Here is a 144179-nt window from a genome sequence, read left to right as displayed (position 1 = left end):
CACTGTCTTGGCTGACAGCTTTGCAAACAAATAAGGGAAACCTGATCCAGGTGAGGTTATAAAGGGGGAGCACAACAGAGAGAAGAAAACCTGTGCTCAGCAAGCTGTTGTCAGGCTTTCCCTGTCAGACTGAGAGAGGATCTGAAGGAGCACCCAGTTCCTATGTATGCAAAATTTGCATTATCAACCCAGCTGATAGACTGAAGAGTGTGATACAAAGTGTATAGATAATTCTGAGCTAAAATGACTATGAGGTTTTTGGGAGGCAAATAATCAGAAACAATCTTAATAAATTCATGGCATTTATTCTAAGTGATCTAGACACAAATCAGGAAGAACAGAGAAGTAAAGAGCTGTGTTTTGAAACACAATTGAGAAATGGGTTTTGGAGAGGTTTATAACCTGCAAAAAACAGCTCAAGGGGTTGTGATGGGAACCAGCTTGAGGTGCTGCTCAGGAGGGAAAGGGCAGGCACAGGAGCCACCCTTGGGTACAGCCATGGCAGGTGACACCTTTGTTTGTGTGCAGTGTTTTGACTCACTGCGATGCACCACAGCTTAGGGATAACACAGATGAGCTGGAGCCAGTCCAGGAAAGAGCAACCAGACGAGGTCTGGAAACAAGGGCCGACGCAGAAAGGATTAAACAATTGGGGGCTGCAGACTTTTTCACCATCTGTTATTTTTTAAAACAACAAGCTCAGGTTTTACCCAGACACAGTGATAACGGAATACATTCATCTATGTATTTCGCAATAAGCAGCTTCACATCAGTGGCTGGATCCCCAAAGCAGGTCTCTGCCCTGTGAAGGGCTCCTGGGATGAGGTTTCCCTGAGCAGCACCTTCTCTTCACAACAATGCAACACAACACATGAAGCTTGGTCACAGCCTTCCTCCGTCATGCTGGTCACCGCTGGCTGCTTCTTAACTCCTTACACTTGCAGACATGCCAGTGCTGAGATTCTTTTATTTCTATTAATTTTGTGGAAGTTATGCTATGGATACCTGTGTGTATTTTGCTGTACCCATCTTGGAACAACTATAGACATTATTCTGCATACAGTTGCTGCTTTCTACCATGTACATTTTTTCTGCAAAGTTATCTTACAAATCACTTCTTTGGAGTAGCACTTTTCCATTGGGTGGGTTCTCCGAATTTGCTCCATTCCCTGTAGAGGTCTGGGCATCAGTGCTAAGGAAGCAGGATATCAGTCCTCATCGCACAGAGTGGGCAGAGCAGGCATGGTACCTATTGTTCTCAGCATCCGCTGCAGCTACAAGAGGAGGAAATCAGCTTTATCTGAAGCAAAGAAAGACACCAATTAGGAAAATTATTAGGAAAAGCTTCCTGGCAATAGAGTAGCAATGCATGGGAACAGACACCACAGGCAGCTGCGGAAGCAGCTGTAATTTTAAGAAATGGCCTTATGGGAGACACTCTCCCATACACCAGCTCCTGCAGTGTTGTCACCTCATCCTCTGTGCTCCATGCCTGATCCTCTCCCACACTGATTTACAAGGTTATCCTCTCTTCCCATCCCATAACATCACCTGTTTGGGGGTCTCTGCATCCCTCCTCCTCTGACAGCACCACGCTCCAAGGTCTCACCCTGACCCTAGGGACTCACTACACTTAGCATTCCTCTACAGCTTAAGAAGATTGTGCATCTTTCCAAAATGCTGGGAGAAAGGCAAAGCCTTTGCAAGGCAGCAGGGTGGATGCGGGTGAGGGTAGGTGTTCCACCTTCCCCATGGCTGGGGAAGCCATATAGTGATATCTGCTCAACCCCTCCATCTTTGGCACTGCCTCTTTACTGGCAGCAGTAGAGGAACATGCTTGCAAGGTTTGCTCTGGAGCCCACTCAAGCCTCATCCGCATGCAGGGAGTCCATGCTAACGGGAAAGCCACCTGTTAAGCCCTTACAAGGGCAAAATCAATTCCATTTCTCTTCTGCTAGCCCTAGCAAAGCAAGCAATAACCAACACAAAGAGCTGTAAGCTCCCTTTAACTTAATTATCCCTTATGAACAATATTCAAGGGAAGAAAACAGGGTGCTGTGATGACCTCCCAGCGGGCCTGCTGCTGCAGACCCAGCCCAAGCAGCGGAAGGCGACTCCCAACAAGGGGATTGTAAAAGGGCCATGGTTTGGCACATAGCAGTGGTAAAACCAAGAGTAAAATAATCTTCTGGCACACAGCTGGCTCACAGATCCAATGCTCAGTAGACTTTACTTATTTATGTATTTATCTTGGGGTGTGTCAATTAAACATGTTGTTCTGTTGGCACACTTCAGGCATGTCTCTGCCCCATGTTGCCTTCAACCTGGGACGAAACTGGGATGCTGAGCTGTAGGGCACATCTGAGCAAGGAAATTGGGATGGATCTCTCGGGAGATTCTGCCACTCACCATCCTGCCTGCACACCTTCCCTAAAAGGCCAGATAACAGCAAAGAAAGAATCCCTTCTTCTCCACCTGTGTCCTTGCTAATCATCTCGGCAGATATCTCAGCCCATCAAGCGTGATGGAGGGAACCCCTCCTTATCCCAGTAGGTCACTGAGTCCTGTGGTTTGCAGCAAAGCCTGAAAGCCATTTGGACACTCGCAGTGTGGCACGAAGCCGCACGGATCCGAGCCAGAGACCAGACTGTCAGACCTGCAGGCAGGATGGTGCCACCAGGACTCTGCCAACAAGCTGCTCCTGGCATCCACCACTCTCCAGCATCCCTGGCCTCCTGCAGCCTTTCTGCTTCACACATCTATTCAGTAGCAAACTCCTAGCTATACTGATGTAGCTGTTATCACAAATGCAATGTTTAGGATCAGATCTCTGTTGATCCCAGATATTCCATGCTTTGCCTCTGCATCTCTCCATTTCCAGCTAATAAAAGGACACTGCTCATTTCTAACTGATAAGGATATTTCAGACCCAAGGCTGAGGCTCCCTGGGATCCTGCAGGGTTGAGGCGGCTCATGTCAGGGGAAAAGCCTCAGCCTGCAAGGAAAGGAAGCTCCAGAAAAGAGAGGTATTTTTGTTACTCTGGCTGTGTTTGAAGTTTCTATAGCTATCAGAAGGGAGCTGTCGGGAAGGACTGCTGCACCCTTCCCTGCACACTGCTTTTGATTGGAAAGGCAGGAAACAGGGCCCATCAGAAAGGGTTTTTAACCTCCCATATTTAAGTATCTCCTCTTCCCTCACCTCCAAGTCCCCTTTCTGGGCGGGATAAGCACATTTGGCTGCATGCTAGCAATGGTTCACCAAGCTGGGTGATCAGATTGCAAGGCCAGATGCAGCACAGTTTTCCTGCAGAGCTGTGAGCGATGGTGGCCAAGGGCCCCGCAATCAGCTGGGAAGCAGTGTACCAGGCTGAGCAGGAGCTGTGGGCAGAGGGGTTGGTCCCCAGCCCTTGGGTGTCCAGGTCCTGGGCACCAGTGTCACTCTCTGCCCCGCAAAGATCCAGCACAAATGTAAACCCCACTCCATTGTACCTCCCTTTTCCTGTTTCCATCAATCTTTTGACATTTACACACACACTTACAAATGCACACAGCATGCAACAGATAGATATACCCTTTAAATAATTAGTAATTCTGCTTTCTGATTTTTGAGGAACTTAAGACCTGGAAAAATGGGCCATAGGAGAGTCACAACCTCTCAAAAGCCAGAAGCACCCCTCTGAGCCCACGCAGGACCCAGAGGCCACCTCTTCATTCTGGCACTTGCATCTATGGCTCACTGCTACAATAACAAAATCCCCCTTCCCTCTCAAACAAGGAGCCAGTCTTCTATGTGCTTACAGGAATAACATGCACATTGCTAAGCACGGTGCCTAAATTGCTCTGGGGGGACTAAGGGGTACTCAGACACAAGATGATAAATAGGGAGTAAGGACCATTTTCTCAAAGGGGTTAAACTATTTGTGTCCTAGTGGCAACAGACCTCATTTTGTTCAGGGACAGATGTGTTTCTGGAGGCATTGTCTAGATGCCAAGTGTTGGGACACAACAACCCAGAGTAATGCACTCATATCCCTGCTAGTTCATGTTCTTGTAACAATCCTGTCTTCTTTCCACAATACACATATACATATATAGATGGGCTGGTCCCTCAGTACTTATGAATTAGTAAAATGCGACGCTTGAGGGGTCAGAGGTTGGGTTCATACAAACATCCCGAAGTTCAAATGTTTTCCCAAAGCTTGTCTGAACTTTAGGTGACCTTCTTCAGTCTGGAAATGTGAGGCAGCCAGTGTTCCCCACGAGATTACCAACACGTCATGAATCTAGCAAAATCTGTAGCATCAGCAGCAGGAAATGCTTTTCCTGGGGTATTCGGTCCTTGGTTTCAGCTGCTGACCAGGGCCAGGAGGGTTGGGCTTTGGGTCATGGTCAAATGCCAGACAATGCTCTGGACAGCTTTCAGGTGGTCTCCAATGATGTGAATGTGGCCTTCAGGTAACCCTTGAGACCCAAGACCCAGAAACTGGTCAAAGAGGTTTCCTCATCAAGCAAAAGCTGCCTACTCTGAGGTCTGATTTGCCAGCCTTAAGTTAGGGATGCCCATCACCCAGACGTTGGAGGAAGGCTTGAAAATGACAGATGCACACCACTACCTGTAACACTGTTATCCTGCAATTCCTACAATGTCCTGCCCTGATTTAAGGCCCAACCTGTGAAATGCTGTGCAAAGGACAGCGGCCAGTCCTCATCCTCATTATAAAACCTGCCTCCTTCCCACAGCAGGAAGATGACTCAGATGCTGAGTCTGAACACAGTATTTTTCATGTATTTGCAGAGCAACAAACTACCCAGAACTGATAATGAACACTGGGATCAGGGTGGGCATTTTGCTGCCTGCTCATTGACATTACAAGACCACTCACAACATTAAAAGCACAATTATTTAGCATAACTCATAAACAAAACGAAGCCACCTCATGTCAGTGTTTCAGTTACAAGTTGCTTAACAGCAAGCAATATTTATGCTGTTGTTTCTAACAAGTAATTTACTAGTTTTTGCTGTTGTCTGAAATGCCAGATTAACAATCTCTCTCCTGGGTCGGCAAAATCTCCTTTTACCACTGAAACTAATTATGCTGTTAACCACTAATGCTGCTGAAGGAGAGCTAATGAGTTGCTAGACACTGGGCATTTTATCTTCCATGCACAAAAGCTACAGCCATACAATATGCAGCACCAACAGAAAACTGCAGTGGCTGCAGTCTGTCTGGCAGAAGAGAAAACCATGGAGGAAGCAAAGCCACTGCTCCAAAACACCTCTCCCTGTCTTCATCACATGCAATGCTCAGAAAAACAGCCATAGAGATGTAAATGAAACGATGCCCCATTGTTTTTACACCCCCAGGACATAGTCAGCCTTAATGAATTAATGTTGTTAAAGCCTTCTGTGTTCATCAGCTGGGAAACAGTGTAGGAAAGGTGCTTTTGAAGACAGAGCTCCCAAGTCAGCATTTGTACATTCCTGTTTTCTCCTGTCATCTGCTGCCTTTCTACATACTCCCAGGAGATGTGTCCTGCATCTTGCGCTGCTGTCATAGCTGCTGGTTTTATTGCTATTGTCATCATCATTTCATAATATTAATATTGTAGAAGCAGCTTGGAGTGCTAATCGTGGTCCCTCACCCCTTTGTGTTTTAATAGGGCTTGTATCTGTAAGACAGGGGGTAATGGTTTTAAACTCCAAGACGTTAGATTCAGACTAAACATGAGGAAGAATTTGTTTACAATGAAGGTGGTGAAACACTAGCACAGGTTGCCCAGAGAGATGATAGAAGTCTCATCCCTGCACACATCCAGGTTGTGTGGGGCTTTGAGCAACCTGATCTAGTTGAAGATGTTCCTGCTTATTGCAAGGGGGCCTAGACTAGAGGACCTTAAAAGTCCCTTCCAATCCAAGCCATTCTGTGATTCTATGATCCATGTTGTACAAACACTGTGGGAGATAACCCACACTTGCCCCAGTCACCCTCCAGTACAAACTGGAGTCATCTCCTCCATAAGGCTGAGATGGTGAATATTGAGGAAAAACACTCATGATTTGGTTCAACGTCAACTCAACTACCTCTAGTAGAAGAGAGTACTTCTCCCCATCACAGTGTCTCTTTGTGCATTATACACATCTGGTGGGGTGGGAAGACTCCTGTGGGCTGGAGAAGAGCCAAGCAGCACCCCACAACTTGGGTTTCTTGAACTGCAACATCTGATCCTCAATGGTACCAAGTAGGATGCAAGTCAAAACTTCCAGCTTGCTTTTCTTCCTCCAACACTAACCCATTCCTCAATAGCCTTGTTCATCAGTTTGTCCATCGAGTTGCTGATGCTTTACATTGTCCCTAGGATATCACAGGAATTAAGTTAATGCTTTACAGTAGAGCTCAGAGGTGAAAAATGACCACATGTATTGGCAATACTGCAAATTTTACATTGGGTCTTCCTCCCTAAGTGGCCAGTTCAAATTCTTCCTTTTCCTCATATCAGCACTGGTGAGGAATCACTCCTGGGAGCAGACCCACAGCTGGGGTACACCTCCAAGGTGCCAAGCCCAAATACTTGCAATGGTGGACACCCTTTTATGTCCACTGCAGACATTAATACCTATTGCTGGTCATGACATGGCTCATGTTTACTGAATCTAATAGAAACAAATTCTCCTTGGCCTCAATAAACCCAGGGCTTGGCCCAGGGAGCAGAAAGAGGCAACACTGGTTGCTGACCCCAAGCTAGGAGCAGGACATACCCTGAAGTGAGCCATAGCAGACTGAGATGCCCAGACATGCCTGTGGGCTTTCCAGCTCTTTCCATCCTTAAGCATGCTAAATCTGCATTCACTTTATCAAGCATCTTCCCTTCCCACACAGGAGGTGATTTTCCTACATGTCACCAGTTTTCAACCTACATATTATGGTCAGCAAAAGCAGCGGCATCACCATCATTAAACAGACTCCACATTTATCTGCCTTCCCGTCCAATTCACGAAACTATTCCAAGCCCTCTATGACCAATTTTCTATGCCGTGCAGCCTTTCCCAGCCACTGCAGTTTTAAGCGTAGGAACATTTTTATATTACAGTCTTTGATGGATCATTCAAAGACTTCAATAGCCATGTCTTGAGTTTTGTAACCTTCCCTGAGCACTGCCTACTGCTGTTGTTTACTGCTGGGAGTTTCAATTGCACAACAGTTCCTCCATAAAAATGTTAGTTCCTCACACTCAGGTTGAATTCGTGGCTCAAAATCGCTTCTTCCCATGTGTTTGTATACATACTCCGTGTCTGCTACGGCCACACAGCAGGTCTCTGCTTCCCAAGGAAAAATTGCTGCTTCAAAAGCATCCCCTGCGTAGTTACCATGAGTTCTGAAGGAAGAAAATAAAGGATGTGGTACCACCAAGGTAGAAAAAAAGGAGGTTAAAGCACTTCAGAGATTCTTGCAAGCCTGGAAATCTTCTGGAAGTGGAGCTGTGAACAGGGAGGACTTGCAAGGGAGGCCGTGCTGAGGGGAAAGTTGTTTTCCCCTATATTTGCTTTCTCCATTGCTTTCCTGTGTCTTATGTGGAACAACAAAGTGCTTCTGCCCAGGAAAAGGACTGTCCCATCACATTCTAACAAGACAAACAAGGGACTGGAGGTGAGGGCATGCAGAGCCCCAGAGGGCTGGAGATCAAAGGTGAACTCAAGTTACGCATTTAGGAGATAATTTCATGTACAGACACAAGGCAAATGCAGCATTTTAGGGAGCTCAGCAGTACATAGCCTTACCAGCGTGGACCAACCAACACAGATGCACCCTTGGGATTTCACACCAGTGAGCTGAGAATTTTGTGTCATCTACCCACTACAAAGTCTCTTGGGACTCCTCAGCTTCCAAGGTGCTCTACCTAATCCAGGGCAAAGAAAACAGCTGTCTTGAGGGAGGCAGGAGACATCTTTATGGGTCTTTGTGCACCCTGGTCTGGAACCTCCAGGCTCCCTTCTTCTCCACAGAGCAGGGGAGCCCAAAGGGCTTTCCCTTGCTCAGGGTTCAACATCTGCACCTTCTGGGTGAGGTTTTAACCTGGGTCTGGTCCTCTTGCCTTGGACTACTCGCTGGGCCACTCACCTCAACACAAGAGTGGCCAAGACGCCTCTGGGTGCTGAATGAAGGGAGGAAAAGATGGGGGAGGTCAGGAGTTAAATGTTCAGACACACTTCATCTCTGACATCAAATCCCTTCCAGGACAAGAAGCCAAAAACTCATTTCAGACAAGCAGCTGTAAAAGTCACGAGGGAAGCTGCAGTGTTGAAATAGTATCTTCAGTGGAGCAGAGGGCACCCTTAAAGGAGCAAGTCAGCCTCCAGCCAACCTAACACCACAGCCCTCACCATGCTGGGGCCGAGCCACCAGCAGTGACACCCTTGCACCTTGTACAGCTCCACGTTGTCACCAGGAGCAAACAGAACACAATCAAGCATAGGTGTTGCACAGCCAGAGATGGTGGGAGTGGGAGCTGCTGCCCCCGCCAAGCATCCCTGCAGGTGGTAGACTGTGATGGCTCCATGTAAACTTCTTTCTGCTCGAGGAATACAGCTGGAAAATGAGCTGTTTCTGGGAAAGGGGACAGTGGTATCTGAAGTGCCTCTTTGCTGTCCATATACTCTCCAGTTTTTAGGGTAACAGCAAATACACCGGGCCAGAGATGCCTGAAGTTTTAAGAGTATATGACAGTGAGCAAACCCTGCCTGCACATTAACATAAGCAAACCCTGTCTGAACAAGGCAGAGAGAAAACCAAAACAAAACTCCGGGTTTTTTTTTTTTCTTAGAAATGTTTGCTTTGCTTTGTGTCTGCTTTGAAAAAAAAAAACAAATCCACAAAAATAGAAAAAGGCAACAACCCACCAGTGTATTTCTAGGAAAAAAAACCCCAAAAGCAAACAAAACCAAACAAAACACACACACAAATCCACAAAAACACCTGTGTTTTCCTCTTTCTGGCTAGACTCAAAGCAGTTAAGCTGGAGGACTGCTACTGGGCCACCTTGGGCCTGGAACTGAAGCATCTTTTGTTCCTCTTTTCTCTCCAGATCAACTTTTTAAGTCAAAATTCATCTCCTACATCACAATGTTGTACACCAATAGAGAGTGGTGCATAAGGGACCAACAGGCACATGCTGATACCCTGACATCTCATCCCCACAGCCCACCTCCAAACCCTTTTCTTAACCCAAAACACAGCCTCCCCTCTCCCCATGCATTTTTCTCTATTTATTTCCTGAGTCCTGGAGCTCAGTTTTAGCCCTTAGGCTAGGTTCCTCTCTATTTACTTTCCCGTTGTGTTTTGCCTTTAGCACGTTCCTCCCAGCTCCAGCAGCTCCCTTGCAAGCCACTGCATTTTTCAGATTGCTGCCATAAATCCACTGATCGGTTGTTACAGTGAATATTGGATCGATTGTGCCTTTTTATGGTGGTTTTCTTTCCCCAGCTTTATGTTTAGCCAAGCAAAACCCACCCTGGGTTCAGCAGGGACCCAAGTGCCACCCTGGGAAAGCCCCTTTGCAGCATGAATGCAGCCTCTGTTGCAGACCACACTGGCAACTCTATGCAAGATGCCCCAGGCTCCTCATTGTACGGGCACTCCTGGCCGTGCCCCCTGAACTGCCTCCCAATGCATGCAGCCCCAGAGCAGATGTACACCGTTGTGTGCAAGGCAATGGGGCTGAAGCTGCTGCAGAGTCAGGAGGGTAGTAATGCCTGGGGATGGAGCATTGAGACAGCAAGTCACAGACACTGAAACTCATATAAAAATAACTCAGATCATCAGTCACTGGTCCTGCCTGTTCTCCTAAGTTAACACTCTGGTGCCACAGTGGGTTGTAGCCAGATGTGGCAAAGCTGGGCCTGTCTTTTAAGAAGACAGTCCTTTCCACCCTGCACCCTGAATCAGCAAAAGACGCCATTTTTCCAGCACCCACCAGTCTTTTAGTCTGGTTTTCATGGGCATAGCACAGGGCACTTGCAGTGCTCATGGCAGCTGCAGAGCACAGCCTGCAAGCACGGTGAAGTCCCAAAGTGGTGGGCTTTCAATGAGCAATCAGGTGCCAGGCTTTTTTCCACTACTATCACGAGGTCTATGTCCCCTCTGGGAATCCAGCCTGGAGCCAGAGAGAAAGACAATACGGATGCCCTGCAAGGGGGAGAAACTCCCTCTGTCCCTGGGCTATCAGGCATGGCCAATGTGACCTGATGCACAACGCAAAGCAAACCCAGCCACTTAAATGGCTTTTTCTACTGACATTTTTAAACCAATTGCTTTGTCAGTGTGGCAGAGAAACAAAACAGGGGAAAGGCAATTATGGAGGAGGCCTCATCGTGTTAGTGATCACTGTTGCTGCTGCTATTAGTGTTATTGCCCTCTCCCATCTGAGCCTTATTAGATGCTTACATGAGAGCTGGACTCTCCTGAAATGTCACTGAGCACCAAGCACTTGAAAATCCAGCCCTGCAGTGCCCTGAAAATCTTGTTGATTACTTTAGAGATTGTATGAACACAGGCAACTACAGGAAGCCTGCCCTAGGCCGCATACACAACGAGGAAGAGGCAGCAGAGGCAGGCAGGGCAGAGAGAAGCCACACTGTTCAGACCTATTCCTCCGAACCCTGTCTCTCTCTTTACCGCTGTGTGAGCTCCTATTTTCCCATATCTTCAAAGCAAGATCCATGTTATTCATTTCAGGGGGGAGAAAAGACCTCCATGCACCCCTATCCGAATCCAGTGCTCTCCATCAGCCTTATTAGGGATGAAGAAAGTAATACCCTCATTCCGAAAGAAAGCCAGATTTTCCCTGCTTTTCCACAAAAGCCGAGCAGTTGCAACTACAAGAAGAGCCCCTGAAACTCTGGAGCTGAGCAGGAGCTTTCTTAGCATTGGGTCACATTGCAATAGGCAGAAACGCCTGGATCTATTTTTTGTGTTATAAATGTGTGGGGTTACATTCATAGAGGCAGTGCCAGCCCAGGAGAGCTTTTGGTCCAATCAGCTGAAGAGCCAGATGGGGAGCAGACATGCTGGAAGGGAATTAACTGGGCTTGTTCCCAGTCACCCCACAGCTCTGGTTGGCCAGGGCTAGAAAAGCAGTGTCAGATCTAGCTTCTAGTCCGGAGAGAGACCTGTTCATGGTTAATGCTTCTTTTGAACTTTCCTTTCTTGTAGGCTGCATGGCCATGGACTTCTCCCCTCCACAGGGCATCGGTGGTTTGAGATTTACAGACCTTCACGACACAGGTCCTTGCCTGAGGCACACACAGTGGGCTTGCTGTCTCCTGGGGAGTTATATTTGTTCTTCCTTTCCTTGCTGTTTTCCTTAGCCTAAAATAAGATGTCCCAGACTGAAAAAAAAAATAATAATAATATGTGAGCATGTTTTGCTCCCAGTGTCTGGATAAACATATTGCTTCCCAAGCCTTTAATGGGATGAGCTGCGGGGAGCTTGCGGAGATGTGACAGCTTTAGAGGCTAACAAGAAATGCAGAGGTAATGGGCCCCATTTGCTTCCTCTGTCTGCCCTGCTAGACCCACATAAGAGCTCAAAGCAGAGCTTTGAGCCTTCTCAAGCCTTGAAGCTACCCCAGCCCCTTGCTCTTGCTCTCCCGCACTGTTCTCCTTGCGAATACATGGCTGTAACTAGCACAGCCCAAGCCTGCCCAGAGCTCCTCCTCAGGGACAGCTTTATCTGGAGCTATCCATTTTTTTCCCACCACAAGGCAGCACTTGTGTGTGAACATGTCATTTGCTGGGAGCTGAGCCCTGCTGCAGCAAGAGGGTTCCATGCTCCTCCTGCCTACAAGCAAGAAGGAGGTCCAGGAAACTTGGGTTTGCCTTAGAGGAAAGCAATGGTCTGTTTTGGTCTTTTGATGGTGGAGGAGTTGGTATTCTTCTGTTTGGATGGAGTTTTTTCTACCTCAGACCGCTTCTCCCTGGATTAAATGGAACACTTAAAATGCTATCTAGGGCAGATAGTGAATAGAAATTACATCCTCCATCAGTTGAAGACAGGGCTGGCTGACTAGCCTTTCATGTTCTGCATCAATTTAACAACCAAAGACAGTGAGAGCAGGCTTGATATCTCACAGAGAACCTTTCAGAAACGTCCAGAGGATGAGCTCATTGGAGATGAACCTCAATCAGATTTCAAAGGTGGACCAGGAGGAGAAGCAGCCCTCCCATTTTTCCTGTCTCAGTGTCTCAGAGAAGATCAAGATAAGTCACCAGCATCACCCTCTGCTGGAAACTCCTGAGGCCCAGGCAAGACCTGCAATCTGGATCCTCCTGTGCATCACCAGCACTGAGTTTCCACTGGTTTCAGGGAACACTAGCAAAAGCATATTTCACTCAGTCAGGAGAGTGTGGCACACAAAGAGTCTGCACAAGTCTTTTGGCACAAGTCCTTCCTCAGCAGTAGGCATCTCCAGGTACCTGAGCAGCAAGGAGACGTTTGTTCATGATGCTCGTTCTCAGCTGGGGAGGGCAGAGAAGATGCTCTCGCTGGGTCACAGCCATGGCTTAAAGTGGGGCAGCGGGTTTCTGTGAAATCCTGTGTCCAGTTTTGATGTTCCTTCCTCCCCCCATCTCCAAAACATGACAAGTAGAATGGGTTCTTCTCCCCTGTGAAGGTATGGATGTAGGGACTTGGCTAAAACTATTCGCCCACATCACCAAAAATGCATATCTTCTACTATATATGAGCTCAAAGTTACCTTGCTCAGCAGCAACAGCAGCCCACTACTCTCTTTCTTCTACAGTTTTGCTTCTGCCACCAAAGATACCTGTGTAGGAATCCACTCAATCACCAGAAGTGATCTAGGGGCAGAGCACAAGGAAACCCTCCCTGTGCATCAACATCTGGCATCATTCAGCCATCAAACCAGCCCTGCAACATCCCTGCTCTTTCTAAGTGACTTAATTTTGGTTGTCTTTTCATATCTTTTGGACTACTCGCCTTCAAAGCTGGCCTTGCAAAAATAGCCTTGCCTGTGGAGAAAGAGCCCATCTTCTTCTGCCCTCATGAGCCCCACTTGCACCCTGCTTGGAAGTACGTGCCAGCTGGAGGGGATCTCAGGCTGCCAACTGACCACTCCAGGCTTCTTGCTGACCCCAAGCCAATTTCCTGGAGACGTCGCAGAGAAAAGCATGTTCAGCCCTTAGAAACTCCCTGCTCAATCTCTCTCGGAGACCAGATGTCACCAGAGCCAGCGACTGCAAGCCCGAAACATCTCAGTTGACAACTAAAGGATGTTTATACTGCTGATGGAAATGACCAACCAAACAAAGGAAGGTGCTCAGTAAGAGAGGAAGATTAGGCAAAACCAATGAAGGCAGTAACCAAAACAAGAAGCAACAGAAATGATGACAGGAGGGGAGAGCTGATGGCTAGGGAAACATGAACAGCTGCTGAAGGTGAAGCACTGCCAGACCAGAGAGGGGCTGCAGGGTTGCAGGAACTCCTCACGAAGCTGCTGCACTGCACCAATGAGGCAGCCATAAGCCATTCTCTATCCAGCTGATGAGGAGAGGAATTTCTCTCCAACTCAATGGTGAAAAAAACTGGTGTGGATTGAACGGAGCATGGGTTAAGCATCCTACCACACTGCTTCTGATTTACCATTGGTTTACCACTGCAATTTAAGTAACCTGCTCACGACTGAGCATGAAGTATGCCTGAATCAGACTGACAGATTAGCAGGTGAAAGCCTGGAAAGAGCAAGCATCATTTCCTTCAGCTCCAGGGCAAAGGTATTTAAGGACAAGGACTTACTCAAGGACAGCCCCTCAGTGATCTCCAAACTGTCCTTACAGCCAGCTGGCTGGAAAAGAAACTATCCCATGAGTTACCAAGGAGTGGGAGCCTTCGGTCTCTGATCTACTCTATTTTTCAAGGCAGAAGCCCCAGGGCTGTCCACTCCATTTCCTCCCCCCCGCCCCGCGCCGCATACATATTTCTGCTGGTGAAGCTGTGTGAAATCCAAAGCCTTCACCACATCTATTGCAAGAACATCTGCAGCACAACATCTGCACTATGTGCTAAACCAGGTATCTAAGCTGTTTATTTCAGGTTTTTGTACCATAGAGGTATCTAGAGGCCCACAAATTGGTGTCCAGCCATGCTGAGCAAGACTGACCCCTGCACTGAAGACTTTGTTGCATGAAAAGAGGGAAGAAGGACTCTAACTTCCAATCCCCAGAGGGAAACCAGAGTGGCCACAAAAATATCTGACATCAGTCACTTTATAGCAGAGCCCTCTTCCACATGGCTCAATGAGCTCTTGCTGCATTCAGTAAAGCTTCATGATGTTGTCTTATAATAAAACAATCTTTTATTGCACATTTTCTTTTGCAGCAGCAGGCTGAAACTCTTGTCGTTTCATAGTTTAAAAGCCAGGCTGTAAAAGCAGAGTGACACGTCCCTGATTCTTCATGCATTTCTGAAAGGTGTTCTCACTTCTTTGCTTTGCTTTTCACAGCCCAGATGAGAAAAAGGCTTATGTGAGCAAATCTAAAATTAATCACCTGATATCTTACAGATTTCCAGGCAGCAAGGGCAACTGTGACTTATTGTCTTTGCAAGACGTACAGACCTCAAAGATGGTACATCTCTCTCCTCCTACCCTTTCCCTGTGTTTGTTTTTCCAAGACTAGATCAAATCTTGCATCCTTACATGCAGGCATTAGAGGCAGAAAACGGGCGGCCTCACGCAGATGGGCAGAAACTTGCAAACATTAATACGATTCTACCAGTGTAACAGGTTGTGGATGGCAAATCCCTTCCCACCGCTCTGCCCCATCCCCATTCCCCTTTGTCTGCTGTGCTATCAGGAAACAATGATCCTTCCCAAGCAGCCAGGATGCTCCCAAAACAGACCCAGAGCTGATGTGGTAAATAGGAGCTAACAACTTAGATTACCACCAGCGCTAATAACATCATTTCTGCAACCAAGTAAGATATTTAGACATGCTAGACCTCGTTTTTAAGGTTGCACTAAGCTGGAACCTAACACAAAGTACAGATACACAGTCACAAGTGCCACCCACATTCAGCTGAGTGAAAGAGCTAAGCTAAGTGGCAAGGAAAGCGAGATTTAAAAATCAAGCATGCATTAAATCTTGAGCAGGATGGCAACAGGCTCAAAGTCAACAATTTCACCTATGGAAAAGAAACATCCTTGGTGAGATGTTTCCCTGCCAAAAAGCATCCCTGGTGAGAGGCAGTAAGATGCTGGTTAGATCCTGCTCATAGAGAATTACTATCTACCTAAACTTCACCACTGATTCTTTTGGGAATGAGTGAGGGATAAAAGAGTAGTTATTGTGAGTATGATCACTGGGGAGGGCTTGATCCAAATCTGCTGGAGTCCAGAGGCACTTTTCATTGACTCAGACTAGATCCCAAGCCAGTTACATTCCAGGAATCCTTACTGGGCTGGAAAGTCCTTAGAACTACGGAGCAAACTTTGAGTTGATAGGAAAGTCTTTTCAAGCAGGGATTAATTTGTAAGAAGTAAGAGCTGTAGTTGTTAAGACAGGACCCTGACCCAGCATGGCAGGTTTCTTTTGTCACTACCACTCAATAATTATTTGAGCAATGGCTAGGTTTGGCGCAGCCTTGAAAAACAGTAGAAAACTCGATCTACAGCTTGGCAAAGGGTGCATCTGCTGCTTACCTGCAGCAAAGACAGCATTTGCCTGCCAAGAGCATAGCCTGCATTCTCCATGATTCAGGTATTTGCAATATCCTGCTTGCCAAGCTGCTGAGCACATACCCAGATTTGTGTGTACTCTGATAAAAGAGGGAGCAGATCCCTTTGCACATCCAGTGTCTCTTGTTGTTCTGAGAACACCCTTAATGGAGGCTTTCTTCCAATTTTGTCCTGTCCCTTTATCTTCCTGCTGTTTTCCATTCTTTCAGTTTTTCCAGAGATGTAGATCTATGAAGAGTGTTAAAAGACCTTGCAGATCCATGTGCCCACTTTCTCCCATGTAACAGGAAGTTCATCTTTTGCAGCCCATTCAAATAAACATTTGCAGGATAAGGACAACCACCTGGCCACACCTGGAGCTTTATCCACCCATCCTGGAGGCACTATAGAGTGTTCAACCCACTTTGCAAACTTTTCCTTGACTTTCTTGTTTTGCTGCCACAAAACAGGCAAATAAGTATTGCACCAGCTTCTCATAGCAACTCAAGTCCAGATTGAGAAAAACATCAAATTTGAGCCCAAAAATTAAGGAGCTGATGGAGTTATAAGCAGAAGGAGAATATTTCTCCAAGATCAGTGGTGTGCATTAGCCTGCACTCTGCATAATCTGCACGGTGCACAGGGGAATGGTTTCCTGCTGACAGTCCATCCACCTGGGGATGGCAATGCGCATTAAACGGCCCACCCAGCCTGGCCAGGTCCCAGTCTGAACATCACCTGCACCCACTCTCAACTTCTCCCTTTTTCCTGTCATAAAACCCCTTTCTATGCAAAGGCTAGGAGCTTACTAGCCCAGCTTGGGTTGACTTTCTGAGGCCAACAAGGAAGCAGGATGGGGACAGCTTAGTCCATGGCAGCCTACAGCCTTCCTGACCCTGGGACCCCTCAGTCCCTCTGCAAGGTTATCTCTGTTCTCCATCCACTAGCTGCTGGGAGTAGTGAAACAGGGTTGCAAACCAAAATCCAGGGTTCCTTTGCACACAAGGAGCTGCAGACAGCATGGGCTTAGGTGCAGCATGAGCAGTGATTTCTTGCATTTGGTGTTACCCTTTTTGTAGATTTGAACAGAGGTCAACATTCAATCGGTGCCTCAGGTGTCTTCAGCAGAGGCTATTTGAATGCCCCGGGCTGGTGCTGCGCAACCTCAACAGCTCCATGGGACATATTTGTCAGGAAGAGAACTGCAGGCTCAGTTTGTTTTGTCTGAACTGGTAAGCCCGGGAGATCAGTATAAAGCATTCCAGTTTGGAGGCCCATTTCTCACAAACTCCTAAAGCCCTATTTCTTCCAGCCTAACCCAATCCAGCACATTTATTACTAGGCTGAGATCCAGCAAAGAGTTTTAGTTTGAATGCCAACAGCAAATTTTTATGACCACAAAATAAACCTTGAAATATGATATGTTTAGATAAGCGATGGGAATGCTAAGAGACTCTCTGTGAATTGAACCAAGAGGTGTGAACAGTTCTGCTTAAAGGACATTCAAAAATAATGGCACCAGGCCTCTGCTGTGACTTCCAGGAGGAAACATGCTGGAGGCAACAGTCAGCAGATCATAATAGTGCTGGTTTGAATTATGGCTCTGTAAAGACAAGCAGGAGCAAGAGGAGGTGCATTATAATGAGCCCTGAAGCTCAAGAGAGCTTCTTTCCAAGCTACTAAGTAGCAAAACTGGTTGCACCATAGCCATCTCTGTGAAGCAGGGAGAGAAATCTTCCTCTGCACATCATGTCAAAGTGGCCTTATGTGTCCCGGTGCACTTTTCTCCAAGCACTGCGCTGAACAGATTCCCATGCTTCCAGATGCATTTGCTCAACCTAATCCAGTGCTTGACCCGCTCACTACCAGAGCTCACATCCCTACCACCAAGATAGCCAGTGTTGGACAAGATCAGGTTCTGCCTGACGAACATCTGTCTGAAGGTGAAACTAAGGAGCAGAGATCATTTTGGTTCCTGAATATCTACTAAATATGTGTGCAATGTAGCCAGCCTGGAAGGGACATGACATACCTCATACGACATGTGTGGATGGTGCATATATGCTGTATCCACAGCTGTCCTACCCAGGGCTCCTCAAAAGTCTGGATTGGCCACAGCATCAGTCTTCTCCAGGTGCTACATAGCCCAAGCATACCCAGACATGCCCAGGATTTATGGACATACAGCCACTCTCAGCACAACTGCAGTGCTATTGTGCATTCTCACTACTAATGCAAAACTCCGCAAATACTAAAAATTATAGCTGGCTATTTAGAAATGCTCAAAATCTGCCCAGCAGATATTTCCTGGTGGAAATGGAAGACATTCGCACTATATAGGCCTAGATGGAGCAATTCCTGGCGGGGAAGAGCCTGCAGCCATTTGCACAGTCAGGATATCACCAGCTCCTAATTTCCCATTGATGATGAGCTCAGCCACCATGGCGGCACACTGTGATGGTTCCCATCATCCTGATGAGCAACCACCCTGCCCAGGCAGGCAGATAATGACCTGCCCTCAGGCAAATATCTTGCCAGCTCAGGACTGAATTGCAGCTGCGGCACAGAGCCAAGACTGAACTATCAACAATCTGGAAACCCCAGATACTGGGGATGTTACAGCTCATGTCCTCAGTCCTGTCCTGTCCTCCCCTCTCAGTGTTTTCTTCCCCTGGGGATTCAGCATAACCACCTTAATCTTTGAAACACTCCGCGGTCAGGCTCCAGACCAGCTGCACAAACCAGTAACAAGCTAAATTGGTTGCCACTGCAAGAAGGGCAGTGGTCAGCTGTGCATTATTAGCAGGGCTTTCTCAGGGGAGTCTTTGGCAATGGGGATCCAGAAACCATCAAAGGCCTCCCCATGGCGTGCAAAGGGCATTTTGCTTACCTCGGCAAGGCAAACAACACATTCTCAAATTAACAGACACAAAACAACACGAGCAGCTGCTCATTTTGCTCCCAGAGGAGACAACAAACACCCAGCAGATGCTGGCCACCTGGCTCCAGACACAATGTGGAGATGCTACGATGTGATGCACCAGCCTGCAAAACAAGACTCTGACAGTCCAGTGATTCCCCTTAACACTGAGATTACCAAAGGTGTGGGGGAACAGGACTTAGTGTTCCCTATCCTCAAATGAATGTGCAACTCTCATCATGGTTAATATTTTAGTTAAAGCCCTAGGTTCCACAGTCAGAGTGATGATGGAGATGGCTCCACTTGATATTTCAACCAAGTTTATCCCCTGATGCTGCATGGAAGCTGGAGACACAGTTCCTTCTATATTTTAACAAATTCATATTCTGAAGTCAAGCTCATGCTCACACTGGAAGCCACCCTAATGAGCTGTATTCAATCATAATGCAAAAAACTGTCGTGGTTTAAACCCAGCCAGTAACTCAGAACCACGCAGCCACTCGCTCATTCCCCACCCCGACCTTCCTCCTCTCCCTGATCCTGGAGGGATGGGGAGGAGAATCAAAAGAATGTAACTCCCACGGGTTGAGATAAGAGCAGTCCAGTAACTAAGGTGTAACACAAACCACTCCTGCTACCACCAATAATAATAATGATGATGATAATAATAATAATAATGGAAATAAAAGAAGAGAATACAACCGCTTACCACCCGCCGACTGATACCCAGCCCGACCCGAGCAGTGATCATCGCAGGGCGACTAAGATGATTAAGGGAGTGGAGCATCTCCCTTATGAGGAAAGGCTGAGGGAGCTGGGTCTCTATAGTTTGGAGAAGAGGAGACTGAGGGGTGACCTTATTAGTGTATATAAATATATAAAGGGGGAGTGTCATGAGGATGGAGCCAGGCTCTTCTCAGTGGCAAACAATGATAGGACAAGGGGTAATGGGTATAAACTGGAACACAAGAGGTTCCACTTAAACTTGAGAAGAAACTTCTTCTCAGTGAGGGTGACAGAACACTGGAACAGGCTGCCCAGGGAGGTTGTGGAGTCTCCTTCTCTGGAGACATTCAAAACCTGCCTGGACACATTCCTGTGTAACCTCATCTAGGTATTCCTGCTCCGGCAGGGGGATTGGACTAGATGATCTTTTGAGGTCCCTTCCAATCTCTAACATACTGTGATACTGTGATACTGTGATACTGTGATACTGTGGTTGGAGTGGCTGCAGTGTCTGTTGTCGGGGTTGGTGCAGCCGCTGTGCTTGAGGGTTGAGTAGCACCAGCAGCTGTACTGTCTGTTGCTGTCAGGGTTTGGGTAGCTGCTGCACTTGTCACTGGAGTTGGTGTAGCTGCTGTGCTTGGAGTTAGAGTATCTGCACTGTCTGTTGTAGTCAGAATTTGAGTAGCTACTGCACTTGTCACTGGGGTTGGTGTAGTTGCTGTATTTGGAGTTGGAGTAGCTGCATAGTCTGTTGCTTTGCCATCAGATCCAGAGATATTATTTTCCCTTTGAAGGTGCTGGATAGTGTTGAACAGGGCTCTGTAAGCATAGGCCAAGCTCCAGCAAGTTGCCATGATTTGTCCGTCTCTGTTATGACCAGAATGACAACACACCTCATTTAAGTGTTTTACTATTTTTTCTGGATTTTGCACTTGTTCGGTGGTAAAATTCCAAAGCACTGGAGGGGCCCACTGACCTAAATACTTGCCCATACTATCCCATACACCCTGCCACTCATGACTGTCCAGCCTCGGAGAAAATCTCTTGGGCCTCCTATATCATCATCTAACCCTAGACAACACCCAAACCCAACTCTGATTAACTTTCAAGACCAGACGAAATGGTCGTGGGTAAAACACAGTCTGTATGCGTGCCAACATGGTGATCCCCATCACAATCAGTGAACAGGTCTCAGGGGTATCCAAAAGCCGTTCAAAACCTTCAGAACTCTCAAATGATGCTGTAAATAGTCTGCTGGGGGAGCTGGGAACATAAGGGAATGTTTCCTTCATAGGTTGACCACCCGAGAAGGAAAAAAAGATGTGTAATTGCTAAACACTTTCATTACATACCTCCCAAAGTATAGAGGTGATGACCATACTGGGAATGCAAGCCAGATCAGTTTCATGATCAATGAGTCTATTGTATTACAAGTCATTACCATAAAGTACAGCAAAACAAGAACCTTAGCCCAAACCCTCCAGCCGATAAACACTAAAACAGCAAATACTGGCTGTACGTAAGGTACAACATGCTGAAACTCTGAGATCAAGAGCAACAACTTTGACAGCCAATAAATCAGCATCGTGATGAGTGACTATTAATCCGAAACAATGAATGCTTATCACAAATATGATTGGACACACTCTGGTCAGATCTCTCGTTATCTCAACCCTTTGTGCCCCATGTTGAGCCCCATGGATGACTCCAAGACATATTAGGTATCCTGCTCTGGCAATGAGACCCTGCCTGGGTGTCCTGAGCCTTGTGTTAGCTTTCACTGTGAATTTTTCAGAAGGATGAACCCAAGCCTGGGACTCCTCTCTATTTTTATCATGTCTCATCATTCCCAGCAAGAACCAGACAAACAATCCCAAGAAAAGCCTTGCAAAGTCTGGTGGACAAAAATAAATGCCCAAACTGTGGTTTAGAGGAGCTGAGCTTGGCTGAGCCAGCTTGGGCTGGAAAACAAGCAAGCTGGTTTATTCTGAAATAACACTGGTGCCCAGAGAGAGATGTGGTTGGCATGGATCTGCAAGGTGGGGAAGAAGGACAGGTCTGGATAGCCCTGGCCTCAACATGCCCAGAGAGTGAAACTCTCACAATCCTGGTGTTATATTAAGCAGTTTCTTTCTCTCCATTTTTACCTCCTGCCTCCTCCTGTCCCTCCACATCTCAGCCAAGCCTATATTGGGATGTACCAAAAATAGTCTCGGAAATCCTGTTTTCACCGAACTTCAGGACAGGGCTGGGGAGCAGATGTGGGCATGGTGGCCTTGGACTAACATAACCCAGAGAAGACCTGGTTTTAGTGCACTGCTTTGCCATAGATTTCCTGTGTAACCCTTGGCTGGTAAGCATGACACATGACCTCTGGAGGATCTCTTTCTTCACATGGACATGGCAGCACCATCTCATTGTTCACCTTATTGCCTCAGTTACTGAAATTCTGCAGGTTGAAATAAATAAAATCAGTATGAAAAAAAAAAGCCAATAAAGTAAAACTTGTGATTTCTCCAGGTGCCTTGTCCCATCAATGTACTACAAGCCAGTACATTCAATTACCAAGTATACAGCCGGAGCTGGGCTCAGGAAAAGAGAGACAAACAGACCTGTGCAGAGTATAGGAAGATTTCCAGAAAAATGTCATGATCCTTTCAGGGTGAGAAACCCAGGCCTGTGGGCAGGATATAACCCAGGAAGAGGTTTTCTAGAAACTGAGATCAAGAAACAGAGGAGAGAGGAGGCACCAACATCTCTTTAGCAAGGAATAAAAGAACTCTGTAGGTATTAAGGTCCTTGCTAGATCCTCTGCTGAGCACAGGTGTGACCTAGAGCTGTTCTTTGAAGCATGGAAGGTGCTTTGAACAGGGATGGGGATGGTCCTACCAAGTTTCTACCTACCCTTAAACTATCTTGTCTAGGACTCTGGATCATTTGAAGATCTCAGTAAAGGATACAGGATGGGGTCTAGGCTCCACCTATGGGTGTAGGCTACACCTTCAGCTGACCTTGCTGGCAAAGCAAAACCCTCCTGGTCTTTATCTGCCATAAAGATGCAGCCTACCCAAAGTCTTCTGTATTCTTGGTGGCTCCGAAGAAGTTCATGCAACCCTCAGTAGTCAAAATAATTAGATTGCCTCCTAACATTCAATTTCCTTTGCAGGATGAAGTCCACCTAAGGGCTGCTGGTGTAATTCTCTCATACTAAGCTGATTAACTGCTGAGGAATTAGAGCCTTTTATAACTTTATTACATTAGATTCCAGAGATGAAATGAATAGAAATGGCCAGACACTGAAGGAGTCAGAAATCTGTGTCCACAGATTTTAGAGACTATAAATTACATTCGGCCAATATAGCTAGGTGTCTGCAAGAACAAATCTAATAATAGAGTATCCATCTGTGCAACAATATGGATAAACCTGGGCTATCAGTATTGTACAATATTAAAAGGAGAATTACAAGTAGGACCATGGAGAACAAGTAAAGGTCATTGTATCCCAAGGATTCATGCCCTCCCTTTGAGGAAGATCAGCAGCCATTATTACTGCTTAGCAACTGACTGCAGGGTATCATTACCACTGCTAATTATGTGTAGTGAGAAATTAAGATTTTCTGGGCTGGACAGAGGATGCAACATGATAAACGCATCATCCCTGCCCAAAAAGTCTAAGCTGGATTATATCTGTAGATGGAAGCTAGCAAAATCCTAGATTTGGCTGATTTTGAAGAGAAATAAGGATTTTCCTGAAGAAGCCTGTATAACTAGCAAAAGGCTTCAAGGTGCACATCTAGATGTGGTGCTGACTTTGGGTGAAATTGACTCATTTCAGCCACACTGGCACAAAACCCTTCGTTTCACTAGTCTCTGGCTTCGACAAGTCAGCTGGGGACAGAGATTAGAAATGAGGCATCTGCTTGTTGAGCTTCTTCCCATTTTCCTCCACAAAGAAAGCTGGATTTATAAATGGCTTCCAACCACGTCTTTGTACACTCTTGGGTCATATTGGCTATATTGGCTACATGACCTGGTTTTCAGTTGCCCAACTGGGTGACTTATGCAATTCATCACAGAGCAGCCAGTGTGAGTTGGACGACCTAATGCACAATGTGAAATTCAAGGGATATTCATGCACCAATGCTTCACGTTTTTCTCCTGGCACCACCGTCAGCAAAATGCTCCAGTATTGAGATGAGAGTCCTATAAAAGGTCAAACTGAAATTTGCTTGCGTATCTGAACAAATGTTTGTGAACAATTTCCCCCATTATTCTCCAAGCTTTACATATGGCCCGTGGGGCTGAGAACGTGGTCCTTTTTAAAATATTGCTAGGGATTGCAGTGACTTAAAAACTGCCTGAAAGCAGTCAAGACGCTGAGTATCCAAATGTATTTTCTGCAAACAAAAGTTTATTTGCTATGTATAGATAAATGCTGTCAGTGGGCTAATTTGGAAGCATTGTTGATTACCCATTGTAATGAGGCCTATTACATAATTAATAGAGTTTTCTCCTGACTGCATTTTCCTGCTAATTAACATTTTATGCCATCTACAATGGACACTTTGGGCTGCATCGAAGACATCATTATGCAATTTTATCCTAAGAGCAGTCTATGAATTATTAATTATTATCAAATCTGTTAATTAAAGGGCAATTTGTAAGTAAGCCAGTCATAGCTAGGAACATGCTTCGCCCATAAGTATTCCCCTGAAACATGGTCCAAAATAATATGGACTAAACAAAAGGTAGAAGATTGGGAGTGTGAAACATGGCAGACTGGGATAATTTATGAGAACCTCTGATGTTTTTCCAGAAATTCCAGTTGTTAGTGTTTTAATTAAATAGCGTCTTCTAAAACACTCTGTCAAGTCCTAGCAGGATTCAGGAAGTGAAGGTAGAATCCTTGTTCTTTGTACAAGTCAGACAACAGAAACCTACTGTACAAATTCACTGCAACCTGGAAGTTCAAATCAAGAAATACCCTGGCTGGGGGTGGAAGCAGTAGACATCGGCAGAGATTGGAGAACACCTACAGAAATGCTGTCTAAACACAGGTTCAATCAGTCAAAACAAGCTGTCAAATGGTTACTAGGCAAAGTCTTGGCTTACTGGGGTTGAGAACAGACTCCCTTCAACATGAGCCAGTTTGTCATCCGAATTGCCCACCATGGGCAATAATCAATGCACATCAGGTCCCGTAATATCACATCCATCCGAGCTGCACCCCCTGCGCCTCATCTGTGATGAATGCGGATCTCTGGAGGGCAGTGTTACTTGCTGTGCTTGCCAAGTCATCAGCTAGGAGCCACAGTCACCCTGAAAAGTCAAACCTTGGGGTTTCACTGAAGACCAAGCATCCTGCAGGACCAGAGCCAAGGCTGGGGAGAACCCGCCCTGTGCTGCTCAGCCACTGTGAAGTCAGGGCTTATTAATCACACACGCTGGGACACGACATCGTCCTGAGTTTCAGAGATGAAAGTGCAGCTTGATGATGATAATTCAGAGATGAAGGTGCCCTCCCCCAGCCCCAGCATTTGCTCACTGCTGTGACAGACCATGTCTGCTCTATGCTCAGGCTTAAATCAGCTGCAGCTCATCCTGAGGTCAGAAATGGCGGCATAACAACAACAACAACAACAACAACAACAACAATAATAAATATTGTCTTCATTATTATTTAATATGTATAGTTTGTGCTGTTGTTGGTTTTATTGTTACAATTGCTAATAACAATAATAATCAGCAGCAGCAGCCACCTGGTGATGTGCGTGCTGTAGCATAGCTGAAGATACCTCAAATGCACTCCACATGCTGCACAGATTGCGGCTGGGCAGGGAGAGGCAACCAGAGTGCTTTTCTTCTGCAAATGCTGGTTGGGAGAAACTACTTGTAGCAGTCTTGCTTACCAACATGAGCAGAGTGCAGGAGTGCTGTGTGTTACCATGATGGGCACACTGCAGTCAGGCTTCATGCTTTAATTCTAACAGGGGAAAGGGAGAGAGAAATACTGGGGATGGCGGTGGTGTTTGCAGTGTGGTAGAGCCCCAGCTCCGTGCAGTAGCTCAGGATGTGTCTCACACCCAATGTGATCAGAATGGCATGTGACTTAGGTGAGAAAAATAGCAAAATAGGTCATAAATAGAAAAACAGGTCAAGAGAACAGCCATGCTTCAGGTCATGTACATCCACAGATATCTTAGGTGGAAAGGGCATTTCTGAAGGCTAAAGGGGATCCATGGCATCTCTACCTCAAAATAAACTCCAGCATATTCCCACCCCAAAAAAGGTGAAAGTCCCCCAGATTCCTGGTTCAAGCCCATCCCCAACCCCAGAGGCGAAGGTCCTCTCCCTTCTCATTGTAACAGGCACTTGTATGGACTCACCCTCTGCAAGCCTGTGCCCGCACACAGCTTGGCCGGAGGCGTGTTATTAACTCCTGTGGTAACCAGGAGCAGTAACGAAGCCCAGGACCAATTAGTCATTGTCCTCCTCCCAAGAAAAACATACAAAGAGAATAATTGTTGGAATTCATAAGCCCCTGGATACAGTGATGATTAATGAGAGCAGCTAACTACAGAGACCTGTAGGAAGATACAGCTATGTTTACATCAGCCATTTTCATTATGTTTTTCTCATTTTGACTTCTCTCATTATTTCTGAAGGCATAATAAAGAGCTTCTTCAGTCATGCAAAAATTAAGCCAGACAGTTCCTGAGGTTTATGGCTTGTAGAGAGGATCTGGAAGGCTTTTCTTTACGAGTCTGGGTAGTTTTGAAGGCAGACTAAAGGAAAGGGCTGATCACATCATTTCTTCATAATGTGTGTAGACATCTCACGTTTAGCAAAAAGTTTTGTACTTTAGGTTAGTTGACAGGTCCTATCTCAAGTGAAAACCTCCGTGCAGATATCAGTGCAGATACCAGGTCTGGGTGCTTTTCTTTGGTCTCCAGGCACCTAGAGCCCTGTTGTATCACAAAAACAAGGACGTACTTCCCAAAACTGAAGGGACATTCATCTGTACCCCCCAGTGCCACACCAGCATTCATAGTTTCTTTGTGGGCACCATGCCATTTGGGGCTATGTGAAGAAGACATCTTATTTTCTAACACGTTCTGGCCATCAGGACTGCAGAGGGAAGCATGAAAACATGAATTGGATGCAAACAAAGGCTGAAACAGTGGGAAAAACTGCCCCTTCACTGCTATTATTCTCAGATTTTAAAATCAGTGTCTCACCTGGCTAATTTCTGCTATTTAATGACAAGAAGGTGGAGAGTGTTGGGGTCCCCCATTGACCACACAGTGTAACTTCAGATTCAGTGAGGGTTCTCGCTGTGAAACCAACCGATTCATTATGAAAGCCATGAAAACAGACAACAGCCACCTCTCCCATCCTGGTAAGCTCTCTGGGTGGCTAGAAACATGTGGTATTTCCTGCTTCTACCAGGCTAGGCTGTGCATTTCTTGACCCTGGCCATCAGCAGAAAGCCAGGCTGTCCAACAGAATGTGATGTTTGGGGGTTTTAAATAAATGTTTCACATATGAGAGCCTATAAATATCCAAGCAATTCAGTATAGATTTACCACTCTCCTTTCTTCTGATCTCAGCACTGGTGCTCAAAGTTCAGCCCCAATACAAATTAACACACAGTGGTAGCTATGCATGTCAATTAGAGGGAGAAGGTTATTTTCTGGCCCGACCTCTGAGATCAAGTGCTAATGCACTACAGAAAAAAGCAGTGATCTATCATCCAAACTCAGGCCAGAACCACTTTTTTCTATGAAAAGGGCTCGCAATAAGTTACTCAACACCATCAGTCATTTCTTGGCTGTCCCCCCGGAGCCATTTCTAGTGTTACGTCCGAGTGCTGCAGGACCAGGAGCATTCAGTCTCAGACACTGATTGAACACAACACCTTATTATTCATTTTACAGTAGTAGTTTGGTACCCGGGTCATGGAGCAAGACCCAGCTGTGGGGAATAGCAGACCTTATGTCCAGAGACTTTGCGGTTTGAGGATATGCTGTGTTTTGATGGTGGTGCAATAAACATTCCTCGCTGCAGAGGGGTTGCTGGACAGGGCAGCAGTAAAGGAAGGAAAAGTGAATAGGTAATGAATTATGTCTGGAAGCAGTCAAAAACCAGTGGATTTAAGCCATTACACTGCCTTGTGTCATGTGTATTGGAAATCACAGTCTGTTTTCCTGCAAAGACCAAGTGGGGAGGCAGCATCAAATGATCCCTGGGCCCAAAGAGATGAAACTATGGCCCCAAAGAATGAGCTACCCATGGAAATACAAGAAGAAGGGAGGGAGCATCTATCACTGCCATTTCCCCCTCATCCTCCTGCTCTCCTTTCCTTCCTCTCTATGCCCCAAACCCTGTGCGGGCCTCATGGCTTAGCAAAGAACTGAGACTCCTGGGTTATTGCAGCCCCTTGACTTGCTGGTGAGCCCAACAAGAGGTGAATCCATGCAGAGCCAGGACAGCAGCAGCTATCGCACAGAACAAGAGATGTTGCCATCAACATCCCCTGAGACCTAAAGCACTCTCTGCCAAGCTGCCTGCAATCCTGGGCTGCAATAGCAGCAGGCATGTGGGATCTGTCCCTGCCTCCACGGGTCAGGAGCTGGCTTGCTGGCAAGCTGGGGCTAGGTTCAGTAGAGGCCAAGACAAGCACCAGTGGGCTAATGTCCCATAGCTGCAAGGAATAGCTTCCAAAAGACCTGCTGGAGCCTGGCAGAGCTTGCTCAGGATATTCTTTGCAAGGGAATATTTGAGGGGGAAAAAGAAAAACAAAACCAAACTTGATTTTCCCCATAATGACCTTTGCTTTCCTGCTCTTTTCCTCCTTAGAGGAAAACTTTTAGGCTGGCAAAAGGTGAAGAGTTAAAAAGCCTTCTCCCCAGCACAGTACCCCACACTGAGAACTGATAGCAGCCTGCCCCTGTAGGTAACGTGAGCTGGGAAGCATGCCAAAAGCCTGGGAAATATTTCCAAATACCTGCCACACAGAGCAGTTTGCGCATCCCCAAATCTGCTCATCAGAGATGCTCCCAAGAAAGCAGCAGTGGGAGATGGTTTGCAGGGGAGGAAAGACCTCTCTGAACAGAACAGTTGTTAACACCATTGCAGCTAAGGAAAGATGGCACGTGCCTTTCTGCTTTCAGGAGCAAAGCCCCATCCCAGGTGCCCTTCAGGGTGGCTCAGAGCTTCGTTTGCCTTTTTTCCCCAACTGCATGTTCATCTGCTTAGTTTGTAAATCCCTGGGGCCTCATTTGTCCAATTAGTGCTTGCTGAGTCTCTTGCTACTAGCAAATAATAGGCTCTTCCATGCACTATTGCATTACCCAAGAAAATCACTTGGCAGCTAAGAACCAAGACATCTTAGTGCCATGAGGGAAATTGAAGGGAAAAGATTCAGCTCCTGCACCATAACTGGCCCTGACATAAGCCCTGCATGAACAGGAGGGCTCAGCCTCAGCCCTTGCAGCAACATGAGGTCATTTCAGCGCTGTTTTGGTATTCTGGAAGCTGGGATTTGAGGAAAAACTTGCCCGATCCATCCATACCCAACAGCTTTGTGAACAAACCGCTTTAACTTCACACTGCTTAGCCTTCACATCATAGGTGCTGTAGCATCCCACAGCTCCTTAACAACACTTCTTGCTTTGCTCCCCCTTACAGCTTACTGTTGGAGAAAGTTAATCTGGGAACCTCCCCTCCAGTCAGACCTTTTGCAGAAAAATATATCATTTGAGTGGGTTAAGAAAGATTCCCAAGCATTTGAAGAATGAGAACATATTCTTAGCAATAACAACAAAACAAGCACTCTTCTCTCCCCCCCTCTACTGGTGCAGTTAATCACTCAGTGAGAGGGCTGTTAACACCACCAACACCCGGTCCCCTCCAGCCCACCAAACAGGTGGCTGTTCCCTGACTGCTGAGTGTAATGTTACCATGAGACCAGCGAAAATCAAATTAAGCCCTCACCTTGAGCAGATTATCCTACTTTACTTACCTAAATCTCTCCAAATCTGGTCCATGTATTTCTGCCCTTGAGGTAGAACTGAATGCACTGACATCAATGACGGAAACATGGGTGGAAATTAAGCAGCAGACATTGATACTTCAGCTGGGGCACTTAACATGACAGCAGGACATCTTGCTGGAGACCCATTGCTAGATTTGTTAGGGGAGAAAAAGAAGGGATAAAAATTGAGCATCCAGACGCAAGCACAAAGAAGGATATAACTAAGAAAACCATCCATGCTGGGATGTAGCAGAACCACAGAGCTCAGGTTTTCTTTACTCTAGCCCGACATATAGGCTAGACATATATATTCCTTGACAGAGGTTTGTGAGCAATTTGACCTGTGCTGATTCTTCACCCCAAGCTGGAAGAGAGCCACACACCAGAAATCAATCTGCCTTGCCTCGATTTCTTGTCCAGCTGCATGCAGTTCCTTAGGAAGAGGCAAATGTGTCCTTCTCTGATTTATCATACAACCTTAATAAGTACGTTTTATAGTTTAGGTCATATCCTTTCATGACTCTCATTATTTTAGACTGATTTTATAGCAACAAAAATGTGCCATGAAAGTGTCTTTCTCCAGTGGAATCAACTAGCCCTTCATCTTAAGCCCCTCTCATGACCTGGAAAGAAGGAATTTCATTTGTCAGTGAAGAATAAGACACCAAGATGATAATACCAGTGTCTAAAAAGGTGTGTAAAGTAATAGCAGTTGTGGTTGGAGTCTGCTGAGTGTGGCTGTAACATCACTCACTCCCCCAGGAGGTGTTTGTGTGTGCTATTTACAGCTTGCCAAATCCTATCTCTGGAAAAGGCTGTATGCCTGCAGATCTGTTCTTCGCTTGGCTCAATTTTTACTTTACAGAGGGGTAAAAGAGAGCAGAATTGGGCTTGGATCTGCTGGAAGATTGTCCTTCCACAGGCCAGCTTGGTATGAAGCAAATTCATCAGACTTAGCGAGCAGCAGGTCAGACCCTTAGTTCTTCCCCAACTAAAACCAACATTAGAACAGGAAATCAGTCAAAACCAAAAATATTTGCCCAAATTTCAGAATAAGCTGATTCTGAACCCAGTCCCTAAAACCTGGAGTTCAAACTAAAGCAGGGATTGATCTGAATATAAACTCCAGATCAAACCCACCTGGATTTTAGGAACACCATGGCACATAAGCTAACCCCACTACATGTCTTCCTTGCTAGACAAAAACAAGACTGAAAGTCAAACAGTCTCTAAGTGACTTCTAGAAAGGGCCAATGACTTCCTTTTCCCCACATTGCTCCCTTAGCCATCCCTCTGTAAATGGACCAAATACCTCAAACTGAAACCAAAACCAAGCTGAAATTCACTTCTCCGTAGACCTAGGGAAGAAATCAGCATGTCCTTGGCCGTGAGGTTTGACAAAGTCCAGATATTCATATTCAGCCTTCCACTTTTAGGTATTTCTGCTGAACTCCATGTATCCTGTCTTTTTCTACCTAAAGCATGCTTTCTGCTCTCCAGGTGAGGTTAGTAGGCTCTACCGCCCAACCTTAAACTAAGTAAGTTTAAATCTGGGGTTCCACATCTGGGCGTTCTCATTAGAAGAGGATTGTGATTTGGGACACAATTTGGGACAACAAAGTTTGGATAAAACAGAGGTGTTCCCCATTGCTTTTTGTTGTCCATCAAGGCAGGGAATCAGCTCTGACCACTGTTTACCACTGGTGGAAGAAGCACATCATTGCACATGAAATGTCTGACCCTACCTCTCTTAAAACGGGTGGGACGCTAATGTAGGGATGGAGGAGAAAAGCACGTATCACCTTGAATGGAGCTGGATCAGGAATTTGCAGAGGACTGGAGGACACAGTAAGCCAGAGCCTCCAGAAAAGCAAATTGGTCCATGGGTACAGCCCGCTGGCTCCCACTTCAGCACCAAGCCCCATTCTCCTCCACCCAGGACAGCTCACCAGCATCTCACAGACATTTCAGGAGACCTTTCTGCCGCAATGCAGGATTGTACCCTGGGATAGCCAACAGGAGATGTGAGAATTTCAAGGAGGAGACCATGGCACAAGATGGGAACAACCCCATTCTCTGGCTTTTGGAACTGTTTTCTTCTGGACAGGCAGAGAGGAAACATTTCTACATTTAAAAAGACATCTCAAATTAGCAAACATGAACCGAGCCAGGCTTAAGGATTAAATAAAATAAGACAAAGGCTTACAGTATCTGTTAACCTGCTCAGGGCAGAGTAAATATTTGTATGCTAGGTCTGTTTTGCTTTCCTAGCATACATTCCCCCTGTCAGCACATAAGCCACAAGATTCTGCCACTCAGACAGGTTCAGAGGTCTGCCTTTACCATAAAGACTTCACGTGGAACCTGTCTCCCTCTTTCCTTTGCCTTACTCCTGGGAGCAATAGAGACCAGCTTGCAAAGGACGTCATTGCCTCATATTTTGCAACCCACCAGACAAAGGTGGGTGCAGGGATCAGCACGTATAGGACAAGCTATGTGCCATCTATGTCACTATGGCTAATGGGTCCAGCAAGTCACAGGCTGAACCCTCCCCGTTCACCCACAGACCTCTTCCACCCAGGAAGTATTCAGCCTCCTCCTTCCTACTCCTTAAGTACCTCTTGCAAGCAGAAGATGAAACCCACAGGAAGATGTATTTGCTCCATCACATTTGAAGTTTCACATCTCCACTCTTTCTTGCAAGCACAAAAGTGAGAAATCTGTGTTTCTAATCACCTGCCACCCAAAACTCTCCAGAAGGTAGCTGAGAACATGGGCTCCCCTTTCATTAAAAAGCAGCAGAGCTTGTAACAGGCATAACTTTTACTTAGCTGTACATGACTTTCCTCACTGGGACTACAGCCATCTGTCCTAAGCTGCACTTACCTAGGTGAGGCTGCAGATGTTGTCCTGGATGAGCTTCCTCCATCTTCTGCAAGGTGAACTGTGGAGCAGAGGTTGGAGAGGAGTTAAGCATGGATTTGTGGGCTGAATTGAGGCAGCTAGAGGAGTTTCTGTCATTGACACCTTTCAAAAGAACTAGATGTTTTTATTCAGGATCTTGCTATATCTGCTGGGAGCATCACCAGAAGTGGCAGGGCTTGACCAAGCTGACATTGACCCCTTGAGGGGTGTCTTATTTGGCCATGCAGTGGACATTCTTGCATGACACAGTGAATGCATCAAACAGGAGAGATCTCTGGCCCCAGGGAATGAAACCGTGCAGCTGGGTCATGGCTACAGTGCCTGGATCTGGTCCTGGACTGGGTTTTCCAGATGCTGGGTGAAACATCATCCTTGATTTGACACAGATAAAGCTATCAGAAATGTCTGTATTTAAAAGACACTGCCTGTGAGAACTGGTGTCTGGGGATCCTTGCTCCACAAGGTGGACTAAGACAACTTTTCCCATGCAGTACAAAATACCCCACCATTGCTTTTGCAGATAGAAAAGAAATATTCTATTTTATTTCTATAGTCACATAGGGAAAACAGGCAGTAAAAACTTCCCATATGAACTAATAGGATATACAATACATGCACTCCCAAATACTTTCCCTTCAGCAAAACAACAAAACATCTGCCTTCGAACCACACACTCAGCATCACATGGCAATTATTCCTTGCGAGCCTAAAGAGGAACCGAGTGAGTCACGGCTCCATTGTGCAGTCAGTTTTGCTCTATTTTGCAAATATTTGCTCTTGAGCAATACCACTACTCTTGTTATGCCCGCAGACCAGCTCCTTTGTGGAAGATATCTCCTAGCATGCAAAGAGATAGCTGCTAAACTGAGGGATGCAAAAGACCTCAACAAGCAAGGACACACCTACAGAGAGCAGTCCAGGCCATGCTGTGCTGGCTGCTCCCTGCTTGCAAATCATGCACTGCATCCTGGCACAAAGCACTGATGAGCAAAACTCCCAAGAGCTGCCACTCTCCCTCTGGAGGTCTTCCAGCTCAAGCTTTTAATTAGGTGGGTTAAACACTGTTGTCTCTGCAGCCATTGCTGCCATCAGCCTCTGTTTTGGCAGCAGTAAAAGAGGAGAGGCTGAGTCCACTCAACTTGGATCCAGTTGTTGATTGATGTCATGAGCCTGTAATTTATTCTAGACACAGATCCCAAGATGTCAAGACGCTGGTTTAGGCATCAAAACGCTTGGGGAAGTAACTGCTCCATGAAATCACGGGCTTCCAGTCTGTGCATAATGGGTGTTTTAGCATCGTATTCTTGACTCTGAGCTTTTGGAGGATAAGCTGAAGCTATGATTCATAGCTGGATCGGCTCTTTGCTCCATGGGAAAGGCTGTTCTTAGCACAAGTGGCTGTACCCCCCCATGCCCAAAAACCAGCAGCTCCCCAGCTATGTCTAGACCTGCAAAGTGCCTAAATCCAAAGTATGAACCACACAGAGCTGAAGAAAGACCCACACAGGACCCCACTGCTGCCATCATGGGCCCTTTGTCAGAGTTGGCGCATGTCTACTGTGTGCCAGCACATCCCCTGTCCGTGGCAAATTGCTTTAAGGAATAAAAGAGAAAATCACACAGTTTGTGCTAAGAACAGAGAAAGCCTGTTCCTAACACCGCATTAAAACACTTAGTTTAGTGTTGTAACAGATTTTTCAAACATTTCTGGCTCCTGTAAAATATTTTAGTAACACTGATAGCATTTATCATGTGATTAGGGATGTTTGGGCTAGAACAAGCCTTAACTCCAGCTGACAGAAACACCAGTAGCCAAAGAACTTGATTGAGAGATGACATCCCTCACTAACATGCTCCCCAGGCCATCCCTAGTGATAGGAAAAAAGCACTGAGCCCTTCAGAAAAAGTTCTAATAATGGTCTAAATGATTTAGGCACATAATGCCATGTAAAGCCAAGGGGGCTTAAAGCCAGATGTTTCAAAGCAATTCCCGCGTGTAAACGTTCTCATGAGGGTTTGAAACAAGTCCCAGGGAATTATGTAGCAGGAAAAGCTGCAACAGCTCCTGAGGCATCACCCAGAGTGGGCAGTAAGTGGGATGGAGAGGAGGTGCTGGGTTCACAGAAGCCATTGTTGTCACTGGGTGCCACCATCCCACTCACTGAGAGCGGGTGCTCCTGTTCTAGGGGCTGCAGCAATTTCCTAGAGCTCTTATCCTGCCAGCAACTTGCCAAAAAGCCTTACATTATCAATTCTTTATCAAGACAACTATTTCAGCTCCTTAGGAGATGTCACTCAGATGGTAGCAATGCCTGTTGGAACGTGCAGCTTGCTGGTGGGAAGCAGGGGATTAGGTAAACAGGATATACCCTGCTGGAAGCACTTGCATCTACATCCCCCAGCAAGCAGGAAAGAGGCAGATTCCTGGAGCAAAGTGTTTTCCATTCACTGAGAGAAATAGATGAAGAGAGCCCCAGGCTATTCTTTTCCTGTTACGTGAGCAAAGTTTTAGATGGGTTGTTTTGGTTTTCTTCTTTTCCATTTCTCTTGGACATTCCATATTTATTTTGTTGATTTAACCATACATCTGAGTGTTCCACACCTATTTATTGGAGTTTTCACCCTAGCTTGGGGATGAGTGATATGGGTAAGTCTGCTTATCCACGTGCACAAGGCCAGGATTATTTATACAGCGCTTGAAAAGTGGTCACTGGTTAGAAAGAGCTCCCAGCAAAGACATCAGCATCGCTCCATATGGTGAAGGAAATAACAGCAAATAGAAGACTATCAGCTGAAATCCCAGGTCATGTAAACAACTATGCCTACATCCCCCTTTCTTTATATACCATTAGTTAGAGATTCACTTGCAGGGCATAAGCAGCATCAGGCAGCTGTGTGCAAGTCTGTTCACTTGCCTTCTTCAACTGTATTTAGAATTTGTAATTTCTAGCTGCTGCCAAGGCCCTGAGCCTAAAGCAGAAAGCTTGATACAAGCACAGAGCATCACCCTCATGGCTAGAGGCTCTAGGCCACCTGCCCCATCACCAGCTCTCTGGGGCAACCAAGGCTCAGGGTGCTCCTACTGATCCTCATGGGGTTGCAGGCAATAAGGCAGGGGGAGAGGTCAGGTCTATGATCACTCCTGCAAGGTGCTGCAGTGTCTTAACTGTATCATGTTACGCAGGAGATCATGCATGGTACAATTAAGCCACGAGGCAATCAGGAGAAAGTGCTTATTAGGAGATGATCGCACTCCCAGGATGTCAGTGCTTGTGGGCCTGCCCAGGGGGATCCAAGTCCCTCGGAAAGGAGGTTAGCAGCTGATAAACAATCCAGCAGCAATTTACCTTTTTGCATGGTAACTGACCCAGGAGGGGATGCAGACAAGAATTACAGGGCTGAGGGCAGAAGAATGCAACATTTTCTATCCCATTTCGCCATCTGTGCGACGCACCTGAAACATCTCCTGGAACAGCACACAGGTTGAGCCACTGACTTCGTTTTTGCTACAAAAGCAGCAGCATTCCACAATGGATTATAGGACTTTAATAAGCACACACCTTGTGCTTATGGTGCAAGGAGTGGGCTGGAGTCCCATGGGCTGGGCAATGAAAAGCCCAGCACAGCCAGGATTTGCAGGCAATTGGTGTCTACAGCTGAGGAATAGGTTAAGAAAAGTTTAGGGTTCCATGGACCCACTCCCACCCTCTGGGCTGAGCTTTTGGGAAGGCTGAGCTCCCCAGCCAGTGCCCAGGCCTGCAATATTGAAAGGCATCTAAAGCACCATTGAATTCCACTGGAATTTGAGCCCTGACCCCCTCAGGTCTCTTTCCAAAACCCCAGCAAGCAGAAGCAAACAGCCCAGGGAGAGCAGCATCACTTTGTCAGCAGCAACACCTTGCATAGATCGATGCTGGCCCGCCAACTCCACGTACCTTGAGATACTGTGCTCCCAGGGCAGCCTGCTCCAGCAGGACACCTTCCCACCATGAGTCTGTGTACCAATGGACCTGCTGCTGCTGCTAATTACCTTGATTAGTGCTGTCAAGAGCTTGTAAGCCTGTAATTAGAAGCAAAAAAAAGGAGATGGATAGGTGGCAGGGGGAAGACTGGAAAGCATGAGACACTGCAGGTCAGCAAGCAGGCTGGAGAACATGTGCAACAAGAGACCTCCATGGGCGTCATTAATCTGGATCCTTTAATTGTGAGTTTGGAAGAAGCCCTTTCCATCTGTCATCAAAGAAGGAGGGCCAGAGCTGTCTTCAGAACGGAGCAGGAGCACTACCGGCCCCTGCAAGGCTGGCGTCAGCTCTTGGGCACTGATTTCCATCTTCCCTCGCTGCAAGCTTCCATAGTCCCTCCTGGACGAGGGACACATGTCACAACCTGCTGCTGGACCTTCCCCTCTCTTGAGCTTGTTCAGCCCAGCAGCCCCAGGGGCAGATGGATTTCCATTACCGCTTTCAAGTCTTGCTGCTGGTTATTGCTTACCACTATATCAGTCATCAAAGTTCCCATGAAAACAGTGAATAGGACACAAATTGCAAATTAGGCTTTAATTAGAAGCTGGCACCTGCTTTCTGACCAAGAAATACAATGAAGATGTCTATGTGTTGCTATGGCAGTCCAGAAACATAGATTTCTGTTTCAGGATGCTTTGAAGACAAATTTACTCAGCACTATAAACTTGTATGCCAAAGTGATTAACACTTTAATGCTAATATCAAGCTGGACCAGTTACACACATTTTATTCATTAGACAGCATCATTTTTCAACTGTGTCTTATCAGTATGTAAATGAGATTTTGACTCAGTCATTGTCTGCTCCCAAAAGCGCAGCCAAAGTGAATTCAATTAATGCAATTTACATCCCAATGTGACACGGGAGGCTGTGTGGGGCTTGATAAGGCAGCCAGATGGGAGCTGGGCTCTCCGCTCAGCAGTGCCATTGCCCTCTGCCTCCTCCCAGCTCTCCATCTTTGCTAGCCACACCAAGAACAAAGACCCCAACCCAAACCTGATTCTCCCCACCCTGAGGCTCCTATCAGCATGGAGCATCCCATCTCCTGCCGCTGCCCCACTGCCAGAATGATTGAAATATTACTGAAACCACTGGTGTCAGCCCATCATCATGTCAGGGTAATTGGAAACAAACTCCTGCCTTTATTCTCATCTCAGCAAATCCTGCGGATGTGCAAAACAGCTGGTTAAGAAGCTTCCACTGCAAGGACAGACCCGCAGGAGATCCTGGCTTTCCGCATAAAATTTCCTCTAGCTTTTACCTGATTTGGGCCAAAATCCTGATCCTGCTTATGCCAAGGTCAGACGAGAGGGGAAGCCTACTGCTTTCAATGCTGGCACTAAACCAGGCACAAGCCACAGATTTCAATGTAATCATCGATGTAGGATTGATATACAAAGGTTTGGACACTGCTCGGCTGGGCTAAGGGGAAGAAGGACGCTTATTCTACCCCCTCTCCTACTGTACAGCATCTCTGCACATGGTCATTTTCGCCAAAAATCTGAGTTTCATCTCAAAGCTCAGGATTTGTCTGTGAGACTCATGGCTCTTGACATCTATTTGGCCAGAGCTGGCTCAGAAGCAGGGAAAGCACAGGCAATCCTTTCCTGGGAATGGCTTCATGGACATCTTGCCAGTGCCGGATCAAAACCAGATGCGATTAGGTCTAAGATCATCCTAAAATTCCTGAAAACAAGGTTGGTGCCTGCTTTTAATGCAAAACACAATAATTTGCCCAGAAGTGCTACTGACATATGGTATATGCAAAAACACATACCCAAGAGCCTGGGAGCAAATTACAAGAGCCTTTTCCTTAAGTGACTGAGCTTCCACTAAATAGGTGCTTCTGCCCCTGCTTGTGCCAGGACACTCTGCAGACGTGGCATGGAGGCACCTCCTCGACTGGAGGTTCGGAGGGCAGGGTGCAAGGCTGAAAGCCATCATCATGTTACTCACCAGCCCAAGTTGTGTGCAGTGTAATAAATTTTCTTCTGAAGGAAGGAACCCTTGCTAACATCTTCGAAGCAGGCACTATTTTATTGCTTTGTTTACACAACACTGCTTGTATCCAGGTAAATCACAGATGTCTCCCAACCCCAAAGTTTGCCCCGACCCTGATCTTCACTTTGCCCACTCGGTGTGGGTGCTCGTGTTTGAGCACAGGGGAGGTCTGCAACGTAAATGCAACGCTTGGCTCCTAGCGGGCATCCATCCCAAGCCCACAGCTCCAGTGTGGCAGCAAATCAGAGTGGTGCAGCAAAGCCCACATGTCTGTGACATCTAATTAATCCAGGGAATGCGCAGCCCTGCTGTCGGGGGAAATGAAACGCCTACCTGCACGGGAAGAGCCAGGAGAGTGAAGTGGCACCTAGCTGATGCTGTAATCAAGAGCTGTCCACACTGGTTTGCAGCTCTGCAGGGAGCTGAATTGTCCCCAGAGTCCCTGAACTCACTCTGCCCCCTGCACCCTCCATTCCCTCGGGAATTCCCTCCCTGCCTCTCCCTCTCACTTTCAGAAAAGGCTCATTTGCTGTAGTTAAATAGGTAATTATCATGATTCCATAGAGCAAGGAGGGAAAGCTTTTCCAGGCACGTCCCTGTTCTACCTGCTCCCCTTCAGCTCACACCAAAGCTCAGATGCTCATCCTCTGCTTCCTAATACTCTCTGGCCTATTTCCACCTCCCACATCTCTGCAGCTCTGTCCCCATCATCACCCCAATCCCACCGGCTTCCCTGCAGCAGCTCCCACACAGGCAGGGATCCATTCCAGCTCAGTTTACTTTCCAGGCATGGATTTTGTTGGGCAGACCCATCTCACTGAGCTCCCAGGCAGGGTACTACCATTAATTCATTGCATGCCATGCTGCAGCCAGCCAGCAGATTTTTATCTCACCAGTCAGCAAGGTCAACTTTTTTTCCCCACAAATAAACTTTCCACAAGAATTATTCCCCTTAACAGAGTGATTGTGGAGGGAAGCAAAGAGGAAAAGACATTTCTAGAGAGGTGAATTCTGCCTGGGAGCTGGAGTGGTCCCTGTGACCCCAAACACAAAGTTAATTGTTGCTTGAAATCTTCCTTTGTAGGGTTCAAAGGACAGCAATAAGCAAGTTCTAATTACCTCGGGGGCCTTAATGAAATTGCATTCATCCTGAGCAGAATTGCCCACTTATTCATGCAAATTTAGCTGTAACCAGCTTAGCACATTATCCAGCACTGAGACCTGTGGGAGATCCTGATTGCCTGGGAAAGATTAGGAGAAGAAATTTAGGACCTTGCATATCAGCACAAGCAGCTAAGGTGCTTCCAAATATCCCTGTTAATTCCCAGATTGGCCACGTATTAAGACAGTATAATAGGCCCTCATAGTCTGAGTGCATATGACTGTTAATGATGGGCAAAGCCTCTGGGTGTTTGGACAGCCTCCAGCTGTGCAGCCCTATGTGTCCAACCAGGGAAAACCAACATCACACTGATCAGCTGGTTCCTGGGACTTAATCAATACTTGCTTTGACTACATGGAAATGCTCATTTATCTGTCACGTGCAGATAATAATGAGATTGTCGAGGTGGCCAGCTGAAATCAGTGCCGGAGGATGCGAACAGCCCCAGCAGCACCAGCATCAGTGGGAATTTTCATCTGTCATTCCCATATGGTTGCAAATTTTAGATACAAAACCTTGGTGGCTTGTGCTGTCTGGAGAAGACATTGACAAGCCACCACTTGCCAGAGCACACAGGGGCAGGACAGGGTTTTGCACAAACCAAGGCAGGGTCCCAGGGTTTGCTTTACAGAAATGTGGGTACCTGGCATCAACGACCCTTACCCGAGCACCCTCCTGAGCAGCAATGCAGCTCTGCCTTCAAGAGAAAGCCTGCATGCATCTCAGCAATCTCATATCAGCAAGTCCAGGGCCCTCCCTGCAGTCATCCAGGCAGGACCAACCTCATCCAAGGCTGACTTCTGCTCCAGTGCTGGCCACCAGGCCATGCCTGCCCTGGAGAAAACCGGTGCTGGGAGGACATAGCTCACTTTGTCCTAATGTAGAGGTGGAAGCAGGTCAGTGAGCCCCTTCAGGGTTCATCTTTCTTTAATGGGATGAGCCAAACATGGAGATTCACATGTAAGTACCCAGGGGAACTCCTCCTCTGGTTGGTGGCTGTAAGTCCAGAGACTCCTTCAATGGCAAAGGGATTTACTCCAGCTGCAAAGGACACACAAGTCAGCTTCCAGTTACCATAGGGTAAATCCAGAGCTATTCAAGCACACACTGCCACTCACGTGAATCTGCAGTCTTGTAAGTGATGGCAAAGTTTGGCCTACCTGATGAAGCCCTGTAGGAAGAAGCAGTTGGAGAAGCTGCCCAGGACTCAGGGGATGGAAGGAAGAGTGAATAACACTGGGCTGGAAAACCCACAGATTTCATATGAATCTCTTTAAACTTCACATCTGGTACAAAAAACAAAGAAACAAAAAGCCAACAAAAAAAAGGAGATCCGAGTGCTTTTAGTTCATTTAGATCAAGGCTGAGATTTGAAGAACAGGAAGAGACAGGGCAAAGGAAATCGTGGGGCACAGCACAAAGGGCAACAGCCAGCACAGACCGTTTGCTCCCCAATTAGACTCATCCCACCACCAATTTCTTAGAGCAGATAGAGCCAATCTGCAAGTGGTGCCGTGGTGTTCCCAGGGCATGTGGTGAGCCTGCTCACCAGGAAAAACGTTCCTACAGAACAGATGAGCAGTGCTTACTCCTGTGTGGCAGGAGAAGAGGCAGCCCAAGCAATTATTTTGTAGCTTCAGGAAAGAGGGGTACCTTTGGAAAGTGTCATTTTCCGTTTGTTATTCTCCTGTTTAAGGAGGCTGTTGCAGGGACACAACTATCGACTTCCTTTTCCTTATCAGCAAGTGGAAAAGAAAACAACAGGCTGCTGACCCCAGTTAACTCCTTCCTGCAGCCACCAGCAGCAGGGTGCTTCATGCGCGTTAGCCACATCCCCTGGAGGTCAGTGGGTTACAGCTCTTCCCAAGGATATCTGTTTCAAACCCAACATTGCCCCTTCCCTCCCAGCTTCCACAAACAAGAGCCAAAGGGGAAAAGGGGGCTTGTTTTTTAACCGAGGCTGTTAAAACCATTGGGTGCCATGACAGTGAGTAAGAGCTGTATATTTCCATGAGTAGCTACGTCGCCCTAATAACTTAAGACTGTCTCAGATTGAAGATGCTAATGTCTTCTGTGAGTAGTCTCATAATCAGCACAGAAAGCGGGAAGGGCAAGGAAAAGTCTTGCCTTGTAAGAGAAAGCTAGAGAAACTTTATTAATCCCACTGAGTCTTGCCACCAGTTTCCTCCTGTTTCCCTGCATGTAGTACTGGCACAGCCCACCCAAAATCCACTCCATTCCACTAGATGTATTCAAACACCTTGAAAACTCCAGGGATGGCATGTTGGCCATACATGAAGGACTAAGGATGAAGGAGATATTCAGTGAAGGCTGGGCAGAAGATGGATAGGATTGCTAGGGCTCAAACCAAGACCTTTCTTCACTAGTGGCTTATAGGTTTTAAGACCCTAAAATACTCTGTTCCCGTTGCATTCACCTTCCCTTCATGGAAATGCTTCAGTCACACAGTATCTCCTCCACCAGCACAGAACCACCAGCCAAGCGAAACGCTGCCATAAGCCAAGCAAGTCCCACAAGGAATTTCTTGCAGTCGGGGCCAAACTCCATCTAATCCAACAGAAAGACCTGTCTACAAAACATACACGTGTGGGTATAACCCCACAAAGCCAGAGTTAATGAGGCGTCTCCCTAGCAAAAGCTTCTTATTGCACAGCAGCAGCCTGGCCTGAGCCTGGAGTAGCTGTGTATAGGTGCAGGGGGTTTCTGTGCTCACACAAGCAACCCTGTCCTCTGTGCCTGAGAGTACAAAGCAGCGGAGGCAGTTGCTGCACAGAGGTAGACACAGAGCCTCTCCCCAGCCAAACCCTCATCTCCAGCCCCTGGTTCAGGTGAAACCCTGGAAGGATTTGCAACCCTGACTTCTCCCACTGGTCTTGAGCAACCTCCCTTGAGCCCCAGACATTGCTCCAAGGAGGGGTAAGAGACGTTGTTTGCTCCTTCTAACCCCAGAATACTGCTTTGGGGAGCACTCCTACATGGTTGGCATCAAACCCATTGCCCTTCCCTCCTCGAGTATTTAGGACTCAATCCACAGAAAGGTTTAAGTCCACCTGGGGTAGAAGACCCAATCCCTGCTGGTGTCCAAAACCTCATCCCCAAAGCAAGAGCGTGACAGCAGTATTCCTGACAGCACTGTAAATCATTGCCCTACATTTCGCTGTGCCTAAACTCCCTATCTGCCCTCACCCCAGAGCCAGGAGCTGCTCTCACTCCACTCCCCAGCCAGGACACCCCATCTGCAGGTTTGCACAAGCAAGATGCACTGAATCCTCACACTCCTATGCTACAAGGAAACACACAGACCCCATCCCTTTGCCCTTTCATTTTCAAGTGCCAGAGAGAAAATTAAGCCACGTTAACCCCTAGCCACATCTGGCTGCCGTGACCTCTCTGCTTCATTCCCACCATCCCTTCCTAATTGCCTCCTGGTGCCTGGACTTGTTCAGCTCAACCCTCACAGTGGCCTGTGGCTAAGATTATCTGCAGCTCTTTAAATCCCTGCGCTACTGCAAGGCTGGTCCCTACCCAGGGAGAGGAGAGAGGAGCAGTTCCCAGAGCTGCACTTGGCAAACATAACCTTTGGGGTGGTGCAATGAGGGTTATTAAGAAATGAGATGCTGGGGCCCATTAGCTGGGAACAGGGAAAGGGAGATGCTGCAGTGATGGAGTGGAGGGAGAAGCAAAATGCTGCTGGGTCAGTTGAAAATCCAAGGCTCTTAGAACCACTGGTCACTGGCTACGGGCTTCTGGTATCAGCTGAACCTGTGTCAGAAGTCCTGCCCCTTGGCTGCCAAGTTCAATGCTGCATTTACAGTGCTGTCCCTGAGACCCCACTCCTCCTGAAACATGAAAGATGAAGCAAATCTAGCTTTGAAGAGCCCACACAGAGAAAGAGGAGAAATTGAACACCCATTTGGGTGTTCTCCTCCCCATAAGGAGGGATGGGAGTGATGGAGACATGGGGATGCATCTCCAGGAGACTGGGAGCACCAGCTACACCCAGGATTCCCCTATGGATACCAGTAGAGTCATCCCAGGACCCCCCTTCCCAGCAGGTGATGTGCACAGAGATCCCAACCTGCTCAGCCAAACAGAGCCACCAGCCCCCTGTCGCTGCAACTCCTTTTGCCACGTGGTTTCAGGCCCCTTCTCACAATCGTATGATACAGGATGAAATCCACACAGTGCCTCCTCCGAGCTCTGGGAAGATTTCCAATTGGCACGACAGCATCACATTGGGAGCCAGCTCCAACGCCTCTCACCCAAGACACCACTCACCGCCCAGCTCATCCGGTAAGATGGTAACAGCTTCCATCCCCGAAACAAATCTAATGCCCATTGCACTCACCTGCCCTTAACAACCAGTGCTGCAGCCAATGGGGACAGTGCTGCACCCCTGGGGCTGTCATCACCTCCCTACAGCACCCTGGTGGCATCACACATGGGCCAAAAAGGGGCAGTGTAAGTTTGGCATCAGTCTGTAGTATCGAAGCCTTTCCAGTACCACCATCGATTAGTGCACAGGCAAAACAGGGAGATGGTGGGAACAAAGGACTTTCTGCTCTGGTTTCTGCAAATAAGCAGAAATAACAATATTTATGGGCGACATCAAACTGAAAAGGAATATGTTTTTGCCTATGGGCTGACCATGCCCGCTAAGAAACCCACCACTGCACAGCAATCTCCCTTTTCCAGCTTTTGAGGATTTTTATTGCAAGATACAAAGGCAAATCCAATGGGAAATTCAGCTGGACAGCCAGAGGCTGGGACACTGTCCTGCCTCCTTCACTCAATCTGAGGACCAATGCTACTCAGGTCCCTTTGCAGAGGTTAGTTTTGAGCATCCCTAAGGCAGACAGCACTGTCATCCCTCATCTTCCTCAGTCCCACTGATCCTCTCCCTTCCTGTCCCCCTCCCCAGACACCCACCTCCAGCCCCAGCCCACCATATATTCAAATCTCCATCCCCTGCAAACCTCATGAGGATTTTGCATCCCGAAGGGACAAAATTCCTCTATTTTAGGAAAAAAATATTAAAAACTCAGTGCTTACGTGACAGGCAAGAACATGCCAGACGCAGAGCGCGAGCACTTCATCCAGCATCACTCCCTTCCAGTGTCAGTGGCTGGTCCTGAGGCTTTGCTGAGGCTCCATCACAGCTTAAAGCTAGCTCAGTGCCCCTCTGCACATGAAAACCAAAAACCACAAGCCAATGCAGAGTCCAGCACGGTGAGAAAAGCAAAGCTGAGCCCTGCAAACACCAAGTATGTGGCTGGTTGCTACTGCGAGACCCAGCTCGCATCAGCCCCTCTGCCCTGGGTAGCAGCCCCGCAGCACCATCCCAATCCAGCAGAAATCTGCTGCTCTACACAAATAAACCAGCTTAGGTCCAGCAGGCAGCATCCTCGGGGATGGTGAGCCCGTCACAGTCTCACCAACCGACTGCTCAGACTGGAGGACTCACAAGGTCTGTTCCCATCTAAAATTCCTGTTGCAAGAAGCTTGTTTTGGCTTTTTTTGATTTGGGGTTTTTTTGCCCTTATTTCCTTCTATGCTTTCCAGTCAACAATAAAAGCAACAGCAAATCTATTTAGGAGCAAAGAACAAAAGAGCTGCAAAATTAGGTGACTGCATCTGAAAAGCCGCTGTCTGTGTTGTCTGGCATTCCTCAGCACCCCTGCTTCCCTTTTGAAGTGCTCTTGTAAAACCCCATTATTCCTCATTCAAACATACAAAACAACTGCAGTTGGGTCCTGCTTGAGGGAATAATATCTTTGCTTCCATGCCAGCACTTTGCCACTAATGTTTTATTGCTTTTAAAGCACTTCACAGCCTCCCTTTTCCCTGTGCCACTCCTTCTGTTCACGTACCAAGACGTTTTGCAGCTTCCGGAGGTGGGTACGTGGGCTTTGGCAAACCTGCTGTCCAGCACTTGGATCCCCTCTGGCTGGTGGGCTGAGCTTGTGCAGGGGCTTGGCATGAAGTAAGACTTGATGTAAGGCATGATGAAGCTCAGCCCATCGCAGGAGCAGGGCTTTAATAGATTAAAGGCCAAAAGGCAACTCCTGGGGAAATCATTCCTCTGATTTCCGTCACCTCCCAGGTTGAACCACATCTTGGGCTGCATCAAAATTAGCACAACCAGCAGGTCGAGGGAGGCGATTCTCCCCCTCTACTGTTACTTTGTAGCAGTTGCAGGCAGGGACCTACAGCGGGACAGAGCAGGACCGACCTGCAGTGACATCTGTCCCAGATCTGCCTCCGCACATCACCCATCCACCTGAAAAGTCACCAGGGTTTTCCTTCTGAAGACAAAGCAAAACACAAATATTTCTTAATCAAGCAATAGCATTGGCCAAAAAGACGAGTGGGATAGGATAACGCTATCCCTGACTCCCCATACATGCAGGATGGCGCAAGATACTTCTTTCCAAAGGAAGAAGAAATGAATCCTTGAAACATATATTACTGTGACATAATATGCATTATACCCTGCAACCAGTGTAGACATAAGCACATCGCCTGACAGATTGCAGCATGCAAGTGTGACAGTCGCATTACTGACCCACTGAGTTCAGGCTGCTCCCAAGCATCGTTGCCTTGGCCAACAAGAGCATCTTACCCACACAAGCACATTTTGAAGGTGCACGAAGCTCTTTCAAGCCTGTTTCTTTTCACACCAGCAGGCCGGCTGGCCAGGCCCCATCTATTTTAACACCCTGTTGAAACAACACCGTTTCTGAAAGGACATGTGGCAGGCTCTGAAATTGCAAATGAGGTGGTCACCACCTGCTCCCACACAATGCGAATCATATTAATGCAGGACAAGGGGGCACCGCCACTGCAGCCGGCTGCTGTCTGCCTGCTGGCCCCACTGCTGGGAGCCCATCTGCTGAACCAGGGCAGCACCACTGATCCCACCAGCCCACGGTGGCTGGGGGACAAGTGTTGTGCTGAGGCATGTCAGGTCCTGCTGGGATCATGCCACAGACGGTGCTTCCATGGGATGCAAAATGACTGTTCCTCTCGCAATAAGAACTGAGCAGCCAGTGTGGCCATCACAGGGCTGGCTCTTTCAGGTAGCTCAGTCAGCACCCAACTGTCCTCCACACCAAGCCCTACAATCAGGTAAAGCATTAGGATATGTTTTAAACCCCTTGTTTACGACTGCTGGGAAACACAGCAGGGGGTTGGCTCTTTCCAGGGAAGGGAAGTCCCGCACATGACACCACCTTGGGGCAGGGCTCAGCCTCCCCTCCTGAAAACCATCCATCCTTTAGAAGCTGCTGCCCAAGTATTCCAGGCTGGCCAAAGTCCATCACCCGCTTCTCCCATGCACCTTCTCACAGAGGGGAAAGAACCAAAGGTGACCTGGGTCCCCTGGACTGCACCGGTCACGCGCGGGGCAGAAAAATGCAAAGCACAGTAATTATCTGTTGCAGAGCCCTGTTAATGATTAAGTTTGGGAGATGCTAACAATCAAGCCTATTGAAAAGACTGCAAGGGTTTCAAAGTGTTTCCTCCAAACCATGTGACAGTAAATTGTTCGGAGTAGACGGCTCTTAATTCAAATGCTCGTTGTCATGGGGACAGGATAACACCCCTCCTATTCAAGGATGCCACACAAGAAGCCTACTATTTGCTACAATAGGCTTTTTAGTTCAAGCTACACTTTATAAATAGCCAAAGAAAATATCTAGAGATTAATATCAGCGCTCACCTCTCCTGGCACAGCGGAGCCAAAAGGACAGCAGGTACCGGGGCCAGAGAACAAGTTGTGAGCACATGGATGGACGAACAGAAGCGGGTCGCTGTGGCCCATGCTCTTGTAGTGTTGATGGGGCTCTACCATGCTTGCAAGGGCAGGGAGTTTCTTCTTAATCCCCAAATATTACTGGCAAGGTCACCTCCTCCTGAGCTGGAAATCAGCCTGGATGCTTCCAGTCACTGAGACACCAGCTCCTGCAGACCTTGAGGAGGGAAGAGACCCAGACCTGGCAATGGCCAGGAAACCCAGTTGTCACCAAGGACCCTGAATTCAGAGCAACCTCCCATAAGGGTGTTCATACCAGCACAGTCTGCTCCACACATTGAAGTGGCATAGGTCCTGATGGTGAAACCTCTGCTCTCACCAGTGTTATGGACAGGAGCAGAGGCCTGAAGACAGACGAAGACAGCTTCATGGTGCAAGAAAAGAAGGAGGAGGAGGTGAAGAAGCATGAGAAGAAGGAAGAGAAAGAGAAGGATGAAGATTGGATGTCTGATGTCTCCAGCATTACTAACCTTTGGTGCACCAAAGCAGACACCCACCCCAGACTTCACTACAGCCTCTCTGTGAGCACATCACTTGCCTTGACCCTCTGTGCACTCCCCATGGCAGCAGCACCAAAGCCCCCTATTCCCACCCTCTGCCGATTCCCCTTAAACCCATCGCACCCCATCCCTTGGCCCCACAAAACAGCAGGAGTCTTACTGGCTCCTGCTACCAACCACCAGTGGCAGAGCTTCAGGAGGTCCCAGCAGCATTCACCGCAGCACATACTGCTGCCCAGACCAAGGGCTGTGAGACACCATTGCTGCAGGTAGAAATATTGTTTTCACATAGAACTGGGGTCACACCGAAGAAGTCACTGAGAAAATCAAGCAGCCACCAGGGGCATCTCCTGCAGCCACCTAAGCAAGAAGGCACCCCTTATTTCCCTTCTCTGAGTCCAAAACCGACTATTGCACCACCTGAAATTGCCACCAGCCTTCCTCTTTTATGCTTCCCCAACCTCTGAAACACATCTTTCCTCAAAACCCTTACATGACATGACATGCCCTAAAAACATGAAAGAACAAGAAGCGACAGGCTCAGCTTCTCCCAGAGGCAAGCACCTTTGGACCAGCTGTGGCATCTCCTATCCCATTGCATCTCTTCCCACACATGTACCTTTGGAGGGCTCTCCAATAGCTGACAAAAAGCCACCAGGCTTTGCTGCTTCACCCAACACCTATAGTCACTGGAACAACTGATTGAAGCAGAACACAGAGCCCTGAGAAGATGTTCAATGTGATTTTTTGGTGTCTGCTAATGACCGCCTGCTTCAGAGCCCTGGGGCCCAGACCTGTGTCTGAACCCAGCTCTTACCAAGGAAAAGAGCAGCATCCACTTGCCCAAATCAAACCTTGCCACAGGGCAGGGGGATGAAGATTGCAAAGCTGAAGCCTTTGGGCAGGCTGTGCTCTTTTGCTCAGAGCTGCCAAATCTGGGGCTAAAATCAGCTGTGGCATCAGCAGCTGTTGTATTGCTGTTAGCTCACCCTCTGCTCACAGGGGCCAGGGAAGCATTCATGCTAAACATGAAATCAGTTACCAGGAGCTGCTAAAACACACTAGGAATTTCTGGAACAAATCTTTGTAGGCTTTTAGAGCTTTGTTCGCAATTGGAGTTACAAATGCAGGAGCAAGGCTCATACAGGATTTAATGACGGATCTGTACAAGTCACAGTATCACAGTATGTTAGAGATTGGAAGGGACCTCAAAAGATCATCTAGTCCAATCCCCCTGCCGGAGCAGGAATACCTAGGTAAGGTTACATAGGAATGTGTCCAGGCGGGTTTTGAATGTCTCCAGAGAAGGAGACTCCACAACCCCCCTGGGCAGCCTGTTCCAGTGTTCTGTCACCCTCACTGAGAAGAAGTTTCTTCTCAAGTTTAAGTGGAACCTCTTGTGTTCCAGTTTGTACCCATTACCCCTTGTCCTATCATTGTTTGCCACTAAGAAGAGCCTGGCTCCATCCTCGTGACACTCCCCCTTTATATATTTATATACACTAATAAGGTCACCCCTCAGTCTCCTCTTCTCCAAACTATAGAGACCCAGCTCCCTCAGCCTTTCCTCATAAGGGAGATGCTCCACTCCCTTAATCATCTTAGTTGCCCTGCGCTGGACTCTCTCCAGCAGGTCCCTGTCCTTCTTGAACTGAGGGGCCCAGAACTGGACACAATATTCCAGATGCGGTCTCACCAGGGCAGAGTAGAGGGGAAGGAGGACCTCTCTCGACCTACTGACCACCCCCCTTCTAATACACCCCAGGATGCCATCGGCCTTCTTGGCCACAAGGGCACAGTGCTGGCTCATGGTCATCCTGCCGTCCACTAGGACCCCCAGGTCCCTCTCCCCTACACTACTCTCTAACAGGTCGTTCCCCAACCTATATTGGAACCTGGGGTTGTTCCTGCCCAGATGCAGGACTCTACACTTACCCTTGTTATATTTCATCAAGTTTCTCCCTGCCCAACTCTCCAGCCTGTCCAGGTCTCGCTGGATGGCAGCACAGCCTTCTGGCGTGTCAGCCACTCCTCCCAGCTTAGTGTCATCAGCAAACTTGCTGATAGTACACTCAATTCCCTCATCTAAATCGTTGATGAATATATGAAATAATACTGGTCCCAGTACTGACCCTTGAGGCACTCCACTAGATACAGGCCTCCAACTAGACTCCGCCCCATAGACTACAACTCTCTGGCTTCTGTCCTTCAGCCAGTTCGCAGTCCACCTCACTACCTGATCATCCAGACCACACTTCCTCAATTTAGCTATGAGGATGCTGTGGGAGACTGTGTCAAATGCTTTGCTGAAGACCACATCCACCGCTCTGCCATCATCCATCCACCGTGTTATTTCCTCCTAAAAGGCTATGAGGTTGGTCAAGCATGACTTCCCCTTGGTAAAGCCATGTTGACTGCCCCTCATAACCCTCTTATCCTTGACATGCCTTGAGATGGCACCAAGGATAAGATGTTCCATCACTTTCCCAGGGATGGAGGTGAGGCTGACCGGTCTATAGTTACCTGGGTCCTCCTCCTTGCCCTTTTTGAAGACTGGAGTGACATTTGCTTTCCTCCAGTCCTCAGGCACCTCTCCTGTTTCCCAAGACTTGGTAAAGATGATGGAGAGTGGTCTAGCAATGACTTCCGCCAGTTCCCTCAGCACCCGCGGGTGCATCCCATCTGGACCCATGGATTTATGGATGTCCAGATTGTCCATCCATTTAACCAGCGGATCTCCTTGCCTCAGGACACCAGGGTTAGGTGGGCTTAAGGAGGGACTAAATAAGCTCATGGATGGTTAATGAAATACATGGAAACCACATGTGCCTCAGGACATCCCATGCTGCCAATCACCAGCAGGTGGGAGAGCATCACTACAACCCTGCCCAGCCCCTGGGCTCTGTGCTGTGCTGGCAGCTATTGGAGAGCTTTGGTTCTCACCCTGCTTGAATAGCACTGCTTTGGGAGGTGGGTTTCCCCTTAGGTGAAGCACAAAGCCACAAACCCCCTGAGGCTGGGAAGTGTGCAATGGCACTGGAGAGCCACGGTGCTCCCAACAAGGGTCGCAACCCGCTCTTGTTGAAGGCATCACTGAAAGCAACTGGGGCTTCACACTGCAGGAAACAATGGGCAACGACAGCTTTATTGTTTCTGCTGATGAGGAAGGAGGAGAACCACCACCTTCTGTGTGGGAGCAGTGCTGAAGGGGAAGAAGCGACCTGCTAGACAGATGACTCATTTCCATTGCCACCTCCTCCTCCAGTGCCAAGTGTCCTCAAAAAAGAACGGGAGACAATCCTTCTCCATCAGGCTCCCTCTTTGCCTGCAGAGAAAGAACAGGGAAAAAAACCAACCAAACAAAATATAGCCCCATAGCTAAAAAAACAAGGATGCAGCCAGAACCCCATCCCTGCAGCCACAAAGAATGTGTGATGCTCCCCAGATTCAGCAGTGACAAAACAAAAGCTCTCTGAGCATCACCTGCACCCATCAGCATCACTCTTGGGTTCAGATTCAAACCACATCAGCAGCCACCCATGAATGCAATTTCCCAGCCCAGGGGTTCTCCACAGCAGCATCTAAAACCAAGAGGACAGGGGGACAACCCTGCTCATGCTCCAGCCCCCCAAAACAAGCTCTGTGGAGACAAGTACTGTCGCAGCCCCCAATATCTGCTCCATGCCATGATGCCTCCAGCTGCTGTGGGTCTGCTGCTCATGAGGAAAATCAATGTCCTCATTACCAAAACTTCTGGAAGAGGCAAGAGGAAACAGCACACGTCTCTCAGGGGCTCGACCACTCACTCCCACTTTGGCAGAGGAGTGAGGGACAGCTCACGCCTGCCCACATTCCCTTCCAGGTATGCTGCAGCTTAGCCAGGTTCATGCTTGGTCTCATCTTGTAGCTCCAAGCCACTGAGCACAGACCTGACCACACAGGCAGAAAGCTCCTGGAAAGCCAAGGCTGCCCTCACCGCTTTCACCTGCATCTGATAACCAAGAAACCTAAAGCCAGGTAGGAAAAGGCACGAATCATCCCAACCCACTTAAAACTGGCAGGACACACACACCATCAGCCCTACCATCGCTCTGTGCAATGTGTAACTATTTCAGACAATTAAATAAGATGCTCTTCATTAGGTGTCTATGCTGCAGGTCTGGGAGACAGGGGTAGGAAGTTGTGCAATCGTGGTGCTGTGTTTTTATTGTCCAGCGCACAGGATCCATTGACAGCCACCGTGGAAAAGAAAACCCATACGTACAGAGTGGGGAATGTTTTCTTCTGTCAAGTATCAACCTGTTTTAAAAGTCTTCCTACCTACAGGATACCTCAATCTCCCCAGTCAGCAGCAACAAGAAAGGGGGGTTTTGTGGGGAAAAAAAAAAAATGATGGAAGTAGAAGAAAAACAAACAAACGAATGGAAAATATTGAATAAAATCAGGATGCAACGTTCAAAGCCTGTGTGGTTGTTGGTCTATGTAAGCTTAGCTGCTTTAATCTAAGCCCTCATCTCCATTTCATAAGATGCCCATTGCTCTGCTCGCAATGTACACAGTACATTTATTATGCAGCCGGTGAGCAAATGGTAACGGAGTATTTTAATCAGATTTTAGCAAAATTCAGGTCCATGCACCCTGAGTGGGGGAGTAAGGTAAACACTAGGAAGGAAAGTTTAATGTGCCTTTCCATCCCACTAACTTCAGGTTTGCTATGTGAATAAGCAGCACTCGCCCTGCTCCAGCTTAGACAGCACCAGTATGGCCCCACATCCCTACCACTGCATCCATCCCAGCAGAGTGGTGTCAATCATTAGAAGGGTTCCTGCCAAAGAGAAGCCTTCTCCTGCAGCTCCCTACTATCATCCCACTCTCAAAGCCAACTCTCTCCCACCACTGCAAGCTTGTCCCCAAAACTTTATCCTCCTTTCTCTCACTATTATTCCATCCTAATGAAGGTGTTTGGCAATGGTGAATAAGGGGAAGCGGAGGAGGAGCTTCCCCTTTCCACAGGGACTGATTAATGAAAGGCTTTTCTATTATCAGGTTATCGCTCCCCGTTTTTCTTAATTGAGGCGGTGCACCTCCATCCGCTAAACTTCAAGGATGACAATAATTAGCACAGCTAGTCATTATTACTGTCATCATCTCTCCCCTTCAGGAAGTACAAGATCTAACATACCAGCAATGAATATGAAAACCGACTTTGCAGGGCACACACTTACAGACTTCTCGAGCTGCCCTGCACTCTTGTAGTGAGCGGATTAGCACAGAATACATATGTGGCCCTTTAAAAGAGAACATTTATTAAAAATACATCAATATATCACTGCTGGGGCACACGCAGCTTATTAACAAGAGACCCCCCTCCTGAGCTGGCTTTTGTCAGCTGCAAACAGAGCTGTGGAGATAAACAGCAGCTCCCATAATTAAGAGTAGCCCTTGTGTTAGTGCCGGTTGCTGTCACAGCAGCCTATTGCTGGCCACGGGGCCAGGAGAGCCAAGATAGCAGCAAAGGCTGATCCTGAAATGTGGGTTTAGGTACTAAAAGATGAGCCCCTATCTAACACAGACCTTAAGCAAAAGGGTAAGGAAAAAAATTCGTGCTTGAATTTAGCCATACTTGTACAATGTTGACTTTAAATTAGGAACTAGCACTCCTAGTCTTAAGGGTTAGATACATGTATATATTTTACATAGGTGTATATATGGTCTATATGTGCATATATATATCCGATTAGAGCCCCAGCTGGCACTAGAGGTGCTAAACACACAGTCACAGGGGAAGCCTCTCCTGGTCTCAGACTCATAGGATTCATCCCTTTACCCAGCCACAATGAATGAAATTGCTTTGGCTTCCAAAAGGAGCCAAGACACCGGTTACACAACCCTGCAAACAGAGACTTGCCAAAAAAAGTCAAATACAACGAGATTTATGACAAACTTGCCCCGACTGGCAACAACAGGAATCCCAGAGCAAAGAAAACTTTGGGAACAGTTTGTCTTTCTGCCTGTACAGCCCCGAGCACCTGGCAGCAACATCGATGCGTGTGCTGAAAATACACCTGTGCGCTGCACAGCTCTTCAAAAGACACCTCTCTTGTCAAGCGGGCAGAGAGCCAGACCCGGAGCACTGTGCTGCACATGGTACAGGGACACGGCTCAAAGCCATGCACCCCCCAGCATCAGCACAGAGCCCAACCACCCTCTCCAGCAAAGTAAGAGGAAAGAGGAGGTTGAGTGTGTGCATGTGTAGATGTGTATATATGTACATAATATATAAAATACAAAATAAATCAAATATACACATATATAGAAGTTTCTGCTCCCTGAGAGTCCCATTTTCAGGCCTCTTCCCTACAAACATTTATGAAAGAGAGGAACTGGGTTATCCACATACACCAACAGCAGGCTGCGCTTGCCGTTGTTCCCTGTTGGGTTTAAACACACTTTGAAAGAAGAGAGGTATCAGTTTCTCCTTATTCCAGCTGGGGAAACCGAAGCTCAGAGTCACGAAATGCCTTGCTGGGCTGGGAATGAGGACTGAGCCACTGCTGTCGGTGCAGCCAGCAGGTTGCACAGTTTCTTTAATCCAAGACTATCACTCCACCACAGGAGCCCAGGAGCTAACGATTTAAGACAAACTGGAGTCAAAGTCCTGCTGTACACGGCTTTATAAAACCTGGGATCAAGGAAATAGACCCAGGCATTTGCAAAACTATTTCACTTCAATGTCTAGCAACTGATAGAAGGCTGGTGGTGCCATTCAGTGGGGAAGCAGCACTTGTTTCAGCTGTTGTGCTTCCTCAGCCTGTTTACAACCGCATCCATTGAATTAATAATGACCAGCCAGGACTGGCATTGCTGATCTGAACCCGCTCCCTCTGCTCCTGAAATATTTATTGATTTTAAAGAATTGTAACCCAGCGCCCAATGCAGCGGTTGTTTTCAAGAGGGTTGGATTAGGACAAGCCTCTTTGCTTAAGTAAGGGATCAAGGCTTCAAGGATGGCCTCGGGCAGCATTAACTTACCACAGAAACACAGCTGGCTCTGGATACAAGCTTTGAAATGGTCTTGGGCTATTTCTTTCCTCTGCTTTAAGCTTGGTTGAGATGGTGATGTGTATTTTGTCCAAATAGGTCCTGCTAGAACGGAGGGCGTGCAGAGCTGCACAAAAGCAACTGCTACTGCCCAAGCACGCAGGTTGTGAGCCCTGCTATTCCCACAGAGGAAGGGTGAAGATCTGGCCCGTGCTCCTGCAGTGCAAGAACATGGATCAGTGCAAAAACAAAGAAGAAAAATATGCGTATAAATCTTCAGGAGCATGGAACAGGCGCTGCTTGAGGGCCTGCCTTTTCCCCCAGTTTAATTAGCTCCTCAACAACGAAGAGCCAGCTTCCCAGGAGCCTGAAGATGTATTTTTAGGTACAAACACTCCAAAAATAGAAGCATCCCCACAGGAAGCCGGAAACAGCATTGAGGAGCCACGCGCAGGTTGCACTGTGAATGCACGAGCTGAAAGCACAACCTGCACTCAAGCCAAGCAGAGGGGAGATCAGAACAGGCTCCCTTTGAGCAGGGACCTCAGCACCTTCCCAAGCGTACACCTGCAGAAATGAAACCATGGAAATAAAAACACTAAAACATAAAACTAAACCCAGTCCTTTGCACAGATTCGTGCCACTGCACACCCGGTCCATCCCAACAGGAGCACAGTATCCCCCAGACATGTTCTGAAGCAGCCAGCTGACACACAGTGGCAGGGGCTGCCTGGCAAAGGCTGGGGCAGCAGGACTTCCCTTGTCCCCGTGAATGATGGAGATGAGCTTAAAGAGGAAAATGCTCATGGCTGTCAGGAAGATGGAGTTTCAGGGATGGGGGGAAGCCCCAAACATCCATGAGGCTGGCATGACTTCTTTCCCAGCTGTGAGAGCAGGAACGCCTGCGGCACCAGCCCCTCACAAGGGTTTTGTCACTGGTTTGGCCACATGCACTTGGTTTAAGGGAATGGCTGGGAATAAGAAGTGGGTTTTGGAAGGGGAAGCACCACAGGCGACCTCCCTCAGCAATCACCCGAGCAAGTCTTGGGGTTCCCATGGGTTGTCCCTCTACTCCTGGTCTCTCATATACACATAGGAAACTCCCTAAGGTTTTCATGACCCAGATGAAGCTGACTGGCTGAGGCCACCTCTTGGTCTCTAGTCCTTCCCGCGGGCAGGCAGAGCTCTCGATCTGTTCCTTAGGGAAGTCAGTCCAGGCTTATTTTAAGCAAGTCTGGGAGAGAACACACCGTGAAAACACTTGGATAATGCTCCCTCCAAGAAGTGCCCCTCGCCCACCATTCCTCATCCCTGGCCATTGTGGCAGGGGAGCCCAGCCATGCCTGACATGGGAGCCACAGGCATTTATCAGACCAAGCTAAATCTCCATAAACAGATGAAAGCAAACTACTAGTTTTCCAGCATTCAAGCCATCTCTATAGCATCTTAAAGCTATTGGAACCTTAGCATCCCATAGCATTACCAGAGACTCTTTCCCCCCCAAGACCTTTCCTATCCAAGACAGGTCACAGGCATGCTCTGGACCCATGGGCATAATGTTTGCTGGAAGATGTTTAACCAGACAAATCTGAGTATGTCAAAGGGTCCAAGCAATGAAGGTGAGTTTCTGTACAGTGCTGGCCACAGTTACCTTGGAATTGGATTGCCTCTCAACTTTGCATCTTGGATTAGATTGGCCAAGATATTGAAGCCAACAAAGCAAACAAGAAAGGGCGTTTCTCCCCTTCCAGATGCTCCTTAGGAACTCCCACCTGGCCAGTAGCAGCTCTGCCCCCTCACAGATTCCACCAAGATCTGAAGAAGAGCCCCACTATAACTTCACTGTCCAGTGTGAAAGGCAGAGCCCTGCCAAAACCAGCCTGGCAAGAGACTTGGTGAGCAGCAAATCATAGATTGGTTGGTGTTGGAAGGGACCTTAAAGCTCACCCAGTTCCAAGCCCCCTGCCATGGGCAGAGACACCTTCCACTAGACCAGGTTACTCCAAGCCCCATCCAACCTGGCCTTGAACACTGCCAGGGATGGGGCAGCCACAGCTTCTTTGGGCACCCTGTGCCAGGGCCTCAGCACCCTCACAGGGAAGAACTTCTTCCTCATATCTAATCTCAATCTCCCCTCAGTCAGTTTAAAGCCATTCCCCCTTGTCCTGTCCCTATAGGCCCTTGTCAAAAGTACCTCTCCAGATTTCTTGTCAGCCCCTTTAGGCACTGGAAGCTGCTCTAAGGTCTCTCCAGAGCCTTCTCTTCTCCAGGCTGAGCTTCTCAACCCCAGCTCTCTCAGCCTGTCTCCATAGCAGAGGTGCTCCAGCCCTTGGATCATCTTTGTGGCCTCCTCTGGACTCTTTCCAACAGATAAATGATTCAAGGAAATTCACAGCTGGCTGCAAACAGCACTGCAAAGACCGCAGAAGGCAGCCAAGGTCACACACTGAGAAAGGGTGACACGGTGACCACCAGCACACCCCATGGTACCAGCAGCCCTGGGGAGAAAGGCACAGCTGTATCATCCTAAGGGGGTTTATGGCAAAATCATTTGAGTTACCTGGGGTTGAATTCAAGCTGCATGAGATTTCTTTTTTACCACAATAATAAATGTCTGAGTGAGTCATTGCCTGAGAAAACCCAGCAGCAGCTACTACATAAACAACTCACAGCTCACGTCTGCTGGATACAGCAGGGAAAGGGTGGGAGGTTTGTGCTTAGGGACGAAGAGGAGGCAGCACAACTTCAGTGAGAGTAAACAGCTCAGGGCCTTCCCCTGCGTTTCTCATTTCCATTTTGAAGGGGCTGATAAAGCACAGAAAGCAGAAGCCAGTTTTGTACATGAATTGAGCTCAGCAACACTCAATAGGCAGCACCAAACTGTAAAGCACTCAGCATGGCATCGTGCTGCTTACGGTGCAGAGCTTCTAGCACAGATCACCCAGCCTTGCAGTTAAAAGAAATAAATCCATTGCCAGCATCAGAACATTCCCATTTGGGCTTTTTCCAAGGAAAGTGTCTCTGTATCCATTAGCTATTGTCTCCCTCTAGCGCGGGTGGAGACCAACCTGATTCCTGCCGCAGCTCTGCGCCTGGCTGGGAACCAAGGGCTGGAGCTTCACAGAGAGACAGAAACTTGCGGTGGGCTGGGAAAACACACCAAGTACCGGTTACCTTTGTACTGATGCATCAGCTTCACACTGATGCACACTTTGGGTTTTGGTCTTCACATTTTATGGCAGCGGATGCTCAAAGAAGAGGGGTTTCTCAGTGACAAAATCAGCAAGCTAAAGCCTTCCAAATCTGAGAGATGGCTGCCACCACCTGAATTTTACAAAGGGCTGGAGAGGACAGAGATGAAACAGCATCCAATCCTCTTCCCGCTTCTCCTGAGGAACCACCCTAACCTCTCTTCACCCTTCAGAGAAGGGATTAGGGTTTGCTTAGCTGGGCTTTTCGAGGGATCTTTTTACAGCTCACTTGAATACCTCAGGGCACCTCCTAAAGCAGAATAAAAACCTGCACTTAAACTTCAAAACGAAAGGTTTTGTGTCCGCTCCTGGGAGGATTTCTGCCAAGAGAGAAAGGGAATGACACTGCAGATTTCTCCCCTTTAAACTAAGCACTGCAGCAGCACCTTCACCCCCTGCTCTGCAGCTTAACACAACAAAAAAACCAAGAGCCTGGAGACAGGGCCAGGTTTCCCTTTCGCCACTCACGCTACCTCTGCTCCTCCAAAGGGTGCATCCAGAGGCACTCCAGGCACCGCTGTCCCTTCCAGGAGCATTTCTTCCTTCAACAAGGCACCATCAGCATTTGCCAAACCCATCTTTTATGAGGAAAAAGAGACATCACTTTACCTGGAGACCCTGGCTCTCACTGGGTCAGAGAGGCAGGTGGGATGAACATAGCAGCTCCTGCTCTGCCTTCACAGCACCACATTAGGGATAGACACAGATGAATCAAACCTGCACCACTTGGTACACGTGCAACTTGTGTCTTGTTTACCACCAGCTTTCCCAGGACCTTCCAAAGCCATGTGAATGCAGGGAGGGAGGCTACTGATGCAGGGAATTCATTAGTGCCTATCTCTGCATGCTCTCCAACCAGCAACACATGTGGCAAGACACGCAGAAAGACTGAGCATCCCTGGATTAGTTATGTGCATACCCTAGGAGAATTGTTACCTGGTGAGCCCAAGGAGGATGGGAAACAGCTCCTTGTGGAGATTCTCTGCTGTCCATTGCCCTTATCCATAATGGGAAAGAAGCAAAAAGCAGCAAGACAGCACAGAGGACCCAAAGGAGAATATCTGAACCAGGGGAAGGTTGATCTTCAACCCAACAGCACACTAGAAAGCAGACGCGACAGAAGAAACTCAGGTCTGCTCTCCCACACGATCACCACACCATCTCCATGACCACATATTTACTAAGTGACAACAGCTTCAAAAAGGAGGAGCTTTTGAATTTGGGTGGCCATGGGGGCTCTCCAGATGGGCAGGAGAGCAATCAGAACAACATGAAAACCCAGCCTGAAGTACCATTACTGGAGCTCGTGGGTTATGTCCATAACTTCAAACCAGTTAAACCTGCATGGAACCATTCAGCTATTTACCCTGCAAAATAGGTGTCTAGACACCTGCCAAATGATCAGCCTCTGACCATAACCTGGTCAAGCGCAGAGACCCTCCAGGGTTTAGGTTTTCCTTAGATCTAGTTGCAGGGGGTGTCACTGGCACTTGAAATGCTTTCTACTTCAAACCGCCTACGAAAGAGACTAATGGCATCTGAGATTTTACTCAATGAAACAACATCTCCAAGGAACATGAACTGTTTAAAGGCCACAGTTGAAACCCAAGGGTAGCTGTTGTGAAGAAAAGCATGTTTTTCAGTTCTCTCTCTCTTCTGAAGCTGTTTCAAAGCTCTCAACTGGACTTGCATTATCTACGAAACCACTGGGTCTGTGTAAGGAAGAAACTTCTTCACTTCACCCCCCGTACAGTGAAGGGTAGTAGGTAACAAAGGATCAAAATATGACCAAGTAATTCCACGAAGGTGAGAGCGTGAAAAGCTCAGGGTGAGCAGTTTGAACCATTTTACCTCTACAATTAATTCACACTGTCTCCTGTTTTGTTGCCTTCTCTCAGATAATCATCTCCTCAAGTGTCATCAAGAGTTAAGCAACAACCTTGCATACTGAAGAATCTACAGAACTGGAGGGCTCCTCCAAAACACACTTAAACCCAAAGCAGAGGAGGGGCACCTGCTCTCCCCACACCCCCGGAAGAATCCCTGTCCCATGTCCTCCCCGTATTTGTTCCCAACAAAGCACCCAGTAACAGACCACATAACACACACACACACACCCACCAAGTCCTTCCACCACAGATTCCCACCCAGGAGGCAGGTCTGCAGCAAACAGAAATGCTCTGCACACCACAGGCAGCTGGGCAGGCTCACACAATACTCCTACAAAAGCTGGCTTTGCCATATAATCCAATGTTTCTAACTGTTCCTTCCCCTTGTAGTCTCAGATTTTTCCCAAAGACAACACATGACACTGAACTACAGTTCATGTGATGGTTTCATAGAATCATAGAATAGTTAGGGTTGGAAAGGACCTTAAGATCATCTAGTTCCAACCTCCCTTCCATGGGCAGGGACACCTCACACTAAACCATGCCACCCAAAGCTTCATCCAACCTGGCCTTGAACACCATGCGATTTCTTCTACTTTTAAAACCTTAGTATCTTTTCTTTAAAAGGAAGACTCACTCTGAAGTTTGCAAGGGCACCAGTCTGCCTCTTCTCAAGATTGTGCCTCCTCCTTTGCCCAGAAATAAGAAGACAGAGTGCAGCTTGATGCTTGTTTCAGGGAGGGGAGAGGTGGAAATCTCACCTGAGTCATCCATGTCCAGTTAAATGAAGAGCGCAGGAACACCTTGAATAATAGCATCCCTTTATTTGCTGACACCATTACAAAAACTGATTACATTAGCAACAAAAAAAAAGAAGGAAAAAAAAAAAAAAAAGAGTGTTTACTTGAGGTTGAAGTCAGAGGCAGCTAATCCCAAAAACGTAATTAAGTAAAACAGTGTACAGCATCGGTATTAAAATGTGATATCACATTGGTGACTTTACCACGTTGGAGTTTTCTGAACAAGTTTTATTGAGCAAAATAAGATACAAGATGTGTTTACCATCTCTCCAGGAATGTAAAGGTCTAATTATCCAAACAGGTTTGTTTTTATTATAAAACTAAACTCTGGAGGTGTCTACAGAGCTGGGTTTTTCTCTTTAAATCAGTAGTCTAACAAGGATTAGAAAAGACAAAACTCTGTTCAGTGTTTCTGACGAAGTAGAAAGGGTGAAAACATAAATAAGGCTTTAATTTGGCAAAATATAATACAATGCCTTCTGCTATCCTCAAATTAACGATTCCCCCAGTGACTTCATTCTGCAAAAGAAACACAGAACTCCATGTCAGCCGAGCAGTTTCCAAAGGGCAGCGCTCTAGCAAATCCACCAGCGCTTCAGCAGCTCACTCCAGCCGCTTCATTAGCTTCAGCCCGCAAAAAAGCCCAGAGAAACAAGCCAGGATGGTGGAAGTGTTCCAGAGCAGAAGCCAAGGCATAGTTTAGCACCCTCCTCCCACGTGCACCAAGCCCATCCTATGAGACTGGGCTCACTCCACCATGGACACCCTGTTACCAGCTCTGCTGCCCATGCTGTATTACAGAGCCAGCAGCAGAAAATACCTAAATTATGAAAAAGCCAAGTCCCCATCCTCAGCAGATGAGAGGCAGTTCTGACGCTTCCAAGAGCAGCATGTTCCGTGACAAGGCTTTGCTGCCTCCCAAACTGAACAGTTCACAACCCGCCTTCAGACCTGGCTCTCAGCTCATCTGGTAGAGGCTGCATCACTTCCTGAGAAAGTTTCATGTCTCAAGTTTATCTGACCATTAGCTAGCTCTGGGTCACTTAAGAAGTTTACCAGCATGATGCAGTCAACCACAAAAGCTCAGGTTTCCAAGCTGGCTATATATTAAAATAAAAGCCTTGTTTGTTTGCCTATAATTGGATAAAGAGTTCATGCCAGACTGATGCTTCAGATACTCATATCCCCATGACCACAGCAAGCCATTGCTGTTAGCTCAGCAAAAGCCCCGCAGGTTACTTTATATCCCCCATTCCAAAGCAATCAAAGCATGGAAGCGTAGACATTTTGCTTGTCTAGCTGGGATGAAGGAAACAAGGCACAGTCACTGGGCCTTGTTTGGGAAACCTGCTGCATGAAGTAGCAGGCACTGGAAGAGAGAGATAGAGAGCTACATGCCTGGAAAGGGACATGGGGGTGTAAGATTAGTCCCAGCTAACTGAAGCAGGAATCCAGAGAGGAACAAATCCAGTGCCTACTAGAAGCTTTCGATGATGCACACATAGGAAGTCTTAGATTTGGACATCTGACTTCTTAAATCTGAACAGGGTCCCACCATCATGGACCAGTGTCCTTCCTGGCAGCCATCCACCAGTTCAACTAGATGGCCACCAGGCACACCTACCTACTAGCTGGTAGTGTTCTTGTCCCTTTGACAGCATTTGGCTTACTGAAACAAGCAACTTCTTGAGATGACCTACATCCTGGTTAAGATTCATTGCCACATTTAGCCTTTTATCAGTCAATTCCTGGAAGAAAGAAAGAAAGAAGAAAATCATTAAAAACTCATTTACAATCTAATTACCAAGAAAGCCTAGAATTAGATCCTCAGTATAAAATTACAATTCCTTGCACAGATGGGAACAATTCCTGTAAGTCAGAGGGTTACAGCCACATTTGAAGAGAACATGGTTCAAAGTCAGGAAGCCATTTCCTGTTCCAGGGAATTACCTGGGCACAATAAGCACCAGTGAAAACACCATGACCTCTGGCTCCCACCCTCCCTGCTCAGGACTACACTTACTCCTTCCAGCTGCTGTGCTGGTAACCACAGCTGATCCAGCCTCAGCAGTTAACCGCCCCACATCCTCACAAGCCTGTATGAAAACCCCATCCAGACAGGAGCACATGGCTTGTAGCAGTGACAATGCACCTAGTGGGAAGGATGACTTCTGACCCCACAGCTGTAACAACAGGGCTGCTGGACCACCAAGGACCTGGTCTGTATGAGGATCTGCAGGATGGTGTCCTCAGCAGTATGTCATATACAAGCACAAAGCAACTCCAGCTGTGAAACTATTTGAAACAGCTTGCTGGAGATACACACCTTTCTCCATCACAATGCTCCTGTTCAGGCTCAGGACATGGGCTGCTGCTTACTACCTATCCCACAGGTTCATCCTCTGCTCTCAGCCCCTGGGAAATTCCTGCTTGCCAATGAAACCTGGACTTGGATGAGGACTTCACAAAGCAGTCTAAGCACCAATCAATATGGAGAAAAGGAAGAAAAAAGTGCTACCAAGAGCTAGAAAACTGGTTTCCTGCCCTGAAATGAAAATGCTGAGCTTGTGGGTTTGTTTGGTTTTTTTTTTCCTCTGAAAAACAAAGTGTCTTTAATGAGTTCATTAACAGTTCAATAACAGTTTATTAATAGAGAAGTGTCCCAACCCAAAAAGGACTCTTTTCCTCTTGCCCCCCAACGCAAGTCTTGCTGAACTAACAGTGATATAATCCCTTGTTTATTACCTTTATTGATTAGCTCCTTCAGAGCTAACTCCCCATCTAAAACACATTGCTACTCCTTATTTGGCTCACGATACGAATGTGCAGATAACCTATAGGAGAGCTTTCCCTTGCAATCTAACAGCTCAAAATAAGTACCTCTGCCTCAGTGTCAGCGATACAGAAGTACCCAGTTCTCAACACATGCCCAGGGGTGTTCACAAGTGCACAGCATCAGCCAACCCTGCTCCAACAGCAAGCTGTTTTAGTAACAAAATGAGACTGATTGCATAATGCCATTGCAAACCTCTCCCTAGAGTTTCAGGGAAATTAGAGCGAGTTCAGAGAGGGCCACTTTCCCAGCTCCCAGTTGGCTGGAAACGCCTCTAGACTTGCTGTAATGCAGAGCGAGCAGTAAATCAAACTCAGCCACCTGCACCATTACAGAAACTACTCTGGGCTCAGGCAAGAGAACAAAGCAGTATATCGCGAAGCTTTTACTTGAGTGCAACTGGTAAACATTTTTCTTCTGTGGAAAAAGAAAACCAAACAACAAAAACCAAAACAAAACAAAAAAACCCACACAACCAACCAAAAAACAAAACCACCAAAACCAAAAGAATCATTGGGAATCTGTATTAGGGTAGCCTTAATCTATTTTACCCTTATTAAAGTAGAAAATCAGGTCTGTCAAGACTGAGACTTCATTTAGCAATCTTACACAGATTGATAAAAGTGGAAAGGCAAATGCAATTAGCATCCCAGCACATGAATGAATCACAGGGCAGACCCATAGTGCTAGGGATGAAAGTGCATGTGCATTAGCACAGAAGCAGCAACGAAGGAGCCTTTCAATTCCCTGTCAGCCCTCATCTCTGGGAACAGCTCTTCTCTCTTATTTACCCCCTTCTGTTTTGTGACTTCACTCCTATCAGGCAGTGTTTACTCATGAATTACAGATGCATCCCCAACCCTCCTGGGGCCAATCCTGAACAGATCCAGATGAATCTGAGCTCAACACAGTCAGACAGCAGCTTCTGCTAACCCAGGAGTGCAAGGCTGCGTTACAGTCCTTACGCAGTCCCAACACCAATCCCTGAGGAACACCACTCGTTACCAGTCTCCAGCCGGACATCAAGCCATTGACCACAACTCTTTGTGTGGGGCCATCCAGCCAGTTCTTTACCCACCGAGTGGTCCACCCATCAAATTGATGTCTCTCCAATTTAGAGACAAGGATGTCGTGTGGGACGGTGTCAAAGGCTTTGCACAAGTCCAGGTAGATGACATAAACTGCTCTGCCCCTGTCCATCAGTTTCGTAGCCCCATCAGAGAAGGCCACCAAATTGGTCAGGCAGGATTTCCCCTTAGTGAAGCCATGCTGGCTGTCACCAACCACCTCCTTGTTTTTCATGTGCCTTAGCATGCCTTCCAGGAGAATCTGCTCCAAGAGTTTGCCAGGCACAGAGGTGAGACTGACTGGTCTGTAATTCCCCGGGTCATCCATTTTTCCCTTCTTGAAAATGGGGGTTATATTTCCCTTTTTCCAGTCATCAGGAACTTCACCTGACTGCCATGATTTTTCAAATATGATGGCCAGTGGCTTAGCAACTTCATTCGCCAGCTCCTTCAGGACCTGCGGATGGATTTCATCAGGTCCCACGGACTTGTGTTCGTTTAGGTTTTTAAGATGGTCTTGAACCAGATCCTCTCCTACAGTGGGCCTGGGGTCTCCATTCTCACAGTCTCTGTGTCTGCCTTCCAAGACTTGGGTGGTGCGGTCAGAGACTTTGCCAGTGAAGACCAAGGCAAAGAAGTCATTAAGAACCTCAGCCTTCTCCAAATCCTGGGTAGCCAGTTCTCTCGATAGCTTCTGGAGGGGGCCTACGTTGTCCCTAGTCTGTCTTTTATTTGCTATGTACCTACAGAATCCCTTCCTGTTATCCTTCACATCCCTAGCCAAGTTTAATTCTAAATGGGCCTTAGCTTTCCTCACCTGGTCCCTAGCTTCCCAGACAACATCCACGTATTCTTCCCAGGCCGCCTGTCCTTGCTTCCACTTTTTATAAGCCTCTTTTTAACTTTGGATTTTCCTAAGCAGCTCCTTATCCATCCAAGGAGGTCTCTTGGCCCTCCTGCTGCACTTCCTTCTAGTTGGGATGCAACACTCCTGAGCCTGTAGCAGGTGATCCTTGAATATCAACCAACAGTCTTGGGCCTCCCTGCCCTCTAGGGCTATATCCCATGGAACCTTACTAAGCAGGCTCCTGAAGAGGCCGAAGTCTGCTCTCTTGAAGTCCAGGGCAGTGAGCTTGCTGCACGCTCTTCTCACTGTCCTGAGGATCTCGAATTCAACCATCTCATGGTCACTGCAATCAAGGCTGCACTGGAGCATCACATTTCCAACCAGCCCTTCCCTGTTGGTGAGCACGAGGTCAATCATGGCACCTCTCCTTGTCGGCTCCTCTATTACTTGCAGAAGGAAGTTGTCTTCCACACAATTGAGGAACCTCCTGGATTTCTTGTGCCGGGCCATACTGTCACTCCAACAGGTATCAGGGTGGTTGAAGTCTCCCATGAGAACAAGGGCCTGCGAGCGTGAGGCTGTTCCTATCTGTCTGTAGAGTGCTTCATCCACAGATTCCTCTTGATCAGGCGGTCTGTAACAGATCCCCACAGTAATGTCTCCCATCACTGTTCTCCCTTTAACCCTGACCCACAAGCTCTCTGTTGACTGATCACCTGTCCCCAGACAGAGTTCCATACTCTCCAGCCTATCCCTAACATAAATAGTAACTCCGTCTCCCCGCCTGCTGGGCCTACCCTTTCTAAAGAGCCTGTAACCTTCCATTCCAACACTCCAATGATAAGAGCTATCCCACCATGTTTCTGTGATGCCTATTATATCATACCCCCGTAGATGTGCACGCATCTCTAATTCCTCTTGTTTCTTCCCCATGCTATGGGTGTTTGTATAGAGGCATCTGAGCTGAGCTCCAAATGAAGCCGGCTCATTGTCTGGAGCGGCTGGAATATCTCTACATTGCTCTGAGCATTTATTATAGGTGTTGGCAACTGACTGGGTGTGTTGGGATGGAATGATGCCCCCCTCCCCCAACACATCTAGTTTAAAGCATCCTTGACCAGTCTGGCAAGCCTCCTACCAAAACCGCTCTTCCCCTTCTTTATCAGAGCAGCTCCACCAGCCCCCAGTAGGCCTGGCCTAGAAGCTTGGGTCCCGTGTTCAAGACACCCAAACCCCTGACTATGGCACCATCCTTTTAACCATTTATTAACCTGGCCAATCCTCCTAGCCTTTTTAGGGTCCTCCCCTGTATCCTGGAGAATTGATGGAAAGACAATCTGAGCTCCAGAGCCCCTAACCACCACTCCCAGGGCTCTGTAGTCCTTTATGTTCTCCAGCCTACTGCTATCAACATCACTAGCACCTACATGGATCACTAGAAGTGGGTAATAGTCAGTGGGACTTACTAGAGCAGGCAGCCTCTCTGCAACATCCTTGATCCGTGCCCCTGGTAGGCAACACACCTCCCTTGAGACTGAGTCAGGCCGACAGATGGGTGCCTCGTGCCTTTCAAAGTAGAGTCCCCTATCACTATGACCTGTCTCTTTTTCCTGGCAGCACCAGTAGTGATCTTCTTTACCAGTGCACCAGCCGGTTGTTTCTGGTGCGAGTACGTTTCCTCATCAGCCCCCTGCAGGGCAGCAAAGCGGTTCTGGGTGGGGACAGCAGATTTAGGACTAAGCCCTTGCTTTTACTTGTCCTCTTCCTCCTTTTTTTGTTGGTTTTCTTAGTTACTGTTTCCCAGCTTCCTGGGCTAACGGCCTCCTTCTTCCCTCCATGAGCTTCAGGGGACGCTTGAAGCCCCTGCACATTTTGAGCCTGGAGCAAGCAGCCCTGCTTCCTCTCAGCTTCCCTGACGTCTTGCAGTCTATTGACAGCATCCCAGAGCTCAGCCACCTGCTGCAGGAGGACCTCCACCAGGGAGCACCGAGTGCAGCCCTGCCCGTTGTGCACCGTTCCCTCAGGAGACCAGTGCAGGCACTCTCTACACTCCGAGCTCTGCACTGCAGCCTCCCCTCTCATCGGCTCTGTCTGGGTGCCTACGCTGGCCCCCGCCGGGGCAGCCAGAGCTGCGCTCCCTGGGCAGGTTTTTACCCAGTCAGGGCTGGCGCCGCTCCTCCTGGCTCCGCCCCCTGTGAGTCGCTGCTCGCGTCAGCTGAGCTGCCGGCTCCTGGGCAAGGCCTGCCGAGGACCTGAGGCTCCCTCGGCGGCTCTGGGCGCTCTGAGTTGAGGCTCCTGGACGCTGAGCTTCCCCCCGCTCCGGTGTTGAAGGCGTCCTCTCTCCAGCTACTCACCTCAGCAATTCCTTGCTGTCCCCAAGCCCCATGCTCCCAGAGGCTCAGGACAGGGCATGTCCTTGGGATACAGGGATGAAGAGAAGGGGATGGTAGCAAGGAAGCCCCTATGATCACAGACCCAGTAGCTGAGACACGTACTGAACTGACACATTCCCCTCCACTGTGCTTTACAAGTACAGCATTTTCAGCTTTCAATGATGGAGTGTTTTACACTAAGATCGGGGGGGGGGAACACATTAGATTTCATATAAGCCTCAAAATAAGTTTACAGCCTAAGCCAGCTGCTGAATACAAATGACTTCCTCAAAGCATACTAAAAGGCACCCTTTAGTCATCATCTAGTCCCATAACTGACAAGGAAGCTGATTAGAAAAACCAAATGCTCTATTTTTAAATAGAAAGAAAAGGAACCTAAAGAAAGCACACAGAATGTGTTTGAGAGTTTACGCAAGCATCATTTCTCAATTTTGCAGGTTGGTTCCAGTACTCAGAAGGAACAAATGCACTCATTTTCGAGCATGTGTTTTCAGGTCTCTAAAAAAAAGAAAAGACAGACACTGTTGCTAGGTGGAAGTGGCTGGAAGACTTTTCTTTTTTAATCTGAGAGCTATTTTAAGCTGGGTTTTTAGGCCTCTAGGCAGACAGCTTCTGGTTTTGCCCCTCCCTAAAAAGAAAAAGGCAGCAATAAGGGCTTGAAGAAGATGCTAAAGAAGATGTTATAATTCCAGCCTCTGCCAATGGCTACCTGTCAGGAGCGCTGCATAGACAATTAAAGTATTTTTACTAATGAAGTCTTAATTACAGGTTTATTAGGACTGTTTTTCCACACTCCTCTTCAGAATAAAGCAATGGATATTCTGGAGGAAACCTGGTTAGGGTTCCACCATGTGCCCACACAGTTACAGGAGAGCAATGCATGAGCCAGAGGGGTTACGAAATTAAGGCTAAGGCAGTTAAACTAGCACACTCGGGCCACTGCAGGACATAACTAATGACACCTGGCTCAGGACTGTCACCAGTCACAAAGCCAAACAGCTGATGGCACTCCTGTTTTGACATACCACACAGATAAGCCATAAAGGCATAGCAGAGAGCAAGCAGTTTGTCATTGGTTTGAGGAGGGTTTTCTTCTCCAGCTTGCTGCACATGGGGATGCAGAGCACCTGACTGCCACCATCACAAGCTGGCCTCCTGCCGACAACACAGGAGAGGGCCCAATACTCTCCCCTTCCCTCCCAGGAAACCAGCTCACAAGGTTGGGACATCCATGGTCTCATAGGCCCAGCTGCATCTCTAGCTCAGTGATGCCAGTGGCTCAGTGTGGATATGGTGAGCCCACAAAAGAAGGGCTGATCAGCACCCATGACTGATTACTCTGGGAAAGCCATTTCATTTCTGCTAATGACTACAAAGGCAAAGGCTTTTCTACAGTACACCTCAGAGGACTCCTAGCTTCATCTTGCAGCTGACGAAGCTTCTTACATCCAGCAGCTAAAAGAAGAGGATTTAAATTGTTCTATCAGCAAGTGCTCCTCTCCCACTCAAAGAGCAGTGTTTCATTCCACTTTGGACATCAGAAGAAAGTGGGTAATGAGTTCTATTGACACCACATAGCTGCATCTGCTTTAGCCTTCCCCTGGATATAAACACCAGTAGTTGCAGTGCTCAAGTCTGTTGCTTACTGAAGCTAGCAAGATTTTGCTGCTGGACCACATCAAGGTCAGCACAAATCCCCAGAAGCCAGGATCAGCTGAAGCTGAAGTCTGGCACCTACTAGTGGCTAAGGACAGCCTCTTGCCCACAGCTGCAGAAAAAAAGAAGGGTCAATGCTCTGGCAAGAGCCACTCTCTGCCCTGGTGTTACAGAGCATGCAAGACTGCCTTCCTTCTTTGCCATTAAAAATGTCAGCAAACCCAAGAGTTAGTATTTGAAGTTCATTTAGTTATCAGCAGATTTATTTTTAGCTTCCCTTCTTGAAAGGGACAAGTCTGGGGTATTCCCCATTTTGCTCAAACCACAAAACCCACTGGAAGCCCAGATCTCATGTCTGTAATCTCTCCCCTTCTTCCTTGCAAATTCAAGCATTGAGAAAGAGGTCACAATCCAGGTGACTGCAGAACTCCCAATGCATCCTTGGGATACAGCTCCAAGACACCACCCTGACAAGCTGTAGGGCATGAAGCTTCATCAAGCCTTAATTTACCATCAGTAGCACACATTCTGTTTCTCTGGCAAACCTCCCTTCACAAAGTTTGTAACTTTGTATGAGACTTGCATTGCCCCTGAGAATGGGCTCTAAAGAAATACTCACCGACTCTGTGCAAACATCGCTGTTTTCAATAACATTGGCATCCCCAACAACTTTTCCGATTTCCCTCTCAAGAGATGCCAAAGACTCCTGGGCCTAGAGGGGAAGGAAGGAAAGAAAGGAAATAAATAATAAAACCCCACACAAAGCAGAAGAGGCACAACAAGTAGTGAAGGCTGAGAAGCAAATCCCCATCTCTCCAAGAGCCCTAGAAACACAGAAAATCACTGTTTAGGAAGAAATCTGTTTCATACCCAACTTGCTCAGGGGACCAACACATTTGCCAAGATTGACATGTCTCCTTATAATCAGCATGCTGCATGTCAGCCTGCTTGCATTTGAGAGCAATTCTATGGGGAGGCTTTAATAGTCTCATGTCAAGTTAATAGGTAAAAATTGTGCAGGCAAATTTTCTGTGCAAGAGTAACAGGTCTCCAAAAGCCTAATATCAGATTTGCATTTATACAGAATATACCATGAACCATGCTCACTTCATATGTCAACTTCCAACATAATTGTCCTGAGCAAAATGTTTTAAACGTGTTATTACAGCAAGTCTCCTTTACCTTCTCACCTCCTGGCACTGCTTTTGCAATCATCTGTCCCTGTCCCAGGACAAGACTTGCCCCTCCAACAGCTCTCACCACTCTAGTGCTGTAAGAATACAGCCCAGTTTCCTTACTTTGCAGAAGGAAAAAGGTGTTTTACAGTCTGGAGTCAGAGCTCAGCCCCTTTGCAGGCTATTCTTGTCTCCATTTATCAATTCTCCCATGAGAGGTTTGTTTCTGGATTGAGAGACAGCACTGAGAACTCTCATGCTTAAAGATTTCCCATTCCAATCTATCTTGCAAGAGTGGCCATTGAGGAAGAGCAGAGGTAACCCACCTGCTCATCTCATCAAGCTTGCATAGAGCTAACTTTAAAGATTTGCAGTCTACTGGACTATAGGTGATTTATAACCACATGTAAATGGGCAGACAGTTGTAAACCAACCTGTAACCCACTGCCATTTGAGACTGGATTTAAAAGTTTCAGGCCATGGGGTGGGGTGGGCTTTTTGTTAGGCTGGATTTCTTTAAATAACAAATTATGTGTCAGCCCCAAATCACCACTTGTTCCCACTAGCATAGAATTATCCTGCACAAGAGACTCTTTCACAAAGGATAATTAAACTGAACTGTTAGTTGCACTTTTATCATTTCAACAGACATGCAAGTATGTTGCATGACACCCACATTTCCAGTCACCTGGGGAACCAGCAAGTAGAATAAGACACCCTTCCTTAAGGCAGGCAATCTCCTCAAGCTGCTCAAATAACCACATTTTCCAGCACTGCAAAACTACAGAACTTTGGGGGTTTGATTACATTTACAGCTGCAACTGTTATGGGTCACTGCTTACCTTGGGCAAGTCACCAGCTACCTTTTGTCTCTCATTTTGATCAACTTTGAGTTTTGATAGTGTTTCATTTAGCTGTGTTTTCAGCTGCAAAACAGTAACAAAGAAAATCAGTTTCCACACACACACACTGAGACTTCATCTGTCTACATTCCATGGACGATCCCAGTGCACACTGACTGCAAAGGGAGTAAGGTAACTTAACAATTATTGCACACACTGGATTAGTCAACATGTATGATGAGGTTTACAAGGACAGTCAAAGAAGAGAGACTCCATCTGTAAAGATAAATGTAAAGAATGGAAACTACAGAAGACAACATAGTTGGCATCAGCTTCATTATGTGGTTTTAACTTTTAAACTGTATTGCCAGTAGGAATATTGGCAATATTGACAGTACATAAGCTTCTCCAGCACTCTTACCACAAAAGTCAGCCCAGACTCCAACTTAATTCATAGCAAATATGCAAAAATGTAGAATGCCATCTTCCTAATTCAGGCTAAACAGTAACTTTACTGCCAAATAAACTAAAAAGCTGTACTTGTCATCTTAATAAAGCACCACTTATTATAACTATGTTGACTTATCCAGTCTGTTGATGTCACATAAAGGCATGAATCACTGACAGGGGTATATTAAGCTGTTGACTGTGTTTAGATTCAACCAAAAAAAGTGAAACTATTTCAGTCAAGAGGCATGAACACTTTGTACTGGCTACCCTTAATCTACAGCCTTCTAAAGGATATAAACATTTTTTAAAGGAATATTTCAATTGCTCTTCAACACAGCATAAAGAACCAGCCACAGCACTTAAGGCTTGAGCCTCAAACAGGAGTGCTGACAAGAAGCTCAAGTGCCCGTTTTGTTGGATTTGTGCTTCTGAAGTGCACTGTGCTAATGTTCAGTATTCCTCCTGCCAATCTTCTTGGGAGCCAGCAGGGGATTAAAGAAGTGAACAATACCCTACTCAAGAGCCCTGAGTTCTCACCGATTTCAAACCTACATGTTCTTTTTGTCTCACCCTTGGAATATTTTCCTCTTCGGAGCACCTGGACTGGTGGATGCTGGCTTTCTACATTTTGGGAAAGCACTGCATTTTCAGCTTCTCTCGTTGTTCGCTTTATAAATTAGTAGGAAACACATTTTGAAATTCCATCGTTTCTATTCCCCAACCTCAAGTCTACTGCAAAAAGGCCACTAATATAGACTGGACAGCATTCCCAAGACACTTACATGAAGGTAGTTCTTTACCACCTCTCCTCAAGCTCCTACCACACAGCATCACCAGACTGCAGTGTGAAGCTGCCCTAGCAGGGAGTTCAGCTTTTTAAGCTGTTGTTGTTACAGACATAATAGATTGTTGCCTCTTCTATTCAAGAGGTTGGTGTTTACTGATTAAGATATGCATTCAATTCCCATTTCCCCTGCTTTCAAAACGAGAGGCTTTGGTGGCTGATGCAGGATGCTAATCAATGTTGTACTACACTTGCTAAGTATACTATTAACTTAAGCAGATTATTAGTTATTGTGGTGGGTGGTGGGTTTTTTTTTTTCTTTTTAAATTGACTATTTTAATCCATTTACATTAGTGGCAGTACCTTGTTGAAATCAGCAGCTCAGCCTGCAGTGACAGGTTGTCGCGTCAACTACTTTAAAACCTAACAAAGACTTGACAGGGACAACCCTCCCCAATACCAGCTCAAAAGCAAGAAAGCACCATTCAAACACAAGCAGAGGAAGGATTTGACCACTCCTGCAGCCCTACAGCATTGAAAAAAGTGACAGGGCTCAAACTAGAAAACCATGCACCTTTGGGCCTACAGGTCTGGCCTCAGTTAACCCAACTCCTTCTTGAGAAATCATGGTATAGAAGTATTATCAGCTGAACAGCATTTCTAGCCAAACATGCTGTAACACAGTGCATGCACCAAGCCAGCACAGCTATTCAGCCGCATCAGGATGTCAGGTGCTGAATGGCTGGATACTCTCAATCTAACATTGGTTTTGGCTAATACAGAGGAGGATGAAAAAGGCTCTGCACAGGCAGGACATGGATACCACAGCTGCATCCTCCAAAGCTTTGGAGGAAAAAAAGCAGCATAGCATAATCCTCAAGTTGAACTGATGAAAGCACAACTTCCGTTGGTCCAAGGACATTAAATCTGCTGTTGCATATGTCTACACTGCAAAACATTGATTCTCAAGAAGTTTTAGGAATGAAAGTCTTACAGACTTTGGAATAAGTCTTAAGAACCAGACATGCTATTGTTAGGAGCAGAGAAAGAGACAAATTGTAAAAGTCAGACTACATAAATGACTGCAATGGACAAAAAATATCAAGCTGAAGAGGTTAGCAGAACAGACAGGATTTGAAATAAGTCTCCGCTTCGTAAGTATGCTGGGAACCTAGTTTGTGCCCAACGGAGAACAAGCTTCTTACCAAATTTAACTCTTCATTCTGTCTTACTGCTTCAGAATATGAATCATCAAGTTTTTTCTGCAATTCAGTCAACAGATCTTTGAGCTGAAATGAAGTTTAGAGTTTTAGGATTTGTCTCCTTAGGATGCCCACTTTTCTTCTGCTCAGTTATTAGTGTGTCGCTCTACCCTAAGGTTACAAGCATACAAACTCCTCAGCCACAGGGGCTAAGCATTAGATTAGTTTGCCAGGCAGCTGGGTAACCAAAAAGAAAAAGAACAGTTTGGTCAATTATGTTTACCTCTCTGACTTCTGAAACATAAGTAGATCGTTCTATTTCTGCCTTTTCTAGTTCACTTTCCAAATGTTCTCTCTCTTTTTTAAGCTAGAAACAGAAAAAAACAGAGTTAAAACAGAGTTAAAACTTCTTTGCAGTATCATTTTCTTGATTTATAATTAGCTATAAACTTATATCAAATATTCCATGACATTCAGAAAGCATTTCAAATCCAGTGATTGAACAGCACATATTTTATGTTTTTGAAGTGTAACAGTTTAAAAGAAAAATAACCAATCCTGATCATCAACAAGAAGTAAACTGCTCAGTCCCACAAGGAAAGAGACCCAGCAGGTCAGTACAGAAGTGAAAAACAGGACAATTTCTAGTATGCATCTTCTCTGCTTCTTAAAAACACTTGCCAAAAGATTCAGTTTAAACTGCAGCACAGGCTGCACAGACTTGCAAAAGAGAAGTCCTAGGAAGCTCAGAATTACAGCATAAGCCTGTATCATGTGTAAGTAAGAGAAAGCTTCAAAGAAAAAGAAAAACCTGCACGTACAGTTTCAACTTCTTTGATTGCTTCCTTTAACCTTTCTACCTCATGCTCCAAAGAAATGACTGAAGAACGCATCTGCAGTTTTCAAGAAAGATAAATATACCGTTTAGTTGGGTTGATGTAAGACAAACTCTCCATATACACACAAGCTTGCTTCTATGATTTAAACACATTAAGGATGAAATCAGATACTCAAATAATGCAGTATACTAAGTCTCTGTTAGAACACCTTTCCTACCTTCTCCCAATATAAAAAGTTCTTTGACATATTTAGAGCCCAGAAGCTTGAAAGATTTACAATATAAGGACTAAGCCAGTTGTCCATTAGCCATAGTAAGGGAAGTATCTTTCCTAGATAGGGAAAACTGTCTCCATCCTCATACTACAGGTAGACAAAGAAACCATATTTAGCTTTATCAGAGGCTGCATACATGCAGCAGATGATAGCACATCTATAGCTGAAGATCTGACAGCCTTTTAAAAGCCCCTCAAAGATGATGTTTGTAAGTCACCTATCTGTTTGCTCCAAGCTCATACTTTGGTACTCAAATTTATTAAGCAGAAGTATTCTACAAATAATTTGTTGAGAAAAAGCAGTTTGACCTACTTTAATTCTAGATCAAAACAGAAACATAAAAGACTTCTTTCTTACCACTTTTCCTAGCAACAGAACCCTCCTAAAAAGGAGGGCTTTACAGGCAATTTCAACTGTAATTAGCTGACCATAATGGATTAAGTAGCATTTTAATAAGCTTGCAAAAAATTCAAGATACAGTCTAAGTTGCCAGGATCAGAAAAATATATATATTCCTCAATATGTTAATGGGGCACATGTACATTCCTGAATCTTTGGATTCTTATCCCATCAGCATTAATATCACCATGTGCAATATTACTGGCTGCTTCCTGTATCACCTGCAAAGGACTGACAGAGACTTGTCATAACAGTCAGAGACCTTATACCTGTGCTGTTCATTTGTTCTTGCTTCTCTAAAGACAGCAACAGGAATAGCCAAAGTCTAAAGACATCAACAATTCCTCCACTTTTTAGGGTTTTTTTTAATGGAAATGCATTCCTTGAAAAAATAAAATCACTCTTAGCATGAAATTAAGTATATGAGCACTGAAAACACTACTGTTATGAAGAAGGATCGTTCTTATTATATTGGTTGCAGACTTCACCTTTTTCATCCCCAGGTCACACACACATCAAACCAGGCAGCTGCCTCCACAGTGCTCAAACACTCTCTGCTACTTCAAGCAGAAACTACCTGGCTACTGCAAAAAGCAGATCTTCAGAAATACCTGTTTAAGTTCCTTCTGTGATTCTTCAACTTTTATCTTCCATTTGCTTTCTTCTTCTTCCACACTCCTCTGTAGCCTTTGTAAAATCCCCTCCTAAGAAGAGAGCAGAGTTTGAAAGCTTATAACAGAAGAAAGGCGCTTGCAACATCACAAGGCACAGGCAACCAGGCATCCTGCTTACCGTCTCTGCCAGAACTGACTTATACTTCTCACACTCCAGCTGCAGCAGTATGTGCATTTCCTCGGCCTCTTTCAACTTCTGCTCCATAGCCTAGCAAAGGAGAAGAGGGACCAGAAGAGTCATGCCTCAGCTGACAGATTTGAGTTCTATTATTGAGTTCTATTTCAACAAGCAAGCTTCATTGGCAGGTCTGTATTTTCAACCCATGCAAAGACAACAGCAAGTGCAATGCTCACATACAATTCCTAATTACAAATTTTGTGAGCTACTGCAGTAATTCTGAGTTGCCTGAAAAAAACCCAACAATTACTTGAAAAAGGGAACAGGAATTTTGAATTTTATAAGCGTGTTCACAACTCTACATGGTGCTTTTTGAAGACATAAACACACTTCTGATTTATGCTTTGCAAATATCTATACAACAATTTTCTTGTCACCTGTTTGAAAATCTGAACAGAGCACAATTTGCAAGATTTATACTGGAAAAAAAAAAATAGGCACACGGAAGCTTTCCACTGTTCGTGCCTACCTTGATATCTTCAGATCCTGAAGCCTCTCTCAAGTATTCTTTAGCCATCTTTTCAAACCCACATATCCATTCACTGTGGCTCTGTCGGGAAATGCATTCAGTTAAAATTGAGAGTAACCTCAATAAAACTACCTTCAGGACATCTGCCTCCCAGCTGCAGGCTTACAAGCAGTGTTTCAGTCCCCCAGTTCCCTGGAGCGAACACGCAGTGTGACAGTAGCTGTTCAGCTCGTACCGCACACAGCCAAGCTGACAGTCAGCGGGCAGCAATCCGGCATGAGGTTGAGACACGTACAATGCACGGGAGCTTGAAAGTACCGAAACACAACTGGGTGACAGAGGTCTTCCTACAAGGGCTGGGAATTGACAAGCAAAATTTGAGGACTTAAGGGAAGTCTTTAAATCTATTTGAAGAAGTTGAATCTATTCCAAAACCCCTGAGTAGTAAAGCAGACGCTTGCTACATAATTCTAAGGACCTCACTAGGGAGACTGCTTCATAACCTTACACAAACCCAGTCTTTTTAAAGACTCTCTCTAGTTCAGCAAGACACTAATTTTAGGACATTTGAGAGTAATTTAAAATAGGAATATTCAAAACCTCTAGACATTACAAATAAAATACAGATCCCATTTTTCCCACCTCACATCATTCACACAATCTAAATCACATGAACCCAGTGCACTCCTCCTTTGCCAAAAAAAAAATGAAAACCACAAAAAAGGTAAAATTAGAAATCAGTGGTTTTCAAAGGAACTCTGCAAACAAAACAAACCCTCCTGTGCTCTATTAATTGGCACTGAGGCAGTGCGGCTCCTCTGGAAAGGAGGCCAGCAGTTATCTGCACAGTCACGGGCAAAGATATGGATCCCCATCATGCCAGATAGTGAGCAAACAGGCAGCAGACCTTATCTGCCACTGAAAATTTACTAGCTCAGACACAAGATAACAGAGGTGGATGAATCAGATACTGGGGTGGTAAAACCCACAAAATTATAACTTTTTGTTTTGTTTTTAAAAGACTTTTCTCAAAGTAACTGCCTGCAGCTTTGCTACTGGCAGGCACAGGTATTACCTGCAGAAGATACTCATGTCCCACTGCAAAAACCCTGGAGCAGAAAGGGCAGTAGGGAAATGCTCCAGCCTGCCCAGTGCAGCAGGACCAAAACTCCCCAATGCCAGCAGTAGGGTAGGAAGAGCCATTTCTCTTACCACATTAGAAGGAAGAGAGACTTTCGGGAACAGCTTCTGGAGTAGTTCGCGCATCTCTACCTTGGCAGCTTCCAAATGCTGCTGCTTCTCCTAAACCAAGAAAAGGGCTCAGTGTGAAACTGGGCAACATACCCCACTGACCTGGCAATAACCTCTTCATGCCTAGAGCATTTTACTTAAGCCAGAAAGTCATTTTTTAAGTGAGAAAATCACTAGAGTCTCTAAAATTGTCAGTAAATTGCCTCAAAAATTGACACTGAATTGCTTCAGAATTTGGCCTTCACATTTGTTCATGCTTAAGCTTTTATTTTCTTAAGTTCTCCTCCAATCTAGCCTGTCTGTACAGAAATCACACCTTCACTTGTCCACAACACAAGCTACACTGTGCTGAGTAACTGCATCACACCAACCCTGCCACTCAAGTTAAGCAATCTCAAAAGCAACAAATTTGCTCAATGAATTTTTGAAAAATCCACACTAAAACCATTTTAGGTGGGAAAAAGTCGCCATAAATTGACATCACCAAATAAACAAACAGAGAATTAAAGTCAAAAGGAAAGTTTGTGTTAATGCACATTTGAACCAGGCCAAGAAAGCAAGACTATCTTCTAAATATTATTTGTAAGTATTCAACAGGGAGACCGTTACATTCTTCTTCCCCAAGCTTGGATGCAATGGAAATAATTATTAGAGCTGTGTGACAATCTCCAAGTTTTCTTTGTCATTGTTCTGCAAACATAAGCACACAGAGCCAAGGGCATCACAGATCTATTGCTCTATTTATTTAACGTTAAAAGCAGACCAGCCACAGGACATTTGCTTGCTGTGCTTGTGGCAGATTGGTTTAATTTAGCTATATGACACTCAGACTCCCAAGTGAGTTTCAATGCAGAAAGCCTGAAACCCTGCATAGAAGGTAGCTTTCAGCCAAAATTCTTCACTAATATTTGGATTTGTTTTTTCTTTGACATGAGTGTTGTTGCGCCTTGCTGCTCTGAGTTCCTCTGCTGCAAGAGATCGTGGCATTAGTAGGCTGAGATTCAGAGACAGAAACAAACAGGAGACATTAGGTTGTGAAGCTGTGCTAACTTCATTAGCTTTCAGCAATTTAGGAACCACCAAGAAGTGGCAAATGGCTGTTTGATGAAGTCTTCCAACTGCAAGAGAAAGCAGGCAAGCATTAGCACACAGCAAAAGCAGGTACACAACTTCCCTGAGTGCAGGGCTGAGTGAAGGGCAGAGACATCTCCAAAACACAGACGCACAATCCCAAATCAGAGCTCCTCTGCTTCTAGCTACCTGACTTGAGAGGGGGTTTTTACAGTTATTTTGATCCTTTTTCTTTTTAATTCTGCACAGCGGCAATTAGCACCAAATCAGGCTCACAGTAAATGCAAGCTCATTCAGAGCAATTCACACCACGTATCATAATGAACATTGGCTCTAATGGTATTTGAAGAGCTTCATATGCCTTCAAGAAGGAAATTCACAACTGTGGTGACACCACTTCCCTGAGAAATTCCCAGGGTTTCTTACAGTAATTTAGTCCTAATTCTTCCAATAAATTTATTCCAGCACAACAAAAGCCCAGTAAGAGAAAGCAGGTTGCTCACCAGCAGTTTTTATTCTAGAGCTCCCCACAAGAACGACTCACAACAGCTCTAACAATTACGCAAACAGAAATCAAAAAAATCAGCATGCCCACAAGCTAAGGATTAAAATAAATAAAAGAAACCTAAAGACAAGAGTAAGAAGCAGAGGTGAGAGTATATGAATGATCACTCAGAATAGACTATATTTGAATTGCAGTAAAAGTTAAATGCCTCCAGTTCATTTAAAAAAACCAGCTGCAGATCTGGTTCTAGCTTAATGCATTGTTTCTAGCAGTTAACATTACAACCTTGGCAGTCTTGTTCACTTTGTCCTGCAGCAATTTTTCAGTTGATGCCAATGCTTCCATTGCTTTCCAGTTTTTCTTCCGAAGGTCCTAATCATTTTTAGAAAGAATGATTTCAGTTCAGCCAATATTCAACTGTTTCCACTTTTACTTCAGAGATATATTTTGCATTACAATCCACCATTTGCATTTAAATGCTGGTTACTGCAAGATGATTTTGCTGGGTAAGATGACATACACTAGCAAAAACAAGTGTGATGCTCAAAGAGTTTGAATGAAAAGAGGGGGAAAAAACGCCAATTTCTGCCCAACCTGCCCCCGTGTCCGAAACTTATCCAATTGTTACTGTAGAGCATAGCACTACAGCATCCCCATACTTTGACTGCACTTGTTAAGAAAAAAAAGAGGGAAGTTCTCAAAAGTAGTGAGGAACACAGACACCAAACCACAGATTACACAACAGAGTGTTAGGCATGTCGCACTGCAGAACCCAGCATGGATCCCAGAATACACAGAGGTGTACACATTTATGCCCCGATCTTGCAACCAGATCTACCCATGTAGATCCTTAGGCCTCAACCCAAGCCTACTATGCCAGGGCTCATCTCAGAAACACAAAGCTCAGAGCCTTGGTTTGCAGCATTTACCCACGCAGCTCTCTCCACTGCTCCCAAAGAAAACTTGTTTGCTGCTTCATCAGCTTTCCTGGGAGGTTTTGGGATTTTGCCAGTGGCAAGCACACCCCAGATCCGCATGGAAACACCACCATGCGGTGCTGCACTCCTGCATCTTTCTTGGCAAGGTCATCAAACGTGTACTCCACAAGACATCAACATGCAAGCTCAGTTACGAGGTTGAGAGCTCTTATAAAAAGAGCTTTGCAGCTCTTATCTAGGAAGGATGGTGGGCTTTGTGGGGAGGAGATTAGAGGGCTCAGGATTTAAATGAACTTTTTTCAACCCTTCAAACAATCTGCTTTAGCAAAGGGCTATTCTGAAAGGCTGTATTTTTTTAATTCACCACACAAAGTGGCATTCAAATCCTAGTGTGTACCTGGCACTAGTTTTACTTTACCTGCTACTATTTGCCTGCTATCCTAAGAGCTGTTTCACAAGACCTTAAAACAAAGTTGGATAAAATTCTGACGTGGAAAGCTGAAACCTACAGGCATGGTCTGCCTTTAATAGTACCCAGATTTCTGCCTGCACCACAAAGGGTAATTAGTCCTTGTAGTTCCCCAGGAAACAGGCATGCATATGTTCTACCTTTCCAGCTCATCTGTTTTCTGAGACTACTCAGCCATTTTAGCCTTACTTTATTTCAGTTCTTAAGCAACACTGCTTGTACCAAAAATCACATTTTCAGTATTTTCCTTGTGCATCTTCCTTATATTGTCCCACTTTTAAGCAATAAAGTTCATTGCACAGTATCCGCTGGACTTTATAGGCTATCAGAGAGAGAAAGGCGAGCTAAAAGCACTGTATTTAACAATTTTCTTCCTATAAAAGATACCATGCTCTTGCCCTGCTGGTAACGTATTACAAGAAGGTAACCTTGCAGCTGTGTGATGGAAGAAACAATCTTTGCTTCCCACAAACAACCCATACTGCACATCAGTGGCTACTGTAAAAAGGAAAAAGGAAGACTTAGTGTCCTCTACCTCTTTCAGAAGATCAGTATTACTCACTCTTAAGAAGGCAAAGAGCCAGATCCAAGAGCCCTGAAGGTAATGCCTCTTCCCATGGCTACACACAAGGACCATAACTTGTTCAAGAGCACAGCACAGCACCTTTCATCTTCACAGCCTCCCTCCCCAGACTCCCTCTTCTTGCCTTGGCAAAGGACATGCTTCTGAACAAGGCTAACAAGGCTTGAATCCAAGTCTGAGAACTTGCTGCGAGATGTGTCCCCTACCAAGTCCCCTCCCCTTTACCAAACGAGCAACTTGACAAAGTGCTGATGAAACTAAGCAGTGACATGAGAAATGCTTAGTCACTCCCAAGGAAAGAGGAGGGGAGTGTCCAGGGGACACAATACAGCAGACAACCATCAGAAGCATGTTCTCTCAAGAACACCCTAGGCGCCAAGGAGGGCTGTGCACACAGGCTGGTTGTTCTTTGGGACTTGGGTTTTTTTGGGTGGTGGGGAGGAGGAAGGGGGAAGGGTAGGGGAAGGTGAGAGAGATATTTCCTTACATTGTTCTTTTTCCTCTGATACTCAAAAGCATTTCTCTGAGAGGCAAGCTCATTTTGGAGACTGGTGATTTCCTTCTCTTTCCCTGCAACCCTGAATTAACAAAAAGAATCGCAGACAAGTCAGGAGACATTTAAGAAATTTCAAGTGAATCACTGATACCCTTTCACATACACTGACTTTCCTCCCAGCTACATGCTCTCTTTGAAAAGCTGCTCGCTGACTTGGCAGTACTGCTTGCTTCCTACTGCTCTGTGAACTGCAGGATGCCAGAGCAAAGCCCATTCCAAAGCTGTTGTTTGCCTACACAGGCATCTGCACACATTTATCAAGGCCACAGAAAGGCAACACATTAGACAAGGATAAGTCAGCCAGCCCACGTTAGTACACCACCACAAAACAGGCACAGCCTGCTGGATAAAAGCATTCTTTTTCAAGCACCTAGTCCACAATTTGTAAGTCATTTAACTTAGAAGAAAAATAATTCAGCCAATGAAAAATGCATAACAGTGGCAATTTGTGTAGTACAATAAAAGCCAGTATGGCATTACCTTCCAGACAGTTCTTTACTGTGCTTCAGCTCTACATTATAGCCTACTGTTACACGAGATTTTCCCAGGGAAGAGATTTTCACCAGATGATTTTATAATATGAGCAACAGTTTACTAAGCTGAAGTTCCAAGAAAAAAGCCTGTCACCTTTGCTTGAAACATCAACATTTAACTCTTCAGACATACAGCTGAGCTGGCATGCATTTAAAATTAAATCGATTGTGGCTTGCTTACATTGTGGGCACATAGTGCAAGCACTGTGCAAGCACACAGACCATTGAGGCTGAGGATTATTAGCCTGAGCACAATCTCTATGTTCAAGTTTTACTAGGCTGTAAAGATTTTATTTTTTTACTGGCACTTCTCACACTGATACGGTACATTTGGCATTTAATCTTTTAAATTTCTTCAGCAATAAGTGAAACGAAACACTTTGCTACTTATCTACTGTGTTCAACTTCTGGCAGTACTCACACTTGTAGAAGCTCCTCACTTTGGACAGCTAGGGAGGCCTACAAACAGATCAGAAACTCATTGGAATCAGATCAGCAGCAAAGACTGGTGCAGAGGTCACGATCTGCCATGTTAACCAGGCACTGCTGCAAAAACAGGCAGTTACACCCTTGGCCTTCAAGGGAATTCTGTCCAGCCTCCTTTGGCCAGAAGCCTGGGTGCGATACAACATTTAAAGACAGGGGTGGAAAGCTAGATGAGAAATCAGCAAATGTAAAAAAACGCAAGAAAATCCACACCATAAAGGGAAGCAGGAACATATACTCAACAGCCAGAAAAGCTGGCTTAGTGCAATCCAACCCTGAAGCTGTCCCTTGAATTATATTGCCAATGCAACTACTGGTTTTCCATGCCATCTGTACAAGCTACCACCACCCCCTTTTATTTCACTCAGTAACAATGCAATTGGAAGCTGTACCTGTTTGCAATTTTCCTGCTTTAATTCTTGAATTTGAACTTTAAAAGATTCATTTTCCTTTTGCACATCCTGTTACAAGAAAAGAGGCAATACATAAACATGTATATACATAGATACACACTCATAATACATATGCTCCTTACAACACAAGGCTCTTCTATCAAAGCTTTACCTGCAACTGTTTTACACAGCTTGCAATTTCTCTTTCTTTTTCTTCTGCTACAGCTTTCAACTTCTTAATTTGTTCTTCTTCCCCTTTCAACCTGCAGAGATGATTCAGAAAGTAAGAAAGAACTTATGCTAAGTATAATAAGTAAGAATCTATGCTAAAAAGGGGCAGGTGCTCTAGCTGAGACAGTTTTTAGCAGCAGAAGCTAAATTTTGTATGCTATAACCTTAATAATCAGACAAAAGGGGAGCACACACATGGAGAAGAAACCATTACACTATGGCTCCAAAACAAAAAACCTAAGGTAAATACACGCCAGCTTCAACAACATGTACTGCAAACACTTACCTGCTAAGAATTAGCCTGAAGCAAGCTAGTGATTTCACACATCAATCAGTAAAGACACTTAGTCACAGGCTCATCTCACCATTCAGAGCAGAAGTGGGAGACATTGGTCATCTGAGCAAACCCTGTAAGCCAGCTGGCTCCGAAGGTACTAGGGACAGTCTCCTAAAGATGAGACTGCCTTAGGTACTGGCTATACAGGAGTCTCCGGGGGGGGGCAGCATGTTACAAGAGCTGTACTGAAGACCAAGCCCTTTTTGGCACCCAACCTTCCTCTGACTTAAGAGCAGCCAGACAAAGCAGTCAAAACAGACGAAAGTCTGGCAGCATTTCTCCATAAAACAGGAGCTAGAGAATTGGCTATTGCATCTCAGACTGAAAACAACAAACCATATCTGTTTATTGCTTTTAGCAACTCAGCCATAGGCACTTAAATCCACAATCTTTTAAACATGCTAAACAGAAGGGGAAATTATCACCAGGCACAAGCAGCAGCAGCAGTTTCACTAGTTAGTAGAGCCCTGTGAGATCATTCAGTTACACAAACCGTATGAGCACTGTGACTTAGGCACACCAGGCAGGGACACCAAGCACTTGCTATTATACACAGCAGCAGACACACTGGCTGGTGTACATCCATCAGCAATAATAGCTTATTTTAGCAAAGCCCATAAAATTCTTGAAACCAATTCATACATTCCCATTTAAGATAAACAACAACACTGAAGGTATATTATCAGCAGGTGCTTAAGAAACTGCTACTAAGCATACTCACAGGCTCTCCAGGTCCTGGACTTGGGATGCAGCAGGTACCTTAAAAACAAAGTAATTCCCAACCTCATTTTGATGGCACTGTAAAGCTTTCAAATTAAAAGCAACTCTTTGCATGAGCAGGGGCACCACACATCTAGCAGGACACTTGCCAAAGAAATACCAAGAATTCTGTATGAGGCTTTGCTCTGAGAAATCTAAACACAACAGATTTTAGAAGCAGTTTACACCACGCATCCCATACTTCACACCAGCCAATCTCCTTCCATTCCACTTCTCCTGTGGCATAAATGCTGCCTGTTGTCTAAACGTCCACCCAAAATAAGACTGCAACTCAGTTTCTCCCATTAATCATTGACAAAAATCAAAACTGACCTAAGAATACCATTGTATTGAAAAATTCTTCCATTAAGTTAAAGCCTGGCTTCAAGGATGTCCAGTTGCCTGTTCTCAAGGCCAATGCAGGCAAATCAAAAGCCAGAACATTTCCAGCCAGTTGCAACTTCTGCAACAGGTACATGCAGGAAAGAATCACAGCAAAGCCTGACTACTTCGGGAGGAGCTGCTACATTCAGTTACAGCAAGAGTTCCTCCATGCCCTCCATGGCCCTACAGAGATCATAGAATAGTTAGGGTTGGAAAGGACCTTAAAATCATCAAGTTCCAACCCCCCTGACATGGGCAGGGACACCTCACACTAAACCATAGCGCCCAAGGCCTCATCCAGTCTGGCCTTGAACACCACCAAGGATGGAGCATTCACAACCTCCCTGGGCAACCCATTCCAGTGCCTCACCACCCTCTCAGTAAAGAATTTCTTCCTTAGATCCAATCTCAACTTCCCCTGTTTAAGTTTTAACCCGTTAGCCCTTGTCCTGTCACTACAGTCCCTGATGAAGAGTCCCTCACCAGCATCCTTGTAGGCCCCCTTCAGATACTGGAAGGCTGCTATGAGGTCTCCACGCAGCCTTCTCTTCTCCAGGCTGAACAGCCCCAACTTTCTCAGCCTGTCTTCATATGGGAGGTGCTCCAGTCCCCTCATCATCCTCGTGGCCCTCCTCTGGGCTTGTTCTAACAGTTCCATGTCCTTTTTATGTTGAGGACACCAGAACTGCACACAAGACTCCAAGTGAGGTCTCACGAGAGCAGAGTAGAGGGGCAGGATCACCTCCTTCGACCTGCTGGTCATGCTCCTCTTGATGCAGCCCAGGATACGGTTGGCTTTCTGGGCTGTGAGCGCACACTGAAGCCGGCTCATGTTCATTTTCTCATCGACCAACACCCCCAAGTCCTTCTCTGCAGGGCTGCTCTGAATCTCCTCTCTGCCCAACCTGTAGCTGTGCCTGGGATTGCTCCGACCCAGGTGTAGGACCTTGCACTTGTCATGGTTAAACTTCATCAGGTTGGCATCAGCCCACCTCACAAGCGTGTCAAGGTCCCTCTGGATGGCATCCCTTCCCTCCAGCACATCAACCGAACCACACAGCTTGCTGCCATCGGCAAACTTGCTGAGGGTGCACTCAATCCCACTGTCCATGTCACCGACAAAGATGTTGAACAAGACCGGTCCCAACACCGATCCCTGAGGAACACCACTCGTTACCAGTCTCCAGCCGGACATCAAGCCATTGACCACAACTCTTTGCTTGTGGCCATCCAGCCAGTTCTTTATCCACCGAGTGGTCCACCCATCAAATTGATGTCTCTCCAATTTAGAGACAAGGATGTTGTGTGGGACAGTGTCAAAGGCTTTGCACAAATCCAGGTAGATGACATCAACTGCTTTGCCCCTGTCCCTCAGTTCCGTAGCCCCATCATAGAAGGCCACCAAATTGGTCAGGCAGGATTTCCCCTTAGTGAAGCCATGCTGGCTGTCACCAACCACCTCCTTGCTTTTCATGTGCCTTAGCATGTCTTTCAGGAGAATCTGCTCCAAGAGTTTGCCAGGCACAGAGGTGAGACTGACTGGTCTGTAATTCCCTGGGTCATCCATTTTCCCTTTCTTAAAAATCAGGGTTATCTTTCCCTTTTTCCAGTCTTTGGGAACTTCACCTGACTGCCATGATTTTTCAAATATGATGGCCAGTGGCTTAGCAACTTCATTCGCCAGCTAATTTAGTCTGGCAATGAGGTACCTACAAGGCAGCTATGATTCTGTCTATGAGCCTCAGAGTTTTCAGACCATCAAAGCTACTCACTACACAAAGTAACATCCAGGTAAAAGCAAAGCTCTCAGAACTTGTGATCCATGTTCATCCTGTTTCAGATAAACACATTCATCCTGTTTCGGATTAACACAGTTGAACTAGTGGGCTCTCTGCACTGCAGACTACCACTTTAGTCAAGCAGAGTTTAAAATAGCTCTGAGTTGAAGTCCATGTAAACCCTTTGTGAGGCAGAGTACAAAACCAACCCCTTCCAGTTAACCTGAACAGCAGTCCCAAACCACATCCACTCTGCAGGCCATACCTGTTGGAGCTGTTGCAGGTTCTGTTCTTCTAACTCCTGAACTTTACTGGTTAATTGTGCAATTGTATCCTTCTGACCCTTTGGACAACAAAAAAAAAAAAAAAATTAAGAAGAAAATGGCAAATTTAGAAGTGTGAACATGACTTTCCTGCAGCCAGAAATACTGCAGCAGAGCTTATTTTCATTCAGAACACCAAGGAAGCTTACCTGCAGCCATTCTCCTTTCTTAATGATCTCCTTCTCCTTCTCTTCCAATAAGGCCTCCATGGTTTTCACCTGCTTTTCTTTTCCCTTCAACCTGTGCCATTAAACACAGACACACAACATAAAAACTCTTGCTCTTTTTTCCATCTGAATAAAAGACATCCTATGCTTTGCAGCACACCACAGAACCAGCATATGTGATCTAACACAATTCACCCACTAAAAATCAATCGGTGAACACTTCCACTTCAGTCTGGGTTAGCAGGAGATGCCCCTGCTCAATGGCACCACTCATTAAGAGAAAGCAGACAAATTCTGTGCCCACATATACTGCAGGGATTTCACATGTGTTTTCCTCATCTAAAATTACTTCCTTCCCCCTCCCCAGCTGGGACACAAGGGCCTGATGATGGTAGTGGCTGAGTTCTCACTTATGTACCCAGATACAGCACAGCTATTACCAAAAGAATTTTGCCATAGTGCCTTGCCCATGTCCTTCCATCCTGACTTGACTTTAATCCACTGTAGTTTAACTGGGGCTCATGAAGCCATACAGCACTTCACCTTGTTTGTGTCTCAGACAGGATCAGGTATTTCTAATAAGGATACACATCTAAGACCAGTGTTAACAGCCTCACTTCCTGCACAGACACCAGGCAAGAATACTGGAACTTAAAACAGACTGGAGCAGGGAAGCAAGGGGTGCAGAGAGCAGATCAGACATGTTAACAACTGTACTTACAGAGCCTGAAGTTCTTTGATTTGTGATGTAATCGACACCTGAAAAAATAATCAGTACTTCAATGAACATGGAAAGACACAAACGCTATAAACCACTCTACGGAGAAAGCCATTAGACATTATTAAAATAGGCACTATTTGTTACAATTATGTAAGCATAAACACACTTCTTTGTGGGACAATAAATTACGAGAAGCGAAGTGTCTCCACTATTTACTTTCCCCATATTTAAAATGTGACTTCCAGAGCAGAAAAGAAAACAGTGCAAATGGGAACACAAGCAGGCTCACCAGAGTACACTTCCACCACGGGAGACAAAAGGAGGAAGCAGACACTGATGATGACAACCATCTCACTACCAACTGCAGCTTACAGAGAGACCATCTCTGGTCATTTAGACCTTTGCACAAGCAAGGGCTTTTTAAATGCTCTGCAGTGTCAGCACTCCCTTAAACTCTCATTCTAAGCCTGAACATGGATTGAAAAAAACCAAGACTTAGTGGGAACACTGCCTCTGAATTTTGCTCAAAAGCCTGGCAATGGCTATCTGTATAGATACCGGCTTTCTAAACAGCTAGCTTAGTTCAGGCAGGAGTTTCAGACATCCCCAAAACCCTCTATTCTGCTTGTAGGAGACCAAAAGGTGTTCTTTAGAGCAAGCATCCCTCATATGTAGCTTTCTAGAGATGGCAACTTAAAACTGCATTTTGTTTTGGGCTCTGTGTCAGTTCCAGGGAAGGAAACACACAAATAATTCATCTAGTTCCTGGGAATTTGCTTTGGAGGAAAAGTCCAAGGTCGAAACACATTCAACAAAGCTTTGCCTGAAAAGGACAAAACTTTAGCACTAAGGAAACAAAAGAGGGTGACATGTTGGAATGCAGCTAAAAAGACTGAAGAAAGTGCAGACCAAAAAAATCAACCCACACACCCCACACACACAAACAAGCGAGCAAACTTCCTGACAGCACAATGGATTAAGCTGCCTGCAGAATGGGCTCCGTAAGGAAACATGGGTTCCCATTATTTTGGATGCTGGACAGCAAGCATGCCAAAAAAGCCAATACTCCTCCATTTCTGCATTCCTGACAGTTAGAGTAAAACTTACTCTGCCAAGACAGGCTTTCTTTGGACACAGGAAAGAAAACAGTCTCAGGTTTACCTGGAAACCAGGTATTATGTGGGCACATAGTATTTTTCTAGCAACACAGAAAGGCTAACAAAAGGAGAAGCACCTTCAGCACTTCAGATTTCCAAGTTGCCAGCTTCCAAGGGTGCCCCAGGGCTTTGTGTTTACCTCAGGGACTGAACATGCCCAGCCAGAGCTAATGCTACCATGCTTTAAGTTATAACAATTCTTGCCAAATTTCATATTAAAAGTCCAAAAAGTTCAGGCATTCAGAGGACTGTGGTATCTGAAGGACAGCTGTAGTTATATTACATATTTACAGCTTTATATCCAAGAATAGTGTAGCTCTACCATTAAAAAGTTCCCTTACCCAATGACGTTCACCAGTGAAAGAAAACGCGAGAACAGAAATGAGTGAGCAGAGCATCCAAGACAAGGCTGTTTTCACACTTCTGGCACTAAGGTATTTTACCTGTTTTTCCATCTCAAGCTGGGAATTTCCTACTTCTTCTTTCAGAGCCTCTATTTCCTGTGTCAAAGCCTTTTCAATGACAAAACAGACAGGATTGGACAATGGAAACACAAACGCCACAAAAATGGATGCTACAAATTCATCACTATTGAATGCCATGCAGTAACAAATAAATGGTAGTTCAGTGGTATAGACACAGAAAGAAAAGTAGGTATTGTAAGAGAGACACCTGAACAGTCTTCTCCTTGCTTGCTACTTTGAGGATTTCAGCTTGTAGGAGCTCTTCCACTGATTTTATTTTTCCATCCTTCTCATGGATCCTTAAAAAAGAGTAGAGGAATAACATTAGTTTGATGAAAAAAACTTCTTACTTCAGCAAATATACAAGCTTTGGTTCTGCTATCACATCACATCACCAGCCTCTGAAATCCACAGTGGGACCAAGCAGGAAGAACAGGAGGAATAAGACTGGGAATAGTACAGAACAAACTGGCTTTATCACATGCTAACTAGATACTATTACTTTCTAACAATGCAAATGAAAGCATCAGGAGGCCCTAGAACAACACACACTGTACTTCAGCCTTCACTGGACACGTCAGCAAAGAATTTACCAACTTCAAATACACACACAGAGTGAACAAGCTCACTCCTTTCAGAGTGCCTACTGAAGAAAAACAATTATCTGACAATTCTCTGCAATTCCTTGTCTACTCAAAGTTAAGCTTATGAAGTTAATTGCTTAGCAGAGAAGCAACTAGATTTTCCAACGCTACTGATCTGATGTGGCATATTTAAAACTGATAATACTTCCTGCCACAAACACACAGTTCACCCAGTTAAAAGCAAATCATTTCAGGGAAGCAAAACACCTGTAGTCATGGAATAAAGACAGACAGAAGTAACAATCAAATTAAATCTGTGCAGTAACTTACACTTTCTGGAGTTCTTCTACCAGTGATTGGAAGGAAACCTGTTCAAAAGAGAGCTTCAGCTTAGAAAAACAGAAAAGAGCAGAACAATCTGCAGGTGTTGAAGGGTAAGGAATAGAGAACTCGAGCACTCTGGCACTGGGTAAACTGTAGCAGTCTAATGATTTTATGTATCTGGCTGCTCCTGGAAATTAGCTGTAGGTCTCCAGTCCCTGTCAAATTAGTAACACCAAGTCACTGCAAGCTCCAGGAAAACAAAATGAAACCCACACCATCTTCACCAGGAAAGGCTGAGGTTCAGGAACAGCATTTGATCAGCTAACCTTTTCATACTGGCAGTACCATATACCTCTCCACAATTATTATGCTTCCCCTTTTCCATAAATCATTTTCTAGAAACTAAGTGCCCTTCTGAGCTGACCAAGCAGAGCTGGATGGCAAGGAAAGCCCCTTCCTGATCAGCACCAAGTGCACATCAAAAACAATAATACTGTGACAGTGTCACTGAAGAGAGACATGAAAGGGCTAAGTCACAACTGCACGAGCGTGGATTAACATTAGAAAGCTCAAATACGCATAATGAAACCAATGCAGTATGAGCTGCCTACCAGCCACGCTTGCTGCATAGGCTTCTGGAAAAAAAGAGCAACCCACAGCCATTTCCACTCACACCAACACAGAACTGCTGCCGACTGGAACCTTTATATCTGCCACATTTCTGATACTTAAGCAAAGTAAGTATTTGACAGAAATACCAGCTTCCAGACCAATGCTGGAAGAAAACGGGAGTCTTTGCCAACAGGCTTCAAAGACATCTTCACCTTTTTCCCCTGACTTTTGCAACCACAGCAAGATTCTTTCAGATTTAGTTTAGGTGTAATAAGAGTTTTAGATGAAAAGTACTACCTGCTCCGATTGCTGAATTTGCAGACTTTGAAGTTCTTTTCTCAAGGATGAATTTTCCGTTCGCAGTGCCTTTGAAAGCAGACACACAGATAATGAAAGACTCATTTGTTGGGTAAAAAGTGTTAAGCTTGAAAGAAAGTAATTTCTTTTAGAACAAGTGAAATACTTTGAAAATCTGAAAGAGACCCCCTCTGCAGCTGTGGGAGCCAAAGTATTCAATGAACTATTTATTACAAGACAACTCTAAGTGGACTTCAATCTATAGGAAGCTCAAGTCCAGGGAAACATCAAGGTGATGTACTCACATCTTTGGCTGTATAGTAATAGTAATCTGACAGTTTGCTAGTGTGCTACTCCTCCCCAGTACAGGGGTGTCAGTGATACACCTGGAATTTAGGGACATTAAGAAAGCAAGCATTACCTTGGCTATGCCCAGGTAGACATGGTAGCAAAACCCAGCTGAAAACAGACAGGGATTTTTTTGACTGGCTTTCCAGTACAAAAAAAAATAAAATAAAAAAAAAAAATAAATAAATATAAAAATAAATAAAAAAAAAAATCTAGCTTCTTCTAAACCAGAAATCACTGGCTGCTTCTTAAACAGAAAAAAGCTGCTTCTTAGACAGAAAAAGGAAATGCTTTTAGCATCATTCCAGAAGTGTCACTAGTTGATAGTCCATTTAACCATTCAGATTACCAACTAAGCAAAGAGGCAAGAGTCCCATATCTCAGATTAGGCCAAACACATTGCTCTCAAGATGTATTCATTTTATTCCAAATGACATCAGGTACGCATCCTAGCAAAATCTGCTTTAGACTAAGCAGAGAGAAGCACTTATTGTACACCATCAATGCTCAATGCTTAGTCTATCCTAAAAAAGATTTTAACCTTGTCTCCACAAGATGCCTTTCCTATTCAAAGGGAATGATCTCAGACTGCACTATGAACACTCAAACACACACTTTCCACAAGAGCACTTAATCTCTACTTCCCCATTAAAACACAACCTAAGAGATTTTTTACCTTCAATTCCTCCTCTTTATTAGCCACTTGTATGAGTCCTGCCTCAAGCAGCTCTTCAACTGTCTTGATTTTATCATCCTTCTCTCTCATGCTGGGAAACCAAAAGTGAGCATTAGCAAAAAGAGTTAACCTTTGAGGGCAGTTTAGCTACCAACAGTAACCTCACCATCAACAAAATTGAATCTTTATTTTAGTCTATGATCCAAAAGAAAAAAGTTTCTCACCTTCTTTCCATCTGCTCTAACAAGTCTTTTTTTGCCTATAAAAACACAATAGAGTGATGAGTAATCAGATCAATAATGATTTGGGATTTTAAGAACACAAATAATCAGAGAGCATCAATTTAATCAGCTTAGTTACCACACTAATCCAGAAGGGAAGATAAAGTAGGGGGAGAATGTCCTCATGTGATGTGTGTCTAATATTGATGCTGGAAAGACGTCAGTCTTTCAGGGGAGGTAGAGATCCAGCCCAAATGTCTTGCTGATTTTACAGATGGGCTACAGGAGTTCTGGTGACAAGATGCTGTGGGACACAGGATCCCATTGATCATAGTGAGTGTCAAGCATGCCAAGCATTGTGTGGCATCTAATCCATAGCAGCCAGCTGAGTACCTGAAAAATCTGCCTTTTTTGAGTATTTATTGAAACCACAAGCTCCATCTGAGGTTCACACAGCAGAACATGTGTGACTTTTCAAAAACAACACACTGTGAAAGACCACACAAGAAACAAGCCAGGCTACCAAGAAAAATCAGCCCCACTATTTCAGACAGAACACAAAATCAGCCAGACCCAAGGGAATAAGGCTGCAAATCCAGTTCTCCACCAGAGGAAAGGGAGCTGAACCAGACAGGGATCTGCTGGCTAGCAGACACAGTGCAGAAGTTCCCTGCCCCCAAGTCTTTTTTCCAGTACTTCAAGAAGTTCTCATTCTGTAATGGTACAAAATCAGGGGTGTTCACAAGAGCTCTCTCAGGCAACACTCGCAAAGGAGATGGGGCTAAGCAACACAACCACTTTGAACCTGCAGCATCCTGTGTGAGTACCAGACAGACTGGCTGCAGGTGTGCTATGGGCAAAAAAATAGAAGAGGACACCCAAAAGACATCAGTGTAAATAGTTCTCATTCCATGGGTCTGTTCTTTGGTTACTACTGGTTTCAGAATTTATTCCAGGACAGAAGAAAACAAATAGGGTAAAGATCTTACTTTGGTATCTCCACCTCAAAATAAGAGCCCTTTCCCCAAAAGGGCAGGTTGTTCTGGAATAAAAATTAAAATCCCATGAAAATTGCCAATAAAACTGGGAGAAGTTGAAGAAATAAGATCCTGCTTCTATTCAGCCAGCATTCTTCAGGGGAGGAGAAAAAAAAAAAGAACCACATTTTGTTTGGACACTTTTGTCTACCGCTTGAAGATAGTCACAAATGCCTTACTTTCCATGCAAGGGAAAATACCTAAAAAGCAACAGGCTTTGACAACAACCAGCTCAGCCTAGGGCCAGCTTAAGGGGGAAAAAAAAAAATACTGAAGAAGTTAAAAAGAACAGAACGTATTTGGTACAAGCTCACTGAATACTGGCTATACCTGCTCAGACAGGAGAGTCTGCAGCTTCTGAACTTCAGCTTGCAGAGTTGTGTTTTGATCCTGGAGAACCTGGAAATAAATATAAATATTTTATCAGTTCAGAACTGCAACCCCTAATTACAGCATTTTCATATTGGTAATGAGATAATTAAGTAGCATAGAAGTCATTACAGTGAATTCTTTGGAAGCTACAAGACCCCTTTCCCCTTCTTTCTTGCTTGTTTGTATTAATACTTCTGTCGTTATGTTCCCATGAGAAATTCAGCTGTTATCATCTATACTCCCTGGCAGAAAAACCACACCGTACCAAGTGTGAGAGGCAAGAAAAACTACATTTTTCTCCTAAAGCAGTATCAGCATCACACCAGGATTTGACAGCTGCTTTTACAAAGCACTCATCTGGGGAAGCAAATGGTCCAGGATCACCCCTCTATTTCTCTTCAGCTGCCTTAACACTGGGGATGCATAGGAAGAAGTCAGCAGTCCAGCAGCAAAGGGGTCTGCACAGCTCCCGCACTTTGGTCTGACTGGAAAGGGGTGAATCAGGAAGACATACATGCCTCCCCTCCAGCATTCCTGCTCTGTATAACAGACACAGCAGCCTTATTATTGCTTTTTGGTTTACAGTCTTTTTAAAGGCCTGCTCAGTGCTTTACAAAAGTAAGAAGCAGGACACATGATCTGAGACCCAAAGCCTTACCAGGACAACAAAAGCAGGAAGGGACAGCAGCAGTAAGGATCAAAAGAATTGTCTTGTTTGAACATGGCTTTTCCCTCTTTCATGTGCATAGGAAAAAGCAGCACTTCCTTAGGTGGAAGCATTTAGTATAGAGCTGGTGTAGCTTACGTTTGGGATCAAAGACAGGAGAAAGAGACTAGAAGAGCACAAAATATTCATGCTGAGAGAACACTATGGATTTCCACAGTGTCATGATGACTGTGATCCACGTTCAGCTCTCTATTCCCAAGAACTGCTAGAATGGCCTCCAGCTGATTTCTGCCATTACTCAGCACTGAGCTGATTTTAGCACATAACCATCCACAACGCCTCTAAGGCCTTTTTCCCGGGTAAAAGTTACTACTGAAACCATCACACTAAAGGAAGTTCTGATTATTCCTCCTTGTATTCATTCTCACCACTTCACCTGCCATTTTAAAATGTTCCACCAAGCTGAAAGCCCCAAGAGTCACAGTAGCTTCAGACCTGCCAACTTACTCAAGACTGCCACCTCTTCCAACTCCTCTTTCGAGACCACTTATAAACCCATTACCCAGCTCACTAAAGATTCAGCTGATAGCTTTATTACAGAAGTTTTACTACAAAAATCAAATGAAGTTGCAGTTGACTCCTATTCTATTAATTGAGCAAAAATTCTTCCCTCTTATTCTCTGACAGCTTAGAGAAACTACAGAGCCTTGCAAAGGTCTCATCAAAACCTGTTTAATACATAAATCAAGTTTACTAGCTGCTCGCTAACACCTTCAAAGAACTCCAGGACACTCATGAGGCATGGCTTCTCCTACAAAAGGATGCTGCCTCTGCCACTACCCACCCTTTCTGTTCCCCACTAGCAAACCTACCAACTTGACATCATGAGATTCAGAGTGAGTGACCTTTCACCAGAAACATCAGAAGAGCAGCAGTACCCAACACAGGCTTTAAAGGAGTTAAAAAGATGGAGTCATCACTTTCCTCAGGAAGCAGATCTATTTCTAACAGCTAAAGTTCAGAAGAAAAAACCTAAGGTGGCAGAGGGCAAGGAGGAGATAAGCTGCTCTCTCTACACACTACCCAGAAGCAAGTACCAGCTTTGCTGTGCAGACCTCAGATGTCAGATCTAAAAGCTTCGGCAATTTCACTGCAATTTCATGAGAAACCACTTAAAAAGAAAAAAAAGAAACCTAACATGATAATCCAAGCAACAAAAACAAAGGCTTACACCAAAGCCTTGAAAATCATATTAGAAGGTAGAATGCAGGAGAACAGCAAACAGCTATACCTTTTACTCAACAACCTCCCCTTCCAGACTTCAAAGACCTCACTCTTCACAACTGGAGACACCACACTTAACTTGTGTTACCCTATCTCTTACTCTACTGCACTGTTATGACTGTGACATCCCACATTGCTCTTGCCTTGCAAACAGAATACTGTAATTTACTTTAACACCTGCAAGTTCTATTTTACAAATCAACATTCAATTGCATGAAATGCTCAACAACCTCCAAAGTCTGGAAAACATACTGTAAATAAGCACAAGAATAGCTATTCTGTATCATACCTTGAATTCTTCTTTTGTGTTTGAAATCTGTGCAAGCTCTTCTCGAAGTTGATCTTCAAGAGTTCTTATTTTGTCATCTTTGATGTGAATGCTGAGACACGGAAGAACAGTTAAATACATTATCATCCAAGTCTTACAAAAAGCATTGATCCCAAAGAACATTAAAGACTAGCAAACGTTGTTTATCAAATCCCAGAGCTATTTACCTTTTCTGCATCCTTTCCAGCTCATGTGCAGCAGCAGCCTAGATATAAAGAGGATTAACACAGACTTAAGATACATCACATGATTCAATCAACCTTTCATTCCACAATATTAAAAAGCTGGAATAAGTCATTTGGCCTCTAAGCACATGACTCACCAGCTAGAATGAGGGGCAAGCTTGTCTTCATGCACTTTTAAAACACTAATACATACCAGAGGCAAAAACACGATTGTGCAAAGGGAAAAAGATCTCAAGAATATTCATTTGACAACCAGGATTATCTCCAATTAAACATTTCATTTCCACCTCTGTAATGAACCATAAGTTACATAGTAGTAACAGGGACAGCATTACATCTGGTTCTAAAAAGATCTCTATGGTGAGGTGGGGGAAGATGGGGTGTTATATGCTTTGGAGTTTTTTTAGAGGGATGCTTAGGACCCTTGTACACAAATGCCAAGACTGCATATTCAAGCACAGCTGTGTTCATTCCTGTGAAGTGTCCTGCACTCCACATGCCCACAAATCTAAACCAAACAAGCAAATCGCTTCAGTAACTTGGATATCCAAGTAAGAAAGATGTCACTGGTGAGAGAAGGGTAGGAAGCAGGCCTCCCACCAGCTGTAAGAACTCCAGGGAATCGCCTATGAGCCCAATTCAGTAGCCTTACACCTTTCACATGCTTAAGCACAGATTGCTTAAAGCCAATGGATGTGCATTTCATGACAGAATAGTTAGTGGGAAGTAAAATTAAATATTTAATAAAACAATTGTTTTACCTGTTCATTTGTCAGAGCCTGTAACTTCTGTACTTCTGATTTCAGAGAGAGATTCATATTCTGTAAGACCTGAAGGACAGAAAAAAAGAAATATACTTGCATTTTGCATAGAGACAGTATTTAAGGTAAGTTCACTCTCCACTGCAAAGTATTTCAGATTACTTTCTGAATGACTCCATTGGTAACAGCAAGGAAAAACCTCGAGCTTTCTTATCAACAGCTTCCCATCACCAAGCATTGCTTAGAAGAGCAAAATCATTTCAGCTGAAAGAGCTGTTTCTAGACCCAAAAGCCTTGTGGGCTTAATTTTGTACAAGCAACCAATACACCACTCCCTGTTATCAGGTGGTATTTACACATGCTTTCATTATACCTTGAGCTCTTCTTCCTTGCTGGTTAAGTTGGCATGTTCATTGCCTAACGAGTCCTCCATCTGCTTTATCTGTTTGTCCTTTTCCGCAATCCTGCACAAACGAGAAGTGATGACATATCGGTACTAAAAGGTCTTAGATGAAAGTGGTGCATGAACTAGCAGGCTAACACAAAATACATGCTGGCCTTTAAGTGCAGCTTCTACTCTAAATCCTGCTGACAGTATACTTTGGGTCCAAAAGCTTTTCCATCCATTTTAAAAGCTGTTTGCTTGCCAAAATTTATGAGACATTCTCTAGCTCTGAAACACAACAACTACCCATCCCAAGGGGAGGTCTCCTGGCACCACCAGACAGCCCAAATATTAACGGTTCTCATGGTCATGCACATTCCTGCACACTGGGCTGATCTCCTGCATACAGGCAGGGGTAAACAAGAGAGTAGACACTGCTTTCTGTGTAGCATATAGAGCCACACACAACAGATTCCAAATCTGAGGCCAGACACTGAAGGGAAATTCATAGGAAGCGGTTTCCCAGCCCCTAAGTCAATCTCATGGTGAGAAGCTAAAAAGCATAGACAGCAATATTTCCTTCACCAGTCCCTCCCATATGCACTGCACATGCATGGAGGAAAGATGGCATGCATTAAAAGCCAGTCACTCCTCCCAAATACCAAAGGAAATGAATGCTCACACTTTGTGTAGTTCTTCTGCCAGGACTGAAGCTGAGGTCTGCAGAAGGAAGAAAAGAAAAAAAAAAAAGCTGAAAGTAAAGCAAGTCAAAGAACTATCATCTACAGTGAACCAGGAACAGCAGTTCTAAGATTTGCGTAGTTATTTTAAATTGGCACAGGATGCTTCCAACAATCTCCTGGCTAAGGAACACTGTAGAAATACCAGCACATACTAATGTCCCTTCCCCTTTAGCCTAAGGCAACACGAAGGGGAAACCAAAACAAAACCAGCACTTTCCTCCCATGGATTAAGTGCTTTATGTGACATTCTGCTGACAAACCACACGAATTTAAAGAAGAAAACCCTGCACAGTGCATCAGGACTTGTGTTAAGAACAAACAGCAGCACAAAATCAGCAAATGGCATTTTTTTTCCTCCTGGAAAAAGCCTATTCGTATGCGGTCACTATAGTCACCCACAACAGGGCACAAGGAGAGAGCCATCACAATGGTTATCAAGGCACCAAGGGACCTCTGCAGACCATTTCACACACAATTTGGTAGTGGCGGAACTTCTATATTCATTTGTGCTACAGATACATGGCTGTCCTCACACCCAGCCTTACCCTCTCAAAATCCTGGATGCTGCAGAGCTTAAGCCCATGGGACCCTAACAGCAATCCCTACATTGTCTTATACAAATCATACCATGGAGAAAAGCAGAATCAAAATAAATACCAAAGGGAATAAATAGTTCCAGTCCCAGACTGGTCTCCTTAGTTTCAGCAACCTTGATGTCCAAAGCCATATTCAGTGCAACTTCGCTTCCCCAAAGTGCTATTTTCACACCTACTGTCCGTGCTGGAAGAATACCCTTGCATTTTCATAGCCCATGGTGCTACACAGGGAAAGCATACACCTCCTTCCAACAGCCTCCTTGTGTAAGCCAGAGCTAAAACTCAAAATCTCCCTAAGTGACTTCTTTTCAAAACCCTTGTACTGGGAAGAGAGGAGCAGGTCATGAAGATGCTGTAAATCCAGAGTGCCTCTTCCTTCATTGCTCTCCACGCCCAATGGGTTAAGGCACATCAGCTAAAGCCAGATGACACATTTTCAGTCTGATGTTGAATTTAAACTACATAAACCATGTCCATGATTAAAAGAACACAGCAGCCAACTGCATAGAACAGTCTCCACTTGTGTCTTCTGAGAAGATCTGTGACCTAGCTCTACATGGAAGCAACTTGAGTGACTTTGAGGTTTTTCATAGCATTTACAGCAGAAGTAATTCCTCAAACCAACCAGTCAAACTAAAACTTTAGATACTAAAAGAACTGAGAAAAGCGTTGTGCAGATTTGGTGTGGCTTTGGTGGTTTTGGTTTGGTTTTATGGGTGTTTGGGTTTTTTCTGCACAAAAATCACTGCTTGTAATGAAGAAACAACTTTATACGGGAGCTACCATAAGGCACTTTCTCAGCCTAATGCACAAGGGAAAAGCATGATCAGGTGTTTCACAGGAGGACTGCAAAAAGACCAAAAGAACCACAGGACAGAACAGTACACATGCAAAGCTACAGAAAACAAACATTCAAAAAGGCAGTCTACCCTTTGGTTATAAATAAAAGCCACTACAGAAGGAAATAAGTGGATTTTTTTTTTCCCAAAAAAGGACAGCAGAAGCTTAAGTTTTAAACAAGTTTGAGAAACATTAGAAAAGAGAATACTAACAATTCTTTGCTTTCAGCATTACATATCTCATATCCAGCTACAAAACAAAATCTGGCTTTTAATGAAAGTTCACAATTCATGACTACAAAAGAACATGCTGTACCTGGGCTGCCATTTGTGAATGAAACTTCTGAAGCTGAGCATTCAAAGCATCATTCTGCTCTATCAGCTCCTTGTAAGAGAGCACAGAAAGAAAAGCGAGCTGAGATCTGGAGCTAGTCAACTTTTGCTAGGATTAGCTCTTAGCCATGATAATGTTAGTAAGAACAGTTTAGCGTTTACCTCAGACACTTTTAAAAGACGCTGTTTTTCCTCCCCACTAAGAACATCCTATTTGAGTGGAAGCACAACAACCTGTTCTGTATCAACAGAAAAAATATTCCCTGCCCCATTGAATGCCATTTGGTTTCCCTGAAGCCCTCAAGAGCTGTCTACGCTGCCTCTCACCACCTGACCCCAGAAGAAATCACTCCAGAAGAGCTCATACAAACATCAGACGTATATGGATGCTCTTCCAGGTTGTTCCCCAGACCATAACATCACTTCACAGCTTGGGAAATTGCCTGGGTCAGTACATTCTCCTGACTTGCCCAGAGGGCTTCTCAGGTCTGAGATGGCCCCAGATGGTCACAGCACCACACACAAGGTCTCAATTTGTAAGTTGCCAGATCATAAACTGGCAGACAGTTTTCTGATTCTTTATTCAGTGGGAAGCTTTCCTAAAGCAGTATTGCAAGGACAGTATTATGTTTCCACAGGCAAAAAATGGGAGGAAAAAACCAAACCCTTAAGATACTTGAGCAATACTACCTGCACCTGCATTTGCATGGAGTCCTCCGCAGAAGCTCTCTTTTGCTCAGCCTCCATTAACTGCAACATCCTCTGCTCCAGCTGCTGTTTTGACACCATTGTATCAGTAAGCTTACTGTGCAAGCTCTGGATTTCATTGTCTTTGGCCACAAGTTTATTCTGCACATCTGTAGCAGAAATGTCAGGATTTTAATTCAGAAGTAAATATTCAGCTTTAGGGGAAATAATTTTCACTGTAAACAGGGAGGCTGATTAGAAGCCTTGTTCCAGCAAGCCAAGGTTCAGCTCTCTCATCAGCATTCAAACTAACTGGTATCACAACACAGTATTTCCCCAGGGTGCCAAAGCAGTACTGACTTTACCTGAGCTTTAATTTAAGCCATTTATTCAGTAATACTCTTTTCCACAAATGGCAACAGCCAAATCACTGCAGCAAGCATTATTGGGGAATTTTGTGATACGTGCCTTGTTGTGCTGCTTCATGTTCTGCTGTTCTTTTCCTGAGATAAGCCTGGATTTCTTCCCATCTTCTCTCTGCTTCCTGCTGCTGGACCTTCACATTGAAGGGAGAGTTGATGAAAAGAAGTCTAACCTTTAATTTATTTTTGAAACATTCAGAATGCATCTCTTTGGTGCTATTCCCAAAGCAGACAGCAATGAAAGTAAAGTTTTCTTGTTTCCATTAGGGCACATCAGAAAGACAGAGTACCCTGTAATCCTCCTCCTCGAGTAGTTTAGCCTATTAATTTGAAAGGCAAATTGTGAACAGGTTTTCATTATAGGCTCTTAACAGGATGGTTTCTGTAAATGTGAAAGCGTAGCATCTTTGCCCTGCATGTTCAGAATTAACACTAGAAGGCAGACTAGCCAAGCATCACATAAATCTGCATCTAGTAATTAAAACGTCTCAACTCTGGATACCAACTCTCTAACCTGCAAGGGCTAAAGGCAGGAAGAACTTCTGGTAACTAAGGCTTAATTGCAAATACAAAATAAGTGCTGAACTCTGGTTTGGCATTCACATCCAAGAACAATAGGTTTCTCTTCTGGAGAAAACAAGTAAAGACAAAATACCTTTTCTTCTAAGGAAAAAAAAAAGAGGTACATCCGGAAGCCAGGCCATTTACATTTTAGAGCTTAAAGTCTTTAAAAATTTATATATTTATTTACGCAAAAGCTTGTAGTCTCTAATAAAAATCGTACAAGCACAATGCCTTGTGGATTAACAACTTCAACTCAAATCTTGCTGGAATTTTGCACCCATAGAAAAAGTTAAAAAACACCAGTGGAACTTTATAAAGATACTTGACATTCATTTGGGAGGCTAAGTTTCACTTTACAGGGAGCTTTGTAATCACTCAAAAAACAGACTTTTGAATAAAAAAAATAAATATTAAATAAAACATTATTAAACATGAAATAAACCCATAGGCTGGCTCAGCCTACCTGAAAATAAGCATTTGCACATACAAAGAGAACAGAGATCTAGTGTTCAGGGAAATGGCTAAAGTAATTCTCACACACCTCACACCCCGCCCAATTCAGAACCTGGCTCAGATAAAGCCTTGAGAGCAACTCAATAGGCAGAAAAAACCCAAGTCACCTTCAGCTGAGCAACTGCCTGCTCTGCGTTCTTCTTCTGGAGCTCTTCTTGCTGCAACTTACTGCTCTTCTCTCCCAGTTCATTCACCAGCCTAGCATAATCCTGGCGCAGTTTGTTCAGTTCAGCAGACTGCCTAAAAATAAACAGTTTTAACCGCTTTTTCTACAAGAAGCACAGGCCATAACAACAGCTACTCAAATATCAACACCAAGCCCTATATTTGCAGCCAGAAGGCTGTATTGTATGTTGGTTGCTTCCCCCCCTCCCCATCACTGCTTCACCCTAGGAAAGGGATGAAGGTCAAGTACCCCTGGCCATCAACTCAGCAGCTACAACCCACTGAGTCAGAAATAAAAGGTCAGCAGTAAGCCTCGAGCATCAGCTCCTTTAAAACATTTGTAAGCTGATGGGCATAATTTGGACAGGCTTATATAAACTCAGCAGAAGGAAAGGTCTTGCACTGAAATTCACATTCCTTTCCTCTTCCCATAAAAGACTATTGATCTCAGACTTACACAAGACTATTCCCCCCGGACTAACTGCACACATCTCTTCAGACACTATGTTCTCTCCTGGTCTTGACTTATCTATTAACTTATAAAGGTATCTGATGCACTTTCTCAGCTAAGCAGAGAAGATACGCTTATAGAACTCGAGGGAAGAATTTTAAGAGGCTCACCTTTGTGTCTAAGCAAATAAAAAGCATTTATTTTTATCTTAAGTTTGCCTAAACTAAGGATTTCTCAAGAAAACTGTCTTAAGAGAGAATGATGTTTCATTTCTATGAACAGGACACCTAAAATCTGGGTACCCGTGACATTCTCCAAGCTCTCCTTATATCGACCTGCTCTGGCAGGACATGCACAGGGAGCAAAAAGCACATCCGCTGAGAAGTGCTTGGCAGGGCAGAAGCTGTTAACAGAGAGATCCTCACAGAAGCAGCATCTTTGCAAGAACAGAATAACCAGAAAAGGAAGATCCAGAGACTTTTCCCAGTCCTGACAGTGATTCTGACACTCCACTCTTCAACAGTAAAAAAAAAATCAAGTCTCTACGAGTGTATGAAGTGTAGGTTTTGCTTTCTATAGGCAGAAGCCCACTGGCAGCAATCCACACATCTGACTACAACACCTTACCAGGGTGCTCAGCTTTTACCACAATACATACAATTGTCTCTGCCAGCTCAGGGATAGCCTAAGTCATAATTCACAAAGGCAAAACCTTGAGAACAAACATTTGCAACACCAACAGATAAAGCCAAGTGCTTCCCCAGCAGTATCATTAACTGAAAGATACTGATTTTTTTCTTATAGCAAGACTGATTTACAAGTTTAGAGCTACTGTTCTCTCGAGAGACCAGCATCTCTGGATGCTCAGGATCATCTCTCCTAAAGCCCCAGGAGAAAGGATACATACCCTTCCAGAAACACCAACTGTGGCTGAGCACTTTGCACTTTCTGTTGAAGCCTCAACACCCACTCTCCAAAAGCTCAGGCTTCAAACTGATAAGAGACAGTTATCTGCTCTGAAAGCCTTGGCTCAATGCAAATACAATTAGCTACCTCCCTAGCCCAAAATATCTGTGTTCTTAGTTAAACCACAAATTCAGAGATAGTCAAGGAGATGGAAACAAAAGGAGCAGAAGCCAGAACAACTCTTCAGGGAAGGCTTAAAAAACACACAGAGCTCTAAGTAGCTGCTGACATACTTGCTCTCCATTTGATTGGTAGAAGTACTGACAGCATCTCTCAGGATACCATTTTCCTGCTTCAGGTGGCTTATTTCTGCCTCCATCTGCTCACGGAGTTGCTGGAACTGATAGGGAAAGATCGATTACAGAAAAAATTTAAGTAAGGAGCAACAAAAACCTCAACTTGTAACAGTAGATGAGATATCACAATAGTTTAAGCAAATAAAACTAAGTGGACTTTTTTTGAGATGGGAAGTCTTACAACCTTCCTGTGTGCAACTGGAAAAGGAACTGTGCAACTCAGACCCTCTTGCTCAAATAAAAGCATCCATTTCCCTCTATATCAGTATATCAAACTTTTTAACAAGGCAACCCTTTTTGTTTAAAAGGCTACAGAAGTGTTAGTTCAGATGCTAATTGCTCTGTAACTCACCATCAGTATATTACTCTTCCAAAGGGAAATAAAATAGAGGTACTGTACATTAACATTAGAAGCCTACAGAGCCCTCAAAGCAGAAAAAGTATAAAATAGCTTTTATTATAGCATGCACACAGATTACAGAATGCAAACTGCAAAAGTCCTCATCTAATACCCTGAAGTCAAGATTATGAAACAGATCCTTTTTTAGGCAACAATATGCATTGACTGCATTTTCAACATGGTTCCAAACTGAGGCAGAAAGAAGCCCTGATAACCCAAGGCAGCTTCAGAGTGGTAGAATACCACATCGGAAGGGACCTCAAGGATCATCTGGTCCAGTCTTTCTAGTCAAAGTATGACCTAGACCACAGGTCCCTGCACCCTGTTCAGCTGAATCTTAAACATGTTCAATGTTTGGGAGTCCACCACTTCCCTGGGGAGATTATTCCAATGGCTGATTGTTCTCATTGTGAAAAAGTTTCCTCTTGTGTCTAGTGAGAGTCTCCCCACCTGTACCCATCCTCCCTCATCTTTTCCATGGGACTCCTTGTCAAAAAAAAGTCTCCATCTTCCTTTAAATACTGGAACACGGTGATCAGGTCTCCCTGATCTCCAGTGTCAGTTTGGAAATGGTGTCTGACATATCTGCAAGACCCAGTTTCATTAAATGACTGACTCACCAGTAAGGATTTTGTATATAAAAATAAAAGCTTGTGTACCAACTGCAGCAGGAGACAGCAGCCCCTTGTAGGGCAGCCACCTCCAGCTCAGCACCAACACACGTAACAAGCCAGTCTTTTGATGTTTGTTGGGGGGTTCACACACACATTTTTCTTAATGCCAACAGATATACATGATCCCAACAGAAGCAGGGGCACAAACCCCATCTGACTGGAAGCTTTGACAATTGAGTTTCAGCCTCTCTGAAATGCTACAGCACATCAGTAGGGGGAGCAGAACCAGAGCACCGGTTCCTCTGCACATCACAGGCTCTTCTGTGCATACTTGCTCCAGCTTTGCCCATGACAACAGCATCTGCAAAAGCTATGCAGCCATGCCCACACCTCCTTCATCCTGACCAGCCAGCAGTAAGGTCCTACTGTAATACTTACTGTCTATGTAAGTTCAGAATAAGCTGTCTGTGCTCCAGGTAATGATTGTCTCTCTTGGGGTAATGGCTGGACATGATCTTAAAGGTCTTTTCTAGCCTAGTTGATTCTATGATTCTAGAATACAGTTCTGCTCCAAAACTGCAGAGGTCCTACTCTCTTAAAGAGCCAAGACAGAAGATACAGTATTAAAGTTGGATAGTTCACATGCTGGGCTTAATGCTTATGAAATTCACGTAAGAACAGAACACACCAGAATGAAATTTAAGCACCAGTCAAGTTGATATAAGAGGGGCCATTTTTTTCTTTGCACAATTTGACGGACCACTGGAACAGGCTGCCCAGGGAGGTTGTGGAGTCTCCTTCTCTGGAGACATTCAAAACCTGCCTGGACACATTCCTGTGTAACCTTATCTAGGTGTTCCTGCTCTGGCAGGGGGATTGGACTAGATGATCTTTCGAGGTCCCTTCCAATCTCTAACATACTGTGATACTGTGATACTGTAATTTTTAGCTAGAAGTTTTTAACCTGATGAAACAAACTCTTCTGAGGTCATTCCATTACAGTGCAACTTCAGGAGAGAGTAACAGGGTTTTAAATACAGGTGTCTGCCCTTCAAGTATTTTCAGCAAAGCACTCCCCCAGGCAATGATATTTCCTGCATATTATGTTATGTTGTCACTCTTTACAATAATTTTTAAAATTAATTTTATCAGCCAGTAAATGATCATCAGCATTAGTGGCTCTCTTGAGTATTTCAATTAGATTTTATACTTTAATTGAGTAACATTTCAGCAGCATACCACAAAGGAAAAGTAACTAGATCAGAGACCAACTGCCTGGCTACCACCGGTCTTTTACAGACTACGGAAGTAACCCATGAGAACACCTTGACTTTCTTTGAAGTAAGAAAACTGCCAGTTTCCCATCCTCAGGTAGATGTGTCATACCACTAGCACACTGCATTCAAGGTTCTGAGTAAGTAGCAATCTGTGTGAGCAAACATCAAAAGCTAAGCCCCGGCTAAAGCAACAACTCCCCAGCACTGATCTGCTTATGCATGAACATCAAGTTTAACAGTTTGGCAAAGCATTTACCTTTATCTTCATCTGCTGAGATTCCTGGTAGCTAACATGTATTTTACTCTGAAAAGTGCCATGCTCCTTTTCTAGCGCATTGATCCGCTCTCGCATTTTGGCTGTAAGCAAACCATTCCTCTCCTTTTCTGCAACCAGCTCCTTGAGTGGGAACGAAAAAGGCAAAGAAGTCATCTACTGCTTCTTTCTAGAGTCTAACAGTGAGAGTTTGAAGGTAAGTAAAAACATAGCAAGTGAGCACCAAACCAAAGGCAGCAATTTTCACTTGGAGAAGTTACAGCATTAGATTCGACCAAGCTTCCAGCACCTTTATGAGGATTTGGATCAGCATAATTTCACATTTATTAGAGTTTGTCAATTTAAACACTGATCTTCCATTGTCTCAGAAGAGCTGAAGTCTTATTTCTATTGAGTTTGGCCAGATTAGAGAGTCCTAACAATTAAAACCACTGATATAAAGGGCAGAGCTTAGATTTTCATCCCAAGCTTAGCAAAATGGAAAAACATGGGTAAAGAACTGTGGCAAAACAACAGAGTATTTCAGAGCAAATATTGCTTTATAGCTGGTTACAAAGCCAAGTTTTGCCAGAGGAGATGGGCTATCAGTACTCAGCAACAGCCAGAGAGAAGCCCTGAATCCCACCAGCATGATGCCATATTGTAGCTTTCAAATTAAAACACACATTGCTATTTAAATTAATCATTTATTAGCCAGTAATTCAAATCAGACATCTAGGAATCCACAGAGCTGTTCCTCTGCAATATAAATGCACTTGCTGTAGAAAGCAAAAGCATTAAGTGCAGCTTTCAGCCAGCTCTGACTGCAGGATGAGGTACTTGTACCGCCTAAGCTTCAGGTGTCCTCCAGCTATGCAGCACAGCCTGCAGCTCCTTACAGTGCCAAGGAGCCTTGACAGGTACTATAAGTTCTCTAAATTATTAGCCTGAATACCCACCATCTTTTCAGAGTAATTACAGCTTTTTCCACATTTTCATTTAAATAAAAGCTATTCTCTCTCTTTTAGATCCAACTTACTTCAGGAGGCTGTCTGCCATCCATCCATCCATCCGCCCATCCATGTGTCACCCCACACACCTTCACCACCCGCCACATCCATCCCCCAAATTAAGTGACACAAGTTCCCAAACTCATGTTCACACAGGCATTTAGGAACTTGAGTTGCATCAAAACCTTTAAGCCACTTCCGCAAATACAGTGTAAAGAGCCTGACACAATGTTTTCACCATGTAATTTTTGCATGTTTCCAAATGCAACAAAACGAAGGACACCAGGACATTCCTTCTACTTCACCAATTCCATCATCCGCCTGCAGTTCTCAGTAACCCAGCTACCCTGTCAAGACAGTGCCAGAGATCCTGGCAAGATTAACCTTCACCTAGCTTGTGTTTTGCCAGTACCTCTGAGGTCATGAACCACTTGGTCTCATTTATCCTCTCCAGTTAACATCTTTATCACCCTTGAAGTCCCTCTAGCTCCTAGCAGCATTTTCAGAGAAATATCAGTTAGAATATGAGAAACACCGATTAGAAGATAAGAGCTTTTAGTCAGTCAAGCTGAGCTTTTTCTCTTGTTTATCCTGATGTTTTAGCACCTCAGGAACTTTGCTTTTACCCAGTTTCTCCCTTCCCTCTCCCAAGTCCAGCTGGCAGAACCCCCCCAGTGACCTTCTCTGCAGCTCCCACCTTGCCTTCACGAGCACCACTTTGCAGACGGATTTTTTCCCCCTAACCACATCAGGTTCCCACACACTCAGGCTCCTTCATACATTCCCTCTGCTTCTTCAGTACAGATCTCCCCTATTTCATTCTACAATCCTGAGCCAGAGTTTCTTTCTCCCCCTTCTCTCCCCATCCTCAAACACATCAGAAGTCCTTTCTCCCTAGAGTTACACCTTGACTATCCCAAACCTCTCGATCCCACCTGCAAATGTACACCTACCTGTGCCCTGCCAGGAGCTCACGCAATACCTACACCCTGCTTCCCTCCTCATCTGCCAAGTCTCCCAACTGCCATGTCCTCTGGCCACTCTGCTCCCATCTTCAGCCACCCAGCTTTCTGTGCCCAACTTCTTGTCCCACAATGAGACCTTCCTGAACATAATGCCCATATGCTTCCAAATGAGCCAAAACTTAAGAATCCTCCCACCAAAAGTCTCCAATTCGCTCTATATTCACACCTAATTACTTGTTCTACCATAACTGCTTTCCTCTGAAACCCTCATTAAGTTTCATAAACTGGTCTTGACAGTGACATCAGCATCCCTGTAAGGCAATCAGAGCTGCAACTCAAGGAGCTATGCAGGCAGTCTACACTTTCTGTAGCTTCCTTCTTGAAGAAAACTGATGATTGTTGTGCCTAGAAGCACATAAGCATGTGAATGAAAAATATGTACTGGATTAAGACTGCAATGCAAAAGAGGTGTTTAATATTTGCATCCACAAAACTGCCTTACATTCATAAAGGAAGTGTTTAAAAAGTAACCTTTTAAAAAGAAAAACAGTCTTAGCTTAAAAGTCTCAGTAAATTAACTCTCTGGAAAATAACTCTGCATAAATGTGTTAATAGCCTCATAAAATCAAACACAGTGTCTTGGTAAACTTCTCCAATATAAAAAAAATCCACCTTTCAGTTTATACCAAGGTCAGTAAACCAGCATTTGCTGGCTGCTAATCCTACAAACCCCTGCTTCTCTCCCACAGCCCTCTATATGCATGCACCTCTGTATGTACCTGGGTGAGCTGCTTGCACTGCTCCTTTGCAACCGCTGCCTCCTCCTTCATTGCAGCGAGCATTTTCTCTTTGTCTTGTAGCTGATGTACAGCTGCAGCCGACTCAGCCTTGCTAGCCTGCAGCAAGAGTACATACAAATGATCACACATGCCAGAAGTATTTGCACAACACATTAGCAGGCAGCAGAGCAAACCTGAGAGGAAGAAACACTCCCTCCTGCCCCAAATCATTCATCTGTGTGTGGTACATGGCACCAACAGTACCCAATTCTGCTGCTAATGCATCCTGCAGCATCAATCTCATTAGACAAGGAAATGCATTTTCAAACACACTGAAACCAATTAAGAGAATAAATGGGCTCTTAAGGTGCTTCCAATGTTGGAAGAGAGCTGCTGTGGCAGCACTGGGGAAAACAAAGAACAGCCATCAAGAGAAATATGGGGGAAAAGACACAGAGATGCTGAATCATTCAACAATTGAGACTGGAAGGGACCTCCAAGATCACCTGGTCTGAACTGTGCTCAATGCAGGTATAATCCAACAAACCTAAACCTCCTGAAGTATCTCACTACAAAGAGAAAAAGGGAACACTCATCTGGCCTCTCATTCCACTTCACAGGAGACCCTCCATCTGACATAATTAAGTTTCTGCTGGCACACTGACACACAAAGTTTGAGATACTACAGGGAACAGAACTAGAGGAATGATACCCAACAGTCCTATTACTTGTATATAGGTCCTAAAAATTAAGTAACTCCAGTAAGAGGTGAGACTCCTAAATGTTCGTGCCCAGACTTCACTCAATGTAGTCTGATTAACTGAAGAAACGAAGACTTGTCAGTCCTATAAATGCACTGCTTGGAAGCTCTCCTTTAATGGTCTTGTGTATGCATGCAGTACAAAACACACTGTCCATGTCATACATGAGTTACACATAGGAAAATATTCACATTTCTATCTACAGAAACCTACATTTCTTGGTTGTATACAAACCCAGGAACCCATTTTGATCCCAAAAGTATAGCTTTAAGACCAAACCTTCCTTTAAAAGGAAAAAATACAGATTAAGAAAAAATTACAAATTATTTATTTATTTAAATTATTTATTTATATATTTATATTATATTTAATATATAATATATATTTTATATATTATATTATTATAATATAAAATATTTTCATAAAATATTTATAAAAAATATTAAGAAAAAATTACAAAAGAAAAAATTACAAATAAAACAGGCAATACCCATTGCAAGGGTACCACTATTGGGTTTCCAGTCAAGCATTGAAACAAAGGCCTAAGAAGAATGTGGAGTCTCTGTCCTTGGAGATTTTCAGCACTCAACTGAACCTTGAGGTTACTCAGTTACCCTGAGTAACTTGCTACGAATTTAACATTCAAACTGCTCTGAGTAGGCAGCTGGACTGCATGATATCCTCAAAAGTCCCATCCAACCCAAACTGCCTGGTATGCTAGTATATTGCATCAATTGAATTGACACATACCCAGTTCTGCATTTCTGTTCTGTATTCTATCTGCAGAAAAATACAGAATTGCAAGACTTCAAGTGACAAACAGGATGTTACAAGCTCAAAGTGACAACTATAACAAGTCATGGGAGGAGCAGGTATTTGCAAGATATTCAAGGTCATCATTCTCTTCTGTCTTAATAGAAAAATTAAGAAAGAATTGCCAAGCACTGACACAGGCTGCCCAGAGGGCTGTGCAGTCTCAGTCCCCGAAGGTTTAAGCCAGGCTAGATAATGCCCTGGGCAGCATTTGCTGACCTCAGCGCTGGCCCTGCTTTAAGTAGGAGGTCAGACTACAAATCCCCTGAGGTCCTTTCCAAATGTGAACTGCCCTACAATCCTATGAGAAACAAACATCCAAAGCAGTCAGCAGACTAGAACGCATAGACTTTTAAGATGAAGAGACTTTCAAAACACAGAATTAGCTGATCAATTGCACAGGCACAGCAGGTTTTTCTTAATTTCTACTATAGTTTGTTCAATTTACACATTTGTGAAAGATCACTCCTGAAAGTCACCAGATGGCCTTTCCCCATGCCAACACACACACACACACACACCAGCAGTTCTATACCTATATATACCTTAATTCTCCATGGCTATGTCTGCTCTTTATGAGCGGTCAAAAGCCAGCAGTCTGTCTAGCCAGCCCATGGGATGGCAGATGGCAGCAAAGAGACATCTGACAACTGCCTTCTGCATGCAAAGCATGCACGGACCAGCTGGAAAAAGTCTTTATAAGACAGAATGCAGAAATCACAACAGAACATTGATAAAGCTAATTTGACAGCATCTCTTCCAATTTCTGCTTATTTAACAGTCTTCTTCCCCTCCCTGTCCCCATCCCTCTCCCCCCCTGCCCCCGTCATTCACCTTTTGCAAGACATCATGAATTGCACTGGATTTTTCCTTTAACATCTCCACTATGCAACGGGCCTCATCTTCATTGAAGATCATATTCTTCATGGACATTACAAAGTCTTTAAATTTTACTTCAGCATTCTCTGCAACACAAGGGAGGATATATTTACTTTGGACTCCATACAGAATCATTTATTTTGCCACAGAACAGCATGTGATGGGGCATCATTATGTATTAGATTTATTTTCAGTCTGAAATGCCAAGAAGCAAGAGGTCATGAACATTCAGCAAAACCAGCCTCTCTCCAATTTAAATCCAAGAACAATCTGCCAGCTGATAGCTCTGGGAAAAAAAAACCCCACCACTTTGTTTGTACAGTTGGTAACATTTATAGTGTTGCCAGCAAGAAGACAAAGCATAACACGGATTTTGAAGAAAAAATAGCATAAATGTGAAAACTTGAAGAGTCCTTTCTAGTGTATTATGACAGTTATTCAAACTGAGCTCTCAATTTAAAGGACAGCCTGGCTCCACAATCAATATGAACATGACAAGCTAATGAATTTAAAAACTGGCACATTTCTGATTACAATAAATGGAAACCAGAAAAATAGTCCCTCAACCTAAGTTTAGAAATGAACTACTGCAGAAGGAGTTCAGCAGAAGGAAGATAAATCAGTAGTACCCTCTTAATGGCTAAATGTTTGAAAAGACACATTGTCCTGGGTTCAGCTGTAACAGTATTTTTCCGCTTCCTAGTAGCTGGGTGCAATGCTGTGTTTCAACAATGCTGATAACCACAACTAACACACTGGTGTGTTAAGGAGTGGTTACTTCAACCAAGGACTCTTCAGCCGCTCATGCTCTGCCAGTGAGGAGGGGCACAAGAAGCTCAGATGGATCAGACATAGGACACTGACCAAAACCAGCCAAATGGGTATTCCATACCACAGCACATCATGCCCAGTATATAAACTGGGGGGAGTCAACAGGAAGGTGCTTGGGCTGGGCATCAGTCAGCAGGTGGTGAGCAATTGTACTGTGCATCTTTTCCATTTATTGCTTTTTTCTTTTCCCTTTTTAGTTTCATATTCTCTCCTCTTGTTATTTCCCTTATTATTAGTAGCAGTAACTTTATACTGTACTTCAGTTATTAAACTGTTCTTTTGACTCTCCTCCCTATTCCACCTGGAGGCAGGGAAAGAAGGAGTGACAGAACAGCCTGCGTGCTTCTGAGTTACCAGCTGGGCTTAAACCACAACACACATAGAAAGAAACACAATTCAACTAACTATGTTCTAACAGGAACAAAACCATCATTGTTCATATAAAAAACAGGCTGCATGTACATAGGTCATTAGGTGGCCCCCTAACTTCAGTAAACAGAAGCACACTCAGTATCTCTTTCAAGTATCACCAGTGCTCACCAACACATGAAAGGATGGGAGACATGCCATTGAAATGAGGCTAAACATCAAACTCAAACCTCTCCAGAGTTTGAAAAATAAGTGAAGAACGAAAGAGTGGTAGTAATTCTAAGCCCTTAAAAGAAATTATCAAGCATAAAAATAAATCACTGAATAACAGAGGGGGGGGAGGGGGGGGGCAAGAAGAGAGGTAAACACTGAAAAATCCTAGCCCATACTCTCCTAGTCCTATATCCAATTTAAGTCTTGGCCACAGATCACATCATTGCTGCACTGACATCATTATTTCCTGTTACCAGGAATCCCGGTACCATATACTGGTGTCATATCAAAATCCTGAGACCACAGTCCAGTTAGCCAGGAGTCTCAACCAGCCTTCAGGGAGCACCAGGCTCAGGCAGAAAGGCCTTGCCCTTGCATCCAAGAAGCTTACAATTAGAATAGTGAGAGATTTCTATATTGGGAGGGCAAATCCCAGCTGACACAGAAGAATCAGGAGCATAGAGAAGGTTACAGCTTGCAAAGGAAATGAGAAGGGATGGGTGCACGAGAGGCTTTGATACTTCAGGGCAGTAATATGCAGCCATTGAGCTAGAAGCACAAGAGAAGCCTCAGGCAAGTGGGAATCTAATCTAGATACCAAAATGAGTTGCTGGGAAGCTTTCAAGTGAGCATTTTAGAAGACAAGTCTAAAAAGAGATGTTGCCAAGAGTGCACTGAGTGACAAGGCAGATAGTGTTGGAGAGAAAGCCTTCTGCACAAACCTGAGCCCCTGGGAATCACTGCTCAGTCACTTGGCTTCTCAGAAATCTGAGGGTCTCGCCTCACAGCTCAGTAAGTCTGATACTCTTTGAGCAGGTCAGCAGCTTATTTAAAGTTTCAGGGTGGGACACAATGCCCACGAATCACTCCAGGCCTCTGTGGGGAGAATAAGAAGGAAGCTCCCCTGACCCAACCAATTTCAAACTGCACTGAAAGGAAAAGTCAAAGTCTTCCTCAAAACTGTCAGACTATTTCCACTGGCAATTTGCTCCAAGTAACTGTGTTGCACCCAGAGATACACACTGCCTGGTCAGCCCCAACTAGCTGCATGAACAGCACCAGAGCATATGGTCTGCACTCCAAGTCTCAGGCAGACTCCAACAGCCTGTACTGAAAGCTCTTGGTTTAGAGTCCATCTCTTAGCAATGCCTGAACCATCTACTGTAAAACTAGCTCACATGCATCTGTATGGTCTCCGATCACTCGCTTGTTTACTGTGAGGACACAAAAGCCTACAATCAGCATTAAAAGGATGCAGATGGCACAAAGCCCTTTCAAGAGTGCCAAAGACAGGGGAGAAACGAGCACAGACAAGAACAAATAGTGTCCTGCAGCCACAAATGTTTTCTTCAAATCACTTCTTCCCAGTACATAAGAGGTTCCCCCTTCGCACATATACAGCATGTTTTCCCTCTTCAGGTTCACAAGCAGGCTATGCCAGAAAGACTGCATTATCAGTTGCTTACCTTTATCTGTTTCATTCTTCAGTTTCTTGCCACTGCTCTTCTGGATCCCCTCATTCACATTTTGTTTTGCTACTTCAACCCCTTCTCGCTTTTCCAAAGAGCCGGCATCAGAATTATCCATCAAGGGAATATAAGTAGTTGCTTGAATAAGAGGTTCATCCACCAGAACTATAATCAAAAGTCCACAGGATGGGTTAAAGGTTTGTAATAATTAACACCAACATTTCTAGAAAAGATGCACAACACATTAGAGAGAGCTGGATTAAAGCACTGGATTATTAACCTCAATAGTTATGCTTTTTATTTCTATTATCCTTCACAGCTTAACTCATTTAGCTCTTCAGGTAAGTTCATTAAATAAAAGTCTCTAATGCAAAGCAATTTAATAGCTTCAATTAAATTCCTATTTCCAAAGCTGCCTTTTAGCATTTTAACAAGTAGCAGAGAAGACCCTTTAGGGTTTGACTTCCATTTCACTTTAATGAGAAAGTTGCACAGAGCATCAAGACTGGTTTACTTGTGGCTGTGTATGAAATCATTCCAAATCCCTGAAGTGTTAGTAAAGTCAAGTATTTTGTCCCTATTCTGTTAAAGGCTACCTTACTGCCGGCGTTTTCACTCAGATTACATCACCTGTGAACTAAACCATTCCAGCAAAATATGCAGTAGGGACAGTAATCAAGCTTTTCACATGCAAACTCAACTATACTTAATGAAGGTATCATCTGTCAGAGCAGACTTTATACATCATTAATATTCAGAGAGGTACCCAGAGGTACTGACCGACCTCTGGTCTCCATTCACACAGTACTGTATAAATATACTGAGGATCAGCCTCTTTGCAAAGAACTTTACAGCCTGTGCTGATGAGACAAAAACAGGGGAGGGGAGAGGAAAACCAGGGACAACAGATATGGCCAAGAGAGTTGAATTTGCTGTTTGCCCAGCTCCTGAGCTGCTGGTCACACTGCCTGAAGTATGCAAGATGTTATACACAGAGCCATATTACAGCAGGAAAGCTCAGACCCAGCCAGCCCAGAGTGAAAAGCTGATGGACAACAGATGCCACACAGCAGACTAAAGAGAGAATGAATTGGGTGGGATGCAAGGTTTCAGGCATCACTGCAAGACAAATATGCATTCCTGGCTACCAGAGTACCAATTATAAAACACTTTCATGTTCTAGCTGCTGCTAAGGAGCAGAATAGGCCAGATGGACTTTTTGTGTCACCTGCTAGAGCTTTCCCACTTAAGCAGCCAGCAAACACCTGCAGGTACAATGCAAGCTCAGAAGTGAGATCTCTAGCAGAAATATCCACCACCTAACCCATTTACCATCCTCACCTTTTCCCTTCCTCTCCTTATTAACTCCCCCTCCTTTCAAAATCTATTTATAATATCAAGTGAGACATTTTGCAGTGTCAGTAACATCCAAGATTCCCATAGCACTGTCCTGGCTAACCTGAATTCTTACCACAGCTAATTGTTGCTCTGTCATTTTGGAGAGGCAGCTTTAAAAGAAAACAGCTAGCATTCAAATAATGCATGAGCTATTTCCATGTAGCACTGACAGCTTAGCTTTAATGCTGGCTGAATTGGTACTAACACTTACTTGCCATATACAGACAAGTTTGTGGTGCATGGAATGCCCCACAAAGAGCAACGGATGCATTAGGAAAGGCATAAGAACATCCATAAAGGACAATCACATCATAGGTTCCCCATCAGTAAGTTTTTTCCAGGAATAATTTGAAAGCTTTCCAATTGCTACAACATACAGGAACCCTGCACTACTGGGAACCTTACCCTAGCCTGACTAGGGCCCACTACTGATTTGGACCAATAACCTGCCCAAAGCATAAAGGAAACTGGTCAACAGTGTGCATTCAAGGAGCAGTCCACCAGCCGCCAAGTTCTTCATAGCTGTCCCAGCAGAAAAGAGTTTTGAGAAGCTAACAAGGTGGCCTCACAGAACTTAATGGTCATGTTCTTCCCAAAAGCTACAGGGACAACAGCACTAATTGTAAAAAAAAAACCAAACACAAAGATACACTGAGCCAAGAGCAGACAAGAAACAGCATCTTGGCAGAAAATGAGGGATGACGAACAGTAAAGACCTTGACAGCAAAGACGAACAGTTTATGCGGGAGAATCAGCTAACAAAAGCACAATGAGAGAAGAACGTGGTCAAAGCAACTGGCTAAAAAAAAAAACAAAACCAACAAACTGCAATATTGTTTGAGGCAGAAACTGCAGCAGTTCCAGACATGCCTTAATTAGAGCAACTTAAAGCCTGCTCAGCTTATGCTGTAAGTCAACACATTACTCCTCAATTCCAGCACAAATGTTTGAATGCAAAAGAGCTCAGAAAGGTTAATGGCATCATCCCATGTTCAGTGGTACCAGATGTTCATAAAATTGAACAGTACCTCAGGCTGAGCAATCTCTCCTACCTGGAATTCCTGCTTTTTCAAATTATAAGTGTTATTCTGTGAGTTTCTTTTCCAAAGCAAGAGAAACTGAAGTATGGATGGCAAAAAGGCTTGTTAGGTTTATCTGAACCAAGCCTGTATTCTCACCATTATCAACTTTCTGCTTCTTTGCAGAGACTTTCTTCCTTCCAGATACATTTTCTTGCTTTATCTCCTGATGGAGCAGCACTGGGTCTTGTTTTTTGGCAGGAGATACAACAGAATCAGTCTTAGTATCTTGATCATCTGTAACAGATAATTAAGACAATATACTCTTCTGTATATTCTCATTATTACTTTTAAATCAGTAAGTCTGGAATAGCCACAAAGTCCACTCCCAGAAAAAACACTCATTTTTAAATAAGAACATGAAGTTATCCATACATATGTACACACATACACTCAAACACATACACTTCCCATACCAGATGAAACCCCAAAGCAATAGAAAACTTCAGCAGAGTCAAGAGCCACAGCACCTAGTGTTTTGACAGACAGGAATCTTATCTGCAAGCAGAACATACAGCAACACAAGGAAGTTTTACAAATCCAATCCAGGTTTTACTGTGACAGAGCAGACAGCACATGTTACCCATATTAGTTTCTTATTCGCAAGAAGTACTTTTCCTCCTCCCCAATAAACCCACTTGGGCACTTTAAACACACACCCCAATAGCTACTGGGACTGTGAGAAGCAGAAAATAAGTGTTTCACATAAGGGAAATGCTCTTTTTAGAAAAATTTCTCACTAGAAACAACTCTTTATCTTTTTGGACAGCCTGTGCTATATAATAATCTTGTCAGAGCCGACACACGCAGTTAGGGTTATGGTGTTAGGTCCTGTAATCAAGGATAAGAGTTAGTTGTGGCTGCCCTCAGAACAGCGCTTGCAGACCACATTTTAACCATGCCACAGAGATTTTTCAGAGAACACCCACAAACGAGATTTGATACTTTTTTTGGTGGTAGTGGGTGGGTCTTTTTTCTCCTTTTTGTTTTTGGGTGTCTTTTTTTTTTAGGAAAAGAAAAAATCCACCACATCAAGCAGCAATGTCATTTTTTTAACCTCACTCCCTGTAACAAACCTGTTACGGCTGCACCTCAAAAGGGTGATGTGCAAATACCTCAGATTTCATTTATTTCTGAAACTGGGTATTTTTATTCATTTTTAACTCCTAACTCTACACTGAGACATGTCAGCTTCTGCTGAGGATACGGTCAAGACAGTGACAGGCAATTCTGACTGCAGGCTTTGGTCTATTCTAGGTTGGATGTTTCAGTTACAGCAGCTGGACCAGTTTTCTTTCAGCATTAGTTCCATTCAGTTACAGAGGTGTAGGAAGCAGTTGTAAGTGCTTCTTTCCATGAATCAGCCACCAAACACCTCTTTGTACATTAAGTCTGCACTTAAACAGTGTTTTATTTTGCACAGTCTGCAATGGAGTTTCTCTAGATGGGCTTCCTTATTAGAGCAGCCACTCTCAGGACTCCACTTTCCCATAGCTTGACATTACCATGCATGCAGCAAACATCTAATTTCAGGTAACCAAAATTTTGACAGCAGAGATATGACCTACTCTGCTCCACTCAACAATCTTTAATAGAAGAAAGTAAGGACAGGAGAAGTAAAACCAGAGCATTGCTGCCAGATGAAAAACAGGGAAAAAAAGTATAGCTCATAAAAAGGAAAAGATTAGAAGTGAGCCTTTGCCCTGTAGAGATCAGGCAGAACAGTTGTGAGAGACACTCTGTGGCCTTGCAAAAAGCAGAACACAGTTTTGGCGTTCTGTGCAAGAAGCATATGCAACATCAGATACCCATTCCATTTTTCTGCTTCTTCTGCCCAGGCTTCTTCTTAGATGCTGCTGATTCAGATGGTGGAGTGGGCTGTTTTGTAACAGGGACTGGATCTACTTTCTTGCCTGAAGACTTGGATCCTTCCGACTCCTTAGTTACATGATCATCTTGAACAGCCTTATGCTTCTTCTCCTTCTTCTTCCGTTCTCTAATACCAGTAGATGCTTCAGTCACGCTCAAGGGAGCAGGAGTGATGTGCTCTTCATCTGTACTCAGGGCATCAGAGAGCTTAAAGTCCCGAGGTGTACTTTCAGAGTCAGACTCATGAATGTTCCCATTCTGAGCTTCTTTCTTCTTGTTCTTCTTCTTCTCCATTTTCTTTTTATCAGTCTTGGTAGGTGGAAACTTTAGGTCCCTTTTCTGTTTTGCAAGGACTTCATCATATAAAGTTTCTTTCATGAAAAGCCAGAAGAAGAGGAAGATGACTGTAATAACCACAGAAGGAATGAGGATGATAAAGTAGGTAGACTCGTAGAACTCCATTGTGCTTTTGCTCTGCTATATTAAAAATCCTATAGAAAAAAAAAAGAAAAAAATTAGGTTTTAAATAGGTTTTCCCCTCAATATTATTTCCTCCACCAATTACAGTCATAAAAAAAGCTCCCTCATTGTTTTAGAGAGGCCTCAAAATAGCCTTTAATAAAATTACCAAACCATATCATGGAACAACTTCTGTAATCATTTACCATTTCCCTCAAAACTGCTAGCCTGGATAGGAAGGAACCGCAGTTTGCAAGACTGCAGATCCTGGAAGAGAACAGTTCTCCTCTTACCTTACTTTTATTCACCTTCCTTACTCTTCCTTCCCAAGTGAATTTCAGGAAGTTAAAGCTTTTGATTTCAGAAACGAGACAGCACTTTCTGAGGCTCTGAAATAAGGGCCAGTACATACAAAGAAACACTTCTTTTTTTTCTTGCCATAAATCAAACATAATGAATTAAGACTTATCTTGCCAAGTGGGAGTTAAATTTCAGCTTCTTTTTGTTCCCAGATTTATGACAGCTTCAGAAGCAGAGTAAGAGGGAAAAGGGAAAGAGCCCTAAATTTTAGTCAACCATAGAAAAATGAGGTATTTTCAAACCTGCTTTTTCAAGTCTAAAAACCAGCTTTAAACTCATGAAATATCCACCCATTTATAGGAAAACAGAAAGCTCTGTTACTTATTTTGCACATGTAACAGCGTATGACTTCTGGGTACCAACAGACCAGATGTAGGGTAATTTGCTGAAAACAGTACCTATAGCCTAAACTTTTTCAAAGCAGGTACCATAGAGTTTAAAAAAGGTCAGAATGAAGACAAAACCCTAACTTTGAGGCCAAGACAAGCCAGATTTTCCCATTACACAACTGATTACTACAAACAGATCTGGACTCTCACAGGAAAAATCCAAATTCTCTCTAAACTGTTTGTTCCAAAGGGGGTAGGAGGAGAGCACCAGCCACTGGAAAAAAAAGTCACAATCAAAACTCTAATTGAGAACAGCCCTGAGGAGGACTTGGGGGTGCTGGCTGATGAGAAGCTCAACATGACCCAGCAGTGTGCTTGCAGCCCAGAAACCAACTGTGTCCTGGGCTGCATCACCAGCAGCAGGGCCGGCAGGTGGAAGGAAGGTATTCTCCCTCTCTGTTCTGCTCTCATGAGACCACATCTGCAGTACTGGGATCCCCAACATAGTAACAGCATGGATCTACTGGGACAAGTCCAGAGGAGACCAAAGATGCTCAGAGGGCTGGAGGACCTTTCCTATGGAAATAGGCTGAGAGAGATGGGCTTGTTCAGCCTGGAGAAGAGAAGGCTCCAGGGAGACCTTAGAGCAACTTCCAGTGCCTAAAGGGGGTGACAAGAAAAGTTGGAGAGAAATTTTTGACAGGGGTCTATAGGTATAGGACACAGGGGAATGGCTTTAAACTGACTGAGGGGAGATTTAGATGAGATATTAGGCAGAAGTTCTTCTCTGTGAGGGTGCTGAGGCCCTGGCACAGGTTGCCCAGAGAAGCTGTGCCTGCCCCATCCCTGGCAGTGTTTAAGGCCAGGTTGGATGGGGCTTGGAGCAACGTGGTCTAGTGGAAGGTGTCCCTGCCTGTGGCAGGGGGTTTGGAACTGGATGATCTTTAAGGGCCCCTCCAAGCTAAACTGTTCTATGATACTAATTAAGCAACTGCAATTCCTGATTCACTACTTCAGTTTAAAAACCGCCATGGAAAGCACGTGCTTCAACTACATCTTTCTCTACACAAGTAGAAGACTCAACTGTCCCTTGGGAGAACCATTCTCTTGTGAACAAACAGCAAGGGACCTAAGGCCCTCTCCCCCCCGCATCATCTTTGTCATCTTCTGTGGAACTACTGCCCAACCACAGCATCCCCCAACACAGCTACCACATGCAAATGCCCTCAAGAAGACGTGGCGAAGAAGCTTCTGCTGGTAGTGACACCAGGCACAGTTACACATCAGCTTGCCCTTCTTCTCCTCAACCAACTTGAGGATGAGAGCTTCACACCAGCTTACACATGTGAGATGACCCACAAAAAGGCAGCGAGAACTGCCTCACACCTTAAAGCAATATTGTGTGGGTATTTCCACTGCCGCTTATAGAAAGATGTACCTATTGAGGGCACAGAGAATAAAGTTCATGTAGAAGTTGCATAGCGCAGGGAAAAGACAGGCTCTCCTTGCCTCTGTGCAGACGGAGCATTAATGTTTAAAAAGCTGATAGTACTACATTTAAGGTCGTTTCACCTCAACTCCTGGCTGTGCTGAAAGCTGCTATCATATATTAGCTTGCCATCCTGCCACACTGGCAAGAGCTTGGTTTGGAGCCTGGCTGTAGCTATTTAACAGCTTCTGGACAGAAAGGAGTTCCTGTGATAATTTATTTGTACAGTGCATTGAGCAGCAGAGAAAGCAAGGATTGGGAACTCTAATTTGGCTGTTCAGTTACCCAAATAGAAGACTAACATTTCAATACACTAATTATTCATCAGCTGTCTTAACATTAAGTCTCCTCCTAGTTTGTATTTGTTTTCTGTGTGCACACAACTCACTGAAAAGGCTTGGGTCTAGAATTACACCCAGCACAACGTTTCAGAAAGGCTGAGAGGAATGGGAGGAAAAGCTTGTCTTCTGGGGAGAAAAAACACAGATGCTCAGAACTAAGCTGGAGCTTTCAGAATTATTAGTTACAGCTACTTGATAAAGCCAGCTTCCGGCACTAAGTGATCTAATATTAGTCATCTCTTGAAGGAAGCAGATCTTGAAAATTTGTCTCAGCCAAAGTCAATATTGATTGCTTGCAGGAGAAGCAAATCCCCAAAGTAAATATGTAATTAAGCAGATTTTTCACAAGTGTAATTAAGTTGATCATTACAATACATTACTGCAACAATTACAATACCTAACCACAAAGAGCCCTGAACAGCCCACTTCTGCCTTGCTGGTACACAAACACACAGCTGTCCATACATTCATTCAGCGAAGCCAGGATGATCACACCCTGCAGCCATCCATCCCTACCCATTTCCCAGCACCTGACACCAGATGCTCAGGTCAAATCACACACTCAGCAAAACACATGTTGTAAAGGTTCGAGACATCAAGTGTCAGGAGGCTGGATGGTCATCAAGGCAGGACTAAGTATAAGCAGAAAATTACTGCTGCTTTGAGACAAGAGAGGCTAGACAGATTTAAAAGCTTCAAGAGCATCCATCAATACATAATTGCAACAGCCAGTCTGAGCAGGGAATACTTACTGGACTAGATGAAGTCTGATCTCAGAGCTGGCTGAGAAACACAAGTCCTGCCAAGCCTCTGTCCGCCGCCCTGCTCTCCCCTCCCTCCACTTCCCCTTTTCCCACCCTATGCCAGATACAAAGCACAGCGTTGCAGTGATGAGTTTCGGAAGCTCCGCAGACTCAATTACCGCCCTTGTCCTCCTCTCATTCACCAAGGCAAAGCACACCATGAGCCAAATGAACGCTTCCATCCCAAACATTGAGGTCAGATGCATGCACATTTGATCTCTTAAGTCCAACAGGGAATTTCACATACACAAATCCAGCCTTTCACACGTGTCATGGTTTAAGACCAGCCTACAGCATGACTACCCTGAATAAGCCCGATCCCATCAGACTTTGCAGGGCGGGAGAATGAACAAGAGGCTCCATGGTTCTGAGCTAACAGCTGGGCTTAAACCACCACAACACAGAAGCAGTGTTAAAAAATATGGAATAAAACCAAGTAAAAGCCTCAGGATTTAACTAAAATTGATCAGCACACCAAGGAAGAACAAACAAGAGCTCTCCTGACAACACATGAATTTCCACCTCAGCCCAGCATGTGCAAGGACATTAAAAAAAAGTCACTTCTAGAAGGACACCATAGCTGCTGGCTTGTACATGGAATGACAAGATGATATCCTCCACCATCCGTCCCTTGTGAAGACATCTTTCTGAAGCAGCATTCTTGCCACACAAAACTGCTTTGTGGCTCACACAGAGTTTCCAGTTGTCCTCAAGCAATCTATAATTACTAGAAGTTTCACCATTTATACTTCCCTATTACACAGACAAGCCATCTAGACAAAACACAGAAGCAATCTATGGGTGGAAAAAATCCCATGCCATACAAGAAGAAACAGAACAAATAATAATAAAACAAGGAAAAGGTGAACACTGCATTAATATACTTTCACATACCAGCATAACTGCTCCTCAGGACTTAGTTTTACCATACCTCCCATTCCTGTAAGCTTTGGAAACAGGAAATACCCTCACAAAAGAAGCGCTGCAAGGGGACTTTTATCACTCACAGCCCTCCCTTGGACAACTTTCCAGGGTGACTGCAGCAGCTCTCTACCCACTCAAAGCTGCAATCCCCAGGCAAGGCACATCCAGTAGAAACAGCACGTACACACCCCCCGCCATTGCTGACAAGAGGCACGGCCACTTTGGCTATCCTTAAATTTCAATGTATTTGGTTAAACACTCACCTTTCATCTATCAGTATTTGATATTTAACCTGATATTTATCAGGCACATTTCTTACATCCCACCTGCCCAGCGCCCGTGCCAGGCTCCCCACTTGCAGACACCCTCCAGTCTTGTTTGTAAACTCAAGAACTCACAACATCCCTTTAGTCATTCTGAAAAAGGGGAACAAACCGCATCTGTCCCTGTCTGCACAGACTCGGTTACTGTTCCCATCCCTCGCTGAACAAAAGAATTGCACTTTTGTTCCCTTAAACAGGGCACATGCCACAGAAAATAATGATTTCTGAACTCCTGTGCAGTATCAGCACCTGCACCTGACTTCCTCTGCTGTTTAACACTGCAATGGATTTTGCAACACACCCTTTGCTTTCTGTATTTAAATCTCAAGTTTCACCCTGTGCAGATACCGCATTTCACAGGATAGCCATTCAGTTCACATCCAGAGGATTAGCTTACTTGAGAAGACAGAAATAAATTACAGCTCCATCTGGCTAATGAGTCACTCACAGCTTAGCCCCAGCACATCAGAAGCACAGCGTCTATACATGCTTGGTTCTCAAAATGCACATTATCGCCAGGGATTTATGCCTCTTAAAAAACTAAGAGGGGAGGAGAATATAGGTACAAAGGTGATTTTTATTTTTAATACTAAGCAGTTTAGGAGATACCACATATGATTTAGCTAAAACAACAGCCTCCTTTAATTGTGGTGCTTTCCGTGGGATTTTCTCAAGCTGGCAAGCAGACTAAAGGTCTTCACATTCAACAGTCAGCAGGAACACCACAAGTCTCTGCAGAGGAGTATCTGTATTCAACCAATTCTTCAAATAGATTACACTATCTTTTTATTCCTTAATCTGCACACAGTTAGCAATATGCTCCATCTCAGCCAGCAGCAAAGAGGATCAGGATCCTCTTGGAAACAGCTTCATTCCAAGTCCACCTTCCCCCAGAGCTCATTGGGAAAGGATGCCCAGCAACACGAGCTACGCAAGGCAACTAAATCCAGATCTGCCACAGGTAAAACAAAATTAAACAAGATGTTTAGACACTCTGTGCCTATTCCACATCCATACACTTGGGGCAATCACCTCTCTGAGCTTTATTCATGAGTATTAACTAACTAAAGCACTGTGGCCTCAGGCTCTAGGAAGGAAGGCTACCAGAATTAACAGGTCATTTAACATCAGCACTGCTACAGTATAAGGAGAAGAACCAGACTCAAAACTCAGCCTGGCTCTGTTTTGGGCTTTTTTTAAGCAGCCCTATGTGTCACTGAAAAAAAAAAAATAGATGTGTTCTTTACACCCCAAGATGAGACACAAAAGGCAGCAGAGCTTCTGCTTCTGTGACACTAAGGCAGAGAGTGAACACTGAGCTGTTGGAGCAAGCAGGGATTTCAGTCCCTCAAACTTGCTGAAGTTAGTGAAGTGTTAAACTCAGAGCAAGCGAGCAACACTGGAACCAAGGGAGCCCTTGCAAGGGTTCAACATCCTCCTCAACTTTCCCATGCAAGGGTTACCTATTCCCCAAAACCCACCACCTGGAGAACACCAGCACGGAGCTGACTACATACGAACACCGTTTTTAAGACAGGTAAATAAGATACTACGTATAAAGCTCATCTGCCACTTATGTAAGGAAAAAGGCACAGCCACCAGTAAAATCACACACAGTCTTCTCACAGCTTCAAGGTGGTGCACTTCTAGGTATGCATCACCAAGAAAAGCTGAAGGCCTAAATGGCGCTGTTAGTTTTGACCCCAGTGGCAGAATTTAACCTATTTCTTTGTACTATTTCTAAATTCTGTATCAATGTTTCCATGCTCTGCTTACAGAAGTCCTTTCAAATCTAACGCTGAGGGGGAAGCATAATATACAGCAGTTCAAGGTCCAAGTTTCTTTCATTTGAATATTTGCCCTGACAGCATGATTTGTGCAGCAACACAAGAAAGCTGTAGACATTTAAAACTACAGACTGAGCCATTCATGTATTATTCTCTGGGAAGGAGATCTGTTCAAGTGAAGCTCAACAGTGCTTGACAACCCCTACAAACTGCTAACACCACAAGAACAAGGCTTGTCAATAAATTTCGCTCTTCTTCACTTTATTACACTGACACAATTAAGCCACTTGCAGAGCACAATCTCAGCGCTTCAAATGCCCTCAAGGTAAATATTTTCCATTCCAAACATGCCGCTGTTTGTACCATCTGTTGGGCTCTATTAGCTCTCCATTGCTTCATGTTAGTTAACACAGACATACTATTTATTAAATTTCCAAAAAAAGAGTAGCTTTGCTTCAACAAAAGCTTTTACCTTTAGGGTTTTTTTAATTCATCCTTATAACCAATCCCTGACAAAAGGCAGCAGCAGCACCAAGAACAAGCTGGGAGCAGAATATGGCTACACAACACTGCCACCACTATCTGGCAGACAACCTTGCTCTGTCCAAGCAGTGAGCACCTGGGTACCTCCAAGCAAGGGTTTGCCAGGAGCACGCAGGAGGTTTCCACTGCAGCCCAGCCATCCAGGCAAGTTCATACAAGATAATGCAGGGCAGAGATTCACCATATGGCAGCTGACGCCCTGAAACCACCTGGGCTGCAGGATAAAGCCCAGAGTTGGAATTAGTTAGCATCAGTGAAAGTAGAACAAGCAACCTCGCATTTATCCAGGGATAAAAGCACACACACCCATTCCTGGCACAGCGTGAGGAACGGGCTGGAAAGCCATGCTCTGCACTCCTGCTCAGCAGTTTACCCAAAACTGTGCTGATGCTGTCACACCAGCAGCCCACATGGTTCACCGAAGCATGAGCACTAAGACATGCATACCAGAAACAGTGTGGCCAAGACTAGGGCAGTGATCATCCCCCTGCACTTGGCACTGCTGAGGCTGCACCTCAAATAGGGTGTTCAGTTTGGGACCCCCACTACAAGATACTGAGGTGCTGGAGCATGTCTAAAGAAGGGCAGCAGAGCTGGTGAAGGCTCTGGAGCACAACTGAGAAGAGAAGCAGCTGAGAGAACTAGTTGTTCAGTCTGGAGAAAAGGAGGCTCAGGAAGACCTTATCACTCTCTACAACTACCTGAAAGGAGGCTGTAGTGAGGTGGGAGTCAGTCTCATCTTCCAAGCAAGAAGCAACAGGACAAGAGGAAATGGCTTCAAGCTGCACCAGGGGAGGTTTAGGCTGGGATATTAGGAAAAATGTCTTCACAGAAAGGGTTGTCAGGCACTGGAACAGGGAAGCTGGTCCAGGGAAGTGGTGGAGTCATCATCCCTGGAGGTATTCAAAAGATGTGGCACTTCTGGACATGGTTTAGAGGTGGACTTGACAATGTTAGGTTAATGGTTGGACTCAATCTTAGAAGGCCCTTTCTGACCTAAACAATCCTATGAATTTATATTGTTCAGGACTGAAAAGTCTTAGGAAGCCAAAACATTTCATAGAATCATAGAATAGTTAGGGCTGGAAAGGACCTCAAGATCATCTAGTTCCAACCCCCCTGCCATGGGCACGGACACCTCACACTAAACCATGCCACCCAAGGCCTCATCCAGTCTGGCCTTGAACATTGCCAAGGATGGAGCATTCACAACCTCCCTGGGCAACCCATTCCAGTGCCTCACCACCCTCACAGTAAAGAATTTCTTCCTTATATCCAATCTAAACTTCCCCTGTTTAAGTTTGAACCCGTTAGCCCTTGTCCTATCTCTACAGTCCCTGATGAAGAGTCCCTCCCCAGCATCCTTGTAGGCCCCCTTCAGATACTGGAAGGCTGCTATGAGGTCTCCACGCAGCCTTCTCTTCTCCAGGCTGAACAGCCCCAACTTTCTCAGCCTGTCTTCATACGGGAGGTGCTCCAGTCCCCTGATCATCCTCGTGGCCCTCCTCTGGGCTTGTTCCAACAGTTCCATGTCCTTTTTATGTTGAGGACACCAGAACTGCACACAATACTCCAAGTGAGGTCTCACAAGAGCAGAGTAGAGGGGCAGGATCACCTCCTTCGACCTGCTGGTCACGCTCCTCTTGATGCAGCCCAGGATACAGTTGGCTTTCTGGGCTGCGAGTGCACACTGAAGCTGGCTCATGTTCATTTTCTCATCGACCAACACCCCCAAGTCCTTCTCTGCAGGGCTGCTCTGAATCTCTTCTCTGCCCAACCTGTAGCTGTGCCTGGGATTGCTCCGACCCAGGTGTAGGACCTTACACTTGTCATGGTTAAACTTCATAAGGCTGTTTGCAGTTGGTTTCTTGCAGCATCTGTGAGGGCCTGTAATCTGGGACATAACCTGGCATGCCTCAGGGCCAGAGGAAAGTGTCCTTGGCCCCACCAGCCTCCACAAGCTGCAAGGTCTCCCTAAAAAAAAAAAACCTCATCACAAGCTTCTAACAGACACATGCACACATCTGTGCTCTCCAAAGGCAGAAGATAACAAATTATCTTTACACTACCTTCCTCCAAAGTGACTGCCAGCAATCAAAGACTTCCTTCTTCCAGCAGGAGAGGGCTGGGGGAGGACTGTGCCGGAGGCAGCTCTCAGCATTACTCATCAAGTCTGTACCTTCCCATTGCTATTTCCAGGGAGTCCCTGAGGCTTTCCCAGCTCCTTCCTTCACATGCTTCCGTACACACATGCTCTGCCCACACCACCATGAACTATTTGAGAGGTATTTAAACAGCCAAACAGGAAGCTCACGGTCTTTTGGGCAAGCATTTCCCCTTTCTCTGCTCTCAGAAACAGAGCTGATGTTTGCCCTTCAATGGCCACGCACTTCTGTGCGTGAGGAACTGGGAAACAGTGCTTCTCAAAATACAAGGGGAAAAATGTTCACTACATTTTCTCATAAAAGACTAACAAGCAGCAAAATCTAAACTAAAAGTTGAACACAGACACTGATTTTCTCAGCTTGCAGTTTTGCTCACACCCCAAGCGGGCAGCAATAGCAACCAAGGTCACTCAACACAGCAGCTCCGAACAGCCAGAAGATCCCCGGTTCCATCTATTAACTTTTCACGGTGTGCATTACATCAGAAGGCATAGCTCAACAGCAAAAAAGGCAGCATGAGTATCCATACAAAGGCACCAGCACAAACTGTCAATGGTAAGGCAAGCCAAGATGAGAGCACAGCCACTCAGAGAATCACTGCCTCTGTAGCCAGGCAGCAGTTACATTTCTCTTCTCCAAAGCACATTTCTAATAGTCTGAACATAACTGGATTAAAAAAAAAACCCACCCTTCAACTCCTCACCCCAGGGCTGCCCAGCCGCATTGCAATGCACAGCTTTTGCAGGTTTGCCCAAGGAACACCACATTGCAATAAACCCAACATTAACTCATTAGTTCTAGCTTTGCAGGCAACGCTAGAACTTGGGGGTTTGCCATGGCCATATTAATGCAGGGTTACATACTAAAAATAAGAGACAAAGCTAGCAGATTAATGGCCAAAGCTGAGTTCAGAATACCAATCTCAGCAGCAGTTCCACACTGTGTGGTTTTTGAGCATCAAGGAGTCTCCTGCAACATGAACCCATCCAGCAGCAGAAGCAAAGTGCAGGTCAGCCAGACAAGCATTAAACAAGCACAACCACACCTGAAATGTTTGTGCCCAGCACCAGACTGGGAGGTAAGAATCAAGCCATGCCTGTTTTGTTATGCCAATTAGCTGTCTGGAAAGTTAACAAAGGTTTGTACAAGCCAAGTTGATGTGACAGTCTACAGCAGCTTGGGCTTACCACAAACAAAAGCCATTTACACAAGTTTAAAGCCACTGTGCACATCAACAAAGGCTTTTTGGCATCTGTTGTGGTATACTGTACAAATGTATATTCACAGTATAATCTTCACCTTTGATCCATAGAAAGTCTTTACCATCTCCTGCAGCCAGAGGCAGATACTATATGGTAGCTCTAACACCAAGGGCCACTTTGCCATGGCTCTTTCACAGCTAGCACGGCACATTTTTCCTAGAGCACAGGACTTTTGCATATACCAGCACAGCTGCTTGCACATCCTTCAGCTGGGGTCAAAAAGCTGCCCGTTCCCCATCTTATCCCCTGCTCCATCTGCTGACACAACCACATGCAGTATTATTTCCAAAGCTGGCTCTGCCAAAACAAGGCCAGGTGAAGGGTTTCAGCTATCAGGCTATCTTACTCCAACACAGCTTAATTCTTTTCTGACACAGCAATTAGTGGCACTAACATAAGTGCATTTATTCTGAGACTTGTGCACCTACCCCTGCCATGCTCTATTACTTCCATTTGATTAAAACAAGCTCTATAGCACACACAGCAATTACACAGGTGACTCCCCTCTAGTCAAAAACAAGGCAGTGCCCCGAATTCCAAAAAAATTTAAAGATCATCTCTTGAAAAATCTGGGGTTTCTACAGCCCCTTCATCTCTTTAAATCCAATTCAGTCTCTGCAAATGGAAGGAGAGAGGAAAGCAGGTATGAGCAGTAGCTTCTCAGTACTCAAATTCCTCTCATACTTTCACAGCAATCTGCAAAGAAAAAAAAACAGCTGGAATAAAGCCTTTTCCCTTTTCCAGTGCATACAGCAAATTTAACTATCTAAGTATACATTCTCATATTATGTGCCCTTGTTTATGTTTTAATATAGATGTAAAATGAGACAAGCAAAAGAAGAGGCTTTCGGTCCTGCTTTTTTTATTTTTGCCTTAGCAGATTTCTGTAAAGTATGAATGGCATCTTAGGCCTGGGAGCCTAATGCTCATTAAAGAAAACCTACAGGGTTTTATATACAAGAATGGCAAACAGTCACAGAAAAGACCCAAGTGTATTATCTGGCTATGCAGGTAATTACCTCCCTGCAAGCCTCACACAGCTCCAATATCATTCACCCTTTCTCAGGCAGCCTGGCAGAAGCTGCACTGCTGCCCAGGCCTCAGCTCCCTAGGCAGGCACAAGCCATCCTTGCTTTGAATCCAGGGCAAAGTGGATGTCCTTAGCACCAGAACAGGAAAACCACGACAGATTGCTAACAAGGATGGCATCTTGTTTAGGGGATACAATTCTGAATTCTGCAAGCAGCTATGCAGAGGTCCATCTTTATTGCTCAATTCTCCAAATTCCTACTCAACTTCGCCCTTAACAATATTGGTCAGATGACATTTTAGCCTACTCGCTTGAATTTCTCCAGGCACAAAAGCAAGTTTTAAATCTCTCACTTGTTCTGTGGGTCTCCACACTGCCTGGTGCTAAAGCTTTTCTCCAAATGTCCTGCCAAAACAGCAGCAGCAATGGAGAAGCAAAAAATAGCCAGCCTTGAAAGTTCACAAGTCACTCAGAGCAATGTTTAAGCAGGTCCGTATAGCTGAATTTATTAACCTTTGTACCATACCACAATGGTGCAGAGACTGACAAAATTATGCTACAACAGAGCCATGTACAGCCTAACAGTGTCATGATGCTTTCAGCAAGCTTCCACCCAAGGTGAACAAGGTCTTGCAGGAACTTTGGGAGGGAAGAGTATGTGTGCAAGGAGGTCAGGGCACAGGAGGAAGATAAGAAACCTCAAAATAAGCGAGCATTGGGAAATTTTCCTATAGCAATGTACCAACCAAAGCGTTCCTGCAAGAATATACTACATTTCTGGAAGCAGGAGTATTAGCCTCATTCACATTAGAATTTCTTTCCCTACAAAAATAAATCTGGTTATTCTTAGTATGAACACCATAAAAGTTACTTTATCCAGACTTATTTTAAATGTGTATTTTAACAGATGAGAACAGAATCCTTCTGCAAAGACAGGTATTAACTCAGGAGAATCTAGCTTCAGACTGCTTAACCATGTAAGATTCCACTGAAGCACGCGCCCGCAGTCCTTTACCCTGTTGCGAAAGGAACAAAGGAAGAGGAAATGACTAATCAAAGCAGCAGCACATTAATATATCTTGGTATGTGGAAAGGGAAAATTGTAGCGGGTATTTTTAACATTCCCAACAGGGGAAGGTACTGGCATGTGTACACCAGCTGCCACGGAGGCTCAGCAGCTCTGGAACCAGGGAGGGAAGCTGTGTCTAGAACAGGAGCTCTGTATTTTCCACTGCATGTGTGGTTTGCAAGTCGGCTGATGATGCCTTTGCTTAATGACACACCTAGAACAGAGGCACAGCTGGGGCAAACAGCAATGCCTCTGTGATAATACGTGCACTTTGACTTCAGTTGTAGGAGAAACAGCCTGGAGAGGTGCCCCACAGGTAAAAGGTGAAAGCTTCTCAGAGCACTGCCCCACAGGCAGGCACTCCTACAAGTCCCACTGCCACCCAGCTCTGCCGAGCAAAGGACAGAATCACAGGATATTAAGGGCTGGAAAGGACCTTAAGATCATCCAGTTCCAACCCCCCTGCCATGGGCAGGGACACCTCACACTAAACCATAGCGCCCAAGGCTCTGTCCAACCCGGCCTTGAACACTGCCAGGGACGGAGCATTTACCAGTTCTCTGGGCAACCCATTCCAGTGCCTCACCACCCTCACAGTAAAGAACTTCTTCCTTACATGTAACCTGAACTTCCCCTGTTGCAGTCTGAACTCATCACCCCTTGTCCTATCACTACAGACCCCGACGAGTCCCTCTTCAGCATCCCTGTAGGCCTCCTCCGGCTATTGGAAGGCTGCTATGAGACAGGGGAAAAGAAATCTCTCCCTGTGCCACGTGGCATCCTGCAAGTCACAGCTCACCTACATACAACAGAGCACACCTTCCTGCACCTTCCCAAGCTCCTCAAAGCTCTGCATTTCCTGTACACACAAAAGGGCCACACTGCCAGCAAAACACTACACCTTCAAGTGTTTCCTTGCAATCACTTTGCCACTGCACCTACACAGCCAAGCCACCAATATCCCAGTACAACTAGATATAATAGCTGGGTTTTAATCCCACACTCCCGCTGCCAGCTGCCTCCACTGGAAGCTCTTTGGGGCAGCCACAGTAACAGGTTCACTCAGACCAACTGGGCAGAGGCCTGAAGGACTACTGTGATAATCCAAAAATTAAAGGCTTCAAACCCCTTCCTAAAAGAGATCAAACCCAACGAACCTAGCAAGTGCCCACTATGGGCATTTGTGCAGTGGGATGGCACAGCACAAAAGCATTGCTCACTCAGTAAGACAGGAGCTGGACTGCTGCCTGTCTGTTCAGCTGCAATTGTTCCTACATTTCATAATTAAGGGCTACAATTCACTCTTTTTCTAATGCCAAACCCCAAAAGACTTGTTGTAACAAAATCATTTTAAATGCTACATGGAAAGCTGCTGCTGAACCAAATGTAATCATGCAGATCCCCTAGTTCCAACACTGTTGAATGCAAAAGATATAGAGAAACTAATCTTCAATGTTCTTGCAATCAGCCACCCAGTACACAGCTAGAAGCCTGAAGCTTAAGCAGGTCTTTAGCCTGATATTGCAAAATGACAACCCTGGTCATTCCACCAACAAGATTCTCCCATTATTTCTGTTCAGTGTGCTGTTAAACACAACTACACAAAGAGACTGGACCACTGACAAAAAAGTGCTTCGTTAACCTCTCGGTGACTCAACAATCCCACTGTTAAACCACAGTGGACAAAAGAAGAAGCCAACAGCAGACGGATGCTCTCATCTATTTGAATTCTTAGAGGAAGATGAGATTGACCTGCCTTGGAAACAGGCTGCAAGTTAAAGGAGAGTTGTTAACTCAGAGAGGGAAATCAAAACTCTTACATGATTGTTAATCATATCAGATCTAGACGCTTTCGTGTGGTTTCTTCTAACTACCTGAAGTTTAAGATACTATTTACTGCATTACATTATGCCTAAGCAGTTGAGTGATTTCAGTTTTCTCTAAAGAGAAGAAAGCATGATTGCTGCATCAAAATTACTGTAAATGTGGCACAGACCTTGCTAAATGAGAGCATCAGAAAGCAGCATTTGAAACAAGATTGCCGTGCCCCATTATCAGGCTAAATCTTGATAAACCTTTAGCTGGAAAGGGAGATGAAATCAACAGGCAAAATTTTTCTCTCTCCTCATCACATACAGTACAGTGGGAGGAAAAAAAGTGGAAACAAGTATGCATCAGTTAAATAACCAAAGTTCAGAGTAGTAGTAAATTTTCAAATATGCCAAGAGTTTAAAAGCAGGAGTATGCGGTTAGCTCTCAAGATTTTAAAAGGGCAACTTCAGTTTAGGCTAGACTATAGAAAAGAATGTAGACTCAACATACAGAAATCAAAGTTCATACAAGTTGACAGGGGCATCACAAATAAGAGTTATCATCAGCATGTGCAGCACAACTACCAAACTAGGACTTAGGAAATATGAGTACTACGAGCCTCCCTAGCCTGGAAATGCCTCCTCTTCAGCCTACACAGCTGGGCAATGCACATCAGCATGCCTATTTTTGCTTTTAATACAGTAAAACACAGCTGTGGCTCAGAAACTCACAAAGCCATCAGAAAACCCAAAGAGCCAGGCCTGAGCTAGCGTTACTTGCTGCACTTGCTTCCCTCTGACCATGTACAGCTATGCTGACCTGAACTACACCCAAGCAAATAGGGGCAATAACCACAGATCAGCTTCCTCCAGCTCTTACCTTGCAGGGTGGGGTTCAAGCCAGAGGACAATGCTGGCATAGAAGCAAACGGGTAGGAACTGGCTATGAATGCATTTTGTCTGCAAGTCAGAAAACTCTCAACCATCAATCCAACAAGGTGCTCAGTGCTGTAATGGTGAATCTGCAACCTCTGAACACAGCACGGGTGCTGTGCTCTATTTCACCCGGCAATAGAGCAGCAGCAGACTCCTACTCACCACTCTCATCACTTAGAGATGAACCAGAGCCCTAGGACTCCAGGGAACATGTTTAACTGATACAAGAGGCTTCTACCACTCACTCTTCTGCTAGCAGCAACCAATGCATTTTTATACATAGTCACACTAGAAATGACACCTGCAAAAGAGGGCTGGATTTTATTACAACTGTGAACTAAACTTAAAATCATTTGCCAGATTAAAACGTTGTTTGTGCTGTATTTATGAAACCTTCAAACACAGAGAATATGTAAAGCTGCATTCAGGACTAAACTTGAACCACAGAAGCTTCTGCCGATGATAAGCTTCCTACAACACTGGTATTTTGACTTTCTGCTCCAGCACAAACTTGTACCTGATGAAGTCTAAACAGACTCCTATCCCCAAGACTTCCACAGCAGACATGAATGAGCTTGACTGCTATATAGCAAAGCTGTCCTTCAAGCTTATCCTAAAGCATATTATCATACAGGCATAAATATACCATTTCTGCATCCAAGCCAGACCCCTTACACTGTAGAACATGGTGCTGTTGACACTCTTAAAGTTTAACAATGGTTAACGAACAAAAGAGGCTTTAGAAGCAAATCCTTACAACATGGCACCATACAAACTATCCCAGTGTATCCTGAAGTATAAATTACATTACAAGCTGGAACTTTCAACTCAATTTAAAAGCACAACATAAAGTTTAAGAAATTGCTGCTTAACCATGGTCATTTCCCTACTGAGATAGGTGAAGCACTAAGGTCCCTCTCCACTCTCATTTGAGACACTGCATGTAGCCCATTTACCGAGGGGGGCACTAACAGCTCACCTCATCATCTAACCAAACATCTCTTGCTACGGCAGGGACCTCACTGGCCATAGCTCCACAAGATACCACCACTTCCACACCAAGGATGTGCTCCTAAATGGTAGCACTACACGTTCCTCTCCATAAGGTTTCTTTTCACCTTGTTAACCATTCTGTGCATCAGTCTGCTGAAGGACCACACACAACACACACAACAACAATACATAGTGCCAACTCAGCATGGAATCTCAGATCCATCTTTAGGATCTGAGCGAGCAGCTTAAGAAGGTCACAGGTACTCAGGAACCACTGCAGCATTTTGGCAGCCTCCACAGCAGCACTTAAACAACCCTGAGTAGGAGGCTAAACTCCCCTCCCACATCAGGGAAAAGGCTTCAGCTCCTCCACAGACTTGCTTATACACACCTGAATTACTCCTTCACCACATGGTCCATGGTTCTTTTACCACCTTCCTCGTGGTTTTTGAGCCTCCAGATGAGTGATGCTGAGGCTTGCTAATGTTCCTCTGAGCAGCAGCAGCCACCCAGCAAACCCCACAATACTCCTTAGCCATACTGGTCCCAGCTCCACAGTCCAGTTCACTGCATAACCCCAGATACAGAGTAATGTTGGGAGTTGGACAACACCACACAAGAACTCCCCAAAAGATGTGCTCAATGTGTGCATCTCTATGGGTTTCCTCTACTTGTGACCATAAGGACAAAATTTGTAAAAGCTTCCTAAAAGGGACTTCAAATACGCATTTCACTGTTTTCATAATTTTGCGTTCAAGTCAATAACCAAACAATCCAGAGCCTTCCCCCAAAAACAGTCTCATAACGCATGCACGCACACATGCCCCAATGCACTCAGCTTTACTGATGAGCACAGTACTCATCTGAACTCAAGAACATGCCAAGTTGTTAAAAAGATCTAAAACTGCTCAGCAACAGAAATGCAAAGTAATTGAGGTCATTTCTCTCATGCTTGTCTGGGTTCTCACTCCTCTTGCTTTGCTGTCCCCTCACTCCTCTTGCTTTGCTGTCCCAAAATCTGCTCCTCCTTTGGCATGCGAGGACTGAACAAACACTTCACCACATCCACACAGATCTAAACTTACTAGCCTCCAACTTCAGATACACTTCTAACTATTACTCCAGCAGCCTGTAATGGAGAGTGAGGATTAAGAAATGTACTTAGAAATAGGTGCACTGGACCAGAAGCCAAAGAATTCTTCCTCGGCCCACACAAGCAGCATGGAAAAAAAGGTACAAACTGGGAGATCAAGGGTTGAAGGCTGAAAAGGCAGGCTTGTAATGGAAATATCCGCCCAAGAATTTTCACAAGCCTTTAAAACTTCTGAAACCTAACCCCTTCACTAGTACTTTTCACATGCCTCAGACTGCAGACCAGGTTACGCAAGCTGTAATTATGCCTCCGGAACCCTCCCCTCCCACCCACAGTACTCCGCACCTCACCAAATCCACGTGTGGAAGTACATCAAGGTGCAGAAGACGCGTACCTGTCCCTCCCATAACTTGCCGAGTGTACTGCCACGTGTGCAGAGAAAGCCCAGCTTCGTTGTGCATCCTGAACTAGGCTCTAACCCATTAAAAGCTACTTTAAAAAAACCCAACAAACTGTTTTTACATACGCACACATTAAGCTGTAAAGAGGTTTACTAAATCTAGCACACAATCCAATCCTAACAGTAGCACAGCAGAGGCTGTAGATAGGAAGTGACTTGGGGTGAAGGTAACAAGGGAGAACTGTCAGCACCCCCGCTGAGCTGCCATGAGAAAGTCCAGGGAACCCAGTAAAATCCTAAAACGACCTCCATAAATCTTCCCTGCAGCTTGGTGGTTTCCAAGGCTTTGGAAGACCTCTGCCTCTCTTCTGGGCAATGCTGCTCATTGTCCACACTAGGACAGGCTTGGTGAGGGCACCTTCTCAACAAACATTCGAGCAAACAGCTCCTCATTGGTCAGAGCTTGAACCTGAAGCGAATCTTTGATGCACCTCCACCATTTATAGTGATAAATACAAGACAAGGCAGCATAAACAGAAAAACCAGCAGTTCTTTATCAGTTCATCACAGCTGAAGCCACACATGCTGGCAACAGGTATTTGCACAAGCAAAGGTCAGTAGGTGTACCATGGGATACAGCATTCACCCACAAACACCACTTTCTGCCAGCATCCCAGCACCACACCTCACTGAAACATAGACACTGCCTGGTCCAGGAGAATGATGTGCTAAGTGTCCCCAGAAGACAGCAAGTTAAAGGAGACAGAAGAGCTCCTGCCTAATCTCAGGGAAAAAGGCCCTTCCTGGCACAGCACTGCTACACTCTGTTCACTTTCCAGATTTGAAAATGCCCTGTGAAAGATAACTACGTATGATCTGCTGTAGCCACAGTACTGCTCTCAGGTATCGCTGGAGCTGAAATGTGGAAGGGCAGAAGAGATGCTGCAGTTGGTTTCACACATCTCATTTTAGGTTCATGCGCAGCATAGCATTAAGGGAAAGGCAATGCCTACATGAAAGCCAAGCTGGGATGACCCCATGTAACATAAGCAATGACTTGGTGGACAACACAGTGGTAATCACCACAGCAGCCTTTCAAACCCCTCTGGGAGACAGGAAGAAATACTGCTTTCTGGGATCAGGCTTGGCCTCCCACCCCTGCTGCAGCAGAGATCCTGAAAGGAAGACACATGCAGGAGCAGCCTTGCTACCACAGAAGAGCCCTTTCCCACTCACCCACCAGCTAACTGCCAGCACAAAGCCCAGGCAGCATGGTTCTGGCCAGAACAGCATTAGCAGCTGGTCAGCTGGTGACCTCTCAGCATCTTCAACTGCAGGCACCTGGCCTCTGCTTTCCCTTCTGTTAAATGGAAGGTAAGTGCCTCCATCCTGCCTGCACACAAGGGCAGACAGACCTCACCATGTGAGAGCCTGGCAGCAGCACAGGGCAGGTACCCAGCAGAGACATTCGCGTGAGCCAAATGCAAGTTACTGGCTTTAAACATGCCTGCTACTAGCACTCTCCACCACAGGCTCAGGAACCCTTCACTTCCCCCAATAAACCAGACTTTTTTCCTTTGTAATTACAGAGTATGGACTTCTAAACTTAAAACCCTACAGTAAATAGGCTGAGGAGAAAAAGAAAGGTCATAGATTAAGCCAGCAATAATAAAATTACCAGTTAACTGATATTATAGGCTCTCTTATCAGTCAGTCACAATCCGGACCAATCCTGGTGTGCTCCCTGAAGAGCTGCACCTTGTGCAATAGCTTAGTCATCATCTTCCTTGACAGCTACGCACTTGCAAATAGATTAAGAGTCCACTCACATTTTCCCAGGAACATTTTCTCCTCCACCCTAATACAAGCAGGACAGCAGCAGAGCACTGCCGAGCCAAGGAGCAAGCAGCTTGCTCCCTCGCAGGGGAGAAGATAGCGCTTTTATCTCCAACAACTCAACAACTTCCTTTCTGTGCAGTTGCAGGCAAACAAAAAGACACCTTTAGACAGACCGAAACGAGATGTACTAAAATTTGTCACATCCCTGAAATAAAACATCCTGCTTGCCACTTTCAGGCCATATGGGAGAGTGCAAAGCAGTATTAAGCCAGCGTTTCTTCTACAAGAAAGCCTTGCAGGGTTGGATTTGGAAGCAAAGGAATAAGGAGCCCAAAATAACTCTGGTTCAGTTTATACTGCTCTGGCGGGTGACACAGCTAAACGAAATTAACACTGGACTGAGGTACTTCCCCTCCACAGGATGGGAGCTGGATTGGTTTTGGAAGTGCCATGTATCACGGGCATAAATATACCAGGCTTTAAAAGCCTTCAACACCCATGTAATTCTGAACTCAAGCTTTATTTTCTCTGGGTTATTCAACACATGCTCAACAAGCTGGACACCAGATAGGCAGGCTGAGAAGGTGAACAATTAATATGCGCCATCCAAAAAACAACTTGTGCTTTGCTGGACATCAACACACCTGAGACAGAAAAAGCCTTCCCTTATGCTAAATTAGTCATTCAATTACAACTTGAAGGAAATCAGGAGTTTTGCTCTATTTCCTCAACATTACAGCATAAAAGGGCTTAAAGATGTTTCCTGCAGCAGGGAGCTGTTAGCAATGTACAGGCTGTTCTCAAGCAGAGCAGTGATTTGCAGGATTGCCTGGCTGCGAGCTGAACCAGACAGTGCAGCACAGGCAGCAGCAGCCAGGAGGGAGGGGTCCAACAGGAAAGAGCAAAAACCTGCAAGAAGCACTTCTTTCCATACTTTACTACCACTGAAAATCCTGCATGCCTGACAGAGACAGCAGCAGGAAGCTGTTAATAACAGCAGAGGACACAGCTATTTATAATAGGGATTACTGGTGCAAGAAAATTAGTAGCTTGCCCACATTACTAATTTACAGCACTTTCCCCAAGTTACAACGCAGCCTCAGTGATCGACAAGCAAAGATGTGGTTTCATTTGAAAAAGAAAAAATGCTACTCTTCTAAATAACTCTTCTTGGAAATAAAAGGGAATTTAGAGCTGTGATTTTTGATAAGCAGGGTAGCCACAAAGCACTAACAAAACCAAAGAACACTGCAGAAAACGAGGAGGGCTGCATACAAGTAACTATTTTACTTCTGATTAACCCACAAACCTTAAAGTTCCCATCCTTCTCCTCTCCCTCCCATCCCACACACATTGCAAAGCAAAATTCAAGGCTTGAAGCTCCTAAATTATTTCTTTCCATCATATAGTTGCAAGGAGACAATATTCTTCATGTTAGAAAGTCAGGGAAGAAGCCTTCGAGAGTTTCATGTGCATACATGCTACATGAACCACTTCTTTTTCTGTTTTCCACAGTACCTAAGAGACTTAGAAGAAAAATCACCTTTAGTTAACTGGGAAGCATTAAAAAGGATCATGAGATCTGCATTCTTCAGCACCTCAGATTATTACAGTTTCCATATCCATGACTTCCTCTTCCAACTCCCCAGCAAGCTTCAATTGAACAATGTTCGTATTTGAAAGGATTTTGGCATTTCTCATACCAAGACACTGGAGTATCCAGGCCAACAAGACAGCAGAATTTATGCATTCCCAGGAGAGCTCCATTTAATTTTGCTGTACAGACAGACACTGCACCAAGCTTGCACCCTGCCCAGGACCTATATTTAGGGGCTGAGTTGACCTGACAGTGCCCCCATAAGCTCATTTATTCACTTATTCATTCTAATATAATCTAATTAGACTGCAGCAGTCCTGCACACAAGCATGGCAGCGACCAAGAGAGAATGCGTTCAAATGCGGGGAACCTGGCCCAGATGCTACTTTAGTTCTCACATCAGGGGAAGAAAAACCCTTGCAGAGGAATGATAGGAACTGCAATGCCTGCATATCACCTCCCTGCTCGGAGCAGCACCTGGATTCACCCTGCTTCTCCCCCCCACCAGCTAAAGAGCAGTTCTTCAATCAGAAGAAGCAGGAGAGTCAAAATCAACATACAGTGCTTATCAATGCGAGCACTGCTGCCCCCACTCCAAACTCATCGGGAATAACAGTCACCATGAAGCACCATGGGGTGCGGGAGGGGGGAGATAAAAATCAGGAATCCAAGTCTCTCAAGCGGTGCCCACACCAGCAGGCACAGATGTGTTCCCAAACAAGAGACCACAGGCATCAGACTGGAGAAGTCCACATGGTAAAAGATTTACTTTAAAGCTCCACTCTGGCAAGAAATAGGAAGTTTTCAAAGCTCAGAAGTCCCCGCTCTCCTGCAAGCTGCTGTAGCATTCAGGCATGTGAACAGGAAGAAGCTTTTACATTTCTAAAACCATAAAATAAATACTTTTTTTTAAAGGCATCGTGTGTTTTATTTGCTTGGACATCTTGTATAACGATGAGAAGAGAAACAGATTCCTAAGAGTCATGAGCCGGTAATTCTCCAATCTATCACCTCCATAGTTTATGCACAGTGATTTATCTGGGAAAGATTTAGCCCAGCAACTCCCTGTCTCATTAGCCTAAAACAATCACCCAAGGAATGCAAAAAGTTGGAGAGCTCAGTGCAGCAACAGACCCCCCCACAATTACTCCTTTTTTAAGAAATAGTAAAATCCTGCTGCTTTGGCAACACAAAGCAGGAAGCTTAACTGCTAAACATAGATGCATAAAATTACCTTTATATTAAAAAGGTTTTGATGGGTAAAAGCAAAAGGTTTTCACTAACAAGGAAATCCTGTGAATATAGGTAAAAGAACAACAGGAAGAGACTTAAAGACTTTGACTTGTTTAACCTATTAAAACAAGTGGTCAAGAGGGGATTGGACTGCTCTGATTACATCAGGGAGGGAAAACAATGTTTTAAACCAAATGGCAATGCCAGAACAAAACCAAATTACACAAACAGGCCATAAACACCATGAGGATGGAAATACAGTGATTGCTCCGAGATCGAGAGAAAGCTCTCCAACAGCTATCTTGCAGAGATGGGGCAAAGAATAAACTGAACAAGTTTCACCTTAAAAGCAGTTATGTTACTAAAGGCATCAACAGCACAGATGGGTGCTATAAACAGGGAAACTAAACTTGATCGGGGCTCTCTTCCGCTCTCGGGTTCTTACAAGCTCGCTTGCTGCTGCAGCTCTTGGAGTGGATAGCAGGAATGAAGAATTACCCTCCTCCTGCCACTCTTGTCTTCCTCTCCACCCCTCTAGGATGAGGCAGGGGATATTCACGCTATTTACTCAGGCACGTAATTGGGGTATGATTAGGGAACTAAACTTGGGAGCTGAAGCTCTCACAAAGTCAATGGCAAGAGGTGGGTGTCTTGGCAGCAGCAGGCAAAGGGATTAGGAGCAACCAAGTTCGATGCTTAAAATAAAACACGTCCTCACTCCCCATGTCCTTATGCTCAAGGGTCTCGGACAAAACCATATTTAATCTATAAGCATCACCTTCAAAATTCATCAGGAATTCCAGTTTCTGAGGGATTTTGTTAACCTTGGGTTTACACCACTGACAGTCAAGCAATGATTAGACACTTTTAAGCAACAACACCAGCAAAAGCAGATGATGCAAATGAAACCTGCTACACAGCTAATCAAATAACACCACAGGCTTGAACAAGTCTTTCCCTTTTCTTCAAGGAGTCTCAAAACCAAACCAGTTAGCAGAATAAGTTATCTGTAATGGGGGTTTTCTGACAGTGGGGGGTAAAGAATCAAACTAAAAGCTAATTGTGCTCTTCATATCCTACTGCTGCTACTTCTGAGAGCAGAAAGCATCTTCTTGAGACTACATAGATAGGAGATAGAGGAAAAAATCAATTAAGAAAAAAGGTTAATAACTCTAACAGGGAATTAGCGTTCCTATCCAAACCCCAACCTTTCCCTGCTGCAGTTACACACAAAAGTTATTTTAATCACAGTATGCAGAAAGCAGCATCAGCATATGAGGCAAGAGAAAAAATATGTGGTAAAGCAAGTTGCATAGCCTGTTCGCAGACAGAAATTACAGTGCGGTTATAGGGAAGAGGTCCACAAGGCAGAGAAATGCTTCCAGCCCAAACCAAGGAGGAGGACATTAGCAATTCACCAAGAGAACATGCAAGAAAAATATCTGAAAGAAGGTGGAACATGAGAACTGAACCCCTTTTAACTTCTACAGCAATTAATTCAGACTTCACAGAGAGGAATTTCTGCCTTGTCATACAGAAAGATGTTAAACAGAATTTGCCAGTTACACCTACTGAACGTCATGTGTATTGTTGGAGAGAGGCAGCAATGGAAACGCAAGGGAAAAAACCCATTTTAAACAGTTTGCTGTTCTTTTGAACTACAGCCGAGCATCAGCTCAGCACCTCTTCCTTAGCTCACTTCAACAAAGCAAGAAATAATCTTTGAGTTCTGCTAACA

At 45.0% G+C, this 144179-nt stretch overlaps 1 protein-coding gene across 1 annotated transcript; it reads right to left on the bottom strand.

Moving 5' to 3' along the window:
• Positions 1–60455: 60455 nt before the first annotated feature.
• KTN1 (kinectin 1) lies at positions 60456–120425 on the bottom strand. Its single transcript, XM_080620214.1, has 43 exons — positions 119595–120425; positions 117886–118023; positions 115307–115474; positions 112383–112513; positions 109975–110091; positions 107224–107364; positions 104614–104720; positions 102906–103038; positions 101768–101855; positions 101303–101469; positions 100596–100664; positions 98784–98821; positions 98090–98180; positions 97717–97785; positions 96938–96975; positions 96732–96822; positions 94450–94518; positions 93086–93120; positions 92862–92952; positions 91838–91906; positions 90935–90972; positions 90229–90319; positions 90000–90068; positions 88400–88437; positions 87661–87751; positions 87454–87531; positions 84989–85026; positions 83872–83962; positions 83700–83768; positions 83243–83280; positions 82220–82310; positions 80028–80114; positions 78128–78217; positions 76916–76996; positions 76387–76476; positions 76206–76298; positions 74904–74975; positions 74366–74449; positions 74086–74169; positions 71647–71730; positions 70249–70341; positions 62458–62581; positions 60456–61352 (listed from the first exon to the last, which is right to left on the bottom strand). The coding sequence occupies exons 1-43, from the start codon at positions 120115–120117 to the stop codon at positions 61348–61350; spliced, it is 4092 nt and encodes a 1363-aa protein (XP_080476340.1). The 5' UTR covers positions 120118–120425; the 3' UTR covers positions 60456–61347.
• Positions 120426–144179: the final 23754 nt, after the last annotated feature.

Source organism: Psittacula echo (genome assembly GCF_963264785.1).
Source record: "Psittacula echo genome assembly, chromosome: 5".
Classification (NCBI taxonomy): Eukaryota; Metazoa; Chordata; class Aves; order Psittaciformes; family Psittacidae; genus Psittacula; species Psittacula echo.
This window is presented reverse-complemented; position numbering and strand designations above follow the sequence as displayed.

Coding starts and splice junctions, on each gene's coding strand:
- KTN1 (XM_080620214.1), bottom strand. CDS start 120,117: ATGGAGTTCTACGAGTCTACCTACTTTATCATCCTCATTCCTTCTGTG. Junction 96,823..96,937: donor CTGGAAAGGATGCAGAAAAG/GTAAATAGCTCT, acceptor TCCGTGTCTCAG/CATTCACATCAAAGATGACA. Junction 76,997..78,127: donor TCTCTCTTCCTTCTAATGTG/GTAAGAGAAATG, acceptor ATTTCCCGACAG/AGCCACAGTGAATGGATATG.